The following is a 138,110-nucleotide window of genomic DNA, read 5'->3' on the forward strand; positions in this document are numbered from 1 at the left end:
CAATAGGGCCTTCGCCTTTTCAAGGCTTGGGCCCTAATAATAATCCTAAGGAAAACAATAGGGCCTTCGCCTTTTCAAGGCTTGGGCCCTAATAATCCTAAGGAAAACAATAGGGCCTTCGCCTTTTCAAGGCTTGGGCCCTAATAAATAATAATCCTTAGGAAAACAATAGGGCCTTCGCCTTTTCAAGGCTTGGGCCCTAAAAAAAAAAAAAAAAAATTTGAATTACTGAAATACACAAACTTTTGCATGATATTCTAATTTTTTGAGTTTCACCTGTACATTTTTATCCAGTGACCTAGAATCTATATGAACTAGATAAAATTCTAGCTAGTCACTCACGGAAACGTTAGCTTACCATGTCATTGTTGGTCGTCACAGGGATCTTGCTAACTAGGTTCTTGAACGCAGGAGATTCCACCGTTGACAATGGTAACATGTCCTCGACGAGATACTCTGCCACAAGTCTTCTGACTTCTCGAGGTTCAAGTGGCATGATGGCAGACCGAGAGAAATTTAATTTCTGCTGCTTTGGCTTAATACTCTCGTCCTCTGTATTTTTTCTCTTCTCAGTAAGTGGAGTGGTCGCATGGCACCGTTCGAGATGTTTTTTTAAATTGCTAGTACTATTTCGCGATGTCGATAGTTCTTTCGGTTTTGGACAAAGGTTGCATTTGACTATGACGTTCTTCTTGTCCTTATCTCTGACAAACTCGAAGTAATGGGCATATGTCCATCTCGCGAATGTACAGTCTTCTGCCATCTTTACCCATTAGCCACTCTTCCACTGGCCAGCGCGCGAGCACAGAGGCTGGAATCATGTCTCGCGGCACTGAGACATGCCCTGTAAACACGCCCACGCCTTCACTGGACTGGACTATGTCACATTAGAGGGAGATGAAATAAATCGCTATACAAATTTATCAGAAGCTGTAATTTAGTCGTCTTTATTTACAAACTTGGACACCACACGCGGCAATTTGACTGACCACGAACAGGTAATAACTTGCATATTTCATTCGTTCGTCTTGTCTCGCGGTCTTGCTTTTTAAAAAAATGTTTACAATAAAATTTTGGGCTAAAAGTGTGTTGTAACGGAAGCGTTACTGAACATGTACCAAGTAAAATATTACTGAAAATTGATTGGTAATGCCTTACACTACTGCGTTACAGCAAAAAGTAATATGTTACTGTAATGCATTACTTTTGTAACGCGTTACTCCCAACACTGGTTGATTTTGATCTTACATATAAGTGTTGTATATCATTCAATGCTGTTAAGTTTGTATTTTTTTTGTGGAACCTCACAATAAAAACAAAGTGTTGTGCTTTTCGCCTAATAAAGAAAAATAAACATGATGCGCGTTCTGCGTTCTCTCTGTCAGTGAAGTCCATTCTGAAACGCGTCCGAAAAATGAACTGTAACTCTGCAAATATTTAGTCAAACAGGTATACAGGCACACAGGCATGAAGCCTGAATTATCTTCTTTTAAATGAAGTAATTTATATAAAAAACAAATTTTCTCATTTTATGTAATCTGTACGAAAAGAGAGAGATGATAGTCGTTCTCGTCTCAGCTCATTAAAGTTAATTTGACCAAGCCCACGGAGCGGGCGCTCTATTCAAACACAAATGCTCTGAGGCGATCCACGCCCACATCAGCTGGATAACCCACCAAAAGAGACTCATATTTACGACGCTGTGAGGAATAATAGTACTATCTTAATAATAATCCTGGAAAAAAATTACCTCAGAAGTGCAGGTAGTTTCATTTGGAGGAGCAATGGATCCAGCTGAGGAATAGGTACATTCTTTATTTTCAAGTGCTTTGTTCTAATCGCGATATGAAATAGTGTCTGTAAATAAAAAGACTGTTTGAATATGAATCGCATTTTTGTGTGTGAATGAATGAACAGCTTTTACCTAACTACTATATTCCAATACTGAGATGAGTAAAAATCGACTGAAATATGTTGAAATAAAATATTTTTGTATAAGCAACGTATTAAACTGCAAATTAACATTTATATGTCCTAATCATAAAAACGATATGTTACATATGAAAGACAAGATGTCGTTTTTACTGTAAAATACTGCCACATCAAATAAGCTTGTTTGCTAAGATGTTATTATAGTGTTTGTTCGATTGTAAGCTATATTCAAACTAATTAATCCGCAACTGTGAAATATGTATGATAAAATGTATACTTTAGTATATACAAAGAAAGATTACATTTGAAATATAGCTCAAATTTTAATTGTTGTTGTAATTGTAACCTTTTTATTAAAATAGCAAAAATATATGTAGGCTACATATAAATAAATCTTAGGTAAATCTAAAAAGCTCAATATAAGCCTCCTCTTTAAATTAGTTGTATTGTGTTTTATTAGTGACACATTTGGGATATATTCCCAAACATTCTGTAAAAACAGTATGAGAATTAACTGCACAATTACTAGAAATGTTTACATTTGATATTATACAAATTGCAAGCACAATTTGAAAAATAAATAAATAATTGGAACTGTGAACCAATTTTGTATTATATAGCCATATACACTCACCTAAAGGATTATTAGGAACACCTGTTCAATTTCTCATTAATGCAATTATCTAATCAACCAATCACATGGCAGTTGCTTCAATGCATTTAGGGGTGTGGTCCTGGTCAAGACAATCTCCTGAACTCCAAACTGAATGTCAGAATGGGAAAGAAAGGTGATTTAAGCAATTTTGAGCGTGGCATGGTTGTTGGTGCCAGACGGGACGGTCTGAGTATTTCACAATCTGCTCAGTTACTGGGATTTTCACGCACAACCATTTCTAGGGTTTACAAAGAATGGTGTGAAAAGGGAAAAACATCCAGTATGCGGCAGTCCTGTGGGCGAAAATGCCTTGTTGATGCTAGAGGTCAGAGGAGAATGGGCCGACTGATTCAAGCTGATAGAAGAGCAACTTTGACTGAAATAACCACTCGTTACAACCGAGGTATGCAGCAAAGCATTTGTGAAGCCACAACACGCACAACCTTGAGGCGGATGGGCTACAACAGCAGAAGACCCCACCGGGTACCACTCATCTCCACTACAAATAGGAAAAAGAGACTACAATTTGCAAGAGCTCACCAAAATTGGACAGTTGAAGACTGGAAAAATGTTGCCTGGTCTGATGAGTCTCGATTTCTGTTGAGACATTCAGATGGTAGAGTCAGAATTTGGCATAAACAGAATGAGAACATGGATCCATCATGCCTTGCTGCCACTGTGCAGGCTGGTGGTGGTGGTGTAATGGTGTGGGGGATGTTTTCTTGGCACACTTTAGGCCCCTTAGTGCCAATTGGGCATCGTTTGAATGCCACGGCCTACCTGAGCATTGTTTCTGACCATGTCCATCCCTTTATGGCCACCACGTACCATCCTCTGATGGCTACTTCCAGCAGGATAATGCACCATATCACAAAGCTCGAATAATTTCAAATTGGTTTCTTGAACATGACAATGAGTTCACTGTACTAAAATGGCCCCCACAGTCACCAGATCTCAACCCAATAGAGCATCTTTGGGATGTGGTGGAACGGGAGCTTCGTGCCCTGGTTGTGCATCCCACAAATCTCCATCAACTGCAAGATGCTATCCTATCAATATGAGCCAACATCTCTAAAGAATGCTTTCAGCACCTTGTTGAATCAATGCCACGTAGAATTAAGGCAGTTCTGAAGGCGAAAGGGGGTCAAACACAGTATTAGTATGGTGTTCCTAATAATCCCTTAGGTGAGTGTATATATATATATATATATTAGGGCTGTCAGTTAAACGCGTTATTAACGGCGTTAACGCAAACCCATTTTAACGGCGTTAATTTTTTTATCGCGCGATTAACGGTCTTTTTGGCCTAGCAAACTTTGTAGGTTTTTTTTCACATGCTTTTGCAACAGGACGGCATGCGGGCCGCTGCGCTATGAAACCCATTCATTTCAATGGCTTGCGGCGCGCGAGGACGTTTTGAAAGCGCAAGCGGATCTAGCTAGACCGGAAACAAAACAACAGGCACGCCGCACACACTTGTTTGGGCTTGCGAGCCGGATGCGCGAGCGCGAATCTCTCTGCTCGCGCGCGGAATATAATGTGCCGAGCACGAATATCTCTGCTCGAGTCGCGCGCTCTCAGATACACGCTGCTCTTGTAAGAATTTTCTCTGGGCTCACTCAGAGAATATGCCTGCACTTAAAACGTGTTCAGTGCAATCGCGAATCTCTCCTCTTCCCCAGCTAACAATTTTAGGTTATAAGAATGTTTTCATAACGTTCCCATTAAGTTATAAAAACGTTATTTCTGAATGTTATAGGAACGTTCAAAACGTCCAGTTTTGAGTGGATGACGAGCGTGAGACGCCGAAATGGATGCCAATAAGATTCTGAATGGAAAGTTTACTTTTAAAAAGTTGCTAAATGGTTCCATTGACAAGACCAAAGTGATCTGTGTGTTTTGTCGTTGTGAACTGAGCTATCATCATCGCAGCACGTCCAGTCTGAATACCACTTGATGATGACCAGCACACACACACACACACACACACACACAGCTGATGCGAATTCTCCGCCCCCTCGTCAATATCAGGACCTCGTCAGTATTTATTTCACCCTTTTATTGATGGACAGTGTTATATTGTGTGAGAGATTATTTGCTCCAAGTGATAATGTTTTAGTGTGAAATTGAACAGTATATGCCAATATTGTTTTCAATAAAAAACATTTGCACAAAGCAAGCCGATCCACTTTTCCATGTTGATAAGAGCATTAAAATGAGAAAAAAATAATGGGACAAAAAGAAATCAAGAGACATTTAGAATAGATAAAAATGTGCGATTAAATGCGATTAATCGCGAGTTAACTATGACATTACTGCGATTAATCGCGATTAAATATTTTAATCGTTTGACAGCACTAATATATATATATATATATATATATATATATATATATATATATATTGTCATTGCATTCTTGTGGCTCAGTGACACACCTGAATGAAAGGGTCATTAGTATGCAGCCCCATTATGCGCTCATTATGCGGGCCCATTGTCTTCTCAGGTGTGAATCACAGCAGGTCACACCCCTGCGCATATTGTCTTTCCAAACAAAAAGTGTCATTTTTAAATTTAAACCAATCTATTGTTTTATGTGAATGATAAGGCAGGATGATTTTCAGATCATTTTGAAGAAAAAACTCTAGGCGACAACATCCATTAGTCAAAAGTCTTGTGGACACATATTTAGTATGTGTTTTGTGGCCTTATTTCAGAAACTTTAAGTTTTAGTTTTTTCAATAACCACGCATAAACAATATTCTCTCAAAAATACAAACATGTACATACATGTTGATAACATATTATGGTAGCCCTGTGTGTGCTAAATAGAGTGTAATTACACCTTTGCCAGTAATTTGTTTATAAGCAACTGAAAAAAGCACAAATGTCAGAGTATGTCAAAACATCTCAAGGACCCCAAAAACACCTTGGACCCCAGAGGGTTAATATTTACATTCAGAAGTCATCTTAGTGGAGGAAGTTAGATCAGTTGTTGGTGTTTTTCGGGTCACCTAGGAAGGTGTTCCCCGCTTCAAAGCATAGCATCAGCAATTGGATAGTTCAAGGTATTTCCCTGGCCTATCAGGAGCGCAGTCTGCCTTCACCTTTGCCACACCTATCCAAGAGGTCTGTGATGCGGCTAGCTAGGCCACTGCACACATTCACAAGATTTTACAGTACGTTGGGTGCACGAGTGCTCTCATCCTAAGTTGTGCTTGAGACAGCTTCACATTAGGGGAGGCAGGGTTCGTTGTGGCATAGAGGGTATTAGTTCCCTAAGTGTCGTCATCGACGCAGTGCTAGTTCACTCGAAAGGGAACGTCTCGGGTTAAGACTTTGCCACACCTTCCCCTGCCTGGGCCGGCGTCCCTTTATGACGCATATGACGCAGCACCAATCAGAATTGGATTAGTTTCATTCATACTTCTACGTTACGCTGGGGGCATTCCCCAAAGTGTCGTCATCAACGCAGTGTCTCGTTCCATTCTCAGGGAACAAGGGTCACAGTCGTAACCCAAGAAGTTTTCCACAACCATTCAGATCAAAAGGTCGTAAGCACTTGTACATCAAAATCAAGGAAGCTGTAAGTGTGGTCTACAAGATCTCGAAGAAGAACACTGTATCATCCTTTTCTGTTATAATAGTCGGTGGGATAGCTTGCTGTACGATTGGGATGTACGAGCCATCCAAAGCCCCAGCACACATGGGGTAACCTTTGATTTGGCCCACTATACCGTCCGAGGAGAGAGAAGAGGGGGGAGGGGGGTGATACCTTCAACACAGATCGTCATTTCTAATTGGATATAACATTTTTGTTTATTTTATTGTTGAACTACAACAGAGTAAACTGAAATTAAATGTTTAAATTAAAAGTAAATGAATTAGATTTTTTTTCCTGTAAATGCGCAATTCAAGGTGCAGCACCGCGTGCTTTGCGACACTTGACGTCAATTAACGCCAACAAATTAAACGCAGTAATGGAGAAATCAAGGCAGTGGCACACAGACAAGAGAAATTTTAAAAAAGTTTGGCAAGATGCGTTTTTATTCACGGAAGTCAAATAAAAGGCAGTATGTCTAGTTTGCAAACAGTCTGTTGCTGTTTTAAAAGAGTACAATATCCGCCGTCATTATGAAACTAAACATTCTGCAGCTTTCTCAAAGTACAGCGGCGAGGCGCGAAAACAGAAGGCTAACGAGCTGCTTGCTGAACTTCGATATGAACAGAGCGCGCTGCTACGTCCTTCATCAGCACAAGAAAGCAGCACACGGGCCAGTTATCAGATTTCTGCTCTAATTGCTAAAAGTGGAAGAGCCTTCGCTACGGGAGAGTTCGTCAAGGAATGTCTTGCATTGGCTGCAGAAGCAGTTTGTCCTTCTCAGGTACGAATGTTCTCACAAATTAGCCTGTCAAGAAATACTGTTACCCGACGCATAGAGGACATGGCTCAAGACATCGGCGAGCAAATCAAGACAAAGGCAAGGAAGTTCTCTGCCTATTCAATAGCCTGCGACGAGAGCACCGACATATCCGATTCCGCACAGCTATTGGTATTTTTGCGTGGAGTAAATGAAACTTTTGATGTGACACAAGAGCTGGCTGGCATTGAGACCCTTTCTGGTACTACTAAAGATATCTTTTTTGCTGTTGAGAGAGTGTTGGAAAAAAATGAATTAAAGTGGGAGAAGATGGCAGGCATTACAACTGACGGAGCGCCGGCAATGGTAGGGAGGAAATCTGGCCTTGCTACATTTGTGTCTCAGAAAGTCAGTGAATGTAGAGGAAAAGTTGTTAGGTACCACTGCACTATACATCAAGAACAACTATGTGCTAAATCTGTCGGGCTTGTGGATGTGATGCGTGACGTCGTCAAAATTGTCAACAATATACGCTCCAAGACGCTTTCTCGCCGACAGTTAAAGACGCTGATGGATGAGATGGATGCGCAATATGGTGATGTGTTGTACCACCAGGAGGTCAGATAGCTCAGCCGTGGAAAAGTTCTCAGGAGATTTTTTGATCCGCGTGATGAGATCAGAGTTTTTCAGGAAAGCAAGGATGGTAATATTCAAGTGCCCACTGATAAGAAATGGCTCTCTGACCTTGCTTTCCTTGTGGATGTAACAGAGATGCTCAATATTTTGAATGTTCAGCTCCAGGGAAAGGACCAGATTATCACCCAGCTTTTTGATCACGTCAGAGCCTTCAAACAAAAACTACTGCTGCTCAGAAGACATCTCTCAGCAGGTAGCAGTAACATTTACAGTTATAATATTCAGGATATTTTGTGCAATTATAATTGTATTATTTTTAATTATATTTAGAATTATATGTGGAGTTTACATTTATATTTTTGTTGTACATCAAGCTGCTAAAATTTGCTAGTTTCTTAAATTGTCATGAAATAATAATTTCCTCCTTTTTTATTCTATTTTTTTCTCCCTCTGTTTTACATGCCTGTCCCAGTATCACACTGTTCTTTCTGTTTCTCATCCCACATGCAGGAAATTTAGCCCATTTTCCTTGTCTTGGAGAGGTAGGCATGGTGAAAGAGAAGGTCCATGAGTATGATGCTGTTCTCAGCAACCTTATCTCCTGGATAAGGTTTGACAGTCGCTTTGAGGACTTCAGACACAACACTGCTAACTTTGAGTTGTGTGCTGAACCCTTCACCATCAGTGTGGATACAGTCAGAGATGATCTTCAGATGGAACTAATTGAGCTTCAGTGTGATTCAGAACTGAAACACAAGTTCACATCTTGGGGATTGTTGGTTTTATTGTAATAAGTTCATTAAAATGCAAAACTTTACAAATAAAACTGCATTAGTTAATCAGATTAAAGTTGTTTTATATTTATTTTAAATATTATGAAATATATAAACCCATAGCAACTTTAATGTAATACAGTTTGATTTATGATGCAAAATTTACTTTTGGCCCACGGCCCTCAATCAAGTTTGATTTTTGGCCCTTCATAGGAAAAAGTTTGGGCACCCCTGATCTATAACAAGTGTTTAATCGCCTGAACTTCATGTAGCAGTGTGGATGTTGTGGATGTTCTTCACATTAAGACCCACAACATACATGTGAGGAACAAACTTTCCATGATTCTTTAGTTACCGTTGGATTTTAACAGAGAATAAGACTCGTTGATGCAGCTAGTGAACATTGTTTGTTACTTATAGCTAAATAATACTGATCTCATAATCCCAAATATATATATTTTTTTAATGGAAATAATGCTTACTCTGTTTAATGACTGGTATGAAATATTTTTGTCCTGTACATTTTCTCAGTTAACTCGCCCCATGAGGACTGGCCTCTCACGCTACTCACACTTATATGTAACAGACATAGGACAGTAGCCGCTGTGCATGTAAACCTCACTCCCCTGATCTCTCAGTCTTTAGCCTCCTAGTTAGAGTGCCCGCCTCCCATGAGGATGGGCCCAGCTTTGAGTCTGACATAGAGCGGGCGGTGCGAACTGGAGGGGCTACAGTGGTGCCGTGACCCGTATGGGAGTTAGGTTTAGGGGGGTGAGTGTAACAGACGTAGGCTAGTGAGAGCTGTGTGTGTAAAACTCACTCGCCAGGGGCCCGTTCTTCGTATGTCGTTAACTCACTTAGCTGGATTTGATTGTTGGCGATTTGGCATGATCTTGGATTGTTTGGTTCTTCGACCCTCATCCTGGACTTGGTGTCATAGCAACAGGTGCACAAGCTTGAACCTGCTCGCGAGCAGGCTTATTTCATGTTAACAGGATTAGATCACGGCTTTATAAGCGGAGGTGAGTCTTTTAGCGAAGCGCGATAGTGTACTTTTTGAGAGATATAATTTTTCTCATGACTCGTGATGATGTCGTTTACATCATTAATTTGATGGAAAGCCATAAATGTTCGACTTGTCGGAGTCGGGCTTTAATAACAGTGCAGGCAAGTTACTATTGCGATTTTTATCCAGATTAGTAATATTATATCAAATTTTAAAAAGGCAGTTGACAGACTAAAATCTCTTAGATGGTGTGTGACTATGTTCCATATAACAAATATGGCTCACAAATAAATACTGAAGATTCAGAGATTTATGCACATTATTTGAACGTGGTAAGGAAAAATATAAATATCAAGCTCACTGTATTACATACACTTTTGCTTCTCCTAATAGAACTGAATTTTTCCATTATACAGGTGCTTACAACAGGATCCTGCTTGGAGACATGTGTTTTATGACCCCATTCCCTGACCCAAACCCCAGACCAGTTACAAGGCCACCAACATGACATCATGACTTTGCGTAAACATACACGCCACTTTCAATTCAAGTGGCGTGTTATCTATACGCATTTTGAGCTATCCGCGTGTATGTCCACGCCGAAATCTTTTGCGTGTATGTCTACGCCATTAAATGTCCGAGTGATTCCGCGTGTATGCGTACGCCGTTAAATGTCCGAGCGAAACGAAGCAAAATCTATATCTACATCTGTGGAGCGATATTTCTTTTCCTAGGATGGTAGGAGAAGACTCATAAATGGTATTAACCCCAGTGACGGGTAGGTTTAGGGACGGGGTTGGGGTAGGTCATATATTTATATATACATAATACAGTAATATAACGTTAAGTCAAAGGCGTTGATAAACACGCTGAAAAGCGATTATGCGTGTTGATAGCACGCCAAAAATGGAAATACGAATTGGCGTGTCATACATACGCCATTTCATGAGATCAGTCTGAGGCCACTCTAGACAGGACAAGGGCACACAATGAAGTGAACTTTAACCAACTAAAGTGTCTGAAAAGTCTGAGGGTTGCACCTGACAGGGCCTGTGACATTGCATGGGCCATATTACACAACATTGCACCATCAGAAAAAATATAAAACATTTCATTAATGTTTAATAAAAGACAAGACAGTTCTTTGAGTTTTATTTTAATTGTTCTTTGTAAAAGAAAAGCCACTGATAGTAATATTTTGCCTGCAATAAGAGATTATGCAAAGTAAGCAATAGTACTCTGTGTGAAATAATATATTAGAACTTACTCTGAAGTTCCTATGAAGCAACTCATCTCTAATGCCAGTTTCTTTTTGTTCTTTAAGTTGTCAAGTATTTTCAAAATACTCTGTTTTCTAGGGGTATGGGTAAACCTGTCAACACATGGCTTATGCATCAAAAATGAAAAGGAAAAGTACAACACTGCCCACCTCTGTATCACTGCTTTGTGCAGACTCTTCTGTAGATGTGGACTCCTGCAACTCATATTGCATTCAGAAATAATAGGTAAAGTGTAAATTAAGAAAAGTTATTTATGCACTTAAAGATACCTGAGAGGGTTTCTTCACTGTCCTGTGCATTGGGGGAAAAAATGGGCATTACAAAGTGTTGTACTTTCTTCCCTTTTGATGTAACGTTAGAAAAAGTCCAATTACTGCACATGCTTCAGCCACCACTTGCTTGGGAACAGGTAAAAGTGTTGATGTATTGTTTAAAATTGCACAAACTGCACATGTTTACTTGTTCCCATGTTCTAGTAGTGGGTGGTGACTGACATTACAATGAACAAAGTTTTTAATTATTTAGAAATTATTAAAATATTAAAATATATACTGTAATTAGTGATAAAAACATCTAACATGGTCACTACAAACTTAATTTGTCTGCTATTTTTGCCAGCCCTCTCTCCTGGCTTTTGCACACTTTGAGGTGTTCCCTGGCGTTTTAATTAAGTTTTCAAATTCAGAATATCCTTCTAGCAATAACTCTTGCTCTGCTGCGGTGAAAAACTGAGCGCGCTCTTTGGCCACGGTGAGCAGCCAATAGCAGCGTTGCTGATCAATGTTTCTACTATCGATGCATATCCCCTTTTAACGAGTTCGTTTGCCCATAAAATCTTTAAGATATTAGGTTAAACTTATTTGGCTTGCTGTCCGCTGGAGAGGGGCTCGATGAAGCAGCTTCAACTCGAGCTCTGATATACCCCCCAGTGGCTAAATGTAGGACCTGTTAATTAAAGGGCAAGGTACCTAAGATGAAGGTGGAGTTTGGTGAGGTGGAGGGATACTGGAACAGCTGATACTAGGGAGAGGTAAGCGGCTGCTTATATACTCTGTTTATTGATTGAAAGATTGGATGGGCTCGCTCCTCCCTAACTTACGTTTAGGAACTTCATTTAAACCAGCGCATGAACGCACAATTATCTCAGATAACCCAATCCAGCGATACTAATCATAACCGGCAGGTGTGTTCGAAGAACCTAATTAGCCGGATCACAGACTGATCTCATGAAATGGCGTATGTATGACACGCCAATTCGTATTTCCATTTTTGGCGTGCTATCAACACGCATAATCGCTTTTCAGCGTGTTTATCAACGCCGTTGACTTAACGTTATATTACTGTATATATAAATATATGACCTACCCCAACCCCGTCCCTAAACCTACCCGTCACTGGGGTTAATACCATTTATGAGTCTTCCCCTACCATCCTAGGGAAAAAAATATCGCTCCCCAGATGTAGATATACATTTTGCTTCGTTTCGCTCGGACATTTAACGGCGTACACATACACGCGGAGTCACTCGGACATTTAACGGCGTGTACAAACACGCGGAGTCACTCGGACATTTAACGGCGTAGACATACACGCAAAAGATGACGGTTCGTTTCGGCGTGGACATACACGCGGATAGCTCAAAATGCGTATAGATAACACGCCACTTGACTTGAAAGTGGCGTGTATGTTTACGCAAAGTCATGATGTCATGTTGCGGATCATGATGAGCACGATGATATTATCTTGGATGTCTCGTTTGATCTCGGATGTTTTAAGCAACGTACGAAGAACGGGCCCCAGATCTCAAGAGGCGCCCTAGAGACTGCGGTCTTTAGCCTCCCATGCGGATGGGCCCGTTTCCATAGATGTATTGTTCATCTCTGTGTGACAAGTATTCGCTGAGTTTTGTTTAGTTTTTGTGAAGCGCTACAGAAAAAAGTTCACAGAGACAGTTCACAGTTTGTTTTCTTTATTTTACAAAAGCACAATGTTATGTTTTGACTGTAAGTGGAATCTAAAATAATAAAAGAAGACCCTTTTTATCTGAAAGACCATAAATGCAACATGACATCATGACTTTTGCGTAAACATACACGCCACTTTCAAGTCAAGTGGCGTGTTATCTATACGCATTTTGAGCTATCCGCGTGTATGTCCATGCCAAAACGAACCATCATCTTTTGCGTGTATGTCTACGCCGTTAAATGTCCGAGTGACTCCGCGTGTATGTGTACGCCGTTAAATGTCCGAGCGAAACGAAGCAAAACGTAGATCTACATCTGGGGAGCGATATTTTTTTTCCTAGGATGGTAGGGGAAGACTCATAAATGGTATTAACCCCAGTGACGGGTAGGTTTAGGGACGGGGTTGGGGTAGGTCATATATTTATATATACAGTTATGTACGTTAAGTCAACGGCGTTGATAAACACGCTGAAAAGCGATTTTGCGTGTTGATAGCACGCCAAAAATGGAAATACGAATTGGCGTGTCATATATACGCCATTTCATGAGATCAGTCTGATAAATGTTAGAGTCTTGTAGATAGATTTCTTTACTACGTGAAAAAAACAGCAGAATGCTCTGCCGTGTTAGTCAACCACAGAGGGTTCAGGTGTCCTTTTTGGTGTCCGTTTAGAAAAATGTTCCACACTTCTTGAGTGAATTCTCAAGTGGCAATTAAGGGATATTTTATATTTGAAACTCTTTCCACACTGATCACATGTGAAGGGCCTCTCTCCATTGTGAATTCTAGAGTGGACTTTAAGGTTTCCTTTATCACTGAAGCTCTTTCCACACAATATGCAGGTAAAAGGCTTCTCTCCAGTGTGAATTCTCATGTGGCCGTCAAGATGTTCTTTTTGAGTGAAACTCTTTCCACACTGTTGGCAGGTGAACGCCTTCTCTCCAGTGTGAATTCTCATGTGTTTTTTAAGGTTTCCTTTATCAGTGAAGCTCTTTCCACACAATTTGCAGGTATAAGGCTTCTCTCCAGTGTGAATATTCATGTGGCCTTTAAGGTGATATCTATCATTGAAGCTCTTTCCACACAATTTGCAGGAAAAAGGCTTCTCTCCAGTGTGAATTCTCATGTGTTTTTTAAGGTATCCTTTTTCAGCAAAGCTCTTTCCACACTGTTGGCAGGGAAAAGGCTTCTCTCCAGTGTGAATATTCATGTGGGTTTTAAGGTGTCCTTTTTCAGCAAAGTTCTTTCCACACTGTTTGCAGGTAAAAGGCTTCTCTCCAGTGTGAATTCTCATGTGGCCTTTAAGGTGATATCTATCATTGAAGCTCTTTCCACACTGTTGGCAGGGAAAAGGCTTCTCTCCAGTGTGAATGTTTACATGCCTGTTAAGGCCGTTTTTTTTGGTGAAACTCTTTCCACACTGATTACATCTGTATCGATTTGCTCCAATATGAATTTTCACGTGGAATTTAAGGTGTCGTTTTTCAGTGAAACTCGTTTTTTGTGAGGAAATCTTTTTAGTCTGTGAGCAACTAAAAGAGTTTTCTCCATTTGTGAAATCATGATGTTTCCCATACTGATCTTTCTCTTCCATTTCATTTAGTTCTTGACTCTCCACTTTCAGTGCCATCAGATCTAAAATAGACAAATACAAGTTAACCCCAGTTTAATGGCACAACAACAACATACATCAATACAAATTTAAGGCATTAAAAACAAACACATGTATGCTAGATCCTATACCCACTAAGCTACTGAAAGAGGTGGTTCAGAAAATGCTCTCAATACTTGTAACCCTTTTCTTACTATAGGACACGTTCCAAACTCTTTTTTTTTCATCATGTTTGAATTCTGTGTGTTCAGGAAACTGCCAAATGTATTATGGAAGTGATTTGGAATGCGAGTAATGCACTGGTAAAACATTTAAGTCACTGTTTGCATCATTGCAAACATGTGCTTTTAAGACTATGACAGTGAGTTCCAGAAGGCGAAAGAAGGGTGGACCAAACTGTGTGTGCCACCTTTGCTGTCAACAGCCAATCACAGCACTGGAAGTGAAAAGCACCAAATTGCAATCCTCCTCATCGGACGGGGATAAATGTACCCTTTCAAAAGACATTCCCCGAGTCTCCGGTCCATCCATTACGATGATAACAGACTAGGATATGATGGTGAAGAAATTTTCCCACCAGTTTATCGCCGTGTGTCAACACCAGTAACACCGGTATCAACGGTGCATTCATAACAGTGCAGATCAGAGTAAGCATTTTCAATTAATTCCTGAGCTTCCATAGGAATTAACTAAAAATCCTCACTCTGCTCCACGCCAGTGGACACACACCGTTATGAATGCCCGTGAGGCCATGCGCAGTGTACTTTCGAATTAGCGCCAATTCTGGGCCGACAATTGCTTGAAGGGTGGGTTCATTATTATTCTTAATGAAAAGCACAAACGACAAGAAAAACACAACTAATCCTCTATAGATTCCATTGTGGCGGGGGGGGGCGTGGTTCAGCGAAGTCTGTAGCGGGAGAGCGAGGGCGGAGCCGAGAGGTGAGTAAGTGGGTCAAGTTCAAATGACAAACACCTGTTTTTGATTTCAGTAATTGGCGTGAGGAAACCGCATATAAGCGGGCTGCGCTAATAACGAGGGAGAGAGAGAGACTGGAAGCTCGTGCACGCTGCCGATCGGGACGAATGATTTGTGAAGCTGTGAACAGTGGAAAGAGTGCTGCCTCGTCGGTAACCTGAGAAGCTGTAGTCAGCGGGAAGAGTATTGCCTTACATGTGAAATTGAGTGTTTTGTTTTGAGATAATTCTGAGAGCGCAAGAAAGCGCTGTAAAAGAGCATCATTAATAAAGTGCACAAGCTCCACTACTTGCCGACCCCGAGTCTCCTTCCATCCCCCACACACGAACTCTGAGCTACATCACACTGGTGCCGAAACCCGGGATGGAAGGAGAAGCCGCCGCCAGAACCACTCTGTCATCGCCGTTTGCGGATATCATCAACGTGCTCGCGGGACTCCACCAACAACACCAGGAGGCTCTGCTGAAGATGGAGGATCAGCAACAGCGCCGTTTCGAGGCACTCCTCCAGACCCAGCATGAGGACCGCGAGCAGTTCCGGAGCTGGCTAGACCGGGTGGCTTGGGCGTCTACATCATCGGCCCCGGCCACGGCCCTTCCCCTCCACAAGATGGGTCCCCAGGACGACCCGGAGGCGTTCCTGGACCTCTTCGAGAAGTCAGCCGAGGCCGGGAGCTGGCCGCCCGCGGACTGGCCCATGCGTCTGATCCCGCTGCTCTCGGGCGAAGCGTAGATCGCCGCCCAGCAGCTGCCAGTCCGCAACCTCCTGGTCTATGAAGACCTGAAACGCGCCATTCTTCAGCGGGTCGGCCGGTCCCCGGAGCAGAGTCGTCAGCAGTTCCGCTCTATGGAGTTCAGGGAATCCGGCCGGCCCTTTATCTTTGCGCAACAGCTCCGGGACGCGTGCCGCAGATGGCTGATGGCCGAGGCCCGCGACGTCGATGGAGTCATCGAGTTGGTGGTACTGGAACAGTTCATCGCCCGTCTGCCAAAGAAGACCGCACAGTGGGTCCAGTGCCACCGCCCGACGTCGCTGGGCCAGGCCATCCAATTGGCAGAGGATCAGCTGGTGGCGTGCCCAGGGGTCGGCGAACCCCTACCGACATCTCTTTCTCTCTCTCTCCCTTCTTCTCCCTCTCTCTCTCGCCCTGTCCCTGCTCCCAGGTCCCGAGGTGGCTTCCCACCACGCCAGGCGCCCCGCTGGAGGACCAGCCCTGCAGCTGATCCGGCCCCTGCATCACGGTGGTTAAGGTGCGGTGTGTGCACGGTGAGGTGGTGGGTTACCCCTTAGTGCCAGTCACTATCCAATTTCGGGGGAAAAAGCATAGTGTAGAGGTGGCAGTTAACCAGCACCTCCAGAACCCGTTGATTTTGGGAACCAATTGGCCGGGGTTTAAAACATTATTGGCTTATTTATGTACGGGTGCTTCGGGGATAAAAAGAAGGCAGGAGAAGAGAGCGGTGGTTCAGGTTGGAGAGGCTGTGCCGGGACCCTCGGGGTCTGTCTCAGAGGAACGGAGCGCTTTAGAAAGGGAAATCCTTTTTGAACGCGATGATTTTCCTCTGGAACATTCCCGAGATGAAACGCTTAAAAATGCGTTTGATCAGGTCCGCGTGATCGACGGACAGCCTGTCCACCCAGACCAACCGCTCTCGTATCCTTATTTTGCCGTGATAAAAGATAAGTTGTATCGGGTGACCCAGGATACCCAGACAAAACAAGATACAACTCAGTTGTTAGTTCCAAAGAGCCGCCGGGAAATGCTTTTTCAGACGGCTCACTGTAATCCGATGGCTGGGCATTTAGGGCAAGCAGCTACACTGAATCGCCTAATGACCCGATTTTTCTGGCCAGGCATTCACGAGAATGTGCGCAGGTGGTGCGCGTCTTGTCGTGAATGTCAGTTGGTGAATCCACCGGCCAACCGAAAAGCACCTTTGTGCCCCCTTCCATTAATAGAGGTCCCCTTTGAGAGGATTGCCATGGACCTCATCGGGCCGTTAGAACGATCCGCACGGGGGCATCGCTTTGCATTAGTTCTGGTGGATTATGCAACGCGATACCCCGAAGCAGTGCCGCTTCGCAACATTTCTGCTAAAAGTTTCAATTAATCTCCCGGGTGGGAATCCCGAAAGAGATTCTCACCGATCAGGGCACGGCGTTTATGTCACGCACAATTCGCGAACTATACGAATTATTGGGTATTAAATCGATTCGTACCAGCGTCTATCACCCACAAACAGACGGCTTGGTAGAACGATTTAATCGCACGTTGAAGTCCATGATTCGTAAGTTCGTACAGGAAGACGCCAAAAATTGGGATAAGTGGTTAGAACCCCTCTTGTTCGCTGTACGCGAGGTCCCCCAAGCCTCCACGGGGTTTTCCCCTTTCGAGCTGCTCTTTGGTTGCCAGCCCCGCGGGGTGCTGGATGTACTTAGGGAAGCTTGGGAGGACGGACCTTCGAATAGCAAAAACGAAATTCAATACGTCCTGGACCTGAGAACAAAACTCCACACGTTGGGGCGGCTCTCTATAGAGAATTTGTTACAGGCCCAGGACAAACAAAGTCGGCTGTACAACAGGGGGGCTAAACTACGTAAATTTGCACCGGGAGATAAAGTGCTTGTATTGCTTCCCACATCCAGCTCTAAATTACTCGCCAAGTGGCAAGGACCGTTTGTGGTCACACGGCGAATCGGGGATCTCAACTATGAGGTCCTTCGATCAGATAGGGACGGAACACATCAGATTTACCACCTCAACCTGTTAAAAAAGTGGAATGAGGCGGAGTCAGCGATGCTGGCGACGGTAGTGAGTGGGGAGGAGGATCTCGGGCCAGAGGCGAATTCAAAGTCTCAATCCTCCGCTCTGGCCATTTGCGGAGACCACCTCTCACCATCCCAGATCGCTGACATTCGAAACTTACAGACAGAGTTTGCTGATGTGTTCTCGCCCCTCCCTGGTCGAACAAACCTCATACAGCACCATGTTGAGACCGAACCGGGTGTGGTAGTACGCAGCCGGCCATATAGATTGCCTGAGCATAAAAAGAAAGTAGTTCAGGCTGAATTAGAGGCTATGCTGGATATGGGAGTAATAGAAGAATCCAACAGTGACTGGGCGAGCCCGATAGTTTTAGTGCCTAAAACTGACGGCTCAGTCGGTTCTGTGTGGATTATCGTAAGGTGAATGCTGTATCGAAGTTTGATGCATATCTAATGCCACAGGTGGACGAATTGCTTGATCGGCTCGGTACGGCTCGATTTTACTCGACACTGGATTTAACAAAGGGTTATTGGCAGATCCCCTTGTCTCCAATGACTAAAGAAAAAAACGCTTTCACGACACCGTTTGGATTACACCAATTTGTCACCCTTCCTTTCGGCTTGTTCGGGGCACCTGCCACCTTTTAGCGCCTGATGGATAGAATCCTCCGGCCGCATGCTGCATATGCCGCGGCATACTTGGATGATATTATCATCTATAGTAATGACTGGCAGCGGCATATGCAGCACTTGCGAGCTATCCTCAGGACGCTGCGAGGGGCGGGGCTCACGGCCAACCCAAAGAAGTGTGCGATTGGGCCCGTGGAAGTCAGGTATCTGGGCTTTCACTTGGGACATGGGCAGGTGCGTCCCCAAATTGATAAGACGGCAGCAGTTGCGACCTGTCCAAGACCTAAGACCAAAAAGGAGGTTAGACAGTTCCTGGGGCTAGCAGGATATTATAGAAGGTTTGAACCTAATTATTTGGACCTTGCTAGCCCGCTGACTGATCTAACTAAAAAGGAAGCACCAGATACCGTCCAGTGGACGGAGCAGTGTCAGCAGGCTTTCACCCAGATAAAGGCTGCCCTGTGTGGCGGGCCGCTATTACAGGCTCCTAACTTTTCTCTCCCTTTTTCCCTACAGACTGACGCGTCACAGCTCCCCGGCCTGAGACGGGCGGTGGGGGGTATGTGGCGGGGGGGGCGTGGTTCAGCGAAGTCTGTAGCGGGAGAGCGAGGGCGGAGCCGAGCGGTGAGTAAGTGGGTCAAGTTCAAATGACAAACACCTGTTTGTGATTTCAGTAATTGGCGTGAGGAAACCGCATATAAGCGGGCTGCGCTGATAACGAGGGAGAGAGAGAGACTGGAAGCTCGTGCACGCTGACGATCGGGACGAAAGGTTTATGAAGCTGTGAACAGTGGAAAGAGTGCTGCCTCGTCGGTAACCTGAGAAGCTGTAGTCAGCGGGAAGAGTATTGCCTTACATGTGAAATTGAGTGTTTTGTTTTGAGTTAATTCTGAGAGCGCAAGAAAGCGCTGTAAAAGAGCATCATTAATAAAGTGCACAAGCTCCACTACTTGCCGACCCCGAGTCTCCTTCCATCCCCCACACACGAACTCTGAGCTACATCACATCCATATTAAAATATCAAATCCAAAATATTGCCAAATAGGCCCTTTTAGAATTAGCTTTGAAACCAAATCTTTCACCAACGTCTTGTCAGTCAGCTCCTTGCTCTTGTAATAAATGAAATCTGACTACTGCTGCTGGTCTATGGTCCGACTCCCGTTCAGCTTATACTGCATTGAGCAGACACATTCAGCTTTTAATTAACAGATAGTCAAGTCAAGTCACGTTGATTTAAATAGCGCTTTATACAACACATATAGCTTTAAAGCAGCTTTACTAGGGCTGGGTATCGTAACAAAATGTTCGGTACCGATACCGATACCTTGACTTCGATACCGGTTCCTGAACGATACTTTTTTCGATACCAATTTTATGTAACCAGGTTTAACAATATAACATTACCTAATTTTTTTTTCAGTTTGTTGACTTTTTTACACTCATATTTTGAGTATGTAAAAAAGCACCAATGCTAAAGTTTTCTATGTTTCCTAATCATTTTACAACATGTATTCTTTACTTCAATGAGCTCATTGTTTCTGCTTTAACTTAATGCATTAATTAACGATGAAACTGAATGAAAATTAATTGAAATGCATTACACTGTCACCTCTGATAACAGATCACTCTAAATTGTAATTTAGACATGCATTTTCTGTAAAGCTGCTTTGAAACGATATGTATTGTGAAAAATGCTATACAAATAAATGTGAATTAAATTAAATATAGGCTACTGGGGGGCGGGATATATGCCTGCACGTGAAGCTTGCAGCAAAGCACTGGCAAAAGTAGCCTAATGATTATGGATGTGGAAACAATAGCAAGGAGATATTTTAATTGTTTATTAATGAACAAGTGTTTACTAATGGTGTGTTCACACCGAACGCGAATTTAATTATTTGTGCGAGTAGATTACATACATAGTCAATGCAAAGACGCGAATAGACGCATCATTCGCGCCGGGCGTCGCGAATGACGCGAATTGGGCGACGCGTTTGCCGCGAACGTCTTCCGCGCAAGTTGAAAAATTTGAACTCGAGCTGAAGATTCAAGCGTCGAACTAGACGCGATAGACGCGTATTTGACGCTCTATTCGCGTTCAATGTGAACACCATTACTCTCAAGTGTATTTTATGCGCTTCAGTGCCTAGATTTACCGTGTTGCCGGTCTTGGCAGCAATGATCTTGTCGAAAATATTGTATCGCGTGCATCTGGCATCGAGTCTGGCACATGACATAGGTACACTTTGGATCATTTCCACATATTTTCTATCTATCTATCTGGGTTGGGACGCACGCTTACACACACACACACACACACACACACACACACACACTGCAGCCTCACGTGCGACGAGCCGCGTCTCTGGGCAGCCGCGTAATCTAGTGTTTTTCCGCCACAGCCAATCATGCTGCATGCTTATTGTTTCACTGACGTTGACGAGATTAACCACTTAGGTACCGAAATGTGGTACCGAAAAACAAGACATGTTTCGATACTCGGTAGTATCGAGGCAATTCGGTCGGTACCTAAAAAGTACCGAACTCGGTACCCAGCCCTAAGCTTTACAGTGATGAACGAGAAAATTATTCAATGATGCAAACATAAATTCTTCTGTAAAGCAGCTCTAAAAAGAAAATAGTGTCATTATTCAGCTGACGTCAGTTCAGTGTCATTGGAGTTCTGTTAAAGGTGCAGTGTGTAACTTTTTTGAGTATCTATTAACAGAAATGCAATATGACATCCATAACTATGTGTTCAGTGGTGTATAAAGAACTTACTTAATAAACGTAATGTTTTTATTGCCTTAGAATGAGGCATTTATATCTACATAGGCGCGGGAATCCCCTTCTATGAAGGTCGCCATATTGTGACGTCATGTTTCTACTGTAGCCGAGAGCGAGTTGTCCTATAACAGACGAACAGTTATTCAACCGAACGTCTGGCTGCAATCTAAAAAAAAAAAAGGTTCGACTATCAGTCGACTACGGCAAAATCTAACGAATCAGATTCGACTATGAAAATCCTTAGTCGAAAACAGCCCTAGTTTTAATGTTATTCAAAATAATAGTTTTTAGGCTACTTCTGTTTTATTTTGCCTTATTTAATGAAATGGAATTTCATGGAAGTCGGCTCTTCTCAGGTTGGAGGGTTCTATAATTGTGCATTTCATTTACTTAATATTTTCTTTTTTTCTATTTTATGTTCTTGTTACGCTGAGAAAAGGGAATGTGCTAATACTCCGAGAGCATTTACATATTTCACACTTTTATGTATATTCCCAATAAATATATCTTTACATAAAAATAAGTAGATATTGGGTTTAATGTTACTCAAAATAATTGTTTTAAAGCAATTTAATTTAATGCGTGACGTCGCAATAACAAATGTTCAACATGGAAGTCGGATCTTCTCAGGTTGAAGTAGCATTAGTATTTGTCTGGTCATGTGATCTCAACATGTCTGTCCACATGAGGCGACCCATGTCAAATATAACCACTTTATTTAGGACACTCTTCAAAAATATCACTCATTTCTGTAGAGCTGGACATTTTTATAAGGATCAAATGACTGAGTTCAGCTTTGAGAATGAAACCAACCTGTGTGTTCCTCCGTTTCTTCTTGTTTCACACTGAAGGTTTCTTCAATCTTGAAGTCTTCACTCTCCTCTTTAATACACGTCATGTTTATAATGGATCTCAGTTGCCTCATCAGGAGTTTCTCTGTGTTTGGACACTGTCCTGTTTAATATGAGAAAAATTAACAGAAAGAAAAATAAATGCAAACTAAATCTCTGAGAGCATCTCAGTCAGATCTAGTTCAGTAGTTCAGTTCACTGGTAAGAGAGTCAGTCAGAGAGAGAGAGTTAATGGACTTAAATCACCTGATCAGACAAAAAAAAAAAAAAACACTCCAAAACTAGCACAATTTTTTTTGATAAAATAACAAAAATTACACCGTTGGTTTATATTTAGACAATATAATTTGTACTATATTTATTTATTTGTAGATTACATTTAAAAGATTACAATATTTGCAGCTGGTTAGTAAAAGTTGTCATTACTTGTTTGTGTTGATCCGTGTTTGAGGTGATTCGATCGAGTCGACACAGTGAATCATTCTGTGTAGCGATTGATTGATTCAGTTGACTCTTGAGTTTCAAAAGCTCCGTTTCTCACATCACTACTTGCAAGTAGCGGGATTCATGTTTATGCTAAACTAATTCAGGATATAGGGAGCGAAAAAAAACGCACCTTTTCTGCTACTCATGTATGGATTTGCTTAACTCGCACAAAAAACGTTCAATAATGTTAGATAACTCATTATAATGTAACATTCAATATTAATTAACTTATTTTACATAACCTGTAAAAGATATTAAATTGATTCAACGGTTTGCATTAATTTAAACACTTTAAAATGCTTAAAACAAACCTTTCTTCAGCCGAATCACAACATAATGCAGGAGCGCGGCGCAACCTTATGACGTCACATCTCCTCTCCAAAATAAAAGTCCTGAAAACAAAAGCTGCGTTGGTAAAATACACATTTAAATTAATCTTAATCACTAATAACTACCACTTAAAAAGTCTAAACTACATCGAATATGTGAGATTCTGTAAATGGCACTTATGTGCAGAAAACATTTACAAGGAGTGGGGAACCTTTTTCAATAACAAACCAATTATTGATTGATGCATTTTGTGTGTGGAAAGATTGACAGACCATTTTTGTTTTTGATGAAGCTCTAACAAAAAACAATAAAAATAAAAGATCAGGGCCACAGACAAATAAATAAATAAATGCAACAACCATTTGGTAACATTTTGCAATAGGTTATCAATTTTGCTAAATTAATGCAATTGTGCAAAATTAAATAACAAAAATAGTTGTGTCCTCTGATTTATTTTCCTTATAGTGGATGAGTGTGGTGGAAATCTGTTTAACACACATGAACAACATTTATATTATTTTTTGGTAACACTTTACAATGAGGTTTTATTAGTTACATTAGTTAACTACTTTAGTTAACATGAACTAAGAATGAGCAATACTTCTACAGCAGTAATTCATCTTAGTTAATATTAATTTCAACATTCTTAAAATCAAATATTGTATTTTTTAACATTAGTTAATGCACTGTGAACTAAGGGTGCTTTCACACCTGTAGTTCGGTTCATTTGGTCCGGACTAAGGGCGAAAAATGATACTTTGTATCATTTTCAGGCGTTTTGGTTCCTTTTCACACCACACTGATTGCTCTGGTCCGAATCAGATGATGAGTTGATGAAACGAACCAAAATGCAGTCACGTGACAACATCCACATCACTCGTTGGCCAGAGGTAACTGCACTTCGATTGGTCAGAATCAACGTGCGGGAAAATTCCAGAGCTCCCGGAAGTAAACAAAGAGGAGGAAAATCCGGCAGACAGCGTTTGACTATGGAGAGTCTACGACTGCGTGGGCTGATAGTATCCCTGGTCATAGTATATTACTTTAGGCAAACAATTACATTTCATAATGAATCGAGGATGCGGCTTGAACAAAATGTTTTAATGCACTGCACGCGGCGAAGTCGCACCTCCTCAGAACTCCACGTTTGTCCGCGAGCTGCATGCTAGTGCAAAATGTCAACAAACATTATTCCTCATCCCATAAAACACAGCGCGGCTGACTACGGCAGCTGGTTTAGTCCAAAAATACGCAGTTCTCTGACAGTTGGGTCTGTTCGAGTTCGGATCACGTTCTCACCACAAACGAACCGCTCCAGAGTTCGTTTGAAAGCGTACCGAGACCACCTCTTCGAGGAGGTCTCGGTACGCTTGTTTGGTCCGCTTTTGGTGCGCACCCGAGTGCGATTGCTGCTTTCACACCTACCCAAACGAACCGCACCAATTCGGAAAACGAACTCTAGTGCGATTCAACCGAACTAAACAAGGCAGGTGTGAAAGCACCCTAACATGAATGTAAGGACTGGGCTAAAAGGGTGAATCTGAATACCTAAATGCATCCTGCTAAAGACCCAAAAAGACTGAATGTAACACACACACACACACACACACACACACACACACACACACACACACACACACACACACACACACACACACACGAGCCCTTCCCTCCCCCAACACACGAGTGAAGCTCCTGTTACAAAGTTTATAACCCATCGGAATGTCGCAGAATGTCTCTGAACAAAGAGATGGACATTTCTGTTGGGTAAAGACATAAAAACCATTGAATATATTTTGTTAAATGTATATGTGTTTTTCCCCATGTCACAGTGAAATATCTTTGTTTGGCCACGCCATAAATAGACATTAGAAATACCTTCTTTATGCATATTAAATACCTCTGTATTTTTCCTTTGACTTTCATATGATGTGTTTGACACCTCTAAAATGCTCATGGAACGGGCTATCTGAATATGCAAAGAGATATAAAGTAAAGTGTATTTTTAATAGGTTTTACCGCCATTGAAGATTCAAACTGTTAAACTATACACCCTCCTTGAACACACCCCTCTACCACGAGGGGCACGTTCTTCCAAACAAAGGACAATAAACCAAGGGTTCCCGCGTGCAACATCCATTCCCCGATTGGCCCAGTGAACAGGAAGGGGATGGATTCCTCCGAGGTGATAAATGTAGGAGCGCGGCTCCGCCCAACTCTTCTCTTGCAGTCTGACCGTCTCAGAGAAACATGTGATGCTAGCGATCTCCTCATGGAGATCTGATCCCACCATGGATCTTTTCTTTTGTTCGTCTAAAGTTCGTCTCTTCTTTAACTTACTCCCGAGTTCGCCTCCCAGGAAAGGAAATGGACTTTGCCGAACTATTTCCTCGGGTAACGTCACCTCAAAGACTTTAAGCCTTTCAAACACTCGCGCCGAATGCCAACGACCGCCACGTGATCCCCCATGGAACAAAGGCGCCACGCGCAAGCGGCCAACCATGCACGCGCCGGGACGGGCCGTGCAAAAACGCTGCAGCCGCGCTCCACACGACGCGCGCAAGCAGGACAGGACCTTCGTTCAACATGCAGGCCGCTCAAGGAACGCAGCAACACATGAGAGAACCCTTCCACATGCAAGTAAATTTGGGTTACCCTGTTTTCAGAGCATTAAGAATGTGTTTTCGTGTTGTTTCAGAAGGTTGATGTCGAGGTTTACAATTTACCAGCTCTGTCTCTCTCCCTCGCTCTCTCTCACCAACTTTCTCCCTTTCTCTCTCTCTCTCTCTCTCTCTCTCTCTCCAACTCATGTTTACATGGGTACCAATTGTCTAAACGCCCCGCGTCGTCTTAGTTTGTGTTTAATGTTTGTAAATACATGTATCATTGTAGTAAATGCTTAAGTAGTCATGCCTCTATTAAATTAATTATATATTCATTTTGATTGATGTGCTGTCTCTTTGCTCAATTTCAAGTCCCTTAAGTGCAAAAGGTCTTATGCTACATGCTTACTAAAATTAAAAATACCTTAAAGAGAATGTGTTGTGTTTATAGGGCGGGAAACCCAATTCTTCTGGCCAGAGAATTGCGTTTCCTGAAATCCTATAAAGTAAGATGATATTGTGGATCCCACAAATATTATCCTGACAATTGAGCTAATTCATTTTACCTGTTTGTGAAACATGGTCCATGTAATTAACTACAATCAACTTGTGGTTAATTTCCGGGATTCACACGTATGCATGCAGGTAAGATGACAGATCCTCCCTTAGAGGGAGATTAAATTTAATGTAAGACTGATCTAATCCAAACATGTATGAATAATTATTAATTACCAATTATTAATTATGATATGCAAATTCCCCACGGATTAGATCCGCCCTGAATCCTTACATGAACAAACAATGAACAGCTGTGTTGTTAATAATTAACATTAACAAAGATGAATAAATACTGTACCAAATTTCTACGAGTCTCTGCACCTCCTCACAACTCCAAGTTTGTCTGCGAGCTGACATGAGGCTTAGGTGCTGAAGTGTAAACCGTCAACAAACATCCCATAATGCACAGCACAGCTGACTAAGGCAGCTGGTTTTGTCAAAAAAAGCCCAGTTCTATAGGCAGTTGGGTCTGTCCAACCCAGGGCCGGCGATTGCTATAGGCGAACTAGGCGGTTGCCTAGGGCGACAAATGTGTTGGGGGCGCGGGCGTCCTCTAGTGTCGCCCTAGGCCTACTTCCCCTTAGCGAAACAAAAACATGTTTATTAAACATGATCATCCTAAAAGGCGCCCCTCAGCCATACGTTTAATTACTTGTCAACCTGATTATTAGATTGAATGGATGATTATTGTCGATCATTAAAGGGGCGGGGGTTAATTGCGTTACGTTACGTTCTATGGTTACGTTAGGCAAGTGCTCGGCTGCTGCGCGCGCTGATCGAAAATGAAGCGGTCTAAACCCTCTGGTGCACAGGGACAAAAACGGAGAAAGCAACAAGATAAAAAGAAAGCCCAGTATAGAGGTAAGTCTTCTCATCTCAGCCATTAAGGTGTCAAATGTTCTGGCCATCGGGACTACGGGAGATTCCCGCGGGGCCGACGTGCTTTTTGGGGCGATACATCTCATACTTTTATTTTTCAATGTTTTTATTTTTGTCTTAACGGCCCATAAAACTCGTACATTGGTGGCCCATTCGTTTTGTTTTGTTTTGCTTAATTGACGGCGCTAGGTTACTTCCAAATATATAACTTACTTTCAAGTATAGAAATTTGTACAATAAGGCTACTTATGAAAGTTTCCTTTATTTTTCAGTGCATTTGTTTTACAATAGCCTATGGCTATTATATCTATTATTGTAGTGGTGTAATGTAGACAGACACTGTAATTAAAAGAGGTTTGCATTTTTCTTTGTTCAATTTGCACACTGAATATGGGTTGGAGCTTTTAGTTTTGAACTCTTAAAGTGCACCAGATTGATGAATTTAACATTAAAATGCACAAAAAAATTCTTACGGGGGAAATACCCCCGAAACCCCCTTAACCTTGTAGCAGCCTAATAGATTAGTAATAATAGTAGGCCTAGAGGTGGTAGTTGTAATTTATCTACTACAAGTTATGGTCAGATAAAATATATTTGTACAATGCAACTATAAATATCCTTGAACGTTCTTTGTAGCATATGAACAATTTATTGTTGAAGTTTTTGAGTGAACTTTCGAGTGATTTCAATGTTAATTCAATGCAAAGACGCGTTACGCGCGTAAAAAATTCCTGCGGCGCGAATGAGGCGTAGAGCGCGGCGCGGTAGACGCGAATACGCCTCATTCGCGCGAATGGCGCGAATTGAGCGTTTGGCGCGTTAAGCGCGTTACGCGCGAATGTTTTATGTAGTGCTTTTTGTGCATTCTCGCGTTTGACGCAAATTCGCGTCTGCCGCCCCAGTTGAAAAATTTGAACTTCTGCGTCAATTCGCGCCGCGTTAACCAATCAGGAGCCTGCTTGCTTCACGTGGCAACGTGACATAATAAACTCCCGCTCGAATTCACTCATTCGAAATGGAGGAGAAATTAATTTTAGCTGTGAGCGGATACCCGGAGATTTACGACTCAACGTCGTACTTTTATCGAGACAGGAGTAAAAAGGACCTCGCTTGGAAGAGGATTAGTGAGGAGATTTTACAACCTGGTAAGTTTAAGATGTACAAAATTTTACTTTTGAGTCACGTTATTGACCTACTAACCAGCTAGCAGCTATTTTACAAATATTTTCCTGCTAAAATATACAACTAATTTTCGCTAACAAGATAATGTGTTTATTCAGAGGATTTCTGCCGTAAAAAGTGGAAAAGCCTCAGGGACACATACCTGAAGGAAAAGAGGAAGGAGACCGACAAGAGGAGTGGGTCAGCAGCAGGGTCTGGGAAGAGGTGGAAATTCGCTCAGATTTTGGGATTCCTCGACCCCTTCATCACCCCAAGGGAGACAACAAGTAATATGGAGGGGGTCGAGGCCCAGATCAGAGAGGACAACCACCTCGAGGACCAGGGACACCTAGGAGAACCATCAGGGGAGACAGTGATAGGTGTGTTTCCAATAAACCCAAATTACATGGCATATATGCTGTCATGTTTACAGATGAAGAAATGTAATCTCTCTGAGTATTGTTACCAACGTCCATTGTAACCAATGTATTAACATTTAATATTGTCTTGACAGAGCCATTTGATCAGAGAGAGGGTGGTCAAAGAACCCCCTCCTCTATTCCTGTCTCCCCAGTCCCTGGTCCCTCAGCCCCTGCTGCTGAACCTACAGGTGGGTGAAGGCAATAGTACAAACAATATTTCAACATGTTACGTGCACAAAACATTAGTCCCCTTACTAATAATCATTGTTTTTGTAAATGCAGACACAAATCCATTGCAATCTATGCAACCAATCATCTGCATACATACTTTTTAGTTACTGTTCATTTGCATGTTTATATATGTATATGTATAACTTTAATTAAAGTATAACTTTAATTACTTAATATATGTTAAAGCAAGTTCAAAACAATATCACACTTGCATTTAAGCACTGTCTATTTCACTCACACAGGCACAGATATTATTCTCACAAAATCTAGACAATTTTGTTTTTAAATTTAATTTTTTCACTGTGAACTTGAAAATCAGGTATCATCTTTCTGCCTTCTCATTGCACCGTGTGTTGTATTTTTTTATTTCACAGGCCAACAGAGGAGGAGAGCCCGTCGGCGGCCCCGTGAGCGGTCACATGATGGTCCGTCGGAGGTGGAACAGCAACTTCTTGCTGTTCTGGCGCAAACTCAGGCGCAACCTCCGGCGCAACCTCCGGCGCGACCTCCAACACCACCGCCACTGTCCGCAGACGAACACTTCCTCCTCGGCCTTCTGCCTTTTTTACAGAGCATGCCGCCTCACCTGAAAGAAAACATTAAATTTAAAATGTACAAATTATTAATGGAAAACAGCACCATTGTGCTAAATTTGGGTCCACCCAAATTCCCCCCCCCTCAAAAAAAAATGAGGCAGCAGGCTCTGCAGGAAACGCAGAACGCCCTCCTTCCTCTTCTCCTACATGTTGTTCCCTGTGGCTTTTCCACCTTCCAAGCGAGGTCCTTTTTATTACTGTCTCCATGTAAATAGTTTGCACATTATTTTTCTGTTCATATTGATTTTATTTCATTGGCCTTAATAAATTATTTTGCAATTTGACTAAATGCCTGGTGTGGTTCTATGCATAACAAAGCAAATCTTTTATCACAGAACTTCATTATTTATATACGAGACGTATTAATTTTGTATTGAATGTTATTTAGTCCATATCTAAATATAGATTATATGAAACATCATTGTAATGTAAAGACAACCAACATATTTTAGTGTATAAAAGTGGCTCAATGGTGTTGAGTGAGGGAAAAAAAAAAAGACAGGTTAATTACTTTTGGAGGCTGGCTCCATTTTATTTATTAAAAAATACTTAATACATGTGCATGTTGTGGACCTGACAGCCTGGAACTGATGCTGACAACCTGGAAAAAAATACTAAATATAATAATGGAAGAAAACAGTTTTTAGAAAGTTATGCTCTTTATAGGTTTGTGGGTGGCTCTTAAAAGAGCCGTTGTGGGGAAGTCATGAGTGAGTTTGTGGGAGGCTGAAACTGGGCGTGCAATTTTCCGGCCTGTGATGTCGCTAAGAAGATTCAGAACATTGTCAAAAGTAGTTCCATTCGATGACCGGGCCACAAGACCTGCTCGGCGTGAAAGTGACAAGATGGCACCCATTCGTGATGTTTGGAATTTATGGGTTGAGCGTCTTCCACTAATGTTCAACCCTGGCCTGGACAGAACAGTGGACGAGTGCCTGGTGCCATTTCGAGGTCGAAGCTCATTCAAGCAGTATATGCCCAGCAAGCCGGCGAAATATGGGATAAAAATCTGGGCAGGATGTGACGCCAGGACAAGCTATGCATGGAACATGCAAGTGTACACCGGCAAGCCTCGAGATGGTCAGCCAGAAAGAAATCAGGGCATGCGTGTGGTCCTTGATTTGACCACTGGACTTCAGGGACACACAGTTACATGTGATGTATCATATGCCCTTGGCCAGGAGCTCCTGTGAAGAAAGTTGACAATGGTTGGCACAGTTCGGAAAAACAAGCCTGAACTCCCACCTGCTCTTTTGACAACGAGAGACCGGGCTGTGTTTTCCTCTCTTTTTGCCTTCACTGAGACACACAATCTTGTGTCATACTGCCCCAAAAGGGGTAAAAATGTGCTGCTGATGAGCACATGCCACAAGGATGCCAAAGTGAGTGACGGAGGACAAGAAGCCTGATGTCATCTTGGATTACAATCGCTGCAAAGGTGTTGACGACAACTTTGACAAGGTATTTACAAATGTTATATTTTGATGCATTATTTTGCTAATTTTTATTCAAAGTTGGTGACAGAGTGAGTGGCATTCCTTTTGCCAGCAGATATACTAATTTGTGTGTTTGTTTGCAATATTGCAGATGGTTGCAAGCTACAGTTGCAAGTGTAAAACAAATCGTTGACCAATGGTTGTCTTCTCTACCATCCTGGATGAATCTGCCATAAATGCATTTGTGTTGTGGAGGGAGATAAATCCATCATGGGAGAGAGGGAAGAATTTCAAAAGTTGGCTCTTTCTAGAAGAGCTGGGGAAAGCTCCGGTGTCCCCACACATGGAGCGACGACAACGCCTGCCTCATGCACCAGCCTCTGCAGCAATACTGAAGAGAAAACAAGATTCTTCCGACGCTCCAGGCCCCTCCACTGAACATCCACCACCCAAAAGAAAAAGGTTTGTCCACAGGCCAAGGATTAAAAAACGGATAAACAGTGCGCAAACTGCAAGAGAGCCATTTGTGCTGCTCACACCGTGTACTTGTGCCAGATGTGCGTGGACTGATTTTTGTTCATGATACTTGTTCATTCACAACATTCTGGTCTGTGCTTTTTTTTTTACCATGTGCATTACGTAATATTTTTTTTGTAGCTTGTTATTGCTTTTCTGTTCAGTGTTCCGAATGTGATTATCAAAAATGTTATTTTTATTTAGTGTTCACTCTTCACTCCTGTTCATTTCTGCATATTGCTGTTGGTTTTATTATATATTATTTAATTCATTTCTCTAATTGTAAAGTTAATAAAAAAAAATTCACATTTGGTTCATTAAAATAAATAATATGCAACTACAATCTGACTCCAAGTCTTGTCCTTTAGGTGTTTCTTATGTGGCATTTTCCCGTCAAATTTCTGTGGTATTTTGTAAAAACGGACATTTCAAAACGCATCAAAAATTACCAAAATTCTTCTTTTTGAAAGAATATTTATTTTTAATGTCTTTTATAATGTTTATACATATACATTCACAAAATGTATTACAAAAGTTATGATATGAGCAGCTGGCCACATCCAGTAAAATGAATGGATCTCTATTGCCCTCTGCTGAGTATCTATGGACAAAATAATTTCTCACTCTATTTATTCTCACTGTTTCTCCCGTAGCTCTCTCTACTCACTATTGTACCTGTTACATTGTCGCGGTTCTACTCTCCACAGTTTAGCACAAACTTTGATCTGTGCTTTGCTAAACTATGCTCACACTTGCACTTGGATCAACCATTATCTGACCTGGATGCGGATTAATATCTCAGCCTTTTAAATTCTGCCTGGCTTTAGGTAGCAAATGTGACTTAAGCCCTTAAACCTCACAAGTGCAAACCAAAAACTGAACTGTGGCAAAACTCTGACACTCATGACCAAAGACAAATTTGTAGAAAGGCTGAACGCAAATGGAAACGGGACAGGCTACATGTCTCATTCCAAATGTTCAAAGACTCTCTTACTTCATACCAGAATGCTGCTAAGTCTGCGAAGGCTGCTTATTTTTCTAATTTAATTGAATCCAATCACTCTAACCCAAAGGTCATCCAGTCTGTTGTAAATCTATCTGTTAACACATTGTCTGTTGCCTCAGATGCTCTATGTGAAGACTTCCAAAGTTTTTTTATCAACAAAATCACTAAATTAAGACTTAGTGTCTGCCCCAATTTATCTGTTCCCCCCAATCTCGACACCTGCTTCTGTTTTTTGTGAGGTTTTTGATCCTATCAACCTCCAGACACTGAAGGACGTGATTGTCAAGCTCAAACCTTAATTTTGTCCTAATGATATCATTCACCCGAGATTTTTTAAATTAATCATTGATTCGGTTGGGCCAGGTATGGTCACTCCTCTGCTCAAGAAGCCTTCAATAGATTGTTCGGTTAAAAAAAAAAACTATCTCTGTCTTACCTTTCATTTCTAAGCTATTAGAGAAAATTGTGCTGGATCAACTCCAACAATTTTTGTCAAATAATGTTTTAGGACTGCCCACAGCACTGAGTCTGACCCTCCTGAGAGTTCTAAACAATATTTATCTCTATACTGATTCTGGAGACACTGTGGTTCTTGTTCTCTAAGATCTTTCTGCAGCTTTTGATACCATTGACCACCCTACTCTTTTAGCTAGACTAGAGACTTGGGTGGGTCTAAAAGCTTCTGTTCTGACATGGTTTTAGTCATACCTGTTTTTCCAGCTCCGCTCCGCTATTCTAAGGAAACATGGTGTATCATTTCATTTTTACACAAACGACACCCAAATTTATATTCCAATCAAGAGAAACAACCCTGTAGCATTAAATTCTCTTCTGCTATGCTTAGAGGAGGTGAAAGCATAGCTAGCCCAAAATTTCCTCTTTCTAAATGAAGACAAGACTGAGGTCATTGTTTTTGGCCCAAATGAAAATTCTCAGTGTATAAGGCCTGATTTAGAGAGTCTATCGGCTTTTAAATCCACAGAAGTGCGGAACTTAGGTGTTCTTGACGACCAGCCTCTAAAATTTGACAAACACATTTCATCCGTAATCAGTTCTAGTTTCTACCAACTTTGTCTACTGTCTAAAATCAAAGGCTTTCTCACTCTGAAAACTCTGGAAATGACTGTTCATGCATTTATTATGTGTCGGCTAGATTACTGCAATTCCTTATATTGCGGTATATCAAGTTCTCAAATTGCCCGTCTTCAGTAAGTCCAAAATGCTACGGCCAGACTTATAAGTGTCGCAAATATGACCACATCTCTCCGATTCTCAAATCTCTGGCAGTTCGACAGAGAATAGATTTTAAAATTCTACTCTTTGTTTTTAAATCTCTACATAACATAGCTCCTGCCTATCTCTCTGAACTCGTTCATCCTTACACTCCGTCCAGAAGCCTAAGATCCCACGACCAGGCTCTGCTGGTATTCCCTCGCGCTAGACTCAAGCATAGAGGGGAGCGTGCATTTGCGGTGGCAGGGCCACGACTCTGGAACACCATGCCTCTAGAGATTAGAACGGCCCCTACCCTGTCTTTCTTCAAGTCTCTGTTAAAAACCTACCTGTTCTCTTTAGCATATTGATCTATTTTATTAGGTTGGTTTTACTACTTTATATATTTGAGTCTGATACTGTTTTGCCACTTCTGTTTTACTATTTTATATTTGAGTCTGCTACTGTTTTGCCACTTCTGTTTTACAATTTTATATCTGAGTCTGATACTGTTTTGCCAATCATGTCTTTCCATTCCATATTTGAGTCTGATAATGCTTTGCCACTTCTGTTTTACTTTTTTATATTTGAGTCTGATAATGTTTTGCTACTCCTGTTTTAAGGTTGCCCTTAGCTTTGCTGCTTTTATTTGTGTTTTATGTGTTATGCAGGTATTAATTTCTTTATATGGTTGTTTAGTAAAGCACTTTGGTCAGCCTAGTGGCTGCTTTAAATGTGTTATATAAATAAAGTGAACTTGAACTCAAAGTGAACTTGTGTCTAGGCACAGGTCCACCATCTGATCTGGATATGGCCCGGATCCGGCTGGCTACAGTAAACCTTGGAATAAACAGAAAGACTAACATTAGCGTAGATGCCATTCTTCTTATGATATAACGAGTACATAATGTAGTGTTCATGAGCTAATGAGTTGAATCAGGTGTGTTTGATTAGGGAGACAAAGAAAACGTGCAGTGTTGGTGGGTCGCCAGGACAGGTTTGGGAACAACACTGCACGTTTTCTTTGTTTCCCAAATCAAACACATCTGATTCAACTCATCAACTCATTAACATGTGATAATGAGCTGATTAGTTGAATCAGGTGTGTTTGATTAGGGAGACAAAGAAAACGTGCAGTTTTGGGGGTCCTCCAGGACAGGTTTGAGAACCACTGCTCTAACCCATCCAGCCCCACTGGTGCAGACACGGCAGAAGCGACACCTGTACGCATTTCCCCCGATTACTCTGCTCCTGGGAGTCCTGAAAAGGGTCAGATGGGACGGAGTCAATCTACTTCTAGTAGCCCAGTTTTGGCCGGCCCGAGTACGATTCACAGACATAGTATTGCTCCTGGAGGGCCCTCCGTGGGAGATGGCCATCAGGATGGACCTGGTTTCTCAGGCGGAGGGCTCATATTCCACCCTTGTCCAGAGCTGTGGAAACTGTGGGTCTAAGCTGGTCTGTCGGCAGTGGTTGAGACCATACTCAGCTCCACAGCTCCATCCACAAGGAAATTGTACGGCCTGAAATGGAGGGTTTTCACGAACTGGTGTAGAGAGAGTGCTGTGGATCCAGTTAACTGCCCGGTGGCTTCAGTACTGGAGTTCTCCAGAATCAGTTCTCTGCTGGTCTTACCCCGTTCACTCTTAAGGTGTACGTGGCTGCCATTGTTGCTTTACACACTCTTTTAAGTCACGGACCCTTGGGGAGGCACCAGCTGGTTGTATGGTTCCTCCGTGGTGCATGGAGAATGAGGTCTGCGACCCGGGTAGCCCCCTTCAAACCTATGTAGTCAGCTGCAGCCAAGAACCTCACACTCAAGGTAGCTTTTCCTAGCCACCCTTCGCTAAGAGTAGGAGATCTCCAGCCCCTCTCTATATCTCCTGAGTGCCTGGAGTTTGCTCCTGCTATCTTGCATCCCAGACCGGGCTATGTGCTTAAGGTGCGTTCTAACATGCCATGGCCTATGGTTTTGCACGCTTTTTATCTCCCACCTCATTAGACGGCGCAAGATGAGAGACTTAGAGCGCTTAATATCTACATTCAGAAGTCATCTTAGTGGAGGAAGTTAGATCAGTTGTTGGTGTTTTTCGGGTCACCTAGGAAGGTGTTCCCCGCTTCAAAGCATAGCATCAGCAATTGGATAGTTCAAGGTATTTCCCTGGCCTATCAGGTGCGCAGTCTGCCTTCACCTTTGCCACACCTATCCAAGAGGTCTGTGATGCGGCTAGCTAGGCCACTGCACACATTCACAAGATTTTACAGTCTGGACCTCTCTAATATACGTTGGGTGCACGAGTGCTCTCATCCTAAGTTGTGCCTGAGACAGCTTCACATTACGGCAGGCAGGGTTCGTTGTGGCATAGAGGGTATTAGTTCCCCAAGTGTCATCATCGACGCAGTGCTAGTTCACTCGAAAGGGAACGTCTCGGGTTAAGACTTTGCCACGCCTTCCCCTGCCTGGGCCGGCATCCCTTTATTTAGCTTCCGTGTATGCATTCACACATTACGTATGACGCATATGACGCAGCACCAATCAGAATTGGATTAGTTTCATTCATACTTCTACGTTACGCTGGGGGCATTCCCCAAAGTGTCGTCATCAACGCAGTGTCTCGTTCCATTCTCAGGGAACAAGGGTCACAGTCGTAACTAGGGTTGGGTATCGGTTGGGTTTTATCCGATACCAGTACCTACTCTGTATTTTTTAAACGGTTCCGGTGCTTAAACGGTTCTTGAAACGGTACTTAAGAAAACGAAACCGCACACACTTTATAAAAAAATAATACCCTTTTATTTACAGGGCCAAACTGGACACAATATTAACTTAAATCTTTAAACAATATAAATACAAGTAACATATGGTAATAATAAAACCAATATAAAAAAAAAAAATTACATTACATTTTACACATTTACATAATATCAAATAAAATAATATTGTATCAAACAATGTAATAATACTGGAGATGAATAGAGATTACTAGCAGGCAGAGCTGCCAACTCTCACGCATTGACCGTGAGACTCACGCAATTGACCCTTTTCACACGCTCTCACGCCACACATCCATTTTCTCACGCAGAGAAAAATCGCGGACAAAGAGGACACCGACAGACAAGACAGAGAAGGTTACTTTTGATATGGAACAAATCCACAGCTGTCAGATTCTGTCGATATTTTTACGAGATTCACACAATAAATAACGTTTTGGCTCTTTGAAATGTGACAGATCGCTGTAGCGCGTCAGTTCAAACGGTACGTGATACAGCAGCCTACAAATCCACTGCTTCTTAGCTACGCAGCGTTGAGTGAACCTATGAAAGAGAACATCTCTGGTTACTGGTGTAACCTATGTTCTCTCAATAGGGAACGAGACGCTGCCAAGCTCCTCGCGCTGCCGACCAGCTTCCTTTTTCGGCAGAGAAATCTGAGGAGCAGATGGCGCGCGCGCCAACAAAATATGACGACGTAAGTGCGTCGAGGCGGCGCCCGCGCCATTAGCCAATGCATTGGCTTGATTCTATATGGGATTCAGACTATCGGCACACCCAGAGGGCCTTCTGACGCGTAATTTTACACGTGAAATGCAGCCAAACCTTGCGAGCAAGAGCGCGCATGCGAGACAGAAGAGACTGTGCGTGTGTGTGTGCCTAATTAAGTCAGGCACCGAAATCAGGCACCGAAATTGTCGTTCTTATTCGGTCTGGTTACTACCGTTTACGTCGGAACCGGTTCCCTATTGGCACCGAGTTTCGGTACCCAACCCTAGTCGTAACCCAAGAAGTTTTCCACAACCATTTAGATCAAAAGGTCGTAAGCACTTGTACATCAAAATCAAGGAAGCTGTAAGTGTGGTCTACAAGACCTCGAAGAAGAACACTGTATCATCCTTTTCTGTTATAATAGTCGGTGGGATAGCTTGCTGTACGATTGGGATGTACGAGCCATCCAAAGCCCCAGCACACATGGGGAATCCTGTCTTCCTCTCAAATCCTGTGATGATGGCTTGGACTTCAGGGACAGTTTTTGGCCTCTTCACAAAAACCCTCCTGAGTTTACTCAGTGTCTCACACACCTCCCAGAAGATATTACAGGCGGTGCTGGTTCCAATACCAAACAGGTTGGCAACGTGGAACTTAACATTACTGGCAAGCTTGTAGATGTTAACTGCTACCCTCTTCTCTAGAGGTACTGGACCCAACATGTTGGCAGTTTGGCGGTTGATGTAATATTATATATATCACAGGACCTCCGTTTTCGGCAAAATATGGTAGGTCATTTGCGGGGAAATTATTTCTTTACAAATTACAGACATGGACGATTTGCACGGGATTAAGATCACAGACAACCTCCGCAATTATTACAAATGACTAGAGGTCACCAGGTAATACGTATGCATGCGAATAGGGCTAAAGGCTGTTCTTTTATTGATATTTTATCATGTTGTAGAGTTGACAAAAACTATGGACTTCGGTAAAAAAGTCTGTACTGAAATTTTTAAATTGTGATGCTTTGAGTGGAATCGTACCAGCCTCTCATTGACCATTGTGTTCACGTGCTCATCGCATATGTCTGTGATTGGCTACAATGATCAACGCACGGGAGGGTTTGAGAGCACAAGGAAGTGTTTGAAAGCATTTTAAAAAACAGGAGCGGGAGCATTTGAAAGCACAAGCATGAGTCTATCAGCAGACTGGTCTGCTGATAGACGCCTGCTTTCAAACGCTCTCGTCTGTATCTGTGTAAGGGCTCGGTGAAGAGCGTTATTGATGTATATTTATTTTTTCATTGTAGCCAATTACAGACAATACAAAATCCAATGAGCGCATGAGTACAATCACGCAGAGGTGTTTACGATGCCGCTCAATAGCACTCAAAGCGTCACATTTGTAAAAGATTTAGTACCGAAATCAGTACTTTTTGACAACTCTAGTGTTTTTTGGGGTTTTTTTATATTTGCATTTGTGGGACGCCTATCTTGGCCAGGACACTCCTGTAAAAGAGATTTTTAATCTCAGTGAGGTCTTCTCCTGATAAAATAAAGGCTAAATTAAATATGCATTGACAGTTTTTATGGATCACCTCACATCATTGCCATGTGAATAGCGCGCACTGTCCGTAGGTTTTCACATTAGCAGTAATGAGCTAACACAAGAACGACTGGAAATCTCTCTTTTATTGTTCATCTCTGTGTGACAAGTATTCGATGAGTTTTGTTTTTGTGAAGCGCACCAGAAAAAAGTTCACAGAGACAACAGAAAGCACACTCTGTTTTCTTTATTTTACAAAGCACAATGTTTTGCTTTGTGAGTGAACACCTACACCTAAAGGTAAAATCCTTTACAGTTTCGCATGAAGTATGGCTTTTATCTGTATGACCATAAATGCCAGAGTATTTTAAGTCGATTTTGCTGCTATAATGTGAAAAAAGTCCAGCCGAATGCTCTGGTGTGTTAGTCGACCCCAGAGGGTTCAGGTGTCCTTTTAGGTGTTAGTTTAGATTGAATATTTTTCAACACTTCATGAGTGAATTCTCAAGTGGCAATTAAGGGTTCTTTTATGTTTGAAGCTCTTTCCACACTGATCACATGTGGGCTTTTCTCCTGTGTGAATGTTCATATGATAACTAAGGGTTGTTTCTGTTGTGAAGCTCTTCCGACACAGTTTGCATGTCTCCAGTGTGAATTCTCATGTGGACTTTAAGGTTTCCTTTTTGATTGAAACTCTTTCCACACTGTTGGCAGGTGTACGTCTTCTCTCCATTGTGAATGTTTGTGTGTTTTTTAAGGTTTCCTATATCAGTGAAGCTCTTTCCACAAAATTTGCAGGTAAAAGGCTTCTCTCCAGTGTGAATTCTCATGTGGCCATCAAGATGTCCTTTTTGAGTGAAACTCTTTCCACACTGTTGGCAGGTGAACGCCTTCTCTCCATTGTGAATTCTCATGTGGACTTTAATGTTTCCTTTATCAGTGAAGCCCTTTCCACACAATTTGCATGCAAAAGGCTTCTCTTCAGTGTGAATTTTTACATGTCTGTTATGGCTGTTTTTTCTTGTGAAACTCTTTCCACACTGATTACATTTGAATGGCTTCTCTCCATTGTGAAATCTCATGTGGACTTTAAGGGTTCCTTTTTGAGTGAAACTCTTTCCACACTCTTGGCAGTAGAACGTCTTCTCTCCAGTGTGAATTCTCATGTGGCCTTTAAGATATCCCTTTTGAGTGAAACTCTTTCCACACTGTTGGCAGGTGTACGTCTTCTCTCCATTGTGAATGCTCGTGTGTTTTTTAAGGTTTCCTATTTCAGTGAAGCTCTTTCCACACAATTTGCAGGTAAAAGGCTTCTCTCCAGTGTGAATTCTCATGTGGCCATCAAGATGTCCTTTTTGAGTGAAACTCTTTCCACACTGTTGGCAGGTGAACGCCTTCTCTCCAGTGTGAATTCTCATGTGGACTTTAATGTTTCCTTTATCAGTGAAGCCCTTTCCACACAATTTGCATGCAAAAGGCTTCTCTCCAGTGTGAATTTTTACATGTCTGTTACGGCTGTTTTTTCTTGTGAAACTCTTTCCACACTGATTACATTTGAATGGCTTTGCTCCAGTATGAATTTTAATGTGGACTTTGTCTCGTTTTTCAGTGAAACTCTTTCCAATCTTTTGAGGGATTTTTTGTGAGGAAATCTTTTCAGTCTGTGAGCAACTAAAAGAGTTTTCTCCAGTTATGAAATCATGATCTTTCCCATACTGATCTTTCTCTTCCATTTCATTTAGTTCTTGACTCTCCAATTTAAGTGCCGTCAGATCTAAAAGAGACAACTACAAGTTAACCAAAGTTTAATGCCACAAAACAACAGACATAAAGACATTAATTGGGCGGACCATGGCCTGTCTCACCGTCGCTGAGAGACACCTTTGGCTGACGTTATCGGATATGCCGGACTCGGAGCGCTCTGTGTTCCTCGACGCGCCCATCTCCCCAGCTGGCCTCTTTGGTTCATCCATCAAAGATTTCGCGGATAGATTCGCCGAGGTTCAGAAGACGTCACAGGCTATGAGGCACTTCCTCCCGAAGCGCTCTAGTTCCGCAGCAGGTCGCTCAAAACAGCTGTCTGCTCGAAGCTCTCAGCCACAGCCGCCGCCCGCCACTGCCGCTTCACAGCGCCGTCAAGCCCGGGACCAGAGACCACGCTCTCGCTCTGCTGCCCGCCGCCCCCCTCCGCATGGGCCCCTGCCGAATATTGAGATAAAACCCGAGGCCCCAAAGTCTTCCTAGCCCTCCTAGGAAAACGACGGTGTTCAGGTCTCGCCGCGGCCAGACTTCCACCAAAGCTTTTCGCTCGTTCAGTTCCAGAGAATGCGACTGTTCCAATGTATTCTGCAGTAAACAAGTCGGTACCGCGGCCCGCTTGCCTGTACACAAACGCCGTTTTTACGGCGACCCAGATGAATCACATAAAGAGTGTAATTTCTGGTGTCCCGGCCACGGCCGATGGTGTTATGAGTGTAATAAAAATGCCCACAACCCAGTGTTCATTTCTACACACAAACACAGCCCGCCACAATACAGGGCTCGCACAAATAAAATCGACTCATGTCGATTGTGTATTAAATGTAGTGAATGGGCCCACAACCCAGTGCCCACAAACACTACACACTGCATGTCCCACGGTTTCTGTAAAAACAAAACCAACACACATACAGTCAGCTCAGGCCGACGGTGTTTTCAGTGCAGTAAATGTGGCCACTGTCTCACGCCCACATTCACTCACAGACATAAGCCCCACGGGGCTCGCCCCGCTCTCTCTCTCTCAGCACACTGCTATAAGGGAATTGAGCGCGGCCAGGCTGCCCGCCGTGATCGAGCTGAAATAGCGAAACTATTGAGCAAAGGGGCCTTTATCTTAAGCTCAGAGCGAAGGGGGCTTATACAGCAGATATTTTCTGGTACCGAAAAAAGACGGGGGTCTCAGACCCATTCTGGATCTAAGACAGCTAAACAAAGTGCTTGTGAAACGCCAGTTCAGAATGCTCACAACCAGGAAAATCCTCGCGCAGATTTGCCAAGGGGACTGGTTTATGTCAATAGATCTGAAGGACGCATATTTTCAAATACAAATAGCGTCACGTCACAGGTGATTCTTGAGATTCGCCTTCGAGGGCCAGGCATATCAATACACAGTCCTACCGTTCGGCCTGTCCCTAGCACCCCGTACATTTACAATGTGCATGGACGCGGCTCTCGCACCCCTGAAACTTCGGGGCATGCGAATTTTGAACTACTTGGATGATTGGTTGATTCTAGCTCGATCATATTCAGAGCTCATAGAACACAGGACCATATCACTCGAGCATCTCGAGAATCTGGGTCTCAGAGTCAATTGGGCGAAAAGTTCGCTGTCTCCCAGTCAGAGAATATTTTTTCTGGGCACAGAACTGAACTCGCTTTCTATGACAGCGCGGCTGTCGCCAGAGCGCAGACTGAACATTCAGCGCATCATGAAATCCTTCCGCTGTGGCAATATAGTCCCGCTCAGAAGGTTTCAGAAAATGCTGGGTCTCATGGCCTCAGCATCATCAGTACTCCAGTTGGGTCTGCTTCGCATGCGCCCACTGCAGTTATGGCTAAAAGCACGAGTACCACCTCGGGCATGGGCCTCCGGTCTGTTTTGCCTCAAGGTCGTTTAGAAATGCATCAAAGCTCTGAAACCTTGGAGAGCACTCGACTGGTACCAGTCAGGTGTAAACCTGGGGACTTCCTCGAGTGTGAAAGTGGTGTCCACGGACGCCTCCAACTCGGGATGGGGAGCGCTGCTCGAGGGCAGACCGTTCTTTGGCCAGTGGTCAGAACGAGAGAAGCTCCTACACTTAAACTGTCTAGAAATGATGGCAGTCGACAACGCGCTGAGGCGTTTTTGTCCCCGAATAAAAGGTCACCACGTCTTGGTCCGCTCTGACAACATGTCAGTGGTGGCCTACATAAATCGCCAGGGTCAGGTCCCGAAACCTTTACAGGCTGACGGAACGCCTCCTGGTCTGGGCTCAGCACAATCTGCGCTCATTAAGAGCAGCACATGTGCCTGGTCACCTGAATTTGGGACCAGACAGACTGTCCAGAAACAATGTTCCAGCAGGAGAATGGTCTCTGCACCCGCAGACGGTCCTACTGCTGTGGGAGACATTCGGCAGAGCGCAGGTAGACCTGTTCGTGTCCCAAGAAAACGCTCACTGTCCGAAGTTTTTCTCCAAGAGCAGGAATGCGCTGGCCCACGTCTGGCCCCGCTACCCGCTCTATGCGTTTCCCCCTGTCTCGCTCCTGCCTCAGGTATTGGAACGAATCAGGGAAGACGGATGCTCAGTGCTGCTTGTGGCTCCGCTCTGGAAAAACCAAGCTTGGTTCCCAGTTCTGATGCAGCTGACGAGCACTGCCCCATGGCCAATACCGACGAGGAAAGACCTCCTCTCTCAGGCCAAGGGCTCGATTTGGCATCCTCGCCCGGAGCTGTGGTCCCTACACGCATGGGCCATCAACGGGTACCCGCAAACCTCCCGGAGGGAGTGTTAAACACGATCAAGCAGGCTAGAGCGTCGTCTACTAGACGACTCTATTCCTCAAAGTGGTCTGTGTTTTCTGGCTGGTGCAAAGCCCGAGGCTTTTCGCCCTTAGACTGCGGGGTTACGGAAGTTCTCACCTTCCTTCAAGAGCTATTGGATAAGGGCAGAACCCCATCCACGCTCAAAGTTTACGTGGTGGCCATAGCGGCGTTTACAAAACCCGTGACTGGCCAGTCACTGGGGAAGAACGATCTGGTCATCCGCTTCCTTAAGGGAGCTACGAGGCTGAATCCTCCCAGACCCCCCTCAATCCCCATATGGGACCTTTCCACGGTTCTGGAAGCCATGAAAGGTGCCCCGTTCTAGCCAATCCACTCGTCGGACATGAAACATCTGCCATTCAAGACAGTGTTTCTTATGGCTCTTGCTTCAGTGAAGCGCATAGGGGATTTACAAGCGCTCTCAGTAAGCACAACGTGTATGGAATTTGGGCCAAATGACTCGAAAGTCATACTCAAACCAAGACAGGGATATGTGCCTAAATCCCTCAACACACCGTTCAGGGCTCAGGTTATTTCCCTGTCTGCCCTGCCGGTTTACAACAAGGAAAAAGACGCGAGTTTCCTTTGCCCAGTCAGGGCATTAAGAGCTTATGTGTCTCGCTCGTCTGTTTTCAGACAGACTGAGCAGCTCTTCGTTTCGTTCAGCGGACGTGCTAAGGGACTAGCCGCATCGAAACAGAGCCTATCCAGATGGATAGTTGATGCCATAGTGCTGGCATACACGTCAAAAGGCGTGAAGTGTCCTTTAGGTGTCAGAGCACACTCCACGAGAGGCATGGCCTCGTCGTGGGCTTGGTCTAGCGGGATTACCTTACAGGATATCTGTATGGAGGCAGGCTGGGCCTCCCCGTCTACATTTATAAGGTTTTATAACCTAGAGGTTCCCGCCTTACAGGCTAAACTACTTTCGGTCTAAAATCAGTATTGTCTGCCCCGTTGCTTCGGCTCAGAATACTGCAACCGCTTGAGCACCGCTCGCTGATCGTTAAAATTACTCCATGGGCAGAAGTAAGACCCATACTGTTACACAGTTCAGGCCGAACATTTTCACCCTGACTGTGTGGAACACTGTTGATGTGATTAGCTCCCTTAGGACGCTAAATTATTGGGAATTACGCTTCTAGCCTCTCTTCTCAGACTCTTTGTGAGTCCCTGGTGATTATGCACTATATGAGCCCCGGGCACCTGCCCTTGGGACTTTGGTGTTGGATCCCAGCACGCACAGCGTTTTACACTGTGTTCCCCTAGCGTAAGATATTACGCAGTACGAGAGAACCTCTCGTAAGAGAACCTAACGTAACCTCGGTTCTTTCTAGAAGAGGGAACGAGTACTGCGTATCTTTGCCGTGCCTGCAACACGCTCTGGTTTGCTTCGGCGATGAAAAACCAGATTATATTAGCCCATCGAGCTATATTTATAGGCCCAGGCCACGCCCGCTTAGGCGGGAGGTGACGTAGTGACGATCTGACGTCACCAAGGGCCTCTCTCGATAGGCTGCTGCAGTTGCCTCAGGACAGCCAATAGGCACGCGAGCATGCTGCCGCAACGCGTTTTACATTAATTCAAAATTAAGGATAATTTTTGGCTTCAATATCCCGTGGAAAAGAGGTTTTCCCTAGCGTAAGACATTACGCAGTACTCGTTCCCTCTTCTAGAGAGAACCGAGGTTACGTTAGTAACCGAGTATGTTTATATTCACTAAAGAAATAACTTCCTTGAGAATACTCTACATATTTTTGTGTAATTGACTGCTTAGGCACGTATTGTTCGTGTTTCACTCTTTTAAACTCTTTTAAATATCAAGCACGGCTACATTTTACGACAGTCACATTACATGAATCGACTGATTTTGACATTAACTCTTTCCCTGACATTGACAAGATTTTCCATCATTCATTACACAACACTTTTTCCGCCATTGACAGAATTTTACGGCAATCTTTGTTTTCACTGTTATACGGTAGGGGGCGCTATTACGCATCTTCTGAAAGAGAACAGAATCTCCCGATCAAAACACAGATGAAGAAGAAGAGATGAGCGATAGCAGCAGTGATCAAGTATATTTTAACCTAGTTATAAGACACACAAACTACTCTGTTTTGATCATCGTTCTGAAACTGAACCAGATGTTAAAACTTTTCCTCAGCTTTTTGTTCAAAATGTAGCTTTTTTAATGAAACTGACCCAACATTCAAGGGTTGATAATAAAAGCAGATTCCGTTCATTATTTTGACATAAAGGCCTATTCAGATATTCATTCGTCAAAATATTCTGGAGGCGTTGTCTCATTTTTTTTAATAACGCGGGCAGGGAAAGTGTTAAGGGGGACCTAAAGCTTGAAAATGAAAGAAACAAAATGTGGCAACTCGCATGCTTCATTAATTTATTTTATTTGCGTTAGTGCTGTAGGTAATCACAGTATGCTGTTATACAGCCATATCGCATGACTACGAGTGTGATATTGCGTTTTAACATCAGTTTGACGGCACAAGTGTGTAAATAAGAAACAACACCAAAGTATCTTTAAAAACTGTTTACTTGTGTAAAACTACTTCAAGTTGACAGTTGAGCCATTTCTAAAATGTCCCTTTAGCAACGAAGTAATTCGCTTCATTGAAGCTTTTTTATTTTGTAGAGTATTACGTGAGAAAGATCGACTAAACGAGTGTTTTGCCACTTTTTAGTGTTTTGTTTTTTTCATTCTTCAGTTTAATGTCCATAATATTATATGTATTATAAAAAATGAGTCTGAATGTCTGCTGAGGAAAGCGATATCTTTGTCCTTTAAAAAGTTAAGGGGATTTCCCATGACATCGCTACACAACTTGTTTACAACCAGTCCCTTTCAATTTGCTACTGACTCACTCAAAGACAGTCTTTGCCTCCATCTAATGGTGTAATGATGTAACTTTCACTGAAGTCCATATCACGATCACTATTGGACAATTTCTCAATAAACCATATGATATATATAAAATAATATTTATTTAAATTAACTACTAGTCATTATAGAAGAAAATAGGAAATAAACACAAGCAAACAATTCAGTCAAATGTACAAAAGCAGTACTCTAGCAAAGGATTCAAGTTAAAAATAGCCTAAATATAAAGTTATGAAACTTAATCTTCCCCTTATGCCAAAGATTGCCCGTTTGATATCCCCCCAAATGAATTATATCTCATGTTTAACCACAAAGTACATAAGAGCCAGTGGCAAATTATATGTTTATATATGAGTCACATATTTGACGTCTAAATAACTACAATCTCGCCTAAAAAATTCTTATAACTACCTTCCATAAAACATTAGTAATTTGTAAAAAATATGGTGGATTTGCTTGACCGCCATGACAGTCTGAGTAAGCGGAGTGATACAAGCTGTGAAACGGTTCCAGTGCTGAGCCCTTTTCTTGATGCCTTACCCCTGTTAGACACTTATAACTGACTAATTTATGTATCATTATTACATATATTTTTACACATTTTATTGTTTTACTTCAGGACTTTGTAATTTTCATTTATTATTTTATTTGTATGTTTAACCATTTTGGGGTTCTATAATTGTGCATTTCATTTACTTATATTTTCTTTTTTTCTCTTTTATGTTCTTGTTAATTGTTACGCTGAGAAAAAGGAATGTGCTAATACTCCGAGTGCATTTACATATTTCACACTTTTATGTATATTCCCAATAAATATATCTTTACATAAAAATAGGCTAAGTAGATATTGGGTTTAATGTTACTCAAAATCATTTTTTAAGGCAACTTCTGTATTTGGCCTAATTTAAAGCGCTCAGTGTCAAGTAAAACCACTTTAATTAAAACTCACTTAAAAAATATATCACTCAATGTAGAGGTGGACATTTTAATAAGGATCAAATGACTGAGTTCAGCTTTGAGAATGAAACCAACCTGTGTGTTCCTCAGTTTCTTCTTGTTTCACACTGAATATTTCTTCAATCTTCACGTCTTCAATCTCCTCTTTAATAAAAGCCATCTTTATAAAAGTCACGTGGATCTCAGTCACTTCACCAGGAGTTTTTCCTCTGTTTATGAACACTTCGTCCTATTTAAGATGAGAATAATTAACAGAAAGAAAAACACTCTAAACTAAATCTCTGAGAGCGTCTCAATCAGATCTAGTTCAGTAGTTCAGTTCACTGGTAAGAGAGTCAGTCAGAGAGAGAGTTAATGGACTTTAATCACCCATTAGACAAAAACTCATAAAACACTATTTACAAATGATTGTAAATTTACAATATTATTACAAATTATCACAAGATCACACATTACACAGTAGGTTCATATTTTGAAATTTTATGCAATATTTATTAATTTGTAGATTATATTTAGTAAAAGTTCTGTTTTCTGTTACTCATGTATGGATTTGCTTTACTCACAAAATAACGTCCATTAATGTTAGATAACGCAATATAAAATTACATTCAATATGAATTAATTTATTTTACATAGCTTGTAAAAACGATTAAATTGCCTAACCAGTTAGCATAGATTTAAACACTTTAAATGCTTAAAACACAAACCTTTCTTTAGCCGAATCACAACAGATGCAGGAAAGCGGCGCAGCCTTATGACGTCACATCTCCACTCCAAAATAAAAGTCCTGTTCACACACTAAAATCAGAAATGTGCATAGAATTCTCACACACATAATAAAACATGTATCAACAGCGTTCAGAGTTGAATTCTTGGTGAAATACATATTTAAATTAATGTTGATCAATGATAACTACCAGTTTGAACTACATCTAATATGTGAGATTCTGTAAATGGTTAAACTAATGTTTGTGTGCAGAAACCATTTAAGGAGTCGAGAACTTTTTTGTTTGATGCATTTTTTAAGAGCTTTATTAAAAACAAAGGTATGTCAATCTAATTAAACAATCATAAACATTATTGTGACAATAAAATAAGATACAACATAAATGTATGTTTGCTCAGGTTCAGATTGCTATTAAAAACTCAGTAACACTTGATATTAAGGTTCCCTTTGTAAAGGGTTTATAAAGGTGTTTTTTAATCACTAATAACTCATTGACAAAAGCATTATAAATGGTTGATTTATTATAACATAACTGCATGAATAAAAAGGGTGACTAACACAATACCTGTCAAATTGTGAGACATTTTAACATGTTATAAATGCTTAATGTATTTATTCACACTTACTTTACTCAAAACCAGATTTATTTTGTGATGCAGCAAAAATAGTGAGACTGAAGGGTGTTGTATTTGTATTTTCTCATTAATATCACATGACTGCCACATTTCTTACTATGTTCTAACCAGAAGTTTCTCAATCTCTTAATAAAACTGTTCTTCCATTAAGATGAAATTATAAAACTTTATTTTGAAAAACAATACACAAGATCACAACCATAACTTGATGAAATATTAATAATAAAAATCTTAATTAGTTCAATTTATATTAGTTACCAGTGAACCTTAATGTAAAGTGGACACCTGTGAATTTTACATTTATGAGTAACAAACATTAATAACCTGTGAAAGTAAACCGTAATGTAAATTGCACACCTGTGAACCATTTATTCATGAGATACAAACATTATAACATGTAAAAGTGAACTTTAATGTAAAGTGGTGTCACGGTTATGCTGCATAAACGCGCACAAAAACGAAGATAAAATTAATAATATCCACAACATATTTTGCTAAATAAAATTGTGTCAGAAGAATTGCGCGATAACTTATTTTTCTGTCTGTATCATCTCAGGTGAATTTAGCGTTTCCAGGCGTTTTCCAAAAGTTTCTCATCCACACTGAAACGTCAGGGGAACGTGTGGATGGAGAGCGTTTTTAAACGAAAACGCCGTTTTCAAATGTATCCGGATTAATGTAGACGTAGCCTAATACACAGCTGACAGTGATGATGAATCAAATTAGTAACTATGACAAAGGCGAAAAAATGGTGCAAAACAAAAAAAATGTCCAAACAGCGTGATATTGTGACATCATTTCCCTTCCCGGAAGGCGCAACCTAGCGCCGTAACATAAGAGGTGAAGGAAGGAGGGAGCGTGGGGGATTGAGGGCTGAGGCAACACTTGACCCCTTTAATACTAACACTTTCTCTTCTATTCTATCCTATAGCCATTAAAAAAAAATAAAAGTACATATACTGCGTTAGACTAAACTGGGAAGGGTCATAGCACTTACATATTGTTGTCTTATTGTTAGTTTAAAGGTCCAATATGTAAGAATTTTGTAATAAAATATCCAAAAATCACTTGCACAGTGTGATATATTTCCTGCAGTTGTGTACTTACAATATCCCAAAAGTCTCCAAAGATTTTTTATTTCAGAGAAATTCCAATTTAAAATAAGTGGCCGTCCCGGAAAAAAATGTCGCCTGTCAATGACGCAATATCCGCGCTATCCTCGGTTTCCGCTCGAACTGCCATGCCATAGCCATGATGTAACCATGGCGACAGACGTGGACAACTGCGTAATGCGTAACGTTTACCGGCACAAAGTTCTTGTTTCGTTCAAACATAAACCATGGCAAGCAGACTTTGGGACAAACAAGGAGAACTAAAATGAGGATCAATATCAGCGTGGGGTTTTTGAGATGCCGAGAGCTCCACGTCCGCGACTAACTTGGACTCGACAGAGCTTCACGAGTCACGACTCGACAGCTTTATTAGACAGGTGAGCAAATGTACATAAAACAAATCAATGTTATATAACGTTAGCTCAACATGATGACATGTTAGAATATGTACGTTATTCTAATCTTGATCTAGCTGCTAGTTTCGTATAGAAAACGAACTAACACGTAGAATAACATTATAACTTTCAACACACATTTAAATGCCGTTTAGTGTGATAGTGTAACGTTAGACCAGCGTTTCTCAAAGTGTGGGGCGCGCCCCACTGGTGGGGAATGGAAACATGACAAGTGGGGCGCGACAAACGGGAGAAAATATGAGACACCCCTCGCTGCAGCCTGTAGCACGATGACGTAGCTGGATGGTCCAATACGTATTGGATGGAGGTGTGTTTTGCTGACGTCATATACGCATGCGCAGTGTCGATCTCTGGATTATAATTCGCATGCGCTGGTTTTAAGTGACATGTATGCTCAACATTGATATGATGTTCTAACCTGTGTAGTATAGTACTGCTAAATAGTTATAAGTAATTATTGATAAATAAGTAATTATTTACATACATATAATTATTTACTCGGTTGCTTATCCGAGTTTCAGACATAGACTATGCAAAATAGTTAATTTTACAACATTTTAAATCACATGATTTTAAACCTAAATTTGATAGATTAATAGCATGTCCTCAGCACCGCAAGTTTTTTGTTTTTATTTATGCGTGTATATAGAACTATTTTTTTTTTTTTTTTTTTTTAAAGCCATTTTATTTTATTCAGGTCACATTTGCTCTTAAGTGGAAGCAAAAATGAATCAAGTAGGCTAATTGTCTTTGTAATTTTAAAGGTACAATACAATAAAGTCTGTAAACATTTTAAAATACCAGTACACATTCATGGGAAAATGCAAAAATAATAACAGCATCAAGAAAATAAATCTTGTCAGATGTAAAAACAAAAACAAAAAAAAGTGCTTGATATTTTGCCTGGTAAGAGTTCCTTCTTTGACGGCTATAGCCTACTCATTTTTCCACAGTGATCTGTAGCCTACGGTTCCTCTTGATTTGCTGTTCAGTGTCTGCAATAGGCTACATATGGTAGGCTATGGAAGCTTGTTTTCGCCACAGAGTGAGAAATAAAAAAGGTAACTTTTTATCTCACTATTCTGACTTTTTATCTCAGAATTGAAGTCGCAATTGCAGGTTATAAAGTCAGAATTGCGTGATATAAAGTCGCAATTGCGAGGCTAGTGAAATTCTGGCTTTATAATACGCAAATTGGAGATATAAAGTCAGAATTGCATGATATAAAGTCGCAATTGTGTGTTATAAAGTCAGAATTGTGAGAGAACTATTCTGAGGTAAAATTTTACTTTATTACTCGCAATTGCGACTTTATATCTCACAATTCTAAGAAAACATGTCAGAATTGGGAGATATAAAATCTCAATTATGTGTTATAAATTCAGAATTGCGAGAAAAAAGTCAGAATTTCGACTTTATAATACCAATTGGGAGATATAAAGTCAGAATCGCATGATAAGTCGCAATTGCGTGTTATCCTAATGTCAGAATTGTGAGATATTAAACTATTCTGGGGTTAAAAAAATAAGCAATTTTTTTCCCTTAGAATTTGACTTTATAATTTGCAATTGCGAGTTTATATCTCACAATTATGAGAAAAAATTTCAGAATTGGGAGACGTAAACTCCCAATTATGTAGGCCTATTATAAATTCAGAATTGCAAGGAAAAAAAGGCAGAATTTCTGACTTTATTTCAAGCAATTCTGACTTTATAACATGCAATTGAGACTTTACATCTTGCATACTGACTTTATTTCTCAGAATTGTGAGATATAAAGTCAGAACTGCGTTAAATAAACTCGCAATTGTGAGGAAAAAGTCGCAATTATATATTTTTAAAGGTTTTATTCTGTGGCGGAAATGAGCTTCCATACTCAAGTGACCATTTATATTTAACTTTATTCTTCTTGGAAGATCAAAGCACGTGCGATCGTTCACCAACTCTCTACTCTCTCTACACCTACTCTAACTATATAATCAATTCTTAATGCGCATATGAACGCCATCAGCGTTTATCACAGGTTCTTAAACATTATTTAAGAACCGCTATAAAGCCAAAACAATCTCATTTACCTTAAATTATATGTTTATCTCTGCTTTGAAACAATCTACATTGTTAAAATCGCTATAAATGAAGTTGACTTGACTTGACTAGTGCGCATGCGTATATGACGTCAGCAAAACACACCTCCATCCACTACGTATTGGACCATCCAGCTACGTCATCGTGCTACAGGCTGCAGCGAGGACCTCTTGGAAAATATGGTAATTTTTGTGCCCATCTCTATTAATTCCTTTATTTATTGAGCATAAACTCAAAACAAAACAACGACACATTTAAATGGAAGCCTTACTTAACCTTTTCACACGTAAGTTTAAAAGTTTTTAGAGGCGCCCGTTATTTAGATCATATCCCTTTATGGTTTCCATGGTGACGCGTCATTGCTTGTCACACCGCAGCCACAATAGCGCTGAATGACTGATTATCTGCTTTTATTTCACAAATGTGTTGGCTATAGCAGGAAATATCTGATATTCCGATTGTCAAATATGAGCAAGTGGATGTGTTTTGTTGTTTAAACACCTTAGTTGAGCTATACGCGATGGGCGCTAGTTTATGCCGGATTTTAGAGGATCGGACCTGTTGGATTTAACAAACGTCAATTTATCCACTTCTCCCGAAATGAAAGTAACGTTAAGTGGCTGGTGAACTGGGAGAAGCATAGAGTAAACTTGAAATTTACTTACACGATGTGTATTTGATATGAATAATACGTGTCGTCTAATTATAATGGAAATAATTATTATTCCCGCTTCCATAGACATAAGTGTGTATTTGACAAACTCTAAATGTATTGCTTTTTAATAACTTATTTATGTGAATGTAAATGTCTGAAACCTAAAATAAACATTATGTGGTTGAAAACACTGAATAGTTGTGATGTCAAGCGGTGAGCGGCGATTTTCTGGTTCAGAAAATATGTGTAGCCTACTAAAAAACCGGCTCATTGCAGACATTAAATCACTTAATTTTGAACTTTCAAAGTGCACCATATTTATGATTTTTTTTTAAAACGTACAAACTTTTCTTCCGGGGAGCGTGCCCCCGGACCCGGGTGCAGAGGTCCACACCACACACAAAATACTGTGGGAAACACAGTAGCTTATTATGATAGTCTTCGAAAAATACAAAATACAATTATTATTATAAAATTTCCTAAAATACGTACATTATTAGGATTTTACCACCTCCGCCTCGTTTTGAGCCAGGAAAAACCCTGAGATTTTTATTATTCTTTTTCAATTTTGTTTGTTCTTTTTGGATGCAGTTTGCGAAGTGACAAAATAAAGCAAAGCACATTTAGTCCACACTTTTATTTTCTCCGTTTCTGAATTTGATGTTATCAGAGGCAAAATACAAACACAATTGCATTATTATTTTTATCTACTGTCATGTTTATGTTTTTTAAATGTAATGTTAATAAAATACATTTTAACTTAAAGCTTAGTTTATTAACATTTTGTTGGGGCGATTGCATGAGGACAGGTGGGGCACGAACCCTTCCCTACCTTCAAAGTGGGGAATGGCAGAAAAAGTTTGAGAAACACTGCGTTAGACCAAGTGAAACAGCGCTGCGTTCCCTCACAAGTTTCATTCGTCTAATAAACTGACCTGTGTGAGTAATCCAGCACTTGCGTGTAGTTCTGTAGAATTAAATGTCCTTATTCCTTTATATCTGCGGGACTCGCGTGTGATATCTGTCTCTTTAGCAATCGCGACCTGCTTCATACCACTGTTATGTTAAAAAACATGAGTGTTTTCAAACATCCATAAACATTATTAGATCCATCAGCTTGACAGCAAGTCCCATCATTCAGCTCGTCACTGCGTCATAAACATACGCATTTGTTATTGTTGGAAACTGCGCCCTCTTGTGGCCAAAAAAGCTACATATTGTACCTTTAACTGCTTCTATTGTTCTCATTTGTAAGTGGCTTTGGATAAAAACGTCTGCTAATTGAATACATGTAAATGAGGCATAGCTTGAAGAGAGGCGGAGCCAAACCCCTATGTAGGGGTGGAGGGCAGGAGAGCAGCGAATGGCCCTCAAGTCCGTGGCGATGTCTGACCCAGGCGGAGCCGATGGGCCGAGGGAGTCCAGTGGAGCTTAAAGCTCGAAGGCTGCTGGGCGATGGGTCGATGGGATCTGAGCCACAGGATCTCCACGCCTGGGAGAAGCTGGCTCACATCAGGCCCCAGGTGTAGCTGCGCCACTGAGAGGAGGCTGATGAGGAACTCGGGGGTTGATTGGAGACCGCAAGGACTGGGTAACAGGTGTGGCTGAGGGCTGGAGAAGGGACTGAAGAGGAACAAAGGGACTAGCAAAAACAACAAAATTCAGGGCAGATGTATGGAGAGGAGGTGGGAGAGGGAGGCTGGGCGGGACCAGCTCATCAAAAATAGAGAAGACAGGCGCAGTCAAGTCAAGTCACCTTTATTCATATAGTGCTTTATACAATAGATTGTTTCAAAGCAGCTTTACAGTGAAAACAGGAAAATAATGCAACAAAGTTTGTTTCTAGAAGAAAATAGCATCATAGTCCAGTAAGTTATGGTTCATTTTTGTTGTAAAAAAGTTATTAATTAATTTATATTTATAGCCACTCTGGAGAAAACCGTGATGTCATTGTCCAGCTCAGTTCAATTCAGTCCACTAAGCATCAATGAGGCTTACGATCACTCAGATCCAAACACAAAACCTGTGCTAATGGGAAGAAAACCAAGTTGACCAAAAGACCGAATCCAGCACCCGATGACAATATAGCATGATGAGACATTTACAAGGCCAGTCATTCACATCAAATTAAGTAAAGCACAAGCTGCATTTGTTTGTTACACATGCATGAATCGAGCGACCAGTGTGCCGTTACACTCCTCCTGAACTACTAAACACAGTTGTCCAACTTTAATACCTCAGGTATTGAGGGAGGGATTAAAGGAGGTAGGGGATCCTCATCTGCAAAATCAAAATAATAGTCCTCATGAACTCCCTCGGCGTCGGATGATGCAGCCGGCTCGCGTACGCTGGGTTCTGGGTCCGGAGTGTCACCTGTTCAGACAATTATCTGATAAAGACATGACATGTAAGGGATAATGTACATCCAGCCGGTTGTTCTCCAAGAATAAACCCCCGAAAGGGTGATCAGGATCAGGATCCCCATCAACCTGAAGGGGGTTTATTTTGAGATAACAACTGGCTGGATGTACATTATCCCGCTTATTACACGGCTACTTGCCACATAAGTAAATAATTAGACACAAAATATTGATCGGAGTTGAAATGTTTCATTAACGCAAAGCTTCTGCGGACAGAGCAGTTGCTAGCGCGGCAAGTTCAGACTAGACGGACATTTAAGAGATACGCTATACAGTCATACCACTTATTACACGGCATTTCACTTGACTGAGTTTTAATATTTTATAAGCTTACCAAATCCAAAACTTCCAAGGAGAAAAAACATTCCTAGCAGGCGTATAGCGCTGCTGACTTCAGTGACCCGAATGAGCCTGTGTTTCTGTTTCCAGAGGTTGTTATCTGGGAATTACTTACCGCTGGATGGCGTGATTGACCAATCAGAATCAAGTATTCCAAAGAGCCGTGTAATAAGGCTAAATAAATTACAAGGGCTTCTCTCCAGTGTGACAACTCATGGGGACTTTTTAAGTGTCTGTTTTGACTGAAACTTTTCCCACACTTCTTGAGTGAATTCTCAAGTGGCAATTAAGGATTCCTTTATGGTAAATGGACTGCATTTATATAGCGCTTTCACAGACCCAATGGCCACCAAAGCGCTTTACATTTTGCCTCACATTCACCCATTCACTCACTCATTCACACACCGACGGCGGTGTCAGCCATGCAAGGCGCCATCCAGCTCGTCGGGAGCAGCTGGGGTTAGGTGTCTTGCTCATGGACACCTCGACACTTGGTCAGGTGGAACCGGGGATTGAACCACCAACCTTCTGGTTTGTAGACAACCTACATGAACCACTGAGCCCCATGTTTTTATGTTTGAAACACTTTCCACACTGATCACATGTGAATGGCTTCTCTCCGGGTGTGAATCAGATATATTCATGTGATATCCAAGGTTTATTTCTGTTGTGAAACTCTTTCCACACTTTAGGTAGGTGTAAGCTTCTCTCCATTGTGAATTGACATGTGCCTTTTAAGGTTTCCTTTTTGAGCAAAACTCTTTCCACACTGTTGGCAAATGAATGCCTTCTCTCCAGTGTGAATTCTCATGTGTTTTTTAAGGTTTCCTTTATCAGTGTGGCTCTTTCCACACAATGTGCAGGTAAAAGGCTTCTCCCCAGTGTGAATTCTCATGTGACCTTTAAGATGTCCTTTTTGAATGAAACTCTTTCCACACTGTTGGCAGGTGAACGCCTTCTCTCCAGTGTGAATTCTCATGTGATTCTCAAGTCTTCCTTTTTGAGTGAAACACTTTCCACACTGTTGGCAGGTGAAAGTCTTCTGTTCAGAGTGAATTCTCATGTGGCCTGTAAGATGTCCTTTTTGAATGAAACTCTTTCCACACAATTTGCAGGTTAAAGGCGTCTCTCCATTGTGCATTCTCCTCATGTGATCCTCAAGGTTTGCTTTTTTGATAAAACTCTTTCCACACTGTTGGCAGGTGAAAGGTTTCTCTCCAGTGTGAACTCTTATGTGGACTTTAAGGTGTCCTTTTTCAGTGAAGCTCTTTCCACACAATTTACAAGTAAAAGGCTTCTCACCAGTGTGAATTCTAACATGCCTGTTAAGGACTACTTCTTGAGTGAAACTCTTTCCACACTGTTGGCAGGTAAAAGGCTTCTCTCCAGTGTGAATTCTCATGTGTATTTTAAGGATTCCTTTATCAGTGAAACACTTTCCACATTGTTGGCAGGTGAAAGGCTTTTCTCCAGAGTGAATTCTTATGTGCTTGTTAAGGTTTCCTTTTTGCGTGAAACTCTTTCCACACTGATTACATTTATATGGCTTTGCTCCAGTGCTCCATTTTTCTCCAGTTATGAAATCATGATGTTCCCCATACTGATCTTTCTCTTCCATTTCATTTAGTTCTTGACTCTCCACTTTCAGTGCCATCAGATCTAAAAAAGACAAATACTATTAAACCCAACTTTAATGGCACAAAACAACAGAGATCAATACATTAACACATTTAAAGCATCAAAACCAAAAACATGTATGCTATATCCTATACCCACTAAGCTACTGAAAGAGGTGTTGCCTGTAATCTCAGAAAATGTTCTCATTATTCACAACGTTTTGCTTTCTTTAGAACACATTCCAAAATCTTTTTCCACTGCCAAAGGTATATTATGGAAGTGTGTGTCACCTCTGTTGTCAATAGCCAATCACAGTTCTGGAAGTGAAAAGCACCAAATTGCAATCCTCCTCATCATAACGGGATAATTTACCTTTTCAAGAGACCCAGTCCATCCAGTAAGAGAATAACAGACACGATACAATATTCTGCATTTCTATCCTGATAGAGAATATCCTGTACTGTTAAGACATTAACAGATAGTCAACTTAAGTCAAGTCAAGTTTATTTGAATAGCGCTTTAAACAATACATGTTGCTTCAAATCAGCTTTACGGCCATACACAGAAAATTATTCAATGATGCAAACAGAATTCAATTCTTCTGTAAAGCAGCTGTAAAGCAGCTATATAAAGAAAATAGTGTCATTGTTCAGCTGAAGTCAGTTCAGTTCCATTCAATAACTGTGAACATTTCATCAATTATGAATCGAGTTCAATTTGACTATAAAGCAGCTCTGCAGAAAACAGTGATGCCCAGCACAATTCTGTTCTCATCCAATAGTGTTGTCAGTGCAGTCAAATCAATAATATTGCTGAATATAAAGTATCCCTAAATAAGAGAGCCAAAGGCGACAGTGGCAAGGAACCCAAACTCCATCGGGGTGACAGAAATCGAGAAGAAAAAACCTTAGGAGTTCTCCCCTGGCTAAACGAACAAAAATGGTGTGATTATGATTTCAGGCTGCATCACAATTCAGATTTTGTATCATTCAAAAATATTCATCCTTTCTAATTGAAGATCGGGATTCATCACACAAAAATGGAGATGAAGCTGGCCATAGGGGTCTGTGCAGACGACTTTGGTATGTTTCGTCACGTCAGGCCGCAAAGAAATATAGTCTCAAGTCTAGTTTATTTATAGAGCCCTTTCCACTACAAAGTAGACCAAAGGGCTGTACAGTTAAAAGCAGTCTACAGGTAGTAATAAATAATAATAAAACAACACAAGACAATGGAGACGTATAGAGCTATCTTCAGTGTAGCAGTGAAAACTAATGCCATGTTTCCTAAGGATATATTTCAAGGGTTGCATGCACAGGGTGAAAAGCAACAGTCCTAGTACAGAGCCTTGTGGTACTCCATATTGAACTACATACACCATGTTCTGAGTCTCTCGTCTGTTAGGTAGGAAGCAGCAATATACAAGTTCCACGTCTCTGGTCTGTTCAGAGGAGTCAACAACAGATTCATCTCCATTATTATTATTATCGATCCGTGTTTAAACTTTGTTTGTGCAGTTCCTTCAACATGTGCTTTCCTCCAGATGAAACGAAAAGAAAGAATTCAGAACTCAAATTCAATTAAGAATTATTCATTAGGACAACAACTGAAAATTCTTTATCATGTCCGAGTAAAGTAGTGCAAGTTGGGGGTAATATAAAAAAGTGGCTCCACCTTTTATGGCGCGGACGAAGCTATAGCTAACATTAACACTATTTAACTGAAGGTAGCTGACTAGCTGGACTGTTAGCTCATGGTTTCGTTGCAGCTTGGCAAAGAATTAGTCACTTTGTAGGCTAGACGCCATTTTTATTGAATGCAATTTACATGAATATTATTTACGAGCACTAGTGATGCGCGGATCGGGGTTATGTCACGGAGCGTGGGCGCTACGGATAATCCCCGGATTAAGCTGGTCAAGTAATAAAAATAACATTCTGATTAATTTCGGTGGGTCGCGGGTGGATATGATAAATCATTATTAACGAAAATATTAACTACATTCTCTAAAATATGAGCTAAAATGAGCATGTCTACAATGTATCTTTTTTTCCGCCAGGCAGACAGGCACTTATTTGCACTCTCTTTAACCCTCTGGGGTCTAAGGTGTTTTCGGGGTCCTTGAGATGTTTTGGCATGCTCTGACATTTGTGCTTTTTTCAGTTGCTTATAAACATATTAATGGCACAGGTGAAATTACACTCTATATAGCACACACAGGGCTACCATAATATGTTATCAACATGTATGTACATGTTTGTATTTTTGAGAGAATATTGTTTATGCGTGGTTATTGAAAAAACTAAAGTTTCTAATATAAGGCCACAAATAACATACTAAATATCTGTCCACAAGACTTTTGACTAGTGGATGTTGTCGCCTTGAGTTTTTGCTTCAAATTGATCTGAAAATCATTCTGCCTTATCATTCACATAAAACAATAGATTGTTTTAAATTGTGAAAAACATTTTTTTGTTTGCAAAGGCAATATGCGGATGGGCGGAACGGCCCAACCCCCTCATGAATAATTAGGCAGTTCTCACCTGAGCAGACTGCATACTAATGAGCCTTTCATTCAGGGGTGTCACACAAGAAAGAATGCAAGGACAATATATATATAGATAAATAAATATTTATACACACACACACACACACACACACACATATATATATATATATATATACAAACAATCAAAATATAAATGAAAGCCAAAAGCACATTTTTAGTCACACCTTTTAGCCATCCACCGCGGTAAAAATAAACCAGTCGCATTTCAAAGTCGTTCGCGAAACGACCGCCAGGTGGCGCAAAGGGACATTTAGCAAAACGTAAGTGGGGCTAATGTCTATTAACAGTAGCCTATAAGGATGAAATACTACAAGTTATGGTAATTTCCAAATAAGCCTACAACAAATTGTTGGTATAATCTATATAAGATATAATCTTTTAAAACTGTAAAAGGTTAAACACTCACAGGCTAAAGTCAAGACAAAACGTTTTCTCGCTCATGTGAGAAACAGACGTTTAGGTATTTCTCAGTGAGAAAATTCATAGCCGAGCGGTAGAACTTACGGTTCATCACCAAGATGACACGGGTTCAAATCCCGCAAAAACATGGTCTTCTGTAAATTTTATATTTATTTAGATTTGTCTAGCTCTAAAACTCTGTTACACCATACAGTTTTTTTGCTTATATGTATAAAACAATTATCATGCATTTCCATTTTAGACTAAGGAACAAAATAGTATCCAACAGAACGACTTTGCATCTGTATAATAATAGGCTACCAATCGTAATTTAAAAAGCAGTTCTGTAAAAAAAAAAAATATATATAGCCTATATATATAGGCTATATATTTTTTTTTTTATTTGATTCCAGGCTCTCACGCCACACCCCCGATTTCTCCCGCTGAAGTGTCAACCCGGTCGGTCAAATTCCTGAAAGAAATAGTTTATCTATAGATCTACCTGTTGAGCCACTCGTGATCGACTAGTTATACCGCAAATTAGTTCAAATATCCCGTAATCTATCTAGAGCGAGCGTGCATGCGAGACAGATATTGTGCTCCAAACCGTGCGCGCGCATGGCAGAGAGGTCTGTTCCCTACAACCTAGAGTTTTTAAAAACATGGTTTTAAGTAAAGTGTGATTTGCCAGGGGGGACTGGGATTTCCTTCTGGTCTAAACATCCCTGCTTCTGCTGAATTATTTTAATCCCCACACCCCTCCCTCCAGAGCTAATCAATGCTATAGGCTACTTCACCAATATCAAATATATAAAATAGAGATATGCAACAGGCACGTTTAAACGACAAACAATAAAATCAAAACCAGCGTTTCAGTTGTTCATTAGTTCCAGTGGCCCTAATGCATGCACGGCTTTTAAAAATTTCACAAAGCGTGTTGAGATTATATTCACATAATGCTTACCTTTTATACCACTGTTGAATCAGATCGACTGCATTAATATTATGAACAGCAGCTACGCTAATTATTTCCCTTCTGCTTTCTGCTGTTATCTCGGGACGCTAGTCCCGAGGTAAATAGCGTTCGTCAGCTCCAGTTTGTATCCAGCCTCTCACGGAGACTTCAGATGCTCCAACACCTGCGATGAGACGACTCGACGCCTGTAAAGAGACGACTCAACGCCGGCGATATGTTATGCCCTAAATTACAGTTTTTCTCGATTGCTTAAACACTATAACCAGGCTTTTGAGCTAAAATTTCAAAACCATAATGCCATTTATCAAAAAGCACACCCATTTCACTGAACTATGAACACTATTCCCCTGTTTTGACACATTAGTCAGATTTGTTGAACTGTCACAGCAAAACTCTACACACAAATCCCTTCATTTCTCATTGCCTACACTACATGGTCATTTAGAAAGCACTAGCATTCAAAATTGTTCACTCAAGTCAGCACAGCTTCAGCTCAGTTAGCACACAATTACCCAGGTGAAAACACTAAGAGTCAAAATTGAACACACATCAGTCAGATCCTTCAATAGATAGATAAAAGCTTATACAATCTTTTATAAAAGATAAAAATTAGTTTACTGAGTTTTGGAACAATGGATCCACAGAGAAATTAAGCAATAGGTCGAGGAGGATGAGGAGGAGGATGAGGAGGAGGAAGAGGAGGAGGAGGAGGGAGAGGAAGAGGAGGAGGAAGAGGAACAGGAGGAGTTAGAGGAAGAGGAGGAGGAGGAGGAGGAGAAGAAGAAGGAGGAGGAGGAGGAAGGGCAAGGGCAAGAAGACAAGCAGTCTCGGATGAAATTCAAGCCACTTTAGTTGGCCATGTCCTTGTCCATATGACTATGAGGGAGGCTGGGCAAAGAGTACAGCCAAATTTGAGTCGCTTCACCGTCGCCTCCATCATCAGAACCTTCAGGAAGGTGTGGTGGCAAACACATTTCTATCACTGAATAAGAGACAAACATTTCCAATTGTCTTTGATGAGGTTTATGTTCTTGCAAGAAAAGGCCAGCAGTCGTACAGTCACACAGAGTGGCTGCAGAGTGTGACAGTGAAGGGAGGGCATCCTTTCTCCTTTATAGTCTTGACTCCCAGAATGTTATCTTTCTAGGCCAATGATGGTGTTTCAACCATATGTGGAACATTCTTAGACTTGTTCATCATATTGTATCCTTGAGTGGAGGCATGTACCAACACTCTTTACCATTCCAATACAATTCCAGATTTGAATAAGGTTTGTGTGTGCTCTTTTACTGTCATATGATGCTCACACACATCTTACGTAAGAGTAGGAGAGAGTAAAAAAGCAAGCAACATGACTTACCAGTTTTGGAAATGTTGTTTTGGATGTATAGCACCAGTGTGTAAGACTATGTTGTAGTGTGTGTATTTTTGAGGGCTTGTGTGTCCTGTCTGAGGGCAACGTTTGGTTTTTCAGCAAGAGTGAATGGTTTTGAGTGTAGAGCTTCATTTTGACCTGAAAATAGGATGTTTGGGGAATTGGGTGAGACGTTATGGATTTGTGTTTACTGTTTTGAGAATACGAGGCATAGTTTCAAGAAATGTGTTTAAGCAATCGAGAAAAACTGTAATACATGTTGATTAACTAACTATATTCTTCTATGTACATTTCTGAAATGCACTTTCTGTAAAGCTGCTTTGAAACAATATGTATTGTGAAAAGCGCTATACAAATAAATTTGAATTGAATTGAATTGAATATTTTGAATGAAATATTGAAGTTTATAATTAAGTGTTTTGGCACACCACGCCGAGTGGCCCTATGCATTTTTCTAAAGTCGGGTTTTATTCTGGCATGGTGAGTTAGTGTTCGACAAACGCGGCGGAGCGTTCATTTAGATTAATTTATTTTTCTCATTAACAGCTAAAATAACTTAATAGGCGACTCCGTAATTTTTTGGTCATACAGATAAGAGTAGAGTAGCTTACATCGTTCAAAACTGTAAACTTGTATTCATATTAGGCTAACGACAAAAACAGTTTATCTGTCGTCTCTGTCTCCGGGAACTGCGCGTCACAAAAATGAACCGAAAGCCACTTCAGCTCAGTCACGATAAGAAATCGGCTATGTCTAAAGCCTTTAAATGTCTAAATATTTAGGCTAATAAATGTTATCTGATTATGTAGGCTAATCCATATGAAAACGAGAGGTACAGAGGATAGGCTACTCAAACATGTAGGCCTAATGTAAGCGCTTCCCAACGAGAAAATGACAAGACAAGGGTGAAAATCTCGCTCTAATTAAATGTATAGGCTAAATCGCCCTGAATTAAAATGTAAAAACAGATCAAATAATGTATTTGTCGAAATGTTGCGATATTGTTTCATTTAAGTTCATAATTATTATATAAATGTTATTTAATTTAGCAGCATTACCACGAAGCACCGTGTTTCGATGTTTATTTGAATAATACAAAATAAAATAAAAACTTAATTCACAAATTGCATGCCTGTTTGTAAGGATCCAAAGATCCCTGTAGACTTTAATATTGAGTTGAACATTTTGTTCATGACAACAAATTAACAAGCGTTTTTTCAGATTATATTTAGTTTTGCTTGGAAAAAGCTGTCCCAAACCAGTTTTATTTAATCAATTATTGAAATAATGAAATATTTAGTAATAAACTTTTATGACAGAAATATCACTAGGCTACATGTAATTTAAATCATTTAATTCCTTCATTATCAACACTGTCTAGAATAGCGATTTAAGTGTGAATTGCGACTTCTCTTTGTGTTAAGTCAGCCTCAGACTCAGATAGCCTGTGGGGGGTTGGAGGGACAGTTGCTGGACAAAGGTGTTAATGTTCCTCTTTCATATGGAGAGTGTCGGATAGCCAGCCTGATGAGCAGGCAAAATTATTGTAAGGATAAATCTGTCCAAATGTAGTGCCCCATATCTTATTAAATTATAAATATTGTAGTTTATTTATTGTAGCCTATTTAAAGTTTTTTTCACACAAAATTTCAATTGAAGTTATTGTAAGGTGAATTCAACAAGGCATGCTGTGTCTTTGAAGCAACAATTAAAGGCTAAATAATTTTTTCGTGATTTGTATGGCTGACACGCAGCGACATATACAGTATTATCAGCTGATGTGTTTTTACCCTGATGTTTAATTTCGAGAGAGACCCGGTGCGCGCAGCGAGGGAGACTAAATAAACTTGTTAAAAAGAGATCCAGTGCGAGAGAGGCAAAGAGAAACGCATGTTTTTAATTTAATTATGTTTCGGACAATTTTCGTTTTGTACTGTTTTAATTGTTTAATTTAGCTGTAATTTCTTTGGCAATACAAATTTAAAATGTCGCAAGAATAAGATTAAGCCTAGTGTTTCTTATTTTGCATCGCAAAAGAAATAAACTCTAAACCCGATGCAACCCTGTTTTAAATTAAAAAAAAACTGTCCCGACACTTTATTTAAACCTTGAAATGTTCGAACTTGGTTTCAAACTTAAGTAATTTTTGTGTTCTTTTACATTACACAATAATTTAGCAGACTAAAGACCAGCTTCTTCTTTTTCATTTTCTGATGCAATCGGCTGACAATCTTCCTTCATCAGTTTTTGTCGTTTGTGCAGCGGCTGCGGTTCTACAGGAATGTAGCAAATTTATGTTGTAATGATAATTAAACAAAACTCTTGACTTTAAATAAGTAAACAGTTATAAACAGTTACTATTTAAGCATCAAGGTGGGAAAATATAAACGCTGTAGGACAACATCGGTTAACAACATGTATGCTACATTGAGATTCGATCTCGGGTCATTGAAGCTCCTCGAAGCTCGTGTCGTTGCGTTGATCACTGAGCTACCGTCTGTACGCTGTTAAAGTTGTAAAGCCTCATTCATGTAGCCTAAATGTTTTTATTGCAATGTTTTATGTTGAAATGTTTTCATTATTTATTCAATTACATTTCAGTAGCCTAATTTCAGTATTGTGATTATGAATTATTTTAACTACGTTTCACTTGTTGAATTCTTCTGCTACCAGCTTTCAATTGCTCTGAATCAGCGCGGTGCGGCAGCAGATTACGCATTAGAGAGAATAAACCGGAATAAACTAACACTTTTATGATTGTAGCGCCTCTTAGCGGTAAAAGGCAGCAAATACACCACACATTTTACCGCCGCGGTGGAACGGCTGATGTGGGCATTGTCATGGCTTGCCTCGACATTTGCGTTTGAATAGCGCGCGTCCTCCGTGGGCGTGTCAGATTAACGCGTAATGAAGTGTAATGAGCTGGGGAAAAAAATACTGACAGCACTCTCTTTTCATACAGATTGCATAAACTGAGAATATTTGTTTTTTATATAAATTACTCCATTTAAAAGAAGAGAATTCAAGCTTCATAAAGAAAAATCTCTCGTGCCTGTGTGACAAGTAATCGCGGAGTTACAGTTAATCTTAGGACGCGTTTCAGAATGGACTTCACTGACAGAGAGAACGCAGAACTCGCATCATGTTTGTTTTTCTTTATTTGGTGAAAAGCACAACACTTTGTTTTTATTGTGAGTATCCACAAAAAAAATAGAAACTTAACAGGATCTAATGATGTATAACACTTATATGTAAGATCAAACTCAACCGAGTATTTTGAGTCTCTTTTGCACTGATAAGAAAAAAAGCGAGCAGATCACGCCGGCGTGATTGCGGACCCCAGAGGGTTAAGATATAGCCTACACTGCGTAGGGTCCACTTTTTTAAGCAGAAATGCACAGTCTTTGATCTGTGGAAGAAAATAAAGTGGAACAAAATGTAAGCTGGCTTAGTTGTACTTTTATGGCGCAAACTGAAGTAGCACTAGCACTATAGCTAACATTAACGTTACCTTTGGCTAAATGCGTGCAGGTTGAAAAGTTTATTTGCTACCTTTATTGCTGACTTACTTGGCAAGTTAACTTTATTTCTTTTCCTGCTGACTTTACCATGTAGACTCTGTACATGAACATGGTAAAGTGAAAAATCAAACACCTTTGAAATGACTGGTATGTACCATGTTTCAGGAATATTTTCAATAATGTGATTTTTTTTTGTCATTTGTTGTGTATTTTTGGATTATGTTGTGTTGTAAATAAATCCAAACAATCAAAAAGCCATTCTTTTTTAAGTGTCTCCTCATTCTTTGTGCAAGGCTCCTCATAATGATAGGGCCTGATAGCACCTGATAGAGCCATTATGGGAGGGTCTTTGTCAGGTGTGAAACACATCAATATTTATGATGATTCACGCCCTCCTCGCATAGAGCTTTCTTACACAAAACATGTCTTACAAATTTTAAATCAATATATTGTTTTATCTGAATGAGTACGCAGGAGGATTTTCACATAGTTTTGAAGCAAATATTCTAGGCTACAAGAGTTGCACACGGATCAATTTTGTGTTAAAATTACAGAGGGGGATAACTGTATTAAAATAGGTAATGACATTGGCTTGCTTCAGAATATCATCGTGCTTGAAGGTAATTTGCACTTGGGGTACTATCAGTGCCATGCTGTTGAGCCATTTTACACATATCCCCTCAGTTCATCTAGCCTGGGCGTGTTTCTTCTCTCACAGTTGTCAGATAATTTGAAGTGCGTTAAAGTTGATGATGGCCTTCGTAAATATGTCCTCCTCCCCTTCAAAGATAAACATGTGGGAATGCCTTTGTTGCATTTACATTAGGCTTAATTGTTGTGTTGAGATAGATTAAGTGTAATTTTTAGAGATATTGTTCTGGCTCGTTACTTATGCCACTGTTTACCACAATAAAATGTTGCTGTATGTTAATATGTTGTTGTTCTGTAGCTAGCGACTTACATTTTTTCTTCTACAGTAGTATAGAATGTATCATGTCGTGGAGTTTGTCAATTCAAAGGAGGTTGAAGTTGTCCACTCTAATTGGCTAAAGGAGGCCAAAGTTTCTGGCCCCCTTTTGTATCTCTTGCAAAGCTGCGTAGGGCAACTAAAGATGGGGTGATGCCAGGTGCTGACTGGACTCGATTTAGAGTCTGTGTGATGTATTCACATGGTATAGTAATGCTTCATTCTCAAATTACACAATTCCACACTTATTGAATTGAAACCCTACTGCAAAAGTTAAAGTCATAAGGAGCCCTTCCATTTAGACCTAATCTGCATTTGTGTTGACAGACGTGTATGAGATTGCCTGTGCAAAGCTGCTAGAGGCTACAATTAACTCTGATCTAAATACTGAAGATGAGGACAACAGGCCAGAGTACATGAAGAGAAAGAATTGGTAGGAGTGGCCCATAATTTTGAATGGCTGCATCAAAAGTCACAATACACCTGGGCAAACAATTAGGCCGCAAGCTAGAGGGCCTTACAATGCACCCCCCAACCTCCTGACAAAACCAACTTTTAAAAAAATGTATTAAATATAATTTCCTACTCACTTGAATGACAAAATGACATCCCAATGTAATAAATGTTAGAGGCTGTAGAAGAATAGTAAGCAGCAGTGAAGAGGAGGAGGAAGGAGCTTGAATATTCTGTAGCTCATGGAGGAAAAAATCACTTTGGTATGTGTGATGAGATTAAAAAATCTTTTACTTTTTTTTTAGCACACGCACCCATATATGGCACGCAAAACAGGTCTTGTGAGGAGGCTATGCCCACAGGTAGGAATTCTACAAAGGGATCTCTCTCGGTTTACTCTGACATATCTACGTACAATGTTTTGCTACTAATCTGCTATGCCTTCTTTTTCTTATGTCTTACAGCAATTGCCAAGGAGATCATCACCAACTTGATTCTATCAGAGAGCAGCAGTTGCTCATCCTGGTGCAGCTCCAAAAAATCTCCAGCAGTCAAGCAGTTCCAGACGTCACGCCAGACCCAACACATTTCGGGCTCCCACTTTCGACTATTGAGGAGCTACAACGATTGGAGGAGACATTAAAGAATCCAGAGGTGAAGAAAAATTTGGTGAGTTAAATGATGCACTAATCAGATAATTCCTAAAAGTCACTCCCCACTCTCACTCATGCTATATTCCTTAAATAACTAATGAGGTACATGTCTTTTGTTTCAGACTGTTGTCCTTGGAATGGTCGGAGGCATGACTGTTAAAGACACCGTGGGGCGGGTCCTGAAAAGAGCAATGAACACCTCGCTGGCGAGACTCATTAATTTGAGTGGGGCCAACCGAAAGCCTGCATTCCAAGGACTCATTTTGAAAAGTGTGGTTCTGGGTTGAGTGTCAGTGCTGGATAACTGCAAAGGGGTGAAATCCAAATTAAGTTTTGGTGGTTGCTGAGTAACATCATATGGTCATGCTGCCCTCTTCTGTCTTGTGTTTTCTCAGATGCAGTCCGCCGGAACGCCCTGACCAAAGATCCTACAGAAAAGGAAATAGAGCTCCTCATCACCAGCTATCCTCTGATAGGGATGGTGGCCGAAGCCAGAGGGCGAACAGGCAGACAATGTAGACAAAACTCAGAAACGCAGTGGGACCGAATTAAAGGGTAAGTTCTAGCCTGGTAATACCAAACTCTGCTACTTCGCTTTGCTTCGTAGACAGAGTCAAGGCGCTTGTCTGAAGTATAAAATCATTGGTTACCCGTAAGCCAATCACATAACGCAATCACCTCTCTCTCCAACTTAAACATCACCTCCATTCAAAATGTTTAACAAACACTCTTCTTGTTCGGGCTTCAGTTTGCAAATGGCGGGAATATTCTCCACAACAGAGCAAATTCCATCCCGTATCTCCATATCCGCGGTCGTTTTCAATTTCCCCAATCTTAAACTCGGCGCTTAGCCTCTACGTCACAGCTCTCAGTCGCCCTCTGTTCATTGATTGGCCGGCTGTTTTGAAACTGAGAGATAGGTCGCTGTCTCAGACTGAGTACAGAAGCAAATTGAAATTGAGCGGAAGTACGAAGTCTGACGTAGTCAGCTTAGGTAAGTTCACCCAAAAATGAAAATTCTATCAGTAATTACTCACCATCATGTTGTTCCAACCCCGTAATACTTTCGTTCATCTTCGGAACACAAATTAATACATTTTTGATTAAACCTGAGAGCTGTCTCACGTTCGCAGAGCAATCGGACATAGATTCATGGCAGGGATCTGCCGATTGTTTTAGCCCTAATCGGGCCGTCTTCGGTCCGCACAATGTTTGCTAGCTGGGATTCTTCTGTGGTACACAAAAGGAGATAGAAGGCAGAATGTTAGCCTCAGTCACCATTCACTTTCATTGCACCATATAATTTAAGTGAATGGTGATTAGGACTAATGTTCAGCCTAAGAATTTTAATTTCCCACAGAAGGAAGATATAAGGATTGGAATGACATGAGGGTGAGTGGTCTCTAAGGTTTAAAACTCAAAGATATCAGGTGAGTTCAGTGCTTTACTGTGCAGTTATAAAATCACGTTCAAGACCAGTTTGTTTCTAAAATTAGATTAAATGAATATTTGAGTCTCTGTGCTGTATTAAATAATAATGAAATTAAGAATGCGCTCAGGGTTTCTGGGTCAAAGCATTCCTGGGTCAAAAATGGCCTTTGGTGGTGGCTGACGAACACAGTCATCCACAATTTTACACAAATACATATGTATATACATGAGGTGACTTAAAAGTCATTGATTTGGACTGGGGCTAGTATTGTCAAAATATTCTGTACTTCGGTACCAAGTCGGTACTAAAAAAATGTAAACGTCACGGTACCAAGTACCGGTGGTACCGAGTACCCGGTCAAACCCGGTTCTGGACGAGCATGCATGCACGAAGGGCGTGAAGTTGCGTCCTCTTCATGACAGCGCTGAGACATGGCGACCGGCGGCGCTGCTGATGTGGTGGCTGTAAATCCACTTGTTGATAAGAAAGGAGGAAAGAGCCATGTGTGGAAATTAGTATCAAAGTACCGGTACTTCAGTAGTACCGGGTATATTCGGTAGACTGTTTAAAAGACTATTTAAAAATTAACCCTGCATGTTCTGCTTGTCTCTGTGTGAATGAATGGCGCAGACGCGCGGTTTCATTTAACGTTTCCTCACACACACACACTGAAGCACGAGTGACGCTCGCGCTGTTTTCAGTCTCTGCTGCCTCACGATATGATGACATGATTCATGATTCAATTCATCTCCAGAGCCACTCTGAGAGTCACTTCATGAGCATTTTACCGTTTCATTTGAGAAAAACTATCGTCATATCATACACGCACAGAAACTCAAGGTCTTCACGGCAACCCGTCAAAATAAAAGTTCGGTTTAACTTAAAGAAATTGGCAGAAATAATTATATTAGGCTACAGTACAATATATTTAACTACGTCTCCATTAATTAAAAATACTACTACTACTAATAATAATGTGTGCATAGAAGGTTGCTTATTTTTCACTTTTTCATTTCTCAATATCATCAATATTTTCGTTTAAACAGCATGTAGCCTTCAATGCTTTCATAAACTTACCGTCATAAATAATAAAGTCATTGAATTGAATTTAATATATTTTTTCAAATAGTTAAATAAATTGGAAAAATAGTTCAAACAGATTTTGCTGTGGTACCGAAATTGGTACCGAGAACCGTAAAATTTTAATGGTATCGGTACCGACTACTGGAATTTTGGTACCGTGACATCCCTAACTGGGGCAAACCATTACCATCCAAGAGAGCTTCCAGACATCAAAAATAACAGAGGGAGGCCATCCTACGCTGTCTGGAGAGTCTCTACCCCAGTCTAAACTAGCGTCCAGCCAAACATCACCACAATGCAAGTAAATCACTCGCATATGCGACAAAATTTTCACTCTGGGCGACTAAATAATGTCTATCATTAGCAATTGGCTAATAAACTCTTAGATTTTACTCGCCAGTGTGTGTGTTAGAGGCTAAGTATAAGTTTTGCATAGATATATTTTCACTCACTGAGACTCTGACTGAGCGCTTAAGAGTTTTGCTTTTCTCCATCATGCAATCTGTACTGTTTAAATTCAGCTCAATAGGAGGGATGGCAAGAGTGATCGAGTACTCGTTAGTGACAGCGATGATCGATCATGAAAACGATGATCGCCCTGACTTAAAAAAAAATCTTTTTTTCTGATTGGGGGCGGTTCCTGAGATCTGATTTGTTAGAGTTAGACAGCACGCCTTCCAGACCGGCGAAATAAAGTGAAACTGGATTGGAAAGCACGCACTGCAGTAATGCCTGGAATCACTTTGATCATGAAATGCAGTTACGGGGAGACACCCAAGGTGAATAGGGGAAAAAATTACCTAATAGATATCAGCATGTAACTTCCCCAGTTGATTACTGACATTAAGACAAATATCTTTTGTATTACAAGTTTTTAGAATATTTATGTTTAAATATGCAAATTAGCATGTCTGTGAATGTATTGGCAGTAGCCAAGTCTCTGTACTTGCTCTGCAGCAGCAGCTTAGCAGATCTAGCCTATTGTGCCAAGACCAAATACATTAAAATTGCCATATCCATCAATGCCAATGTCTCCAAGAATTGTCATGACAGAAATATATATATTTATATTGCATGAGTAAATTAATGAGTCCCTTTATTTAGTATTGATACATTAGAAAGGTAAAAGTTTTAATATCTTATAATGACAGTAATTTTTTAATTTTACCAAAAGGTATGCAAATCAAAAACTAAGTCCATGCATTTAAAATTTATATAATAATGATTTTCTTATGCATCTACTGAGAAAAAACTCATGCACACTTATTATTAGAGTTCCTTACTAAACTCTGTACCTCAGGGCTTTTAGTCCACGACTGTGCTCATTCTGAGAAAAACACATGGATTCTCATGTTTATTTCACATTTCTTTTGAGAGGAGTATTTTTTTCTTTCTATTTTTACCCAAATAGGGGTGTTGTGAGGATTATGCAGCGCTAAACACACAAGTAATGGGTTTCATTCATAAACGAAGCTAGAGGGCGCCCTCGCGCAGAAAGTCCACAAGTGAGACTCATAGAAGTCATAAAACTTATGACATGAAGTCCCTTATGCACAAAGTCATCCAGCTTTCACACCAGCTAAATAAAAAGCAGATAGAAACATTTTGACTGAATAAAGATGACAGCAAACACACGATTGAGACAATATAACCATATTGTCAGGTAACACTTTATTTCGATAGTCCACTTTAGACATTCTACTAATTCTAAGTAACTTTGCAGCTACATGTCAACTAACTGTCATTACAGTATTAGTAGACTGTCTAATTAATATCTGCTAACACATTATTTTGTTGGTCCCCCAGCAGACATTCAACTGACTATAAGTAACTTGGCAACTACAAGTCAACTTATTCTCCTAACCCGAACCCTAACCTAACAGTCTACTAATACTCTAATGAGAGTTAGTTGACATGTAGTTGAAAAGTTACTTATAGTTACTAGAATGTCTAAAGTGGACTATAAAAATAAAGTCGAACCTATTGTCACTAACCATCTGTATTCTTAAAGCCATCAGGTATTTATAAGAATGAATAAGTATAATTCGATGCTAATCGGCATAGACTTTATTATTGCATAGAATACTAGAAGTTAATATATTTTTGTTCCTCATTCTATGATAAGAATCCTGAGCAGATCTCAGAAGGAAGTTATTTCAAACACTCGACTGCACTTATCAGTGCCGGTCCTCCCTATACGCAAAGCACGCAAGTCGTTTATTGATTAAATTTCTGTATATTAGGCTACTTTTAATAGTAGGTTAAATTTTTCATTTCATGCACATCTTTTTTTTATTGTATTACTGAACGTTTCAACTCACTGTTGTTGGTTGACAGGGAAACTGCTCTGAAGAACAGTTTAAGGGGTTGGGGGTCATATTGTATTTTTATGAATGCCACCGGACAGAGGTATAGGACCGGGACTGGCCGTTATATAGTGAGTTTAAAACAAAAACAATCTTAAACTCAAATAAATTGTTATGTTTTGATGCTAAGATAACATGCTAGCTATCCCTTATGCATCTGTTGCCAGGAGCGATTGTGTCTGATGACTAATTTCGAAGACTAAACTGCACCTAAGATTTTTTAGTCGGTTTAAAAGATGACCTGATGCTGGACAGGAGTCCATATATTTTGATTAAGTCATTTAATCGTGCCCTGATTTCAGAGTTAAAATTATAATTTACTAAGAGCCTTCGGTAGTTGCTCACTCTCCCATTCTTCACGGTGTAACTTGTAATTTGTTCAGGCCACTTTGGCATTGCGATCGCTTGAATATACAGATACACTCTCAAAATTGCGCTAAAACCCCGTCACTCACGATGAAGAGCCATCACTTTTAATCGGGTTGGACCGAAAAAATAAGCACCCGCCGGTGGACAAAAATCGGGATGCTTTTTAAAATAAAAAGCAGCCCAATTTTCCTTCGCTTTTATTTTTAGTCATGTTATCTTAATACATAAATGATCACAGAAAAATAATGTAGTGCAGTGCAGACATCCAAACTTTTTCCCTAACTCGACCAAGCCCAATCTGGCAACAGCGCTTCTTTCCTGCACTCTAGACAAAGCAACGCTCTGGTTTCGGTATTATATACACTCACCTAAAGGATTATTAGGAACACCATACTAATACTGTGTTAGACCCCCTCTCGCCTTCAGAACTGCCTTAATTCTACGTGGCATTGATTCAACAAGGTGCTGAAAGCATTCTTTAGAAATGTTGGCCCATATTGATAGGATAGCATCTTGCAGTTGATGGAGATTTGTGGGATGCCCATCCAGGGCACGAAGCTCCCGTTCCACCACATCCCAAAGATGCTCTATTGGGTTGAGATCTGGTGACTGTGGGGGCCATTTTAGTACAGTGAACTCATTGTCATGTTCAAGAAACCAATTTGAAATGATTCGAGCTTTGTGACATGGTGCATTATCCTGCTGGAAGTAGCCATCAGAGGATGGGTACATGGTGGCCATAAAGGGATGGACATGGTCAGAAACAATGCTCAGGTAGGCCGTGGCATTTAAACGATGCCCAATTGGCACTAAGGGGCCTAAAGTGTGCCAGGAAAACATCCCCCACACCATTACACCACCACCACCAGCCTGCACAGTGGTAACAAGGCATGATGGATCCATGTTCTCATTCTGTTTACGCCAAATTCTGACTCTACCATCTGAATGTCTCAACAGAAATCGAGACTCATCAGACCAGGCAACATTTTCCAGTCTTCAACTGTCCAATTTTGGTGAGCTCTTAAAAATTGTAGCCTCTTTTTCCTATTTGTAGTGGAGATGAGTGGTACCCGGTGGGGTCTTCTGCTGTGTAGCCCATCCGCCTCAAGGTTGTGCGTGTTGTGGCTTCACAAATGCTTTGCTGTATACCTCGGTTGTAACGAGTGGTTATTTTAGTCAAAGCTGCTCTTCTATCAGCTTGAATCAGTCGGCCCATTCTCCTCTGACCTCTAGCATCAACAAGGCATTTTCGCCCACAGGACTGCCACATACTGGATGTTTTTCCCTTTTCACACCATTCTTTGTAAACCCTAGAAATGGTTGTGCATGAAAATCCCAGTAACTGAGCAGATTGTGAAATACTCAGACCGGCCCGTCTGGCACCAACAACCATGCCACACTCAAAATTGCTTAAATCACCTTTCTTTCCCATTCTTACATTCAGTTTGGAGTTCAGGAGATTGTCTTGACCAGGACCACTCCCCTAAATGCATTGAAGCAACTGCCATGTGATTGGTTGATTAGATAATTGCATTAATGAGAAATTGAACAGGTGTTCCTAATAATCCTTTAGGTGAGTGTTTAAGGGGAATGTGCTGGTGCTCCTATTTACATATTTCATAATTGTATGTAGTATATTCCCAATAAATAAATCTGTATTATTTTGCCTAATTTAATGCGTGACGTTGCAATAACAAATGTCCAACATGGAAGTCGGATCTTTTTAGGTTGAAGCAGCATTAGTATTTGTCTGGTCCTGTGATCTCAACATGTCCACATGAGGCGACCCGCTCTGTGTCAAATAAAACCACTTTATTTCGGACACTCTTCAAATATATCACTCATTCGTAGAGCTGGACATTTTAATAAGGATCAAATGACTGAGTTCAGCTTTGAGAATGAAACCAACCTGTGTGTTCCTCAGTGTCTTCATGTTTCACACTGAATGTTTCTCCACTCTTCATGTCTTCACTCTCCTTTTTAAAAAACACCATCTTTGTTTGTGTCTCAGTATCTTCATGTTTCACTCTGAATGTTTCTCCAATCTTCATGTCTTCACTCTCCTCTTTAATAAACACCATCTCAGTTTGTGTCTCAGTATCTTCACGTTTCACTCTGAATGTTTCTCCAATCTTCATGTCTTCACTCTCCTCTTTAATAAACACCATCTCAGTTTGTGTCTCAGTATCTTCACGTTTCACTCTGAATGTTTCTTCAATCTTCATGTCTTCACTCCTTTCTTTAAACGCCATCTTTATAATACTGCGTCACATGGATCTCAGTCGCTTCACCAGGAGTTTTTCTGTGTGTTTGGACACTGTCCTGTTTAGGATGAGAATAAGTAACAGAAAGAAAAACACATCAAAACTGATTCTCTGGGTGCGCCTAAATCAGCTCCAGTTCCCTTTCGATGAAGACGACACTTTGGGGAACGCCTCCAGCATGATAGCATCTGAAGCACATGTGGAATTAGTCCAAGATTTATTTGTAGAGTAACTGAAATTATTAAATATAAAAATATTTTAAAAATCTGATATTTTTAATCACGATTAATCATTATTAATACAGGAAAATTGTGTGATTAAGGCCATCCTTAAAAATATTCTTGTTTGCCGTAACCCGACCGACCCTGTCAATTTAGGACCGACCCAATTTTTTATTTTTTTTCCCTTTTAGTCCGACCGACTTGCCGGTTGTAAATTTGCATTAAGACCGACCGATTTTTTTTTACTCTTCAAACAACTAATACAAATGCAATAAAATATCAATTATATTATAGTAAGCAGGCTACGTTCTTTCTTTTAAATAAAAACCCGTGGCGTCATCTATATGATGATTATGTTTACACCATTGGTTTACGCATGTCACACTATGGCCTGTGCGTTCGATTCATTTCATTCACTGTCAATGGTTCGCGCTCGGTGATGATGGCTGCGGCGCGGCTGCTTGTGAAATACGTCTGTATGAGCCTACATTTAGTCGCTCATTATTCGAAATTCTTAATGGTCAAATAGGGAATAGATGTTAACGGCCTTTTCTCGGAGCGCGTCCAGCAGCTCGTCACGATATGGCCGCCGCGAACGCGCGTCACACAGCAACGGCAGGCTCTGACAAACACACATAAGTATGGGAAGCCAAACACACCCAAAGTGGGACGAAACGGCGGGGTGTTACAGAGTTCGCGCAGCGCGGACATGTAGCTAATCTGCGTGGCTGAATGGACCGAGACGCGCGAGCGCGACAGACTCGACAGCGCAGGGAGGAAGTGTTTGCTTGCGCGACCTAATCTCACCAGCGCCGCGCTGACCAATAAAACAGCACATCCCATACCGAAATGTACTAAATTACACTAAAGAAAATCGACCATTCCATAATATGTCAGGACTACTTAATATAGTTTCTACAATGCGCCTAGCCATTTGACCTCACTGATTTCCGTTAATAATAGCAGATGTTTATGGGTCCAATTTAAACGAATAGTGCCAAATGCGCTGTTTTATTGGTCGGCGCGGCGCTGGTGAGATTAGTCATTAATTTATTTGTTTCCCTCTGAAAATCCACTCTTTTTCCCCAAATGAATGCAGCTGGAATTAATGCAATAAACATGTTTTTTGACAAAGATTTCAAATTGTTTGTTGTCTATAACCTGTATCAGAATGAGATTCGCAATGGTGCGCCCAAAGGCATGAGTTGAAGACCCAGTCAGTGGCGTCACGATATGCAAATTTGTTTAAATTCATACCGACGTAATCACCATGACCAAAATTGTCCTTTTTTTTTTCATTGAATTTTGAAAAAAAAAAAATATAGACCTACCTACCGACCCTTTTTTTTTTTTTTTTTGCTGTTACTGCAAACCAAAATATTTTTAAGGATGGCCTAATTAGTTGATTTTCAAATCGATTGAGAGCACTAATAGGTAACACTTTATATTACGACCCGCAAACAGTAAACCGAAATTACGGTGTACGTTTCTGTAATTATACTGTACCTCCGTGTAGGTATAAGGGAACAATATGTAACAAGCGGCACTTTAATTTACAGCCCGCAGGAGTTACACTTACCCTGTAAATACACAGTTGAAACGGGTAACAAACACTACTTACTATGTAACAATACGAAACAACACTATTTGCACAGTAATTACAGAGAAAGTTACTCTAATAAAAAAATAAAATAAATAAATAAAAAAAACGTTTTAATTACACAGTATATTTGCCCTGACATTTAAGTGTCATTGCAATACAATGTGATAAGGTAAGTACTAAGTACTACATGGTACGGTCTAAATTAAAATCATAGCAGGAACTAACTTCTTAGTTTTAACTTTTTAGGCTTAACGTGAAGTAGTTTAGTAAGAAAAGCCAATAAATTACATTTTTATCATACTGTGCTTACATACAGACATATATATATATATATATATATATATATATATATATATATATATATGTTTAATTTACAACCCACAGATGTCAAAATTACCCTGTAACTACATTGCACAAGAACATATTTTGCCAGAAATGTGATGATAACGTTTATATACAACAGACGTACAATTTTTGCCTGGAATATATTAATAGAATATGTTACCTGTTAGTTTTAAAATAATTACATTATAAATAATTTGCTTGTATATCTGGTTGTACCCCTTTATTACCCAAAACTTAACATATTGTTCCCTTATACCTACACGGAAGTACACTATAATTACAGAAACGTACACCGTAATTTCGGTTTACTTACGCAGTTGTTTGCGGGTCGTAATATAAAGTGTTACCCAATACCCACTAATATTATATATTAGATGCACGATATATCGACCATATATCGATATTGGCCGATAATGGTAATTTTTAACGTTATTGTTATTAATCCGATAAGAAAATTAGGCCGATATATTAAAGCCGGTAGATAATGAATTATTTCCTTTAGCTGAGACACTTCAGAGCAGTAGCAGTATTAACATTAAGTGACATGGCATCTGACGCACAGAAGCCAATGGCACGCCACTATGCGTATTGGCACATCCGGTCTTCATTGGCATACAGTGGATAGTGGCATGTGTCACTGGCATTATGGCAACACACTGAAACTGACATGACACCTGAATGACACCGTATGTTGTGACACCTCCAGTAGTGACAGATTAATCGAGCACCTATCCTGACGTATTGTGACACAAAATCCTAAATAAAAAAATATTTTGTGATATTTTTAAATATCAATTAAAAGCATTAAAGCCAGTAATATTTTTTCAAACGTGTTATTTGTGTCACGTCTGTATTTGATATGTGTTGTATGTTGTTTATCTCGCAAAGTCTCAAACTGCCCATTCTAGGAAAGACACGAAATAAATCTATCATGGGTCACTACGAATAACGTATTAACAGTCGCGTCCGTTACTGTAAACCTTTATTTTTGCGTGATGCTGCACGCCAGTAACCTAACGTTAGTCTGTGTAACACTGGCCAGCGCAAGATTCTCATCTGTGGCACACAGCTCAAACAGCAATGCACATTAATAACTATGATTGGGACTGTCATTATAATGAGGATACTGTTATAATAAAACGTTGAGAATTATCTGGGTTTAGTTGCCGTTTCTTTCAGCGGGTTGTTGTGGGAATAGCGCGTCCAGAACAGGGGTTACTCATAAGAGCAGTCAAATAACGGTCATTAATGTTAGATAACCTATTGTAATGTTACATTCAATATTTATTCATTTATTTTACATAGCTTGTAAAAACGATTAAATTGATTTAAACACTTTAAATGCTTAAAACACAAACCTGTCTTCAGCAGAATCACAACAGATGCAGGAGCGCGGCGCGCCCTTATGACGTCATCTCTCCACTCCAAAATAAAAGTCTTATTCATGCACTAAAATCTGAAATGTGCGAAATTGACATACAAATAATACACCAAATATCAGCTGCGTTCAAAGTTAAATTCTTGGTGAAATACATATTTAAATGAATGTTGATCAATGATATTAAATCAAATATGTGAGATTCTGTTAATGGCTAAATACTCATATTGGTGTGCAGAAACCAGTATACAATTTATACATTATAACAATAAAGGGTTGTCAATCTAATTAAAAACTAATTTAGGGCCACAGACTCAAAAAAAACAAAACAAACAAATATGCAACAATGAATACAGTAATATTGTTCAATGTTAACAATTGTGCAAAATTAATAGTAATTGTGTGTGTGTGTGTGTGTGTGTGTGTGTGTACTCTCACTGTTTAACACACATAAACAACAATTATTTTCTTTTTAAACCTTTTTTCATTTTCATTCAAAGATATTTTTTTTCAAGTTTTTATGATATACTGGAAAACAATAAGCATTTCCTTAGTTGGAAAAGCTTTTGTTGGAAAATATATTCCATATAGTCAAAGCATCAATATTTACAGTGTTGATCCTTCTTCTTCATAACCTCTTCAATTCACTCCAGCATGCTGGATATCAGCTTCTGGGTCAAATCCTGACTGAAGGTGATCCATTCTTGCCTTATTAGTGCGGACATGATCACAATTCGTCCACTCGCCTTCTGAGGATTGACCACAGGTTCTGTATGAGATTAAGCAGGCAATTGATGTTGAAAAGACATCAAATTGACATCAAACATTGACATCAAAAAACAGGTCAAATATGCAAATCAAACTCATGTTGAAACCTTGACGTCTGTTTGACATCCACACACACTGATGTCTTCTCGACCACCAAAATAACACAAAAGTAATGAAATGTAATATAAGTTTTATTCATCAAGCTTAATTTCAAAAATACAAATTGAATAATACCTAAAAAGCTGACACCTCAGTTCATTGCGATCTTACAAATCTCTGTTATTATCAAAGAAGCTGACAGCATAATTAATCTTTCATAATATCCACATTTTCTTTGCTATAATCAGAGGATTTGCCAGCATGCATAATTCATCACTGAACAAAAACTCTGTTTTGAGCGGTGAGGGGAGTCTATCTTAAATGCATCTGATTGGCCATTGCGTTCAAGAAATCAACACATATGTCTGTGATTGGTTACATTGCACAATGTTACAAAATATGTTATAAATAGAAACTCTGCTTGTTTTTATTTTGTTTTAGTTGTTCTTGTTGCTTTTTCATCAACAGATTAATAACAATTTATTTGTTTTTAGATGTTTTTTTTGTTGTTGATATTTCTATTGAGGGAGACCCTCAAATCGTTTTATTGTCCCACAACCCGCACACACACGAGTGCACCGTATATTAAGTTATTATCTTTCAAAAGTCTTTTTCAAACGAGTCATAAAGCGTTTCGTCGTGACGTCAAGACAAAACATTAGTATATTGCCCGCCTATGGAATTACATTTGTGCCAATAATAATGAACGTAACTTTTCAAGAAACTAATGCAAATATAACTTGAAACTGAATTAAATATCTGTGAAACTGAAGAAGAAGAAAAAACGCAGGCAAATTTTTTTACTTCGTTTTTAATGCACTGCATGTTTTGCTAACTGTTTTCAAATCTTTCTTTCGATGATCTGAACTTACGAATGCGCTTCCAGAGTTTTCATTTATGCTTTTGAAGTTTTCGTTTACCCTCCCTGAGTTTTCATGCGCCATTCTGACACATATCTCTCGCAGGGGCGGGGCTAGCAGCAGTGAGTTCTCATTGGCTACTGAGTTTTTGATGGACAGCTTCTTGACCTGGAAGTGAAGACGTCAATGTTGTGTTTATGTGTGAATGTAAGCGTCTGTAGCGCCGCTGTAGCGCTTTGTGTGCAGAAATGTCCTGTTACGTTCATTATTATAGGCACAAATGTAATTCCATACTGTTGAGGCTTTTTTTTTTTTTTTTTTTTTGGTAGTCCAATGCTTTTTAAGTAGGGGTGTAACGATACTCTCATGTCACGATTCGATACATATCACGAATTCACGATACTGAACTCAAGATATGATATTATTGAGATACTCCAAAACATATGATAAAAGGTTAACAAAAAATTTACTGTTTATTAAAATGCTAAATTTGATATTTCATTGTGTGTGTAAATGAATAGGCTTGGACTTGGTGCTGGAAACCCAAAGCACAGGACAATAGAGACAGAATAACAATATTCATGATTCTGAAGCTGAAAATACAGAATTATTTAAGACGAATATGCTTGCACGAATATGCTTGCATGCTTTCACTGTCTAGATCTATTCAAAATAATGTAGGCCACATACTTTACTGTTAACATCAGACATTTGGCATTATCAGGACCCACAAATACTCCCCCATTGCATTATTATTATATTCAACATTATATAGTAGTTTAATGTAGTACTGACACTAAAACTCTGAAAACGTGAATTTTTTCTCACACAGTAGTTTTTATTTTGGGTGAATTATCCACGATACATATTATTGCATTTTTGTATTGCGATATATTGTGACACGATATTGTTACACCCCTATTTTTATTCCACTATTACCCCCTGTCCGACGCCCCTGAGACCATATACCGACTAAGCTATTGAAAGAGATGCTTCCAGAGGTCATAGACCCTCTTCTTAATATCATTAATTCATCTTTGTCATTAGGATAAGTACCAAAAACTTTTAAGCTGGCTATGATTAAACCGCTTGTTAAAAAACAGCAACTTGATCGTACAGAATTAGTCGATTACAGGCCGATCTCGAATCTGCCTTTTCTGTCAAAGATATTAGAAAAAGTAGTATCCTCACAACTGTGTTCCTTTCTTGAAAGAAATGATATCTGCGAGGATTTCCAGTCAGGATTTAGACCGTACCATAGCACTGAGACCGCTCTCATTAGAGTCACAAATGATTTGCTCTTATCATCCGATCGTGGTTGTATCTCGCTTTTAGTGTTACTTGATCTTAGTGCTACATTTGATACTATCGACCAGTGGCGTAGCCACGAGGGGGCCTGGGTGGGCCTAGGCCCCCTCATTTGAATGTCCGGCCCCCTCAGATTTCTGATTGCTTAAAAAAAAAAAACTTTAGGAGGCAAAAATATTTTTTAGTGATTAAGGGGTGTGCCTGTTTGTTTCAGAATTGGTGATGACGGTTATGACGTGAGTCAAATGTGACGGTTCGTAACATAACCGTCGTCGTCCGGGGGAGGGGGGGTTATAGGACGTTCGGTTGAATAACTGTTCGTCTGTTATGGGACAACTCGCTCTTAAAATGAACAGCAAGACAACTAGAAGTGAATGTGCTTTCCATTAAATGAATCACACACAGTAAAAAAAACCTTAACAAATTAACTTTGCCATTTAGACGCGCAAACTGCGTGCCGGTGCTCGGGCAGATTCGGCTGGAAGTCGGTCATCCTCGGACGCGGCGCTGTTACAAAAAAGCCATGCACACAGCCAAGCGAAATGGGGTCTTGCCGGTCTTGCGCACCCAACGCGTTTTTTTGCCGAGCGCACCTTCGCGCTCGTGCGGACGCGTCGAGTACAAACAAGGCTTTACTCCGTGTCAGCGCGCGCTCTTATCGGTAAAGGGGCAGATACCTCTCCCGAATCATCTCCAGCACTCAGCCTCCGAATCCGAAGCACCACTTACTCCGCCTCCGTTTCCCTCGTAAGCTGATATTAGTATTTAAACATTCTCTATGATAAAAAATGTTTTAAAAAATATTTTAATATTTTACGGTTTAATATACGCACGGTTTTGCCGGTTATAGAGTTCTAATGACGGTGTTCAACTATAACCGTCGGTCTCATGGTTATAGCTAATAACGTCACACCCTCAGTGCGCAAACCAAAGTAATACTAGGCCTATCCACCGGATGAAGAAGGGTTGGCTCTTAGTCTCCACAGTAGCCTACATAAAATATTCATTTTATTTTATTTATTTTTCGTGTTCGCATTTATGAGGAAAAAACAATGTTATATGGACGTGTTCTCCATTACGGACGCGACGCGCTCTGAAAGCGGCACTAAAAGATGCTTTAAAACTTTCACAGAGACATCAAACAGAAAGCACTTTAACCTGAATTTTAAACTTTCTTTAACCTGAATTTCGTTTTGTATTAATTGTATCTTAATTTTAATCAATGTTTCATCAACTTTAATGACTTTAACAGGATTTAATAAATAGGCCTACCGAACCGAAACTCAGCATAGGCTATAAGGTAGGCTACCCTACTTGCCTCACATGTCTACTTTTAAACAGAACAATTCAAAACGAAAGAAAACAGACTACAGACTGCTCTCTGCTTATGTAATCCGTATGAAATGTGCATTTCTCTCTGGCGCGTTCACTACTGAAGATCGCGAGTCAGCATCGTCAACTTCATCTTAGCCGACAAAGAAAACACTTGTTTATTAATAAACAATTAAAATATCTCCTTGCTATATTTTTTACATATTCAAAATCATTACTTTTGCCGGTTCTTTGTGACAGCTTTTAGGTGCTTTATTGGCAGCGCCACCCTTACATGTTACACGAGTCGCCACCGCATCACCGCACCCACCAGAATAGGCCTGTATATATAAAATTCTGGCTTTATATAAAAATCTGGCTATATATATATATATATATATATATATATATATATGTTGCCCCCTCATTTAAAGACGGGACCCCCCAAAAATAAAATTCTGGCTACGCCCCTGCTATCGACCACAACATTCTTTTAAATAGACTTGAAAATTATGTTGGCATTAGTGGAATTGCACTAGCATGGTTTAAATCATACTTATCTGAACGTTATCAGTTTGTAGCAGTAAATGAAGAGATGTCTTATCGATCACAAGTTTTGTATGGCGCACCACAAGGCTCAGTACTAGGACCGTTGCTGTTCACTCTGTACATGCTACCATTAGGAGATATCATTAGGAAGCATGGCATTAGTTTTCACTGTTATGCTGATGATACTCAGCTGTATATTTCTTCACACCCTGAAGAAACGCACCAATTCACTAAATTAACGGAATGCATAGCTGATATAAAAAACTGGGTAACGCTTCCTTTTACAGTACAGTACTTACATGTACTACAGTGTACTTACCTAGAAAGTACTGGCTAATATAAGGTAGGTACATGGGTTAGGAGTAGGTTTAGGGGTAGGTTCAGGGTTAGTACCTAGTTATTACCCAGTAATTATAATTACTATAATAAGTACATAGTAAGTACATGGGTAACAGGACTGTAAAAGGAAGCGTTACCAAAAACTGGATGGCTAGTAATTTCATATTACTTAACTCTGAAAAAACAGAGATTCTAATTATTGGACAAAACACTTCCTCACGTAATAACCTAGAATACTGTCTAACACTTGATGGCTGCTCTGTTAAGTCTTCGTCGTCGGTTAGGAACTTGGGTGTGCTCGTAAACCTCATTCTTCCATCTTAAAAATATATAAAAATATATTAAAAATATATCTAAATTACGTCATATGCTCTGACAAATGTGGAACAATTAGTTCATGTGTTCATGACATCAAGGCTAGATTACTGTAATGCTCGTATGGGTGGTTGCCCTGCACGCTTAATAAACAAACTACAGCTGGTCCAAAATGCAGCAGCTCGAGTTCTTACCAGAACCAGGAAGTATGACCTTATTAGCCCGGTTCGATCAAACACGGCATTGGCTCCCTATTAAACATCATATAAATTTTAAAATACTGCTGAATACTTAAAAAAGCACTAAATGGTTTAGCTCTCCAGTACTTGAGCGAGCTCTTATCGCATTATAGTCCTTCACGTCTATTGCGATCTCAAAATTCCGGCCAGTTGATAATACCTAGAATATCAAAATCGAATGCAGGCGGTAGATCCTTTTCCTATTTAGCACCAAAACTTTGGAATAGTCTTCCTACCATTGTCCGGAAAGCAGACACACTCTGTCAGTTCAAAGCTAGACTAAAAACACATCTCTTTGACCTAGCATACACATAACACATTATAAACATATTTAATTCAATGTTAGGCTGCATAGATTAGGTCAGCCGGAACCGGGAACACTTCCAATAAATCCTGATGTACTCGTTACATCATAAGAAGAATGGCGTCTACACTAATATTAGTCTCTCTGTTTATCCCGAGGTTTACTGCAGTCCGCTGCATCCAGGCCGTATCCAGATCTGATGAAGGACCTGCGCCTGGACACGAAGACAACACAGTCCTGAAGTGTCAACTAGTCTCTCCTCTGTGAAGGCCTCCTTCTCTTTACCTCTGTACAGATAAAACGTTGTCAAAATAGTTTCGGTTCACATGACTACGCGGAAGCGATAAATAATTATGTATTATAAATGTTCTAAGGCCAGACAAGTAATTTGTTGAGGTCAGGTTGTAAAGAAAGACTTCACACCTGCGCACATATATATTCAAACGCGCATACCTATAGACTGAACACGTAATACGCCGTCAGCATTTTCACAGGTTTGCGTTTTTAAAGCTTGCACAGAGATTAAAATTATTATCAATATATTTTTCAGGACTTGAACCTTGGAACCTACAGTATTTCTGGGTTTTGTGGAGACACCAGGCACTGTTTTGTGCGGATGAGTGGGCCGGAGCGCGTTAAGGGTTTTCTGTTAGAACGGTGTCGCGTTAGCGGCCCTTAGGTTAATAACTAAAGATCTTTGCAACGGAAGTGAATCAATCCAAAAAAAATCCAAAAAAAACGCGCCGGCGCGTTTGTCGACCCCAGAGGATTAACTTTAGCCTAATAGGCTGCGGTGGTGGAGTCCATGCAGGAGGAGCAGCGTTTGGCACTGCGTCGCTTTTCAGCGCAAGCTGTTTGGAGAAGCCCATTTCCACCTCCATTGCGTTGGAGAAGCAATCCCGTGTAATATGCAGGTTGCACAGTCCAGCTCTAGGTGGAAACTCACAGTCTTCCAGGCCAAGTGCATGCAACCACTGGCGCCTAACTTCCAAGTGTGCTGGAACTGGTTATGCAGTCCAGCAGTGCTGTTGCAACCAGCAACATTACACCTACGTACCATCCTAACCACTGTACTAAATACAGATAAAGCTAATGCTAAAAACCTGCTTACGTCATGCGGCACCACAACTTCCAACAGGAAAATTCAACTGCAGTAGCCACCGTTAAACCTGAAGCACTCAGACATTTTCACACCATATATTGTAGAATTAAAACACTTACTTAATTCCCAAATGTTAAAAAATTTACTCGAATCAATGAACAGCACTAATAAAGCCCCAGTCTTACAGATCATCAACTAAAAAAAAGTTTTAGGATTTAGTTACCCTTTAAAAACACAAACCTTTCTTTAGCAGAATCACAGCATTATGACGTCACATCACCACACCAAAATAAATCCAGTTCAAACGCTAAAATCACAGAAGTACAATAGAAATCCACGTACAAATTACAAAACATATATCAGTGGCGTTCAAAGTTGAATTCTACTGCTGTATAAAAAAAAACAGAGTTTTATCAAAAACTATTATTTTGCTACTATACAAACTAAGTCAATAAAATTAAACCTTCATAAGGGCAAGACTCAAAAACACTCAATCAATAACATTGTGTAGTATATATTTTGTAACACACACACACACACACACACACATACACACACACACATATATATATATATATATATATATATATATATATATATATATATATATACATTGGTGGAGCTGGTTTTAACGCTTTTAGCCTGAAGGGGCCATAGCTTGCCTAAATGGTTGTAGTCAGGTGTAAGCAAAGACTCACAAGACGTAACTGATATTCCATTGTGGTGATTTATTATCAGCGTCGTCGTCGGTCCAACGCACACATGGGCAGTTTGCAAAACACACCGCTAACAACAACTGCTTTACTGAATAGAAATAAAAGCAGAATAAGAACAACAGAATTATAAAACGGGCTTGCACGCATACATGCGATGTTCACAGCTCGCGCTTCTCATATCGACTCCCCACTGAGTGAGGGACTAACAGAGTGCGTACCATCTTAAAGGCGCAGTACCTAATTCTACTTGTTACATGGTGTTTATCAGTTCTATTTCCTTGTGAAAACGTAAGGAGTGTTATCACTGTTCTCTGATATATCTATTTTATTTATATGATTATTTTGGCCATCCATATTATTTGTAGAAATATATTGTTGTTAAAGATGTTTGCTAATGTATGTGTGATTATTTTTGATGGATGGTTTCGTATTTGTAATATTATTTGGTATTTTTCTGTATATTGTATTGTGTTTGAGGTGTATCTGGGTATTTTGGGGTTTTATTGTTTGTATTTTGGATGAATCTGACATTTAACTTTATTTGTCCTATGCTGCAAGTTATTTTTCCAGTGTTTTAGTAAGTTTGAGAACCCTCTGATTTAAGGTTAATTTAACTGCAGCCACAACTATATTTTGTTTTATAATTTTGTATGCATTGTTATTTTGATGTTGATTGGTAACTAACAGTTCTATTTCCTTGTGGAAAGCTGTTGCAGTTTTGTGATGTTTGTGGAGATGTTGCTGTTTGCAGATAAAGAGCCTAATAAAAACGAAAGCTTCACTGCTGTGACACAACCACGATCTTGGTGTCTTCTTCATCACATTAACAACGCAGAGACATTTGGGGGAACATTTTGGCACACCGATGTAGAGGGTTACATATATATTATATTCATACATGTTTTCGGAAAATATACAAGCAGTTTATCAATGTGTCTCGGTTTCAACACTGTCAGTTTTTACTGGTCTATTCCAGACATCCCACCTCTCCTTTAAATTCAGGGATTCTCACTGTTCCTTAATCCCTCCCTATTCTAGCTTGAACGATGTCTAAAACTCTGTACTTCTCCTGTTTATTGCCTCTTTGGATGACTTACTTTGCTTGAATTCCTCAGTCGCTTTGGATAAAAGCATCTGCTAAATGAAAAATGTAAACGTAAAAAAAATAGGAGAATTGAAACAAGGAGCATTACGATATTTCAGAGTCTTTATTTTCTGAGTTGACAGATTAAAATAGCATTCGTTATCTCTTTCTCAGCATAATATAAATCCAAAATCCCTTTGAATATTTCACTCTCATCAAACAGGGGAAATACATTCAAATACAATAGATCTGTAGTAGATCCGTAACAATTCCAAAACTGTATTTCATTGCATTTGTTTACTGATACTGATCGCTTCTGATGAAAAGCCAAACAACCAGCAGCTTAAAACCTTTTCAAATAAAATTCATCCTTGTTATATAACATTTGCCTAATTAACATGTACAGTGTGTCTTTACACAGATATCCTCAAATGATATGGTTGAGTCTAATTGCATGAAGTTTCTTCAGACTTATTGGAGTCACAGTCATTGTTTCTGGTCCAGATCAGTCTTTCCCCACCACCTGCCTCGTTCTTTCCAGAAGGGATCCGGTTAATATTCAGCTGCAGAAAGCGGACTTTGAATGATGCCGTCTATGGCCTAGGCAGCAAGGGACGCACACAGCTGGCCACATCGTTGAAGGAGAGCGGCACATAGTTGGAAACTTGATCGCCAGGGAAAGAAACAAGCTGGGAACCCCGACGATTGGTGTGCTCGTACAGAACCCAGACTCCACCTATCACTTTGTGTGACGAAGCTATGTTACTGAAAGCAATGTCGTGGAGATTGGTTTCATTGCGTAGGGTCACGCTTCTTCCTGTATAGTTAATGTGCTCAAACAGCTGGATTTTAGGGTTGGTCAGATCATCTGTGACCTTCTTGAGGGAAGAAAACTGTCCTTTGTCTTCAAGGGTGGCGTACTCTCCTTCTTCAAAAACCCGCTGCTTTCCTGCAAAATTCTTGTCATAATACGCCACCCATGGTTCGCCAATGACTTTTATGGAGGCGATGGCGTTGTTGAAGCCCTTCTCTTCTAAGTTGTGGACATCATACTTGAATTCAGCTGATCTGCCCTCAAAGGCTTCTTCACTATAAACAATGATCTTGCTCATTTTGAATGATGACTCGAGTAGAGAGAGGCTGGAGAAGGCAAGTGTTTCTGAAGCAGATTCCTGTGGTTCTGCTGGGAACAGTGACTTACTTGGTGTGCAGAGCTGCCTTTTAAAGCACAAATACACCAAAGTGGGCGTTGACTAGATCATTACAGGAGATGTAGGTGTGGAAGCTGTGAAACATGCCAAATCTCAAACTTCTGCTCAGTATCTCTACTAGTGATGTAGTACTCGACCGGTCTTGAAACCGATTTCTGTTTTCTCGGACTCGTCTCGGACTTGTTCCTTCAAAGACTCGGTCTTGACTCGGTCTCGACCCTTCAAAGACTCGGTCTCGACCCTTCAAAGACTCGGTCTTGACTCGGTCTCGGACCACAGTGGGAGGAGAAGGACTCGTAATTTCAGTCCTCGAGATTTTTTTTCCAACGCATTTTTTTTATGTTCATATAAAAAAGAATCAGTATCGTCATTAACTGCATTACACAGTGCAATTGTGTTTATGTAATGTTTGTGTGTGTTATGGGGGAATAAAGTTTTAAAAGAGACTGAATTCGAGTGTATTGTCAAAATATTTAAAATTGGGAAATATTGGAAAATGTTATAAAGCAGCTAAGCCTACTAATTTAGACACGCCACTAGAAAATTTTTATTTGCTCTGCATGTCCTAACTACGATCAGCCTTTATTTGTCTCACAAGTGAGACATTTCAACATTACAGCAGAAAGTGGATAGTATAGAATAGGGTAGAATAATAAGTTACATTAAGATAAATATATGCATAAGACATGCTTTCCTTAAACTTAAAACAGAAAAAAAACAAAAACAGTTCCCATTTAATTATACAAAGTGACATTGTGCATTGATTTATAGCGTAGTAGTTTCTGTATGATGCCTTAAAGGGACAGTACACTTTGAAATCAATCCTCCATACAACCCGGATGCCCTTGAGGTAAGCTAAAACGTATCAAAAAAACAATTTCAAAGTGAACAATCCCCTCAACAGTACTGATTATAAAGTCTCACAGCACTCCAAAGGACCTTAGTCTCCTGAGCAGGAATAGCCTCTTCTGGCCCTTCTTATAAAGGGCGTTAACAGTGTCTGTACAATCTATTTAATAACTATGATTAAAAAAGTCAGGGTGGGCTTAACATGTTGATGACAGAGCAGCACTGTTGAAGCATTTTAGAAAAATAGGCAGAAGATGATGCATGTGGTAGGGATTTTTTAAATGATGGGGGCATAGTCCAGTAAATAGTCCATAGTATAGTCCATAATCCACCCAGTAAAAACATATTCCATATTAAGACGTTAAGACTGCTCCTCTAAACAATTCCAAATCTAGCTGAGTCTGTAGGCCTAACTGTTGATTATTAAATGGGGTGATATTAAATCATGAATATCAAAACTGACATGTTGAGACAAAATCTCGACTCGGACTCGGCCCTTCAAAGACTCGGTCTTGACTCGGACTCGACTGTATTTGAAAAACAACGGACTCGGTCTCGACCCTTCAAAGACTTGGTCTTGACTCGGACTCGACTGTATTTGAAAAACAACGGACTCGGTCTCGACTCGGACTCGACCCTTCAAAGACTCGGTCTTGACTCGGACTCGACTGTATTTGAAAAACAACGGACTCGGTCTCGACTCGGACTCGACCCTTCAAAGACTCGGTCTTGACTCGGACTCGACTGTATTTGAAAAACAACGGACTCGGTCTCGACTCGGACTCGACCCTTCAAAGACTTGGTCTTGACTCGGACTCGACTGTATTTGAAAAACAACGGACTCGGTCTCGACTCGGACTCGACCCTTCAAAGACTCGGTCTTGACTCGGACTCGACTGTATTTGAAAAACAACGGACTCGGTCTCGACTCGGACTCGACCCTTCAAAGACTCGGTCTTGACTCGGACTCGACTGTATTTGAAAAACAACGGACTCGGTCTCGACTCGGACTCGACCCTTCAAAGACTCGGTCTTGACTCGGACTCGACTGTATTTGAAAAACAACGGACTCGGTCTCGACTCGGACTCGACCCTTCAAAGACTCGGTCTTGACTCGGACTCGACTGTATTTGAAAAACAACGGACTCGGTCTCGACTCGGACTCGACCCTTCAAAGACTCGGTCTTGACTCGGACTCGACTGTATTTGAAAAACAACGGACTCGGTCTCGACTCGGACTCGGCATAGGCGGTCTCATCCCCATCACTAGTATCTACAGGCATGTAACCCTAATACAAGGTTCAAAACTCTGTACGAGTCGTATGTTACGTATGCTCCTGACTGGGGAAAACAAAAATCCATTGTATTGTGTTCACTTTGACGGCTGCTTAGCTCTCAGATACAAGTTGCTACTGATAATGGCCAAATCCCAAATACTGTAAATTGAGCCACTTCACTAATTTCGTTAAATTATAAGATGCATCTTAACTGAGATGCAGAAATATCTAACCCTTACAGAACGAAAAAATATTTTCTAAATATGAATTATCAATATATTAAATGGTTTAACAGTATATTTTAAAATATACAGAATAATATATTGTGTTAATATATTACAATATATTGAATAATACATAAGAAATTGCCGCTTTTCATATATTGAAAAATATGTGACAATATATTTACTAATATATCATAATGTATGTCATTTTATATTCAGTAATGTAATTATACATATACATAATATAGAGATATAGACTCTACTCTTCAGCACAATGGTAACTCCAAAAACACATACCAGACAACATTAAATTAAAAAATAATAGAGCATTAAAAACTACCAGATCCCTTCAAGGTAGGTAGTAGAGTCTGCAGGGACGGACTGGGGCTAAAAAACAGCCCTGGAGTTTCTCCCAAATAGGCCCATCATCCAGCCATTCGCCCCTAGCCACTAGGATGTCCTGATACTATGCCACAATACTGTAACTAGGGGTGGGAGATATTGACAAAAATGAATATCTCGATATTTTTTTCCAATATCTCGATATCGATATTCAGACGATATTTTTGCAATCCTTCAAAGAAATGTGTGCAAACTGGCAAAGAAGGTCCAGTTGGTCTTTTGACTTGCTCCATTTTACCTATCATTGTATAGAATTACTAGTACATAAAGATATGAGACAATTGATTTAAGCATGAACCAAATTACTGTACTAAATATTTATTGTAATACAAGAACAGTGCTTTTTCAGTACAATATATGTACGTATTAAATTTACTTTGTGCTTTGCAAATAGGCAGTTCACAAAATTCACGGTTCGGTTCGATACGATACAGTGATGTACGTTTTCGATAAAGCAAAAAGAAAGAAATAACAGATAAATTTCCTATTTATTAAAAGAAAAAATATTTTTAAATAAGTGTGAGGTTTTTTTTACATCTTGAAACCTTTAGTTTTATAAATGGGGGTCATATTTGAAGGATGAACAAATAATGTTTTGGTCATCATCACATTAAAAATAACTTTTAAATATGATAATATTAGAGTTTTGAAGTGCTGGAAAAAGATGTGTGATGTAGGCCTACCTGAAAGCATTTGACTATTTCTGCCAAACTTCCATGGTTACAGTTAGTGTTACTATATTAAATCCATGGTGAATGTTGCTGATCTGTGAACGTAAATTTACCTATAACTAGTTCATTTATGGAAAATGTTTCTCCTGGTTTCCACGTTTGATCCGTTAATAACAGAGAAATGTGCATGCTTCTCACTTGATCTCGCAGTGATGTTATTAGTAACGTTACTTCAGTGGCGAATTCTAATGTTTTCTCTGGATCTCTTAGCGCTGTGTATAACAGTGTCGCTTCATCACGATTCAGCGCCCCTGTTCGGCGCGCGCTGCACTGACATGGTCCGAACTGAAACGGTCCGTGAAGCACAAAATAATAGCACAGTTTCGTTCCGCTTTTATTACGTTTGCCATTTGATGTTGTGCAACGTCATGGTGGTCACGCAAACGCGGATTTTGGTCGGCAGGAAAAATGGTCAAACGAATCGTTCGGTTTGTATGCGTACCGAACCGAAAGCCTCGTACCGAACGGTTCAATACGAATACGCGTACCGTTACACCCCTATTTGCAAACAGTACTTCTATTAGACTAACAACAATGTGACTACCTATTTACTAGAAGTTAAAAGAAGCCCTGTTCGGAGGCTGGTGGATCTCTTGGGAAAATGTATTCCATCTTTTGGACTCATCATTATACAACGCAATTTTTAAAAACTTTTTTACTTCAGACTTCAGTTTTCTGCAAACACCGCATATTTCGCCTTTTCTATCAGCTATTTTATTAATCGTACATCGGCTTTATTCTTTACGTTTTTGGATTGTTGCTTCAACCTAGAAACGTCATAACACACAGGTAAGAACTTAGTTAGTAGCAAATTAGTAGCAGCTTACTCTCGTGCAATTGAGGAACGATCGTAATTTTGTAAAAACACATAAAATAGAGTCAAACAAACCCATACAGTATTAAAATCGCAACATATAATAGTTTAGAAGGTTGTTTTGTCTTTAACTTCCTTCAGCTCTTTTCATGTTTGGGGGGGGGGGGGGGGGGTCGGATTGTAAAAATTATGAAATATTCGATATCCCAATTTTGCATATCGTCCAGACAACAATTTGGATATTATCGTCTAAACGATATATCGCCCACCTCTAACTGTAACCTATATCAGACAAGGTATTCACAGCAAGTAATATCTCAAAAACAATGATGACAATTGGGGTTTTGTTTATTAATGAAGCCTCAGTCTTCAAATAAAAAACAACAAAATGTACAATGCCATTACATCTGAATTGAAAATAAAATACAAATAATGAAATGTCACTGGCTACAGAAACCCTAATTACACAAACTTGTAATTATAAAACATATAGTTAATATATACCAGGGGTCTCCAACCTTTTTGTGTGCGAGGGCTAAAGGGATAAAATAATCTAGAAGGGCTATACTCAAGAATATTTATTATACATATAACATGGTGGTGTTTTTTTACCTTACCTTTACCTTTACTTTTAACTTTAACTTTTTTACTTTTCACCATCATATGCGAAATAATAAAATATCTTGATATTCTGGTTCAACAATTCCTGAAAAAATTGTAATATATATATATATTATTCTCTAAAAACCTATTGTAGCATAAACATTTAGTATAAATATTTAATGCAAAATAAATAAATAAACTGCCATAACTTCTAAATAAAAACATTACTGCATTACATTTAATAGCCTACATTTATAGGCCTACATGACTATTAATATAACAGCATTTTTAATATGTATACAGGCACATTTCTGCCAAAAAATTTGTTTTACTAAGTTACAGTTAATTCATAAGTTGTGGAGTGAAATGTCTTCTAACTGGTTTGTTCTTGGAACAATGTTTCACCTGTTTTTTTGCGTCAAGATGTTGAGAATATCAGCGCTGTTTAATCTGGCTTTTAACTAGCTTAAATCACAGCCATCTGTGGGTTTATAATAGAGATAGAGAATTCTGCGCTGAATTGAAATGCTTCTCAGTGGATCGCGCAACTCTGTGTAATAATGTTCGCGTGATCGAGATCAGTACGCACAGCTGCTTCGGCCGCGATCGCAGTTGTTTTGGGCCGAGCTGATAATGCTCCGCGCTGGCATTCAACTTAAAGGTGCATTGCTGCCACCTACAGTACTGGAGTGTGAAACAGATTAGTGGGGGGAAAAAACAGGTGATGACTGCGTGTGTGGCGGGTGGTGGGCCGGCCCGCCGGCCGTCCTGGAGTACCGGCCGTTCTGTGATACTCCAGATCACACAGATGGCCAGTCCGCCCCTGAGAGTCTGTATGTTCACGTAAGGACGAGACCAGACAAGGAAGTGAAGGGGAAGTGTCTCTTTATAGTGTGAGATTGATGATGATGTGCAGGTGCGGTGAATTAGAATTCCGGGGAGAGTGAATGAGTGGGCGGAGCGTGCTGATCTGGTGACTCCATGACAGTACCCCCTCCTCCACGGGTGGCTCCTGACGGCTGGATGGGACGACGACGGGGTCTACCTCGACCCCTGGGAAGCGGTCGATCTGGGTGTTCGAAAGACGAAAGGTGGGTGGAACATAGAAGAGCCCTTCTGGACCTCCCGGCGGAGCAGAGTTGGAGCGATTTGCTTGGTAAATTTGCTCATCGATGGCCCATCTTATGGGACTGACGATCATGGCTGGAGGGAGGATAGGCTCAGGAGAAGAATCATCAGGAACCGATTGATGAAGACGTGATAAGGCATCTGCCTTCCAGTTCTTATCCACAGGTCGATATGAGACGGTGAAATTAAACCTGGTGAAGTATAAAGCCCAATGGGCTTGACGTGGATTCAATCTCTTAGCTTCTCGCAGGTATTCAAGATTACGATGATCAGTGATGACCTCGAATTTGTGATGTGCTCCCTCCAGCCAGTGTCTCCACTCTTCCAGAGCTAGCTTGATGGCAAACAACTCTCGATTACCAAGTCAACTGAACAGTGTCGTAACGTAAACCGATAACTGACGCAAACACCCGTTGATATTTTTATAATCATAAAGTCAGTTTCTTAAAATACCTTTATAACATTGCTAGCTAAAATGTGTCCACGCTTGTGTTTATTTGTAACTCTGTAGCAATACGATAACATGGCGTGAGGAACAGAGTAAAAATCTTTCTGCTCCGTGAACACGGCCTCACCAAACTCAAAGACGAATCCAAATATTTGCATGAGGCAATCGGCCACGAGAGCCAATGGCATTTCATGATGAAACTCGCACAGCGATTCTTCAGGTGGCGATACTTGAATGTGTGCAAGATTGGATCGTTACAGTGGATGGAGACGGTGATCAATTGAGGGTCTGTTCCATAAACAACGCAATCGTTTGGCCTCGGAAGACTTAAAATATTTTATAATTTTGAATAAACTATTGTGACCATAATTTGATCTGCCTGTTATGTGTTTCATGTGAGAAATGGTTAGTTTATGGATGGGGTGGGGTTAGGTGCTAAAAAACATCTACGTAGTCATAATGTCATGGCGACAAAATTATATCCCAATATATAATTTTATGATGATAACATTCTTATGCCCATTGCATCTGTGTATGGATGCCAAAGGTTTCTCAATTAAAGCAATGAGCTACCGACCGCGGCACAATAAAGAGGTGAAAGGGTGCTTTTGGGATCTGTTTAGTGTCACGCGCATTTGTGCCGGGTGTTATTTCTCAAGAATATGCCTTATCCTTATCAGTTCTCGTCAAAATACCTAATGCCACCCTTTTCCAGGGAACTGACAAAGAAAAAGGGCATCAGTATTTCGTCACACAAGATCAATCATTTACTTTTTTCTGCAAAAACAAATTGCATCAGAATTTTATCAGAATTAGCAGAATGTTTTCTCATCTTATTAGTGGGATGGTGTTTTGAAATATGGGACTGACTTATTGCTTGAATCAATACTGCTATTTACACTATTTATGTTCAACCATGTTCATATTTTGCTTGTAAACAAAGTGACTTTTATGAGGCTCTGATTATTGGTAGCTTCCATGTTCATCACACACAAAAAAATATTTTTTTAAAAGAACTGAATTCACTGTTGACTCTCATACAGCCACTCAAATGTCTTTCAATCTTATTTTCTTTAAAATAATAACAGGGCTGTTATTAATCAGTATTAACAGTATTTTTAATCAGTCTGTCTTGAAAAATACCAGTGCTCACAAGACACCGGTTTTATACAGCCAGCGCTTACATATAGACAACGAATATAATATTGATCACTCAGATTTCACATTTGACTTTATGCAAAATAAATGATCTGTTAGATACTGTTGCATAATTAAGTGATATAAATGAATGATATCAATTGTTTTCAATTCAGAGGGAGATATTGGGGGTTTATTATAACAAAAAAAAATGTTTTGTTTAGGTTCTTTCTGAATAATCTTTCCTAATTTAATGTGTGACATGTCATAATAACAAAAGCCCAAGTCGGATCTTCTCAGGTTGAAGTATTTCTCTGGTCATTAGAGTTTAATGGGTTTGAAACCGAATGTCTAACGAATGCACGAGCCAATCAGAATATATAAATATATCATATATAAATATATATCGATTATTTATGTAGATTTTTCCCTACGCACCTGACGCAGTTGAGTTACCTCTGAACGTGCGGGTTGGCGCCTAAACGTAGCTATTCTTACCGGCATTAATAAAAATGCCCAAGAATTAAAGTTACCTGACCGCTATCTAACCCCGCCTAAGAGTCGAACGACGCTGCCCCCTATTGAAACTATAAGGTATTTAGTGTCTAACCTGTAACTTGTTACACAGACATAGTATAGTTTATAGTTTTCCTTTTGCTGCAATCTATCTACCTTTTTGGAATAATGTCTCATCTGGATATCTATATGGCTGTTATCTCTGGTAGATCAAGCCTCTGATCAAGACTCTTGACACGGAGAATGCAAACTCTCCACCCGCTGAAACGGTTCAGGTAGCTCCCAACACCTCTAAACGGCGAGGTGTTTGTCTGGCACAGCGCCAGGCTTCCATCAATGACTGGCCAGTACATATGTAGTCTCGCGTAGCCAGACCTTCAGACTGACGGCTGAAGGTCTGGAACTCATAGCAGCTTTCTTTGGCCAAGGCCCGCCCATAAGGCCGTTTGACCGACATGTCAAACAACCAATTACAGTTCGTTTCGTTCAGCGTCACGTTTCGGTGCGTGGAAATGTCCCCACAACAACAGACTGGCGTGCAACAAGTCAGTCAGCATAGAAAATCAAAGAAGGAGAAGAAAACTTCAAGAGTCTATGCCGTGAACCTCGCATACTTTTGAGAATCCTACGTTCAGCTGATCTTGATAAATGCTCATTGTCACTCATGTAAACACAACAGTTTTTCTTCCGCAATCACATGTCTGCGCTTTGTTTCCCGGCAGACCGAAAATAAACGCGACACTCGCGCCCCCCGGAAATCCGATGAAATTCAACTAATCAGATGACGACTTCGACATTCCTGAAGTGTTTCCAGTTAAGTGTACCATATGCATCAGACGTTTAGCCAACGTTCCGTGGGCGTGACGTCTGAGGCTGAGACTAGTACATATGTAACGGAGTTTAAAATAATGTTTATAAATTCATGCTTTAAATGGGCAAACTTGCAATTGGCTGTTGTGTCACTCGCATTTGTGTGCGTGATATTGCGGGCGGAGTTACGTCACCACCAGCAGAGTTTCACATCTCTACTGCTGGTAAGTCGCATCAAAAAGCGCTGCGTCTTAAAAACAGTTTAGATAGTTTTCAAGTGCAAAGGTTGGACTTTTATATTACACACAAGTTTACTTCATTTGACTGTCAGTTACTAGTTCTGTCAGTCGAGTCAAATGTGTTATTTGCGATGATAAAATGAAGTGTGTGTGGTAATCTTCTGACGAACTCTGTTTATTCTCATTTAAGATGTCTTGAGCAGCGTGATACAGTGTATGTTAACCTGACTTTGTTCGTGTTTGTCCCAGGTATGTTTTATTAAGATTTGTCATGTTCTGTGTAGAGTTATGTTAGCTAAATTGAGTGTTAGCCCTAACTCAAGTGTCGGCACACGTGCTCGCACGTGCTGATCTGTGTAACTGCGCCATTTAGGGTCTGTGCTCATTTTCAGTGTTTCATTTAACTATGTAAAGTGATGGTTATTTAAGTGTATAGTTTTCTGTGTTTGTGCAAGTGATAAGAGCAATGAAAACAGAGACATTAGGTTGTATTTTTTTAATGTATGTTTTATTTTAGTTTATTCACTATACGATCACCCTGTAAAAATGTTAATAGCAGAGTTTCACATCTCTCCTGCTGATGTCTTGAGCAGCGTGATGCAGTGTATGTTAACCTGCCTTTGTTCGTGTTTGTCCCAGTAAAGTGCATCCGTGAGTAGCCATCCAACTGATCTCATTGTGATTCCATCCGCACAAAAACACACCAGTCACATTGGTGCCGTGACCCGGATGGGAAAGAGGTTTAGGTGGGTGAGTGTAAAGGAGGCCAGCTAGTAGTTGCTGTGCGAGTAAACCTCACTCCTCTGATCTCAAAAGGCTCTCTAGCAACAGATGCTAGAGGCTGCAGTCTTTCGCCTCCTTGTTAGAGAGCCTGACTCTCATGCCAAAGACCCGGGTTCGAGACACGCTCAGAGCGGGGTGAGAAGGACCCGGGTGGAGGGGTTACACATAGGATTCTGGAATACCTGTTCAGTCGGAACATCACACCTAAAACCTGCTTATCACACCAATTTTAAACTTCCTCTTTGTTCCTGAAGTCGCTCCAGGCCTCCCTCCATCAAGGCCAAAGCCAAGCGCAAGCATGCAACTCCACCCACGGCCACTCCTCCAGAAAAAAAGTCCTGCAGCGACCCTTTGGATAGTACCAATCCTGTACTTTCAGTTCTCCTCCAAATCAGGGATTCCATCAGTAAACTGGAGAATAGAGTCTCAACTTTGGAAAACAACCCTTCCTGCGCTTCCGACAGCTCTTCTGACAGATAACCTAGGATCATCGTCCAATGACATCTCTCCGTGACACAGCCTTGCTACAGCCCTGCCAGGCACCACCAAACGGGTCTCTGTTCATTCCACAAGTAGCAGCAATCCCTCACAACCTGAGAAACCAAATTATAGCAGGTAACAATATTAATCTTGTAAAAATCCTGCTTTACACCACCAATGCACTCTACAAACTCATCCTTGATTGTGGAGACATTTTTGTCGTCCTTAAAGAATGTGACCCGAGACTGTCCAAAAGTCTGTCTTTCAGCAGAATTGAATGTTGCATTCAGTGTATACGGGGGATACTCTATGAGAAAATGTCCCCGATAGAAGAGCTGAGCTAGATACATATCTTGCCATTGTTTCATATCTTGCGCTCAACTACAGCGGCTCACTCTTCTACGAATACCACAAATCTTTCTCAGCAAAAGCAGCTATGTACACTATCTCACAAAAGTGAGTACACCACTCACATTTCAGCAAACATTTTAGTATATCTTCTCAAGGGACAATACTATAGAAATGAAACTTGGATATATTTTAGAGTAGTCAATGTGTACTGCTTGTATAACAGTATTTATTTACTGTCCTCTGAAAATAACTCAACATACAGCCATTGAGTAAACCCTATGTGATAATAGCTGTACGTCGTTTAACCATGCAAAACCACATGTCCTATTCATCATTTTCATGTTTTTGTCTGCTTGACAGGACCATACAAATTTGTGTATCTTGTATTAGAGCAGTTAAAGTTAGTTGAGTCCTCGCGCTGTGCGTCAGGTGCAGAAGCTGGCTTCAAAAAGGGGGAGGAAGCTGAAGGTGATGGAGTGGCCAAGTATATCTCCAGACCTGAACCCTATTGAGCACCTGTGGGCCATCCTCAAGCGGAAGGTGGAGAAGTGCCATGTGTCTCCAGCAGCTCCGTGATGTCATTATGGAGGAGTAGAAGAGGACTCCAGTGGCAACCTGTGAAGCTCTGGTGAATTCAATGGCCAGGAGGATTAAGGCAGTGCTAGATAACAATGGTGTTATAACAATATCGACACTTTGTACACAGTTTGTTCACCTAGGGTGTACTCACTTTTGTTGCCAGCTATTTGTACAATAAGTCAAGTCAAGTATATTTGTATAGCGCTTTTCACAATACAGATTGTATCAAAGCAGCTTCACAGTATTAATTAAAATAATAATAAACGTTCACGTTTGGTAATGCTAATCAATCGTATTATAGATTGATTAAATTAAATTGAATATCCCCAACTAAGCAAGCCAATGGCAACAATAATATGCATATATCCAGGTTTAACCCAAAACTCGACTGGTCTGTCTTAGACCTCCAACTTATTAGCTGGTACTTTACCGGCCACAGAGCAATTACTTGTTCAGTTTGCGGTTCATTCTCTCATTCTGAAAGTCTATGTCCCAGGACGGCATACCTTCAAACTCAAAGAAGCTTCAACTACCTCGCCAAAAATTCCAAAGATAAATCCGAATATTAGCATGTGGCAATCGGCCCCGAGAGCCAATGGCATTTCACCATGAAACTGATGTAACACTTATTCAGGTGGCGATACTTGAATGTGTACAAGATTGGATCAATTTAGGGTCTGTTACACAAACAACGCAATCGTTTGGCCTCGGAAGACTCAAAATATGTTATGTTTTTGAATAAATTATTGACTGTACTTTTATCTGCTTGTTATGTGTGTTATATTGAGAAATGGTTAGGTTTAGGGCTCGGGGTCGGATTAGGTGCTGAAAAAAATCTACACAACTGTCATTACCCAGAATATCATGTCATGGCGACAAAATTATACCACAATATATAATTTTATGATGATAACATTCCCATACCCATTCCGTCTGTGTATTGATGCCAAATGTTTCTAAATGAGAGCAATGGGCTACAGGCCGCAACACAATAAAGACACAATAAAGGACGTTTTTGGTATATGTGTGGCACACCTTGGGAATGAGAAGCTGTTGTCTTCTACCCTTTTTTCCAGTTAACCAGGTGCAATCTCTCAAGAAAATAAATTCCTTATCAATCCTCGTCAAAAAACCTAATGCCACCCTTTTCCAGGTAACCGACAAAGAATAAAAGCATCAGTCACCCAAGATCAATCATTTACTTTTTTTCTGGCTTTATTTGGTATTGAAAAACTTCCAAGTAAATCTATCAATTCAATATGACTAATGTTCAAATCAACTGCTTTTGGTGTTAAAGGTACAAGACCCAGAGATGCCACAATTATTGCCCCTCGAGTTTCATTTGATCCTTGATTCGGCTCAAAAACTCAATGGGCTATATGCACGCATAACTTCCGCGTTTGATGCAAGGATGCTCTTGCGTTTCCGGTTGGGGAGATTTAAAGCGGAGGAAAACCGAGGAAAACGGGATTATGGCAGAGTCTTCAAAATGTACTGTCCTCTCGTCTTTGAAACGAAACTTTAATACGTTTAGATGTAATTTTATATATAGTTATGTTTATTTAATATAATAAACAAAGAAGCATAAACAACATGAGGGGTGTCTGTTTTGTCTGTTTTTGTGACTAACGTTTCTTTAGTATAGCAATAGAGTATAAAAACCAATATAAATTCTCGGTATAGCATTGGACTCTACGATCGGCGGAAGTAATCCAGCATCCTTAGACCTTCACCGGAAATACTGCCGTGCATAGAGCCCATTCAAGCTCTCAATGGAAGTCATTGATGTTGTTGACGTCATTTAGTTTTTTCATTCACTGTAAAAAAAATTCTTGTAGGTTCAACTAATTATTCTATTATACTATTACTTCAAAGTGTTTTTTTTTTTTCACCCAAACTTGAATTCAACTTTAAAAATTAGGTTGGCTCAATTAGTTTTATAGTTCATTCAACTAAAATGTATTAATCAGGATTTAATATTTGGGAACCATAACTAGAAAATTCTGTTGAATTAAATATATTTATTAATAATTTTATAATGAGGTTAACACAATTATTAACTGGTGTCTATCAATCACACAAAACACAAATAAAAACAATCATTTTAAACATTTATTGAACTAAAATGGAAGGTCCACAGGCCGGGGGAGCAGATGGCTGTGGGTGACTTCCTCGTGGCTTCCTGGCCTGAGTCGGGCGGTAGGGGTATGGGGAATGTGGCGAGGGGGCCGTGGGAATGCGAAGTCTGCAGGGGGAACGGTGCGGAGACGAGCGGTGATTGGAGGTCAAGTGAATGATAATTAACACGTCTCTAATTCCAATGATTGGTGGAGAGGCGAGATATAAGTGTATAATACCTAGCAGCTTTAAAGGAGAACTCCTGTCAGTTTTAACATTGAGCTCATTTTTTGGTAATTTTGGAGTGCTGTATTTACTTCCCGTTTTCGGTCGAAGTCCACAGTAGTTGATTGTCGAGTTCACACGCACGATCATTGCTAACTAAGCAAGGTAATGATCGCGCGCGGGAACTCGACAATCAACTACTGTGGACTTCGGCCGAAAACGGGAAGTAAATACAGTATGTAAGCTGGCTGAATTAACATCACTTTTATTCATATCTTTCACATCTACTGCAATCAGATTCACCGTGTTCACTGAATATAATCACTCACATGGCTGTGCACTTGTAATGACACATCAAGGATGTTAAGAGGCTAAAAGCAGGTTTAAAACTTGCCCCATTGAAGTCTACAGGGTGCAAATCTTAAAAAGAGGATAACACGGTGTAGGCAACACCGATTTTTGTCGTTGTTCTCTGTACTGACAGCACTCCAAATGTACAAAAAATTAACACTATATTTTAGGCTTGGTGAAATATTCATGTTTTAAATGGTTCATTAACTTAAGGTACTGAAGTATTTGATGTAGTTCTGTGCAAAAGTAAAAATTAAGTCATGTTAAACCTGCCAATTTATGCACTTTATTGTTTGCTGGTGATTAACACTGTATGTATGTATGTTTATTTATGTTTTTCACCTACATGAATGCTATAATAAATAAATAAATGGAAATAATTCACAAGACATAATCATTGAGTGGAATCCAGTTTACATCTTTAAATAGTGAGAACCTTTCTTCTTCAAGTGTGAGAAAGCGCACCGCTAGAAAAGACACTTGACAATACCTTTAACACCAAAAGCAGTTGAATTGAACATTAGTCATATTGAATTGATAGATTTACTCGGAACCTTTTCAATGCCAAATTAAACCAGAAAAAAGTAAATGATTGATTTTGGGTGACTAAATACTGATGCCTTTATTCTTTGTCGGTTACCTGGAAAAGGGTGGCATTAGGTTTTTAGACGAGGATTGATAAGGAGATTGTATATTCTTGTGAGATTGCACCTGGTTAACTGGAAAAAGGGTAGAAGACAACGGCTTCTCATTCCCAAGGTGTCTGATATCACCACGTGTCCAAGACATATGCGTGTGCCACTACACGTATACCAAAAACACCCTTTATTATGTCGCGGCCTGTAGTCCATTAGCCTAGAAATCTAGACGCACCCTAGCGGCAGCAAATTTTATTTTGCAGCCAGGGTAGTCTACAGTAGCAACCTAGTCAGGCCAATCACATCGTGTATAGAGTCGGCGGGCGGGCTTAACATAGAGTTGCGACGGTTCACTGCTACTTGAAAACAAAGAATGGCTGCTGCTGCTGCTGGCGAACAGCGGTCTTTCGAATCGGCTTTGGCCGTGACTCTGGAGGACTTGGAGTTAAGCTTTTCTTTGAGAAAAGAACAAAGAACGGCACTTAAGTCATTCTTAAAAAAGGAAGATGTGTTTGTAGTTTTGCCGACCAGATACGGCAAAAGTTTAATCTATCAACTAGCTCCGCTGGTGGGAAAACGCTCTGGTTGGTTGTAGCGCTATCCTATTGCGTGCAGAGGGAATTTGAAAGACAACCATTTATCCCGCCCCTCGGATTGAGCCCTGCCAATGGTGGGTTCCCAGACCCAACATCTTGATGTGGGTCTAGCTTGCCAGGCTAGTAGCCCAAATGCTCTCATTTAGAAAACTTTGGCATGGGAATGTTATTGACATGAAATTATATATTGGGTTATAATTTTGTTGCCATGACATGATATTCTGGGTTATGACAGTTGTGTAGATGTTTTTGAGCACCTAATCCGTCCCCGACCCTAAACCTAACCATTTCTCAATATAAAAAAACGTAACAGGCAGATAAAAGTACAGTCAAAATAATTTATTTATAAAAAATAAAAAATTTTGAGTCTTCCGAGGCCAAACGATTACATTGTTTATGTAACAGACCCTAAATTGATCACCGTCTCCATCCACCGTAACGCTCCAATCTTGTACACATTCAAGTATCGCCTCCTGAAGAAGTGTTACGTCAGTTTCATCGTGAAATGCCATTGGCTTATTTCAGATTCATCTTTGAGTTTGGTGAGGCCGTGTTCACAGAGCAGAAAATTTTTGTTCCAGAAAATTCTCTTTTCCTCACGCAGTGTTATCGTATGGCTTCAGAAGAAATGCAGTACGAGTCATTTGTAATACTTTGATACAGCTATGTATATGACTTACAATATTTATTGGTGAGACGTTGTTAGATTTAGGGTAGGGGTGGGGTTAGGTGCCAGATAGGCCTACATAGAAACAATAAAATACAAGATCAAAATACAAAATGTAAGACTGAATCCTGATAAAACCAAAATCCTGATAAGAACGTGTAATAAAACAATAAATCTTTTCTGAAGAAAAGATGATGAGGCAAGGACACAGAAATCTTCTCTTCTCACCCATCCTAAACCCCCCTCTGCCCACTCCATTTTCTTTCACCCTGGCTGAAAGTTCACTAAGAATGGCAATAGACCACATGTTATGTATCTTAAGTCAAGTCATCTTTATTTATATAGCGCTTTTTACAGATTGTTTGTGCTGTACAGCAGATCTAGAAGAAAATGGTCCAGCTTTAATGTGTTCACTGATGGTTCATTTTTGTTGTAAAAAGTTATTTAGTTCATTTATCAGCTTCCACACCTACATGTCCTGTCATGACCCAGTCAATGCCCACTTTGGTGTCCTTGTGCTTTAAAAGGCAGCTCTGCACACCAAATAATTCAAGCAAAGTAAGTCATCCAAAGAGGCAATAAACAGAAGAAGTGCTATTAATACAAAGTTTCAGACATTGTTCAAGCTAGAATAGAGAGGAATTAAGGAATAGTGAGAAACCCTGAATTTAAGGGAGAGGTGGGATGTCTGGAATAGACCAGTAAGGACTGACAGTGTTGAAACCGAGACACATTGATAAACTGCTTGTATATTTTTTTAATACAAGTGTACATGAACAAATGTTAGTGTGTGTGTGTGTGCGTGTGTGTGTAACAATATATATATATAAATATAATACAATGTAATTGATTGTTGCAATTTTGAGTGTTTGGGGGACGTGCAGGGAGTTTCTCAGGGGCAGGGGCTCAAATGTAAAAAAGGCCCATATACAGTGAGGAAAATAACTATTTGAACACCCTGCTATTTTGCAAGTTCTCCCACTTAGAAATCATGGAGGGGTCTGAAATTGTCATCGTAGGTGCATGTCCACTGTGAGAGACATAATCTAAAAAAAAATCCAGAAATCACAATATATGATTTTTTAACTATTTATTTGTATGATACAGCTGCAAATAAGTATTTGAACACCTGTCTATCAGCTAGAATTCTGACCCTCAAAGACCTGTTAGGGCGCTTTCACACTTGGTTCGATTGCCTGTTTCGAACCCGAGTTCGATTGCTCCCCGCTCCCCCTGCCCCCGATGGACTGTGTTCACATATATTATTTGTATCCGAACCGCGGTACGCTTGCGTCAGCGTCATCAAGCTGCAGCTGGCGCGTAATCATGTTGCTTGGTAACCGGCGCCGCTATGAATGAAAAGGCGTCAAAATGGATAGAATTGGTCGCTTCACATTTGTTCTTCTTTTTTTTAACCTTTGGTTTTGTTTTCAATGAAAAGATACAGAAACACACTTGGGTATGTCTGCCGCAAAAGTACTAAAATCGTTCCAAAGACAGCTGGCTGTCAGCCGAAGACAATTTTTGCAGAGGCAAGCATAAATCATCTCTCTGTTTGCAGTGCGTCAATCCCGCTTTTCATCAAGGTAAGTGTACACACACACACACACACACGCACTGACGACTGTCCTGTCGACCACATTATACATTATACGTCATCAATAGCGGTTCACTTCCGCGGTTTGGTTCGATTGCGTTCATATCAGCAGCGAACCGTACTGGAGTTCACATGAACCGTACCCCAGACCACCTTTTTAAGCGGACCCGAGTACGGTTCGCGGGTGCGCACCCGAGTTCGGAAGACAGCGTTCACATCATCCAAACGAACCGAACTCTGACGTCATTCGAACCCGGGTGCGCACCAAAAGTGCTAATGTGAAAGCCCCCTTAGTCTGCCTTTAAAATGTCCACCTCCACTCCACTTATTATCCTAAATTAGATGCACCTGTTTGAGGTCATTATCTGCATAAAGACACCTGTCCACCCCATGCAATCAGTAAGAATCCAACTACTAACATGGCCAAGAACAAAGAGCTGTCCAAAGACACTAAAGACAAAATTGAACACCTCCACAAGGCTGGAAAGGGCTACGGGGAAATTGCCAAGCAGCTTGGTGAAAAAAGGTCCACTGTTGAAGCAATCATTAGAAAATGGAAGAAGCTAAACATGACTGTCAATCTCCCTCGGACTGGGGCTCCATGCAAGATCTCACCTCGTGGGGTCTCAATGATCCTAAGAAAGGTGAGAAATCAGCCAAGAACTACACGGGAGGAGCTGGTCAATGACCTGAAAAGAGCTGGGACCACCGTTTCCAAGGTTACTGTTGGTAATACACTAAGACGTCATGGTTTGAAATCATGCATGGCGCGGAAGGTTCCCCTGCTTAAACCAGCACATGTCAAGGCCCGTCTTAAGCTTGCCAATGACCATTTGGATGATCCAGAGGAGTCATGGGAGAAAGTCATGTGGTCAGATGAGACCAAAATACAACTTTTTGGTCATGATTCCACTCGCCGTGTTTGGAGGAGGAAGAATGATGAGTACCATCCCAAGAACACCATCCCTACTGTGAAGCATGGGGGTGGTAGCATCATGCTTTGGGGGTGTTTTTCTGCACATGGGACAGGGCGACTGCACTGTATTAAGGAGAGGATGACCGGGGCCATGTATTGCGAGATTTTGGGGAACAACCTCCTTCCCTCAGTTAGAGCACTGAAGATGGGTCGAGGCTGGGTCTTCCAACAAGACAATGACCTGAAGCACACAGCCAGGATAACCAAGGAGTGGCTCTGTAAGAAGCATATCAAGGTTCTGGCGTGGCCTAGCCAGTCTTCAGACCTAAACCCAATAGAGAATCTTTGGAGGGAGCTCAAACTCCGTGTTTCTCAGCGACAGCCCAGACACCTGACTGATCTAGAGAAGATCTGTGTGGAGGAGTGGCCCAAAATCCCTCCTGCAGTGTGTGCAAACCTGGTGAAAAACTACAGGAAACGTTTGACCTCTGTAATTGCAAACAAAGGCGACTGTACCAAATATTAACATTGATTTTCTCAGGTGTTCAAATACTTATTTGCAGCTGTATCACACAAATAAATAGTTTAAAAAAATCATACATTGTGATTTCTGGATTTTTTTTTTTAGATTATGTCTCTCACAGTGGACATGCGCCTATGATGACAATTTCAGACCCCTCCATGATTTCTAAGTGGGAGAACTTGCAAAAGAGCAGGGTGTTCAAATACTTATTTTCCTCACTGTAGATATATATATATACACACTGTGTGCAGAATTATTAGGCACGTTGATTTTCTGATCATATTTTTTTTCAATGCACATTTTGCCAATTCCAAACCACATTAATCTTAATAACTACTATTAATTTTGTATTTAATCATTTATAAGTGATATACACTCACCGGCCACTTTATTAGGTACACCTGTCCAACTGCTCGTTAACACTTAATTTCTAAGCAGCCAATCACATGGTGGCAACTCAGTGCATTTAGGCATGTAGACATGGTCAAGACAATCTCCTGCAGTTCAAACCGAGCATCAGTATGGGGAAGAAAGGTGATTTGAGTGACTTTGAACGTGGCATGATTGTTGGTGCCAGAAGGGCTGGTCTGAGTATTTCAGAAACTGCTAATCTACTGGGATTTTCACGCACAACCATCTCTAGGGTTTACAGAGAATGGTCCGAAAAAGAAAAAACATCCAGTGAGCGGCAGTTCTGTGGGCGGAAATGCCTTGTTGATGCCAGAGGTCAGAGGAGAATGGCCAGACTGGTTCGAGCTGATAGAAGGGCAACAGTGACTGAAATAACCACTCGTTACAACCGAGGTATGCAGCAAAGCATTTGTGAAGCCACAACACGCACAACCTTGAGGCGGATGGGCTACAACAGCAGAAGACTCCACCGGGTACCACTCATCTCCACTACAAATAGGAAAAAGAGGCTACAATTTGCAAGAGCTCACCAAAATTGAACAGTTGAAGACTGGAAAAATGTTGCCTGGTCTGATGAGTCTCGATTTCTGTTGAGACATTCAGATGTTAGAGTCAGAATTTGGCGTAAACAGAATGAGAACATGGAACCATCATGCCTTGTTACCACTGTGCAGGCTGGTGGTGGTGGTGTAATGGTGTGGGGGATGTTTTCCTGGCACACTTTAGGCCCCTTAGTGCCAATTGGGCATCGTTTAAATGCCACGGCCTACCTGAGCATTGTTTCTGACCATGTCCATCCCTTTATGGCCACCATGTACCCATCCTCTGATGGCTACTTCCACCATGTCACAAAGCTCTAATCATTTCAAATTGGTTTCTTGAACATGACAATGAGTTCACTGTACTAAAATGGCCTCCACAGTCACCAGATCTCAACCCAATAGAGCATCTTTGGGATGTGGTGGAACGGGAGATTCGCATCATGGATGTGCAGCCGACAAATCTGCGGCAACTGTGTGATGCCATCATGTCAATATGGACCAAACTCCCTGAGGAATGCTTCCAGCACCTTGTTGAATCTATGCCACGAAGAATTGAGGCAGTTCTGAAGGCAAAAGGGGGTCCAACCCGTTACTAGCATGGGGTACCTAATAAAGTGGCCGGTGAGTGTATAATTGTTCATGAAGGCTAGAAATGAAAAACGCCTTATATTCAGGTGTGCATTATTTTTAGGCACGTCTTCTTTTACACAGTGCTTGAAGTGGGGGAGAAAAAGGTGCCGGTACTCACTTGCATTGGCAAATCATGACATTTGAAATTTCTACAGTGAAAAACTTGGAAATATTGCTGGTACAACAACAATTTATTGTTATTTATTAACAACATAAATGTATTTAAACAAGTCGTGTGTGTGCGTGCGTGTGTGCGCGCATTTATTTACAAAGAAACATTCTCTTTTTAGAAGTTGGTCATTAATAAACTTGATTCTTGAAGTTTGTTAAGATGAGAGGTATACAACAATTACATTTAAATGGTAAACAACAAAAACAACCAAGAAAAGAGCTCTGATATTGTCTTTTCAGTCATATGTTTACAAGACAGCAAACATTAAAAAAAAGTAAACTCGGGTTTGATTTGGGCATGTCTGTGTAGGCTATTACATAAACTAAAAGAAAGCTTATATTCTGACTAGTTTGCTCGTTTTATTTATTAATAAAACATAGTTTTACCCAAACTGTATAATTAAGACAAGTTTAAATGGCTAAATCTTGTATAAATATTTTTGAGTCTTCATTTTCTTTTAGCCTAGGCTACTCCAGTTCTTGTTAAAACACACACATGCAAATTCTGTGCATTTTGGGCACTTTTTGTGTGAAATCATATTTATTTTCTACATCAAAAGTGTGTTTTGCTTTCACTTTAAATGTCGTGAGTAGCACAACAATAGACTCGGCGCCGAACCCCCGCATCACTGCTGCTCACGCGACGCTCCTCCTCGCGGTGTGAATGCACTCATTGATTAACGCAAGCCGGAAAAAATACGCGCTGCTCACGCGTGCGGTGGCCGCGATCAGCTCCGGTAGCCGTTTCGCAGCCGTAACGCGCCGCAGATGTGTGCAGTGTAAATAAGTGGGTTAAACGGCCGTCACGCTTTTTCTGTCAGTAGAGTACCGGCTACATGCGAGAAGTAGCGGAACGCAAGAAAAAGTGCAGGTACGCTTAAGAGTAAAGTGTAGAAGTGCCGGTACTGTGTACCGGTGAGTACCACCCCACTTCGAGCACTGCTTTTACAGATAAAATAAGCCAAAAAAGATGATTAACACTTATCTGCCTTTATCTCCACAACGCTTTATCATATTCAGACCAAACTTGGTACGTCATCACAATCATGACTTAAGGCTACATGCTGTGTTTGGGCGCAGCGCCACCTACTGGTCCGGAGATACAGAAAATGGCTATTTTAGGTTATAACTTCTGAACGGTTTGTACGAAAATCATAAAAGTGGTCTGAGTTTTATGAACGGTATGGGTCATCTGCACAATGCTCTGAAAAGAGTCTGAGAAGTTTCGAGATGGTCCTCACTGCGGAACATGAAATCCACGGGGAGGAGTCGGATCCAGATCCGACTCCTCCCACCTTACATACACCTAAACCTACCCAACTCCGCCCCCTGATCCCTAAACCCACCCCTAATCCCTAAACCCAACCCTAATCCTACCCATCTCCACCCCTTGGATCTTGATCCGACTCCTCCCCGTGGATCTCATGTACTGCATTGAGGTGCTACTGGAAGTTTCGGACCAGAGCCATCAGTGGTGGGAAAAAAATATTTACACTTATAACTTTGGATTTGGTTGACTTATATTCACGGGAGTCATCTCCTTACATTCCCGAATCCTTGACGAGTCCAACGATACCAAACATTCTAGGTTTTGCCTTATGGTTGGCGCAATGTTGTAAATTAGTGTTAATGTGTGTCTCTCTTTCTTCTTCTTCCTGGAGCCGGTGTGGAACAGGGGAGGCTAGCTGCTTCATTCGGTAGTGTGTGCTTCACCGTGTGAAAAAACAAAACAAAAAACAAACCTTTTAACTGTTAAACCATTTAACTGATAGTATTAATCGGTCAAAATTTTTACTTTCGGTTAACGGGAGCATCCCTAACTATTACCAAACTAAAATGTGTTGAAAGAAACATGTTAAAATATAATCCATTTATTTTTCTCTACTGATGTGTTCCTTTCTAATTATTTATAGTTATAGGCCGCCTGCATTTTTCCCATAAAATAAGTTCTGTAAAGTAAATTATTATTTTAATTACTATATTATTCTTAAATACTGTCTTTTTACGTTTGATAATTAAATGTTTTTACTATAGTAATAAATATATTTTTTTAATTACATTTTTATTTAAAATTAATAATCATATATTTTTATTTAGAACTAATCATAATAATAATTTATTAATCATATTGATCTATCTATTTTTGGGCCACTAAATTGTGCAGCCCTAGTTTTTCCTAATGTTCGAAGTTGTGTTTTACAGTCCTGCTAAATCAAACTTTTCTCTTCAAAGAGTCTCTTCAAATAGTTTTTCTCTGATAACATGGTAAATGACAGGTACGTTGAACAGGAACTGTTTTAGGAATGCAGACTGGAATAATAACCATTTTACAACCATTTTTTAATTGTGTTATTTCACAGCAAGACATAAGTTTATCTAACATTGTGATTTTGAGGTGTTAAACTGAATGAAATATAAGAGGAAGCGTCTAAACAACCTTAGAAATTAGAGGGTGTCTCCCACAACCGCTCAATATTTGAAACTTTAGCAAAGGAGATGGTCAGGTATGGCCATGGGCGTTCACATACATGACAAAAGCAAATAAAAGCCTCAAGGCAACGTGACAGATGCAAATAAATTACATGGTGGAGTGTAGGAGCATCAACTGTTCAGACGAGTATCTGTCATGGGATTTAAAAAGTCATGTTAACAGTCAAACCTTTCGTTTGATTATTTTTTAGCAGAAAATCAGATTTGACCCACATTAAGCTCAGGTGTGCACATAACCTTTATTTGACTCGCAAACAAACTGTCTTGTGCCATTTTAAACTCCACACTTACAAAAATAGCCTCACATCTGCATGTTTTTTCACTTATCTGTAAGTGTGATGGCAAACTCAATTTTTTATTACACTGATCCTGGTAAAAAAAAAAAAAAAACTTGCCAGCCACCGCCAGCATTTTTGATCATTTTCACAAAAGTTTCATGGCCCCCAGAATATTTTTTTGTATGAATTTCTGAACATGCAATATATCAAAAGGAGGAACAGAGCATGTGCTTTAAAAAAAAAAAAAAAGTTTTGTTCTATGCATTCCTTTTTATCAACACTTGAATGTGGGTAAGTCTCATAAAAAAAGCTTAAATGAGCAACACCCCTAAAGCTTCACAGTCCTATAGCTCGTCCTGGGTCAACATTTCATTCAATAACATTAGGCGGTCTTGATTTATATGCTGTTGATCGTGTTATTTTACATAAGCACTGGCTTACATATGATATTGCTTGTTTCTGCTTCTTCTTCACCTGTGTTTTGATCCAGAGATGCAGTACTTGTTCAGAAGATGTTATAGCGCCCCCTACAGTATAACAGTGAATACACGGAAAGCTGGACATTTTGTGTCAATGGCGGGGGAGTTAAATTTCCTTCTTCCAGAATGAATGCACAAATGACTTTGAAATTGCTTATTTTTCTAAACTTCTTGCCAGATTGAGGAACCCTCGATTCCAGAATGAGTTTGCAAATGACGCTTCAGGTCCCTTTGATATGTGAAACACATTTCACACTGAATACATGTGTAAGGCTTCTCTCCAGTGTGAACTCTTATATGTGTCTGAAGGTTTCCTTTAAATCTGAAGCTCTTTCCACACTGAGGGCAGGTGAAAGGCTTCTCTCCAGTGTGAACTCTCATATGAACCTCAAGGTTTGTTTTGTTTGAGAAAGTCTTTCCACAGTGATAGCACATGAAAGGCTTCTCTCCGGTGTGAGTTATTATGTGCGCCGTAAGATTATTTATATCTGTGAAACTCATTCCACACTGATGACATATACAACAGTCTTCTCTTGAGTGCGTCCTCAGGTGCTTTTTAAGGGTTACTTTGTGGCTGAAACTCTTTCCACACTGATCACATGTGAACGGCTTCTCTCCAGTGTGACTGTTCACGTGATACCTTAGGTTTAGTTCTGTTGTGAAACTCTTTCCACACAGTTTGCAGATGTAAGGCTTCTCACCAGTGTGAATTCTCATGTGCCTGTTAAAGCTTCCTTTTTGTGTGAAACTGTTTCCACACTGTTGGCAGGTGAAAGGCTTCTCTTTGGTGTGAACCATCATGTGACCTTTAAGGATTCCTTTCGTAGTGAAACTGTTTCCACACTGTTGGCAGGTGTAAGGCTTCTCTCCAGTGTGAATGTTCATGTGGGCTTTAAGGGTTCCTTTTTTAGTGAAACTCTTTCCACAATGAGGGCAGATGAAATAACTTATAGTTTCTGTTTGTTGAGCTCTTCTTTGTGAGGAATATTTCTCAGTCTGTGAACAACTAAACCGTTTTTCTCCAGTTGTGGAATCATGTTTCTCATACTGAGCTCTCTCCATTTCATTCAGTACTTCACTATCCTCTTTCAGTGGCATCAGGTCTAAAGAGAAAAGAGACAAATACAAGTTAACGCCAGTTTAATGACACAAAGCAACAGACATCAAAACCTTTAGACATGCTGAATCATACACCAACTATGCAACTGAAAGAGTTGTTACCTGTAATCTCAGAACCTCGTCACTGTTTAGGACACATCCCAAATACTTTCAAGCTGGCAGTTATCATACCCCTTACCTAAAACCCAGTTTTACCAGTTTTATTGATTCAAGAAGGTGCTGAAAGCATTCTTTAGAAATGTTGGCCCATATTGATAGGATAGCATCTTGCAGCTGATGGAGATTTGTGGGATGCACATCCAGGGCAAGAAGCTCCCGTTCCACCACATCCCAAAGATGCTCTATTGGGTTGAGATCTGGTGACTGTGGGGGCCATTTTAGTACAGTGAACTCATTGTCATGTTCAAGAAACCAATTTGAAATGATTAGAGCTTTGTGACATGGTGGAAGTAGCCATCAGAGGATGGGTACATGGTGGCCATAAAGGGATGGACATGGTCAGAAACAATGCTTAGGTAGGCCGTGGCATTTAAACGATGCCCAATTGGCACTAAGGGGCCTAAAGTGTGCTATGAAAACATCCCCCACACCATTACACCACCACCACCAGCCTGCACAGTGGTAACAAGGCATGATGGTTCCATGTTCTCATTCTGTTTACGCCAAATTCTGACTCTACCATCTGAATGTCTCAACAGAAATCGAGACTCATCAGACCAGGCAACATTTTTCCAGTCTTCAACTGTCCAATTTTGGTGAGCTCTTGCAAATTTTACCCTCTTTTTCCTATTTGTAGTGGAGATGAGTGGTACCCGGTGGGGTCTTCTGCTGTTGTAGCCCATCCGCCTCAAGGTTGTGCGTGTTGTGGCTTCACAAATGCTTTGCTGCATACCTCGGTTGTAACGAGTGGTTATTTCAGTCAAAGTTGCTCTTCTATCAGCTTGAATCAGTCGGCCTATTCTCCTTTGACCTCTAGCATCAACAAGGCATTTTCGCCCACAGGACTGCCGCATACTGGATGTTTTTCCCTTTTCACACCATTCTTTGTAAACCCTAGAAATGGTTGTGCGTGAAAATCCCAGTAACTGAGCAGATTGTGAAATACTCAGACCGGTCCGTCTGGCACCAACAACCATGCCACGCTCAAAATTGCTTAAATCACCTTTCTTTCCCATTCTGACACTCAGTTTGGAGTTCAGGAGATTGTCTTGACCAGGACCACACCCCTAAATGCATTGAAGCAACTGCCATGTGATTGGTTGATTAGATTTTGCATTAATGAGAAATTGAACAGGGGCACGTTCAAGTTCAAAACGGTGCGCAACGTTTTGCTACGGTTTCCGGGTTGAACATCATGTTTCCTGGAAACGGCGTGCACCAGTGTGCACCAGGGTTTGAGATGCGTTTTCTCTTGTTTGGTGGTTGTGTCAGAACTGCAGTCCAATCAGCAGCAACATGTATATAACGCACGCTGTATTAAAGTAAACTCGCACAATGGGTTCAAGGAAAGTTATTTACAAATGTGTTCGATGCAGCTCGGTATACGCAACAACTGAGGATATTAGAAGACATGTTTGTCGTAAGTTTTATGGTAAAAATATAGGATATCAACATAATGATGTAGTTGTTTATATTTTTAGCTTCATTGCAAGTGTATGACATTTGGTATAGAAATAAACAATGGTAATTAAGTGCTTTTCCTAAAAATGAGAAAGAAAATACAGGGAATTAAAACAGTATGAACTACAAATAAAGTCAGTGTGTGAGGATAAATAGATGTGTTTTAGTCTGAATTAGGTCAGATGTGTGCTTCCATTTCAGTTTCCACAAATCCCTTCACTCGACTGGGATGCTTTCTTGTGTTCTGGGCGGCAAGTGCAGTAACTGTGTTTAATACTACAAAATATGCCCGATGTTACATATTTATATCGACTTCATCAGGCTCCGAAAATTCTTCACAAAGAACACAAAGAATGGCCTTTCTCAGCTGCCATAGTTGCAACTCTTGCGTCATCAGAACAGTGCGTTCAACGCATCACCGTTTCTGTTTAAAAAACGTTGTGCAACGTTTTGTCGGCGCTGAACGCAGCCCTGGTGTTCCTAATAATCCGGAACACCTGTTCAATTTCTCATTAATGCAATTATCTAATCAACCAATCACATGGCAGTTGCTTCAATGCATTTAGGGGTGTGGTCCTGGTACTGGTCCTGGATGAGAGTCATCAGTACTATATATATATATATATATTAGGGCTGGGCAAATTAAAGCGTTATTATCGCATTAACGCATTTATTAATTAATGCCGACAATTTTTTTGTCGCACGTTAACGCAGTTTTTTTTTTAAATTATTTTGAAAGTCCGTTGCTCACTGACTCTGAATACATATAGGCCTACAGTCAAACCATGGATCACAGGACAGGAGGGGTGGGATGTTGGTCAGCCAGCAGATAACCCACCCAAACAAGCAGTGGAGAGGCTTTGGCAGGTTCTCTCAGGTGAACAGAAAGGGAGACAGCGCTCCGCGAGTGAATGACAGGCGCTCTATGGATAGTAACCATGGCAACGGCTTCTGTGCGCTACACAGCTGTAGCCTTTTTAACTTAAATTAAAATTATACATAACTTTACCTGATGTGCCTGCGTGTAGTTTAGCGGGGATGCTCTGCAATGTGAATTCCCTTCTGTTGATGTCCTGATAACTATTTAGATTGGGAAACTCACAAACAGCAAACCGGGGATCAGTCTCTCTTCCAATGATTTGTGCTGCGCGTCGTGTAGCTACAAAAAGACAATTCAACTTCTGCAACGGGAGGGCGCGGGCGTGAGGCGAGCATGACCGCAACAGTTTCACAGGAACGCACCCGCTTGTCGCTGCACCTGTGCTCGACCACTTCACCTCACTCTAGGCTGATTATACTTCTGCGTCGGACCGGACGAACCTACGCCGGAGCCTCTACGCTATAGACTACGCGTTGGTCTTTATTTATAGCCTACTTCTGCGTCGTTGTCCCCCTTGACGCGCAATTACACATGCAGAGGGAGAGTGTGAAACCCGGGGAGCAGTTCTAGCAATCACAGCGCTTGCAGTACGCGTAGAATTGATGCATTGTTACATTTTTGGAGAGGTGCACGTCAGGGTACGCGCGCAAACACACAGCAGGTACGTAGCTACGCCGTGAGTTCGACGCAGAAGTATACATTGGGCTTTACATCTGTTTAATGTAATCTAGTGTACGTGGGAAACCATGTCATGACCAAACCTAAGCTACTATCAGAGAAGTAACGTTGGTCGACTTATATCTGTAGTAGTGGTCATGATCTCTGACTACATAGACTGTTTCTGCTGCTCCCTGATAAAAGATACCTGTTGATACCTGTTCAGAAAAAAACAACAACAAGAAAACTGGACTCATTTTAACAAGCTAGATAGAAAGTTTTAATATTTGATTTGATTACATTAATGTTTAAGTTGAGATTTACAATAAATATTTTATTGCTACTGTGTAAAGGGAATACTGCTGGTATAAAGCACCTTATTTGTTTAAAGTTTTTGCAAACCACATGTTATTGCACTTTTGTGTATATAGCAGTACATTTAAATCAAAAGTGCGCAATACACTACTTTAGAATTCATTATTCACTCTTGTGCGTAACAATGCGATTAATCGCAATAAATTCATGCGATTAAAATTTGTAATCGTTGCCCAGCACTAATATATGTATATATAGTACTAAGTACTTAGTATTAAGACTGAATTCACTGATGACTGTCATACTGCCACTTAAATGTCTTTCAATCTTATTTTCTTTAAAAATAATTTTTTTAATCAGTCTGTCTTGAAAAAAATCAGTGCCTACAAGTGCATGGTATGGCATGACTGAATGCGCGCAAAGTGCGCTCCCTTAATTAATAATTCCTAAAAAGCTGACAGTTTATCGCAATCTCACACATCTCTGTTATCAATGAAGCTGACTGCACAATGAATCTTTCATAATATCCACATTTTGTTTGTTATAATTATGGCGCTTTTCCACTGCACAGTACCAGCTCGCCTTGGCTCGGCTCGGCTCGCCTTTGTTTGGTTTTCCACTGTGTAAAAGTTGTACCTGTACCTGCTTTCGGGTACTTTTTTTCGTACCACCTCCGGCGAGGTTCTAAGCGAGCTGAGGCGAGCTAAGCCGATACTAAAATGTGACGTGAAAACAATGCCGACTGCTGATTGGTCACAGAGAATCTGCGTCATCATTGCACGCGCCAGATGGAGTATCCAGAATAACCCCGCCATTTTTAAATAGTTTGGCCAGAGATAGTTACTAAACTTACTACTATTATTATGGCAACTCGGAAGAATACGCCGTGGTCAAACGAGGAGGTGCAGACATTCCTTTGTTTGGTTGCCGAAGAGAGGATCCAGCGAGAGCTTGATGGGGCAACGAGGAACGAAATGCGTCGCTATGACGACCGGGTACTATTTGTGGCGGTACTTTCTGCAATGGAAAACGGAGCGAAAAGCGAGCCGAGTCGAGGCGAGCCAAGTCGAGTCGAGTCGAGCTGGTACTGGTAATGGAAAAGCGCCATTAGAGGATTTGCCAGCATACAGAATTCAGCACTGAACAGAAAGTCCGTTTTGAGCGGTGAGGGGAGTCTATCTTAAATGTCTCTGATTGGCCATTGCGTTCAAGAAATCAACACATATGTCTGTGATTGGCTACATCGCTCAACGCTGCAAACATGTTATGAATAGAAACTCTGGCATGTAAATCATTTCTATTGTGTTTTAGCTGTTCTTGTTGCTTTTCTGAATGAAAATCTATTAGTTTTCATGTTTTATTCATAGATATTTATAGTTTCTATAAATCGCGAATCGTTTTATTCTCCCGCAACCCGCACACACAGAGTGAGTGCATTACCGCCCGCACTCGGCCATCAAATCTAGTCCCGCGCCGCACTCTATTGCGTTGGGAGTGCACGTCTCTAGATCAAGTGCCCGGCCCGAGGATAGTGCCGGGAAATATCGGCCGCTTGGGCAGAGAATCTAGGCTCTAGTTCACTCCTCCTACGCTAAGGAACCGAGAGTTGTCATCCAGTCTCTTTGGTAAAGAGAGAGAGAGAGAGCCGAGGAAAACAAACAAGCATGCAAATGGAAATTATCGCGGCCGGAAAAATTATCGAGCTCATTTTTTTTTTATCGTGCGATTAATTGATTTATTGACTATCGCGACAGGCCTAATGCTAAATAAATGTATTTGTTTTATCTGTTCACGTGATCTCAACATATCTGTCCCCATGAGGCGACCCGCTCCATGTCAAATAAAAGCGCTTTAATTAGTAGGCCTACACACTTCAAAAATATCATTAGCCATGTTTCCACTGCCCAAAAGCTAGCGTGCTAGTGCGTGCCAGGGCCAGTTGCGTTTCCACTGTCACTTCCGGGGCATCCTCAAGGCCAACGGCCATGTCTTTTTGGCCCACCAAATACCTTCGACCAAAGCGGGCCAACTGGGGCTTGAGGAGTCGTTAGGAACAGAGACAGAGTTTATCTGAGTCAGGACAAGTTAACATCAGCATTAACCCCCTGGGGTCGGTGGTCGCGATCACCTCGCTTTTTCTTATCATTGCGAAAGAGACTCATAACTCTTTTATTTTTGTCATACAGGCAAGTGTTATACATCATTCACTGTTAGATGTCTACTTTTATTTGTGTACACTCATAATAAAAACAAAATGTTTTGCTTTTCGTAAAATAAAGAAAATAAACATGATGCACGTTCTGCCGTCTCTCAGTGTGAAGTTCATTCTGAAACGCGACAGAAAATGAACAGTAACTCAGCGAATACTGACCACACAAACATGAGTCATATATCTTTACAAAGCTTAAAGTGTCTATTTTTAAATGTAAATCATATTAAAAAAATATTATCCATTTAAGTAATCCGTATGAAAGCAACGAGAGGTAGTTTCTCAAGCGAGTGCTCATAATGTGACTACACCCGTGCGCGCAAAAGCAATTCACATGCGACTCGTCCACGTGAATGAACGCGGACTTGTAAACGCCCCCATCACCTTAAAACAAAGCATCAAACTTAATCATTCCTCTGGTTTTCATCGAGTTTGGAAGACACGCTGTGAGTTTACATTGGATTTACCTCAGAAGAAGATGAACGCGATTTAAAGATAAGAAAGATTTTTAAGCTCAGAAATGAATTCCCACTTATATTATAGTGCTATTGTTGCATAAACTTCACATTGTACTAGTTGAACTGGTGTCAGACTAAAATGTAAGAAATCGTCAGAAACATGTTGAAATATAAACTACAGACAGGTAGGCAACCTTTCAATGCTAAATAAATATACATGTATGACACGAGAATGTTTTATGTTCGACAATAAAACACAGCATGATATAAAAGTAGGCTAGTATGAGTGTTTACACTAACATGACGAATATTATAATGTTCAGATTCGTGTTTACTGTTAAATACCGTATTTTCCGCACTATAAGGCGCACTTAAAAGCCTTTAATTTTCTCAAAAAACGACAGTGCGCCTTATAATCCGGAGCGCCTTATATATGGATGGTGAACACGCGTTCACCAAGACGGGGAGACAGCGCCGGGCGACTTACCCCACTATCTGCCAATGGATCGTGGATGCCTGGGCTGATATATCAGTCTCAACTGTGATCCGAGCTTTCACGAAGGCAGGAATAATCTCTTTATTCAGCCGGCTCACATACCCGTATTTACTTCCTGTTTTCGGTCGAAGTCCACAGTAGTCGATTGTCGAGTTCGCGTGATCAAACCTCCTCCGTGTGTTCAACATCTGATTCGGATGAACTATCCATTTGAGCTGATATTCTCAGCACACCACACAGCACCGTCATCGGCTGACAGTCTGAGTCTCCACTGTTGCTTAGTTACCAATGATCGCGCGCGCGCACTCGACAATCGCCTACTGTGGACTTCGACCGAAAACAGGAAGAAAATACGGGTATGTGAGCTGGCTGAATAAACCATTTTTATTCATATCTTTCACATTTACTGCAGTCAGATTCACCGTGTTCACTCACATGGCTGTGCACTTGTAATGACACATTAAGGTTGTTAAGAGGCTAAAAGCAGGTTTAAAACTTGTCCCGTTTAAGTCAACAGGGTGCAAATTTTAAAAAGAGGATAACACGGTGTAGGCAACACCGGTTTTTGTCGTTGTTATCTGTACTGACAGCACTCCCAATTTACAAAAAATGAGCTCAATGTTAAAATTGACCGGAGTTTTCCTTTAACGTTTGAACAACGTTACCATGGGAGTGAACGGAGTTTTCAGAACCCTTAATAAAGTTTGACTTTATCTGACTGTTTTGTTGACATTCCCTTTAGCACATCTAGTGGATGCATAACGCAAACCCAGTCAAACGTTTGACTGCAGTATCTTATGCGCCTTATAATCCGGTGCGCCCTATATATATGAAAACTTTTCTAAAATATGTCATTCATTGAAGGTGCGCCTTATAATCCGGTGCGCCGTATAGTGCGGAAAATACGGTACTGTGTTCGTGGATATCTGCTCAAACGTAGAGGTTTATATTGTGGTAACAATATTGTTTTATACTTTGGAGCGGCTCGATCATACCCTATATATATTTGGAGTGGAACGGTACATGTATTCGTATTGAACCGAAACGGTACGGGCGTCACGGTTCGGTGCACGAATTTACACGGAGAATACACGGTATAAAAATAAATAAAACTTGCGTGCAAATTAATTAATGTAATGCGGAGCAGCGGAACTACTGTTAGATACGCGGGTTCTTTAGGGACACATAATCTGTACCATCGGCTTAGCTCTGAACGCGCGTTCACTTCAAACGTTGGCTTTATACGCGCGTCCTATTCGCTTTGGACTAGCGTCGAACCAGAGCCAACTACGTCGAACTAGACGCGAATTTGACGCTCTATTCACGTTTGGTGTGACCGCATAATGAACAGGCTGCGATGTCAAGATTGCAATGCTGGAGTGTGTGTGTGTGTGTGTGTGTGTGCACGAGAGAGATAGAGAGAGTGAGAGAGAGATGCGCGGGCACGATCGAACTGTGTGTGTGTGTGTGTGTGAGAGAGAGCGAGAGAGGCGCGGGCGCGATCGAACAGTGGAAACATTGTAGCGTGGCCACATAGGAGGAAAGTTTAGATAAGGTTAGTGACTATTATTTAATGTTTAGTCACTGGAATTTCCTAACTTTTTCTACTTTACTCTGTACTCTGTATGCCTTGCTATTGTACTGTATTTGGATCCCAAGGTCTGTGCGTGCTTGAACATGTGATGAGGTTTGTCAAGTGGGCGTTTGTCACAGTTAAACAGGAAAATACTTTTAGTTTGTGATAAAAGGAACCGGAAAGCTGCTGTTCGGGAGAAGCGTCTTCTCATTCACAAACCGGCCGGTGTTTATGTGGATTTTCCCGGGATCGATTGTCTTAGAAGCGCCGAGTCGCCGTTCCTCCGTGGAGAACTTCTATTGGCTCGTTGCCAGGATTACTTTTCGAGGACAAAAGCCTGTCATCCCCGCATTTGATCACGCTCACGGTTTTGACTTTCCGTCTGGTGAGGCTGATCTTAACACACACACACACACACACGCGCGCGGGACTATTGAACTTGCGTTCGAACTTACGCATACACACATACACTCATACAACGGGTTATATTGTTGTGGTATATTTATATGGTATTATTGTTTGTTTCTATGCTTGGTGTGAAATACACGGAAGGAGATATTGAATTTGCAGTATGTTCAATGAACTCTGATTTCAACCATCTTAAAAAAGGAAGATAGAACAGGCGTTCTTAATTATTTTGTAACTCGGCTGTATTGTACGGTCAGATTGTTACAACATAAAAAACATACTCCCTCATTTTGTTCATACAGATCATTAAACCTGCAAAGTGTTTACTTATATGTGTGTACACTCGCAATAAAAAACAACATTGTGCTTTTGTCACACTGTAAACTCTTGTCAAACTGTAACCCACAACTGTCACCCAACCAAAATCACACACACACACACACACACACACACACACACACACACACACACACACACACACACACACACACACACACACACACACACACACACACACACACACACACACACACACACACACACACACACACACACACACACACAGTTTTAAAAGCAAAACATTTATCCAACTCCATTTCAAAACAGTCTGTGGGTCCCATCTTTTGGACATATTGCCATATTGCATTGGCATATTGCATTGCCAAACCATATTGCATTGGTTTTCATTTCTTGTCCTCAGAGCACTAATCTTACACATTCTACATTTATTAAAATAGAAAATCGAATGTGTTTTTAATGGTAGTATTATTTTTTTTACAGAAATCAATTATTTATAATTCAGATGAGAATAATGTTACATTGTTAATTAATAATGTTAATTCAAATTAAGGAAAACAAATATATTGATCTGAAATATAGCAAATTAATTTTAAATTAATTTAGGTACAATTACCAAACATATCCCAAGGTCTTTTTGTCTTTTTATTAATTTAATTAATAACATAATTATATAAAACTATTGTCAGTGCACTACAAATAAACTGGTTCTATGCCTTTATTAATAAAACTTATTAAAAAAATACAATGCCTTCTGCATTTTTGTTTTGCTTTTCCCTCCATTGTACCGAAATCGTACCGAACCGTGATGTCTGAACCGAGGTATGAACCGAACCGTGACTTCTGTGTACCGTTCCACCCCTAATATATATATATAGGCTACTGTACTGTATATCAGGGGTATTCAATTACAGTTCCAAGAGGTCCGGTCTCTATATTTCCTTCCCAGCGGAGGTGCGGACAATACTTTTTTTTTTTTTGGAACAGTTATACATTTCCATCTGGCTGCCGAAGTACTTTTACCAAAAATGTACCCCAAAAAGTCAATATTTCTGCCAACGGGATATGAATATAAAAATGTTAGATCCTGTTCAATAGCCTATTCTTATTTATTTACACCTTTGTGTCTGGCACATAGAAGGCCCTGGGACTGAGGAACTTACTGGGGGTGCAGAAAAGTATGAATCATTTTTATATTTTGCTCAAAGCAATAAACTACTAAACATAAAAAATGTACATCATCTAATAATCAAAACTCATCATGACGACAAAACAAAGTTAACTAGTAATTTAAAAGTTTCAGTAAGATATCTCTAAATAGTTATCCAAATTGTGACATTGTTTATTATCAAACTAGTGCAAAGTGCCCGTGCAAAATCCGTTTATGTGTGTGTTTTTAGGAATTGTTGGTTTGGTGTGTTTGAGTGCTCATTGTTACAATTACACAGCAAAAGTTCAGTGACATTTTTATTTGTGCATGGTAGAAAGCAAATACTGACATGATGTATTGGAGGATATATTTAGAGTGAATATTTGTGTTTTGTTAGTGGAGACTGACTGTTCTTGAAGATTACATGTTGTTATTGTGTCAGCATCTCTTTATATAGACAACATTGCTCAGAAAGTGGCGCTTTTTGTTTGTTTCTTCATCTTGAGCAAGAATACGAAGTCTGCTTGATCTGCCAACTCTGCTGGCTGTAACGTAGAATTGACCATGACTGAAGAAGTCTCTTGCGCAGAAGACACCAACATGTTGCAAAGACTGGCCTTTTATAATGACAACATTATAATATAACAACATTATTGCAGTCGTTATTAGTGTTTTCAGGAGATACAGCATTCAACATGACTAAAGTTTTTTTTAACTCCAAACTTTTTCATAGAACAGATTGTAGGCATAATAGCCAGTTTTAGCATTGAGGTCAGGCTATGTTTGACTTGTTGACTACTATCCAGTTAACGACCGATAAAACATTGTTAAGCACAACAAAGGAGAACACATACACAGCTAACTTGGTTGTTTCAATGATGAAAAGTAAGGATGGCTTACACTGGAAAGATGGGGATTTGCGTCATGATCGGTAAGAGGAGAGTTAACCTTGTTTAAGCCTGCATAGCCTACATGAGCTATCCTGTTGAAGAGCCAGGGCAACTATTTAACATAGCATATTCAACATCACGTAGTTACAGGCTAACTTCAGCGCGCATGACACAGTAATAGCTTAACATTGAGACCATCTTCAATGTGTGCTTCTTCTTTTACCGATATATTTACCGATATCTTTTGCATTTCTAATCCAAACAACGTCAAACTTGGCACTGCACTTACTCGTGCCCGTAGCAAGACACCCGTCAAGTTTGAAATCCATCCGACTAACGGTTCGAGAGATATGCGATTAACAGACAGACAGTCAGATGTTCCTGTGATTTATAGATAGATGCTCTTTATATGCTGATTATGAAAAACGCTAATGCTAAATGTATGAAAAAACGTCTAAAATCGTCACCCATTACCTTGAACAGTCATCTGTATGATAAAAATAATTGTATTACCTGCATTCTCGTTTTCTGCAGTGTTTTAGTGAAAGTATATTCGCTCACCGTGTTTCTGCTACTGTTGTTAAAATAATCGTTTGCAGCTCTTGGCGCTTTACGTCTTTAGTGAAGGAGAGAGAGAAGCAACTCGCAAGGAGCGGAAATGGCTTGAATGAAGCACTTTTGGCTCTAGATAAAAATAGTATAGAAATAGCTCCGAAAGATCATTACCATAATCGACCCTGAGTGCTTGCGGTGTGAACCACTCCGTTGTTTTGACACACTGCTCACTTTAATCTGTAGAAAAAGGTAAAACGGTGCCAATTATGCCACCATTTAATAAAGAATTATCGGTTATCTGTATTGGCCAAAATGTTCATATCGGTGCAGAAATATTTATATGAACTGCAAGAGACTATGCGCTCCAACCATTACCATAGTAAACGTGGTAAATATGACCGCTTGAAGAAATCAGACGAAATCATATGTGCTATCACAATCATGTGTTTATTTTATCTGTCAGTACGTCTCTTCTCTTTATAATGGACTGTCTGATATCCATATTTAGCTCCGCATATGTAATAAAATAAAGCAAGTCTGGTTTATGAAACTGAAAATATAAATGTATTGGGACGGTCACTGGAGAGACTGTTAAAGATCCGCAGGTCGTATTTTTGGTGGAAAATTAAAGATGATCATTCTTTCTAAACCTGATGTAAACATACTGTCCTGTGACTACAAATAAACATTGAATTTATTTGAATTTGAGACTGAATTAAGTACGTGTTCTTTCTTTTGAGAAATAACTGTAAATACCACTTGTTTTATTCTATTTAAGCGCAATCTTGACATAAATAAATTCCTTATAGTCAATCAATCACATAGCCTATTAGTGTAAAATATCGATGCTTGGGTTTTAAATTTTTAGGTAAAAAAAAACAAAAATGCTAAAAAACGGCCGCTTTTATCATGTTTGTTTTGCGTCTCTCTAGTTTCCAGTGATTTCTTTGTGATTCATTTTCTGATTAAACTTCATTTGTTGGTGAAATGATGGGTTTGTGTGACGTTGCTCCAGAGAGGTGTGTTTTAGTGACGCTCTGCAGAGCTTCAGGCCCGACGGTGGAAACACAGCGTGGTTTTGGATAGGGGTGCACGATTCAGAAAATGTCACGATTCGATTCAATACCGATTTTTTGTCTCAAGATTCGATTCAAAATCGATTTTCGATTCAAAAACGATTCTCGATTCAAAAAACGATTCGCAGTAGGCTATATAAATGTAGTTTACTTTTTCCTATGTGATTGATTGCAGTAGACACAATTTAAAAGAAAAAAAAACACAACAAATTAAATGTAGTTTGATATTACTTTATATGTCATCATACTAAAAACTTTTGCAACTAAAAAGTGCAAAGTGCCAAGCTTTGGCCAGCTTTCAAATACATTTAATTCAAGTTTAAAATAAAACTTAAATAACAAGCTTTTACATTTAGCTTTAAAGTTCTGTAGTCAGATCAAACAAACAATTATGCTAAATGTGGTTTAAGGACTACTTCAGCTACCAGGCTGACTGTTGAAATGTGAACTCGACTGGGCACATTGAACTTCCTAAAAATATATACTAATGTCATAGAACCCTTGCGAAATTATTTTAAATAGATTTTAAAAAGCCACCGCTACTGGTAACATCTATGGTTAGATTGATTTGTTTAAATCCAGTGAAGTCGTTCATAGGCGTAATTTGCGGGTATCTCCAGTTAACTAGCAGAGCATTCATTTAGTTCGCTATTAAATAAGAGATCTGTTGTTTTTGAAATCAAGCTGCACGCTCGTTGCCGCTGCTATCAGTGTCATGGATACAGTGTTCAGTGGCTCGCGCAGTCTTCACTCGGACGCGCGCTTCATATCGCCGCTGTGGTTCCAGTGAAATCACAAAATAAAATGCACACAAACGTGATGAACATATTCGGTTTTGATGAGAGAGAGAAAAAACTATACGAGTGCGGTTTAGAAGAACCCGTAAGCTCTGACACGCTTGGCAAACGATCTACAGAACTCAAACATAAGATCTGCGATCATGCATTTATTTACGGGTTGAGCAGAGAGGCTGCACAGTTTGACCAGCGGGCGGCAAGAACTTGCAATGTAACTATTTATCAGACCGGCCCTCGCGGCCTCGAAACACTACCGAACCACCGGTAAAAGTCCCGACTCGCCCAATTGCCACTCCGCTCGTGCACGCCATTAAAAAAAATATATGAATCGATTTTTGGAATTATATGAATCGATTCTGAATTGGTAAAGATTGAATCGCGATTCAAATGTGAACCGATTTTTTTGCACACCCCTAGTTTTGAACTCGGTGCTGAAGGCCCGAGGATATTAGCCCAGACTAGGGATGGGCATTTTTCAAAAATATTGCATTCGAATATTCGGGCTCATAAAAATCGAATATTCGAATATTCGTTTATTTAAAAGACGTTTAATGAACAAGACGTTATTTTTTAAGTTAAATTTTTTTTCACGTTTTTGTCACCATTTCTGAACAAGCTTACATTAGGCAATATACACAACAAGCTTACAATATATGTTAAAGTTTTCTTTTAGTTGAAAACATTAAACAGTAGGCCTATGTGTAAACAAAAAATATAAAAAACAAAAGCATTAATAAAAGCATCCTTAAGCAGCGCGAACGGGAAAAAAACGCCTAATAAAGCAGATTGCGCCAGATATCGTACAGAACGTACACACACACGAGTCAGCATATGATTATCGTGTTTATATGGTTTCACGTTTTTATTGAGAAAAACAATATCCACATGCAGGGGCGCCGCCAGCAATTTATGCTCAAGGGAGAAAAGGCGCTTTGCTGACAGACGTTTCAGAGACACAAAGATAACGGTGTTTTAAGTTTCTAACAGCACTTTGCGTTTTCTGTTCTTAAACCGGTCTCCCTCAACGAAACCTAAAGGAAGTATATGTCTCAAAATCATTTTGCTATAAGATAAGTTATCATTTCGGATCACGCGGGGTCCAGCTGCGCTTTACCTGCCGTCGTGATGCAGTGATGGACAGCTGTCTTTCCTCATTCGACTGTTTGGATTTCATGTGATTTCTCATTGTGTTGATGATATTATAACTCAGATTAATTAATTAATTCGATCAAAAGTAATTCCATTTAGTAAGATCATTTTCAAGTAATTCCAAACTTCGCGAGGCAGACGACAACATTATGTGATCAAATACACACAACTTGTTAACACACTCCACAGCGCCACCCAGTGCATTTAATTATAACTGCGAGTTAGTGCTTGGGATTTATCATGGATTCACTGCATTTACGGCCAGCAAAGCAATGTAGTAAAATTCGAATAGTATTTTATTTTTCGAATAATAATTACAGATCGAATATTCGAAAATCCGAATATTCGTGCACATCCCTAGCCCAGACCGGCCCGTTTAAAGCCTTGGCTCGCACTGGCCCGACAATGGAAATGCGGCTATTCATTTCCGTAGAACTAGACAATTTAACAAGGATCAAATGACTGAATGAAACCAACCTGTGTGTTCCTCAGTTTCTTCATGTTTCACTCTGATTGTTTCTTTAAACTTCACGTCTTCACTCTCCTCTTTAATACACGCCATCTTTAAGATGAGAATAAATAAAGTAAAAACACTCAAAACTAAATCTCTGAGAGCGTCTCAATCAGATCTAGTTCAGTAGTTCAGTTCACTGGTAAGAGAGTCAGTCAGAGAGAGAGAGTTAATGGACTTAAATGACCTGATTAGACTAAAAACACTCTAAACTAAATCTCTGAGAGCGTCTCAATCAGATCTAGTTCAGTAGTTCAGTTCACTGGTAAGAGAGTCAGTCAGAGAGAGAGAGTTAATGGACTTAAATGACCTGATTAGACTAAAAACACTCTAAACTAAATCTCTGAGAGCGTCTCAATCAGATCTAGTTCAGTAGTTCAGTTCACTGGTAAGAGTCAGTCAGAGAGAGAGAGAGTTAATGGACTTAAATGACCTGATTAGACTAAAAACACTCTAAACTAAATCTCTGAGAGCGTCTCAATCAGATCTAGTTCAGTAGTTCAGTTCACTGGTAAGAGTCAGTCAGAGAGAGAGAGAGTTAATGGACTTAAATGATCTGATCAGACTAAAAACACTCTAAACTAAATCTCTGAGAACGTCTCAATCAGATCTAGTTCAGTAGTTCAGTTCACTGGTAAGAGAGTCAGTCAGAGAGAGAGTTAATGGACTTAAATGACCTGATTAGACTAAAAACACTCTAAACTAAATCTCTGAGTGCGTCTCAATCAGATCTAGTTCAGTAGTTCAGTTCACTGGTAAGAGAGTCAGTCAGAGAGAGAGAGTTAATGGACTTAAATGACCTGATTAGACTAAAAACACTCTAAACTAAATCTCTGAGTGCGTCTCAATCAGATCTAGTTCAGTAGTTCAGTTCACTGGTAAGAGAGTCAGTCAGAGAGAGAGTTAATGGACTTAAATGATCTGATTAGACTAAAAACACTCTAAACTAAATCTCTGAGTGCGTCTCAATCAGATCTAGTTCAGTAGTTCAGTTCACTGGTAAGAGAGTCAGTCAGAGAGAGAGAGAGTTAATGGACTTAAATGACCTGATTAGACTAAAAACACTCTAAACTAAATCTCTGAGTGCGTCTCAATCAGATCTAGTTCAGTAGTTCAGTTCACTGGTAAGAGAGTCAGTCAGTCAGAGAGAGTTAATGGACTTAAATGATCTGATTAGACTAAAAACACTCTAAACTAAATCTCTGAGTGCGTCTCAATCAGATCTAGTTCAGTAGTTCAGTTCACTGGTAAGAGAGTCAGTCAGAGAGAGAGTTAATGGACTTAAATGACCTGATTAGACTAAAAACACTCTAAACTAAATCTCTGAGAGCGTCTCAATCAGATCTAGTTCAGTAGTTCAGTTCACTGGTAAGAGAGTCAGTCAGAGAGAGAGTTAATGGACTTAAATGACCTGATTAGACTAAAAACACTCTAAACTAAATCTCTGAGAGCGTCTCAATCAGATCTAGTTCAGTAGTTCAGTTCACTGGTAAGAGAGTCAGTCAGAGAGCGAGAGTTAATGGACTTAAATCACCCGATTAGACAAAATACTTAGGCTAGCATTATAACAGACAATTATTATTTAGTTATGATTTATATTTGGCATTTAATAACTTTAATATACACATTGTAACAGTTATGATTACACCTGTTTGTGTTTATTGTTCTCGTTGTATTCACACGGTTTGACCAGCAGGAGTCGTCCGTGTTTGAGGTGATTCAAGCACTTTGAAAATGAATAATTTAGCAAAACATTAGATTTAATCAGGGATTAAAGTGAAAAAAATTCTTCTGACTGAAATTTTTTTCAGGCCAAGTCATATTCCTGTAACTTTATTTAAATAGTCGAGACCAATAGCGTTTTAAGGGAAGATGTATAAAACCGATCTAATATTGAGTAATTTAAAAGCTATTTTAATCTATGAAAAACAATTACTTATCTTGACAAATAATCAACCATCTGCATAACTTTTCAGTGCATGTTTTTATTTATCTTATGAGACCAAACAATGCTAAACTATATTAATATATAGTTTGTGCCATGGCAAATTGTTTTGGCTGAGGGCAAAGTGAAGTTTTATAACTTTATTATGTAGGCTATATTTAACTTTAACTTTGTAGCCTATTACAGAGCTGACTTATGTTTAATTGAATTGTTTGCTTTATTTCTCATTGTATAGCTTATTATAGCCTACCTATTAGGCTACTACTTTTGAACGGGATATTAGCATTAAAACTGACATTTAACAAAAAAGAGACATGGTTGTGTAATTTTATATATTCTAAAATATATAAAATATTATATTACTATGCATTCTCTTCACTGTATGTGTACGCATAATACAATAAAACGATACAACCCTGTCTGTTTGTTAAATGTCAGTTTTAATGATAAATAATGTTTCATATTTTTAAAATGAAAACAAAAAGAAGCAGGTTTGTGTTTTAGCTATATTTCGTGTTGTTATAACTATATGATAAATCAATGTGCGTTGCCTGAACCACATTTGTGTGGCCATTTATATGTTTATGATAATAATTATGTTCATTTATAAAAGAAAAGAGGCACAGTGGTGTTGATGAAAAAAGGCAGAGTTGATAACCGGAGTAGCCGCGTGCTGAGTGACGCGATCAAGAACGCGCTGTCAGCAGCGTCCTCTCGTCCTCGGGAGTTTGTTCTCCTGAGTCGAACTTGGCAAGTCCGAACTACCAAGGACGCAAGTCCGAAGTTTGCGTACTTGGTATTGAGAAACGACCAATATTGACCCGCGTTCTGTTTTCTATCATGGGACCGCAGCAAACGAGCTGTAGCCTCGCCTGACAAGATTGAGTGAACAGGGTCCAGGGAGCAGTTTTTCCGTGAGCGGGAATTGAAAAACCGGAGTGGACCATGAGCAAAGTGATTACAGAATGCTTAGAGTGGAGAGAGGAACGTGCTTTTGCTCCACTCCAGGCTTTATCACATCCCCCCTCAGCAGGGTGAATACGCATCATCTTTCCTTAATTTAAGACCTATTCAAACTACAATTAAGACATTTATCACACTGTTTGCGAAATGAAAGCCTATTTACGGCCTTAAAATTATGAAAAGTTAATTTAAGACATAAGGACAGACGGGAACCCTGCAATTGACGGATATCCGTCATAGACTCGCTGCAATTAACGGAAATCCGTCGTAGCGACGGAGAACTTTAATCCCTGTTTAATGGAGTTTCGAAAATCTCCGTCTCTATCGAATCTACTTATCAGTGATCAACTCGTGTTTATAATGAACTGATTCACGATTTAGGGAGCGAAACTATGTAAAGTTACAATATGTAAATTGAGTAAATCTGATGTTTGCTGTAAATTGTTATACGTCCCATCGTGTCATGACTGCTATGTTGCTCGGAACTGCACCTAATAATTTCACCCACTGTTGCACTTGTGGGTTGTGTGACAATATAAAGGGATTTGATTTGAAACGAGATGCATCTTATCTATTTCTCGTGTGTGGATATACGCTTTACTCACAAAAATAACGTTCATTAATTAGATAAAGCATTACAATGTTACATTCAATAATATATCATTCATTTTTACATCGCTTGTAAAAACTAAAAAAGTGATTGAACGATTTTAAACTCTTTAAATGGTTAAAAAGACAAACCTTTCTTCAGCAGAAACACATCAGATACAGGAGCTCGACGCAGCATTATGACGTCACTTAACCACACCAAAATAAAAGTCCAGTTCAAACACTTAAATCACAGAAGTCCATAGAAACGCACATGAAAATAATAAAACCGTTCAAATTTAAATTATTGTGCTGAATAAAAAAAAAACAGAGTTTGGACCACAGACATATAATATGTGATATTTTGTCTAAATGGCAAAACACATAAAACACAAAACAAAGCTCTAATTTTTGTTTGTTTGGTGCATTTAAAAAAAGAGAGCTTTATCAAAAACTGTTATTTTGTTACTATACAATAAACGAGATTTGTCAATACAATTAAACCTTCATGAGGGCAATAGACTCAAAAACACTAAATAAATGCAACAATCAATAACATTGTGTTGTGTATATTTTGTTATACAAACACACTTATACACTCATATTTGGCTATACTCTCTATGTGCAATGTTTGTTATATACTCTCTATGTTTTGACTGGGATCATGTTTTTTTTGTACTGTCCCTATACAAATAAACTTATAAATAATATATATATATATATTTTTTTTCATATATATATATATTTAATTATTTATTTGTATAGGGACAGTGAAGTAAAAAAATCCTTTGGTGTACGCCCGCCATTAGACACATTGACAAACTGCTTGTATAATGACTGAAAACAACACACACACTTATTTATATATATATGACAAACTGCTTGTATAATTACTGAAAACAACACACACACTTATTTATATATATAAATAAATCACACATACACACTTATTTATATATATATATATATATATATATATATATATATATATATATATATATATAAGTGTGTGTGTTGTTTTCAGTAATTATACAAGCAGTTTGTCAATGTGTCTAATGCCGGGCGTACACCAAAGGATTTTCACAGTCCCAGACTAAAGACCGGCAGTCTTTAGGAATCTTACTGGAGTCTCGGCGCGCTCCCGTCGTCTCGATCGTTAAATGTGAGGTGATGATCTGCAGTCGGCGACCCGATTTATGCCAGTCTTTCTCTAGTCTTTCATATCAAACATGTTTGATATTATCGCAAGTCCTAGCCTAGTCATAGTGACGTAAAACAATCAACAACCAATAAAATCGTTCTCAGAAAACAGGAAACAGGAAGCCATTAGTCACAACAAAGAAACATGTCGACGGACGTGGAAACACAACGATCGGCAAGTAGGCGAAAATGGACCGTGGATAAAGAGAGAGCGTTAAAGACTCTCGCGGGCACGAAGGGGGCGAATGGCCTCCGGGTTCAGATCGCCGCCATTTGCAGGCTTGTGAAACTGAACCGGAGCCGAAAGCACGGCCCGCACGCTCTCGGTTCTGGGCAATGGCTGCTCGCTGAAAGCTGGCTGATTTATGTAAGATGTCCTAATCATAAGGGATGGGGAACATTTTATTCTCACTTTTTGACGCGCGAGCAGCGCTCTGGGCGGAAAACCTTCCTGTAAGCGTGAGCGCGTGTGCGCGGGCACGAGACTTACAAGTGTATTTGACGCCCCGATCGTAATGGATGGGGAGCGTCTTATTAATGCCCTGCATTTTGTGATAACACTTAAACGTGCGGGCGGCGCGGGGGGGGAGGTGTGTGTTAGTAAGCGTGAACGCCCTCTGGCGTCACATGCATCATGCTGAGCATGATGGGAGGAATTTGGTGGGAATAAAAAGCTAAAATAATCTAGTTGTAGTCTTGTAAATAGTGTCACTACAAAATTCAGTGTTTGTAAAATCTTTAGTCTGAGACTAAAAACTGTGAACCCAAGTCTTTAGATGTGAGCTGATAATCTTATAAAGTCTTTTCTAAATCTTTTCAAAGTCTTTAGGTGTACAGAAAGCATAAGTTTCAACACTGTCCGTTCTTACTGCCCAGCCAACATGTCCATGTGGGCCCCATGTGGGCTTATGATGGGCTGTAACTTGGGCCCTGCATGGGCCACCCAAATGGGGCCCAGATAAATGTGTCCATCGGCTCCACATGGGCCCCATGTGTGTTAGCCCATATGGGTTAATGATGGGTACACAGTGGGCTCCAAGTTGGGCCCATGTAGGAGTTCATTTTATGGGCCCACTTGGGTCCCAAAATGTGTGTATGTGTGTATGTCATGGCAATGGTAGACCACGCTCCAACAGCCCCAACACGGAGTCCCTCCATCCATTTCGGTCAGAGGCTGCAAATCTCTGAGTTTTCGAATTATACAATAGTATGTTGAGTACCAAGGCTTCATAAACTTGTGAATCTGGAAATGTCTTTGGATTTCCATATGGAGTTCAAATTTTGCATTGCCCCACACGCTAGTCCAATTCTTCTTCTATGGTCCTGTTCTGTAGAGGCGTCCTCACTAATATTTCCTCCCAAGTACACAAATTCTTCTACCTGCTTAAATTCCTGGCTCTCTACTTGGATGAATACTTTGGTCTTTTCCCATCCAATATGTTGTACTTCTGTCTTTCCTGTGTTGACCTTCATGCCCATCCTTGTACTCTCCTCTACAATTCTGTTGATCATTACTTGTAGGTCATCCTGGTTTTCTGCCAAAGTTGCGATGTCGTCCGCAAATCTGAGGTTATTGATGATTCGTCCATTCATGACTGCTCCTTCCTTCGCCTCTTCCAGCGCACTCAAAATATATAATATTAATGGGCCCAAAGTGGGTCCCATACATCACCCTTATGTGTGATCTCACTGGACCCCCAATGACCCCTTATATGGGTTGTGGGACCCCAGTGGGCCCCATTTATTAAGTAAACCTTATTCCTATGGATCAAGTTAATGTGCTATTCTACAAAATTAACTTTCAAATCACTTCAACTTTGTTAGTCTTGCAAACCAGTACCTGCCCAAACCAAGAATGCATCAAATCAACAGACTTTGTGTTGCTTTAATATTTTAATGTCTAAGAAATTACTAAATATTTGAATTGCGGAAAAAAATGACTTCAATTCAGAATGTGTAAATCAAGGTTTATTTTATTGAAGTTAATGTCTTCAGGATAAAACCTCAAATAAAAGTTCTCAGTCCTGTGCCTGTACAGACTCCTCAGCTTTAAACCTAAAGGGTAAAGAAAAAAAGACAAATACATACTTTTAAAATCCTAGCAGAACACTGCAGAAAACTCACATAAACATTCATTAAAAAAATGCATGAGTATAATCTAAACCCCCCCCCCCCCAAAATAATCTGAGCAAATACAATAGAGATTCTAGATTTTGGTGCTTGAACCCCTAATAAGAAAATCGGAATATAATAAAGACTATTATAACATAATAAAGACTGCTAACATTAATAACAATAAGAACACTACCAAAATTAATACACTCACCTAAAGGATTATTAAGAACACCTGTTCAATTTCTCATTAATGCAATTATCTAATCAACCAATCACATGGCAGTTGCTTCAATGCATTTAGGGGTGTGGTCCTGGTCAAGACAATCTCCTGAACTCCAAACTGAATGTCAGAATGGGAAAGAAAGGTGATTTAAGCCATTTTGAGCGTGGCATGGTTGTTGGTGCCAGACGGTCCAGTCTGAGTATTTCACAATCTGCTCAGTTACTGGGATTTTCACGCACAACCATTTCTAGGGTTTACAAAGAATGGTGTGAAAAGGGAAAAACATCCAGTATGCAGCAGTCCTGTGGGCGGAAATGCCTTGTTGATGCTAGAGGTCAGAGGAGAATGGGCCGACTGATTCAAGCTGATAGAAGAGCAACTTTGACTGAAATAACCACTCGTTACAACCGAGGTATGCAGCAAAGCATTTGTGAAGCCACAACACACACAACCTTGAGGCGGATGGGCTACAACAGCAGAAGACCTCACCGGGTACCACTCATCTCCGCTACAAATAGGAAAAAGATGTTCAAGAAACCATTTCAAATTGGTTTCTTGAACATGACAATGAGTTCACTGTACTAAAATGGCCCCCACAGTCACCAGATCTCAACCCAATAGAGCATCTTTGGGATGTGGTGGAACGGGAGCTTCGTGCCCTGGATGTGCATCCCTCAAATCTCCATCAACTGCAAGATGCTATCCTATCAATATGGGCCAACATTTCTAAAGAATGCTTTCAGCACCTTGTTGAATCAATGCCACGTAGAATTAAGGCAGTTCTGAAGGCGAAAGGGGGTCAAACACAGTATTAGTATGGTGTTCCTAATAATCCTTTAGGTGAGTGTAGGTGCCTATGCACCTTCGATGATTGGCCCCTAACAAATACAATAAGGGTCTCCACCTCTTTCTTACTGACAGTTCTCAAGAAAGTGTTCTTTTTCAGGCTACCTGTGAACCAAAATAATGAATTAATTTTAAGTAAAGGGTGCTACTGCAGCAATACACTAGCCTGGTTAAAACCAGACCATTCTTAGAGTTATGGTCTGGCAAAGCGTCATAGACAAATCATTTCCAGAGGGGCGTCACCAACGGACGTCGCGGATAGACCTAAACCCAATCAGAGCGATGAAGGAGATGACGTATGCAGAGCGGCGGAGAAACATCTCCGAGTGTTGTTCTTTGCTCGGTTTTTAACAAAAAGGAAACGTTCAGATCGCTTAAAACAGACGCGATAGCTGATTGGAACGAGTGATGTTCGACGGCGGCATCCATCTTTGTAATGTAGGCTACAAAATCTGCTTCAAAATCCCAGCGCTGTCGTCATCGTGTAAAGCCCGCCCCAACGTTTCTGATTGGTGCCTCGATTTCGACGGATTGGAAATGGGCTTGAATGAGCTCTTTGCCAGACTAACTTTCAGAGCAAATCTAAATTTGCCGGAAGTTGTCTGGGTTTTCCCAGGCTAGCAATACACCACTATATTGAGAGCAATACACCTAATATATGAAAAGTTAATTTGCAAAGACAGATAACTCAGTTTTTATAGATTTTCATAAACATGTTTTTTATATGTGCATTCGGAAAATCAAACAGAAAAATGAAA

The 138,110-nt window shown here is 40.2% G+C and overlaps 3 protein-coding genes and 1 pseudogene across 3 annotated transcripts; all 4 read right to left on the reverse strand.

The window, feature by feature from the left end:
- Positions 1 to 13,219: 13,219 nt before the first annotated feature.
- On the reverse strand, positions 13,220 to 47,472 carry LOC130071000 (zinc finger protein 160-like; annotated as a pseudogene).
- Positions 47,473 to 56,147: 8,675 nt separating this feature from the next.
- On the reverse strand, positions 56,148 to 75,620 carry LOC130070393 (gastrula zinc finger protein XlCGF28.1-like). Its single transcript, XM_056234772.1, has 2 exons — positions 75,200 to 75,620; positions 56,148 to 57,169 (listed from the first exon to the last, which is right to left on the reverse strand). The coding sequence occupies exons 1-2, from the start codon at positions 75,540 to 75,542 to the stop codon at positions 56,199 to 56,201; spliced, it is 1,314 nt and encodes a 437-aa protein (XP_056090747.1). The 5' UTR covers positions 75,543 to 75,620; the 3' UTR covers positions 56,148 to 56,198.
- A 12,580-nt stretch (positions 75,621 to 88,200) lies between these two features.
- Positions 88,201 to 89,268, reverse strand: LOC130070588 (epidermal differentiation-specific protein-like). Its single transcript, XM_056235011.1, has one exon. The coding sequence runs from the start codon at positions 89,205 to 89,207 to the stop codon at positions 88,689 to 88,691; it is 519 nt and encodes a 172-aa protein (XP_056090986.1). The 5' UTR covers positions 89,208 to 89,268; the 3' UTR covers positions 88,201 to 88,688.
- A 24,138-nt stretch (positions 89,269 to 113,406) lies between these two features.
- LOC130070520 (gastrula zinc finger protein XlCGF8.2DB-like) lies at positions 113,407 to 129,523 on the reverse strand. Its single transcript, XM_056234940.1, has 2 exons — positions 129,439 to 129,523; positions 113,407 to 114,412 (listed from the first exon to the last, which is right to left on the reverse strand). Exons 1-2 carry the CDS (start codon positions 129,521 to 129,523, stop codon positions 113,472 to 113,474), a joined length of 1,026 nt encoding a protein of 341 aa, XP_056090915.1. The 3' UTR covers positions 113,407 to 113,471.
- Positions 129,524 to 138,110: the final 8,587 nt, after the last annotated feature.

Source organism: Rhinichthys klamathensis, unplaced genomic scaffold, assembly GCF_029890125.1.
Source record: "Rhinichthys klamathensis goyatoka isolate OS25496 unplaced genomic scaffold, OSU_Roscu_1.1 h1tg000018l_1, whole genome shotgun sequence".
Classification (NCBI taxonomy): domain Eukaryota; kingdom Metazoa; phylum Chordata; class Actinopteri; order Cypriniformes; family Leuciscidae; genus Rhinichthys; species Rhinichthys klamathensis.

Excerpts from the sequence above, each read along its gene's own strand:
- LOC130070588 (XM_056235011.1), bottom strand. The coding sequence starts at position 89,207 with ATGAGCAAGATCATTGTTTATAGTGAAGAAGCCTTTGAGGGCAGATCA.
- LOC130070520 (XM_056234940.1), bottom strand. The coding sequence starts at position 129,523 with ATGGCGTGTATTAAAGAGGAGAGTGAAGACGTGAAGTTTAAAGAAACA. Across the intron at positions 114,413-129,438 it reads AGAAACTGAGGAACACACAG|ACCTGATGCCACTGAAAGAG; the intron begins GTTGGTTTCATT and ends TTTTCTCTTTAG.
- LOC130070393 (XM_056234772.1), bottom strand. The coding sequence starts at position 75,542 with ATGGCGTTTAAAGAAAGGAGTGAAGACATGAAGATTGAAGAAACATTC. Across the intron at positions 57,170-75,199 it reads AGACACTGAGGAACACACAG|ATCTGATGGCACTGAAAGTG; the intron begins GTTGGTTTCATT and ends TGTCTTTTTTAG.